Source organism: Carcharodon carcharias, chromosome 18 (assembly GCF_017639515.1).
Source record: "Carcharodon carcharias isolate sCarCar2 chromosome 18, sCarCar2.pri, whole genome shotgun sequence".
Taxonomy (NCBI): Eukaryota; Metazoa; Chordata; class Chondrichthyes; order Lamniformes; family Lamnidae; genus Carcharodon; species Carcharodon carcharias.
The window spans coordinates 44,586,032-44,730,210 of record NC_054484.1 but is presented as its reverse complement, the minus strand read 5'-3'; the positions used below and the strand labels follow the sequence as shown (position 1 = coordinate 44,730,210).

The window sequence follows — 144,179 nt, the reverse complement described above, 5'->3', positions numbered from 1 at the left end:
AAGACTGCAGCCCCAGGTTTAGCGCTGCATCACTGGAATGGCTTTTGGACACCATGGAGGCCTGCCATTATGTCCTCTACCCCTACTCTGGCCGCTGGATGGGCAGCAGTGACACCAACCAGGCTTGGGAAGCAGTGGCAGTGGTGGTGAGCACCACCCAGTGCTGCAAGAGGATGAATGATCTCCTCCATTAGACAAGGGTGAGTCACTTCTCATCACTCTCAATTCACACACTCGCAAACCCATCACACATCCACAGGGCCCTCACTCACTGCTGGTTCAAGGGACATCACCATTCACTCTCTCATACTCACCTTCATTGTCCTCACCCTGTTCGTGGGACCACTCAGCACCCACACATGTGAGGTATCCTTATCATCTGGCCCGGCAGGCGACCTGCTTACACTCATCTATTCATGCAGGACAAGCTGGCACACAATAAGAGGGAGAGGTCGCTGACTGGTGGAGGAATGCCTGAAATCAAGGTGCTCACGGACTTTGAAAACAGAGCTATCCAGCTGGCCGACGAGGATCTGGACTGGTCCTGACTGTGAGGTCAGCGCTGCTCTACCAAGAGAGGGTCCAGCAATACAACATCCATCAGGCAACCATGCTGTGAGAGATGTGTCCTGTTTCACAGGCCACTGCCATGCACTAATTATCTCCTTTTGCTTCCACAGGCACATCTGGGAAACAGTCAACAGAATCCACAACCCAGGGCCTCCAATCAAGCTCCGAAGAAACCTCTGAAGAGGAATCTGGAGGCACCCTCCTTGAAGTCCCATCACAGTGCTCACCCACACCCTCCACCAGCACAGTGGGAGCTAGCTTTAGAATAGCATCGGGATCACAATCTGGTGAGCACATCACACTGCCTGATCCACAGCAGGGATTTCCCAGGTGTCCAGCACTCGGAGGACTGCTGGAGGCCAGAAATTTGCTGAGTCCAAGTCAGATGATGAGCCTCTGGACTCGGTTATGTCACATTTTCTGGAGCTGCAAAGGCAAGCTCGGGAACATCAGGACGGGATGTTTGCTGCACTCCTCAGATTGCAAGGCATGATGGAGGAGTCCATCCACCTTCAGGCTGAAGTATTAGCGCATACATGCCAACGCACCAAGGTCAATACTGGTAGAATGGCAGCTGCCGAAGAGACCTTGGTCCAGGATGCTGCACAGGCTCAACTCCATCGCTGATGCCATAGTTGACCTCCAACAATGTGTATCGAGAGCGATGTCGGGCAACTCCATCTCACTCCAGCTACCCCTTCTCCTCAAAGAGACAGCTAAGGACCCTCAGGCACCCATAGGGAGGAGGATAAGCAGGTGCACACCCTGGGGCCATCCATCCAGGTAACTCTGGGAGTGTCTGACCCGTCCGAATCCCCTCTTCCTGTGACCTCAACAGCTCCAGTTCCAAAGGCCGAGGAGGTTGCCAATGCATCACAGCAAGACCCCAAAAGTAGGCCCGGGCCCTCCAAGTCTTGGTGCCCCAGAGGACACCCACCAAAGTCATTACAGACAAGATGAAGCAGTCAGCAGGCTGCCTCCACCTCTGCTGTGGATGTCAGGGGGAGCATCAAGACATAGCAGCAGGGTTAGGAAAGTTAAGAAGAATTGGTTGCACAGCCTGGACATGGGTGTTAATCACTTGTACATACTGTTCACAATTGTCAATAAACTCCCAAGAATGTCTCCCTGCCATTGGCTCATTGTTCAGATGAGCAGTGTTCTTGTCACTCAGATGTGAACCTTTCTGCACAAGATAAAGGCAGATGTCTCAGTCCAGGGCCTCTTCCCTGTGCTCTGTGCGGCCTTCAGACAAAAGTGATGGTCTGGCTTCACGCTCCCGAGACACATTACTGATGCCTGCACCTCGACAGCACTTGTCATTGCTGCCAGAATGTAGTGGGTAGATGTCACCAAGTTTTCTCATTCTCTCGGTGTGCTGTCAGCACCTTTAAGGTGGGGCTGGCACCCATTTCTTCAGCATCTGTGACCAGTGACGCTGTGCTCCTGAAGGAGTCAGGTGCCGAAGGCGGACAAAGCATCAGATGCTTCTAAAGTTTCATGGCTGCGTCTCTATAATATGACTCTGATCACAGAGCGCAAGTGAGCTGCCCTCAGCCAGACAGGAGTCCGACATTCTCAGACGCTATGTGAAGATCTATGGAATGCCTTCGCTGCATATCATCATCATCCTCCTGCAATCGAGCGACTACTAGGACCTCCACTGCGTCTCCAAGACAGGAGCATTCTTATAGAGCCATAGAGGTCTACAGCACAGAAAAAGGCCCTTCGGCCCATCGAGTCTGCGCTGGTCAAACAAGTACCTAACTATTCTAATCCCATTTTCCAGCACTAGGATCCATAGCCTTCTCACAGGGGTATTCATGCTGCCATAAGCCAGATTGGAGTCAAACATTCATAGATGCAACGTGAGGATCTGTGGGGTCACCTCACTGCATGTCATCATCATCCTCCACAAATCTAGGAGTTATTAGGGCCTCCCGAACATGCCTGCCTTGTCTAGCCTGTGCGAGGGCCTCATCCCCATCATCATCGCCTTCGAGGACCTCCTCATCCTCATCCCCGCCAGTGTTTTCCTCATCAGAGGAGACCTCCTGTTCCTCCATCCCCTCCTCAGCCAGCTCCTCTCCCCATTGCAGCACCAGGTTATAAAGGACAGAGCAGACAACGACGATGTGTGATACCCTCTGTGGACTATATTGCAGGACTCCACCAGACCGGTCCAGGCACTGGATCCTTATCTTCAGCATCCTGATGGTCTGCTCCACCAAGTTGCGAGTTATAGCATGAGCCTCATTATAATGTCACTCTGCTGCAGTCTGAGGCTGCCCCACAAGTGTTATCAGCCTAAGCCTCTGTGGGTAGCCCTTGTCCCTGAGGAGCCACCCCTGGAGCTTTTGTGACCCTGGAAGACTTCAGGGATCTGTGACCGACTGAGGATATAGGAGACGTGCACACTCCCTGGAAGCAGTGCAGACCTGCAGGATGTGTTTCTGGTGGTCACAGACCAGCTGCACATTCAGCGAATGGAACTGCTTGTGGTTGATGTAGTTGACCGTGTGTTGTGACAGTTTGCCACATGAGTACAGTTGATTGCACCCTGCACCTGTGGAAAACCTGAAATCTGAGCGAATCCAATTGCTCTTGCATCCTGGCTGTCCTAGTGGCAAAAATGCACAAAGTTGTGTGTCCTCGCAAATTTGACATCCATGACCTCATGGATGCATTAGTGGGTGGACACTCGTCAGATCCCACAGAGGTCACCTATGGAGCCCTGAAAGGAGCCATTGGCATAGAAACTGAGTGCTGCAGTCACGTACACGGCCACTGGCAGTGGATGCCTTCCATGTCCCCATGGTGCCAAATCCTGCAGTAGCTGGCAGATGTGACTGACCAGTTCCTTAGACACGCGCAGTCTTGTGCGACACTGGTTCTTTGTCATCTGCAGGAAGGAAAGCGGCATCTACAGACCCTGGGTGTCGCTTGACGCCAACCAACGACGGTTTGCGGCTTGTGCAGGAGCCCCAGCCACCCCTTCTTCCTGAGGTTGCTGCTCCTGGCCCTGCACGGCCAGGAGCCTGTCGCTCTCTCCTCCGTTGTCTTCGTTCTCTGTGGGCCATGAGACGTACAGCTAGTTTGCCAGGCTCCATGCTCCTGATGTACTCCTTCTGCAGGATGAAAGACAGAGACACGTGGTTAGCATGAATGTACTAAAAACCTGTCCTGGTTAAGTGTGAAGGCTCCTTAACACTTCCCGGAGAGTGCTGGCCACCACTTGGATGGCCAGAGATTAGTATGTTGCATGGATGCCCGAAACCCCACACACCTCCGCCCCACTCCACCTGACCAATTGGCAGCAGCTTTGCCCATTGGACTACATACTGTGCTTTCAGCTCAGGCACAGGCATTCTCCTAACCTACACTGCAAGCCTGCACTGTTAGCTTGAACCATGGGGGAGACTGGTCCAAACCGGGATGCTGACATTGCAAGGGGCTGTGAGCGTCTCCAGCAGTGACTGCTCCACGGCCAGCTTCAGCTTTCTTGAATGGGCAGATAAGTTAGAAGCCTGACTCCAGTCTTATCAATGTGGCTGCACCTGATCTGTCTCAGTTGCTGAGGAATGGTCACTTTATATAAGGTGACCCTAATGTGTGGCCTCTTCTCTTGCCCACCCTACCCCCAACCCTAAATGCTTGTGCATTATATTCAACGGCAGGGCTGCCCTTGCCACCCCCCACAAGTTGCCTCAGCAGCAGGGATGCCCTAGCCCTCCCCCCATCAGTTGCTTCAATGGCATGGCTGCCCTTGACCTCACCCCCCCTCCAACACTCCTCAAGCTTGAAGTCCAACAGGCGACCCTGGCAAGCGCTGCACATTGTTGCTGTGTAGTCACCTCCAAGTTCCCCTCCAAATGCAGCCTGCCAAGTGCATGCCTTTTACATGCTCATGTGAAACACATCAGCGTGCTTTCCCATCGAAGTGGACAGATGATCCAGTGTTTGAGGCGGGGGGGGAGGGCATGATTCCAGCAGCTTGGCCTAATAATGATGTGCAGACATATTACAATGCGGTTCCCGATATCCAATGGCGGAAAACACAGCCTGCCACTGGTGAGCTGAGTGGCAATCACGAACTGGGTTCATACCTTCATGAAACCAATTGCGCCATATTGTCCGCTCATGCCACCAAACATGCCCGAACCTGGCAAGCACGGAAAATCCCGGCCCATGTTTCAGTAATGGCAATCAGATCGTACTTATTTATTTCTATTTGTGCTATCAGTTCATCTGTTTTACTTCAAATGTCAAAGGTATTCAGATACAGGGCCTTTCACAGAATCACAGAATCACACAGTGCAGAAGAGGCCCTTTGGTCCATCGAGTCTGCACCGACATGTGAGAAACACCTGACCTACCTACCTAATCCCATTTATCAGTACTTGGTCCATAGCCTTGAATGTTCTGACATGCCAAGTGCTCATCCAGGTACTTTTTAAAGGATGTGAGGCAACCCGCCTCCACCACCCTCCCAGGCAGCTCATTCCAGACCGTCACCACCCTCTGGGTAAAAAGGTTTTTCCTCACAGCCTCTCTAAACCTCCTGCTCCTCACCTTGAACATATGTCCACTTGTGATTGGCCCTTCAACTAAGGGAAACAGCTGCTCACTATCCATCCTGTCCATGCCCCTCATAATCTTGGACACCTCGATCAGGTCGCCCCTCAGTTTTCTCTGCTCCAACAAAGACAACCCAAGTCTATCCAACCTCTCTTCATTACTTAAATGTTTCATCCCAGGCAACATCCTGTTGAATCTCGTCTGCACACCCTCCAGTGCAATTACATCCTTCCTATAATGTGGCGACCAGAACTGCACACAGTACTCCAGTTGTGGCCTCAATAAAGTTCTATACAACTCCAATATGATCTCCCTACTTTTGTAATCTATGCAAGATTGATAAAGGCAAGTGTCCCATATGCCTTTTTCACCACCCCACTAACATGCCCCTCCACCTTCAGAGATCTATGGACACACACGCCAAGGTCCCTTTGATTCTCAGAACTTCCTAGTGTCATGCCTTTCATTGAATACTACCTTGTCAAATTACTCCTTCCAAAGTGTATCACCTCACACTTTTCAAGGTTAAATTCCATCTGCCACTTATCTGCCCATTTGACCATCCCATCTGTATCTTCCTGTCACCCAAGACACTCAACTTCACTGTTAACCACCTGGCCAATCATTGTGTCATCCACAAACTTACTAATCCTACCCCCAACATTGTAAGCTATGTCGTTTATATAAATGACAAACAATAGGGAACCCAGCACAGATCCCTGTGGTATGCCACTGGACACTGGCTTCCAGTCACTAAAGCATCCTTCTGTCATCACCCTCTGTCTCCTACAACTAAGTCAATTTTGAATCCACCTTATCCAATTATCCTGTATCCCATGTGCATTTGCCTTCTTTATAAGTCTCCCATGTGGGACCTGTCAAAGAATAAATCAGCAACTGCAGGTTATTTCAGGAAAAAGTGCAATTTATTTAGCACTGAACAGTACAATGGCCATTGGGAGCAGATCACAACAGATCTGCTCAATGATACAGCATTCAACAAGCAATATTTATACAATACAATTACGTGACTCCCACATATTCACACAGTGATCCTATCAACTTGCCCTTCTTTATTTTCTTATAATTAGGTTAGCTAATTGATTCTGTTTACCCATACAGTTTCTTGATTGTCCCTTATCTCTTCTAACAATCTATTCATTGCATGAGATAACATCTGATCCTTTTTATCTGAGTTATAATCTTGTAACAATCAGGTAGTTATGCATCAACCGTTATCAGTGCATGCAGTTATATCTCACAATAGGTCAGGTAATCAGTAATAACTAGATAATTACATCAGATGCAAGACAGACAGTTTTACAAGACATGTTGCATCAAGTTAGAACACAAACAACAGTCTACGAGACCTAGAAAAGATAATTCACAAAGAACAGGGAAGTTAAAAAAAACAAGCTGGTCACCATATTTATGTAATTAATCGCACACAAAGTTCATTTTATTCTGGCTATGCTCCAAGAATACTTTCCTGGTTTTCACACAAAGCTTACAATTTCATTTTAACATTTATCTGCACGCACATAAGGTACAAGTTAAACATAGTCAGAATTGTTAACATTTCATGTCTTCCTCCTTCTTGTCCATGGTGGGTTTCAGTAGGCTATGGGACAACTGGCTATTTTCTTAGCTTACTTCCTCTTACCTCTCTATTTCCTATCCTATAATATTTTCTTTCTCAGACCTTGTCAAAGTCTTTGCTGAAAGCCATATAAACTACATTAACTGCACTACCCTCATCTACACACCTTGTCACCTCCTCAAAAAATTCAAATCAAATTTGTTAGGCATGACCTCCCTCTGACAAAGCCAGAGTTCTCTGTAGTTCTCTGGCCTATCTTTACAACCCTTCTTAAATAGCGGAACCACATTAGCTCTTCTCCAGTCCTCTGGCACCTGACCCGTGGCCAGAGAGGAATTAAAAATTTGGGTCAGAGCCCCTGCAATCTCCTCCCTTGCCTCCCTCAGCAGTCTGGGACACAAATCATCCGGACCTGGATCCTGCCATCACCTCCAATACCTTGTCACACACGATATCAATTTGCTTTAGAACATCACCGCCTCTCTCCCTGGGTTCGATACCTTCATCCTCATTCTCTTGGGTGAAGATGGGTGTGAAGTATTCATTCAACACTCTAGCAATGTCTCCTTGGTCCCTAATGGGCCCTACTCTTTCCCTGGTTATCCTCTTCCCATTGATTTACTTATAGGATATCTTGGGATTTTCCCTACTTTTACCAGCCAGAGCTTTCTCATATCCCCTCTTTGCTCTCCTAATTGCTTTCTTAAGCTCCGCCCTGCACTTTCTGTACTCCACTAATGCCTCAACTGATTTGATTCCCATGTACCTGCTAAAAGCCCCTCTTATCCTTCTCCTCGTAACCTGAATATCTCTGGTCATCTATGGTTTAGTTTTGTCCTTTCATTACTTAGCCTTATCTATTGATTTATTCTTAGACTTGTACTCTCTGTCCCTTCCTATCAGGGCTGTTTATTATTTCCCATATTAGTACCTTTCTCTCTTACCTTGTCTTTGCTTTTTGATTTACCGCATCTTTCCAAATTTGATCCCTTGCCCCCACTATTTAGTTTCAAACCCTCTCTACTTACCTAGTTATGCGGCTAGCCACAACACAGCCCCAGCATGGATCAAATGTAGACCGTCCCAAAGGTACAGCTCCCAGTTTCCCCAGCATTGGTGCCAGTGCCTCACAAACCAGAACCCACTTCTCCCACGCCAGTCTTTGAGCCAAGTATTCATTTCTCTAATCTTATTTGCCCTATGCCAATTTGCACATGCCTCAGGTGCTTATTCAGAGATTATTGCCTTTGAGGTTCTGTTTCTTAATTTGGTGCCTAGCTTCCCAAACTGACTATGTAGAACCTCCTTCCTCATCCTGCCTATATTGTTGGTACTTAAATGGGCCACAACAACTGGATCCTTCCCCTCTCGCTGTAAGTTTCTCTCTGCCCTCAGCAAATGCCCTGAACCCTCACACTGGGCAGGCAACACAGCCTTCTGGGCTCTTGCTCTTTGCTGCAGAGAACAGTCAGTCAGCTCATCCACCCTGCCACCTCCACTCTCTTTGAAAAAAGCTGAAAGAACTACAAACCTGTTGGACAATTGCAGAGGCTGACACTCCTGCCCTCTAGATCCCCTTATCTGCCTCAGCTGCATCACAGCTTCCTGTCCCTGACCACTGACCAAATCAGAAGACCCTATCCTAAGGGGTGTGACCATCTACTGGTGCAAAGTGCCCAGGTAACTTTCCCCCTCCCTGATGTGTTGCAGTGTCTGTAGCTCAGCCTCCAGCTCAATGACTCTGAGCCGAAGCTACTCAAGCCACAGACACTACAGATGTGTTTGCTCTAGATCACACTGGTATCCAGGAGCTCCCATGAGTTGCAGCCATGACACATCACCTGTCCAGCTATTCTTATGTCGTTTAATTAACTACCTAATTATTTTATTCAATTATTTTTTGATGTATTTTATTAATCTTACCACAAATTCCTATACTATTTTAAACCTTAGGAATAGAATATACCTTAACCACTTACCAGAAATGTACCAGATACTCACCAGACAGCTAGTTTCTTCCCCTGCAGTAGCGCAAAAACCAATTGCTACAGAGCAAAAAAGTTAGAAAAAGCAAAGGAGCACCTCTTTCCCCTAACTCCCTCAACTCACCAAACTCTGGCACTCCATTAAAGGCCGCACTCCAGTGCTAGGTCACACTGTGATGTTTGAATTTATACGTTCTGAAACTAAAAGGACTAGCTGAGCCCAGGTACAGAAAAAACAGTTCAAGCCAGTTTCGTAATCCAGTATACTTATTTGTCTAGACCTCTTGTGAAACAGAGGAAAGTTTGCAAATACCCCTGCAGCTGCCACTTTCTGCAGGTTGCCCTGCAGTGAGTGAAACCATTTTAGATGTTGGTGCATTTCAGGACAACGGATTCCATCACTATTCTAGCTATTATTTCATATTCTGGGAGGGATCACACAGAACCTTCATTTAATCTTCCAGCATTCTTTCTTCATAGTAGGACCCACTGACATCATCATCTATTTGCTCTGAAGGTAGGTTTGACATGTCTTATGCCTCACTCATTCTATCAGATATCACAATGTCTGATTCAATGTCTTCCTTGTGCTCTGTGTTTCACTACGTGCAAATTTCTCATATGTCATGTTGACCTGCTATGGTGGGGTCTGAAAAGCTGAGTATAAGGGAGATAGTTAATGACAACATAGTTTAATGGATGCTAGTATTCTCAGAAATAGAGAAGACTCCAGTGTCTTGCTCTTCAGAAATCTTCTCTGCTGTACCCTGGTTTGCATTAAGAGTAAATTAACAGCAATGTTAATGTTGATTTGTTATATCAATGTTTTATCATAACTTTGTAGATTTCTTATAAGGAAACTGGTATAGTGAAGATATTGCTGAATAACATTTAAAAATAAAATGTATATTTTCTCATGAATCCACTAAGGGCACAGAAACACCTCTATTCCTAACTGTTAGCCCAAAATGGAAACCAATGATGACCTGTGCATCCCTAATAATGTGGTGCCAAGTTAGTATGTTTCCCTCCAATAGCCTGGCATTGTTTGCAGTCTTCTCCAGCAGGAGGAATGCATAATGTTAATTGACTACTCGAGTCTCACTGTCCTGCAGTCACAAACAGTTAGAATTTGTAACTGGTTGGTGTTGGAAAGCAAGGACATAGGTTATGAGATTTCAGTGTGCTAAAATGGAAATAATCTCTCAGCAAGGGTAATTTTAATTTTGATTAGCAGACAGAAAAATATGATTGGCTACCAGCTATTTTTTGTCTTGTGATGGCAGATTACTTGCTTGCATTACACTGAAGTCTCATAATGTAGATCCTAGCACCCATGATACCATTACCTTTAGAGAAGGAGGTGGGTGTGAATGAGCTAAAAACCAAACAGTTTCTTCTTCAGAACTGTTAAATGTCACAGACCTGAAGGGTTAACTCTGTTTCTCTCACCACAGATGCTGCCAGGCCTGCTGAGTTTTCTCAGCATTTCTTTTTTTAAATTTAATATTCCCAGTATCCACAGTATTTTGCTTCCAGATCTGAAATATTAACTTATCTTTTCACTCCACAGATGCAGACTCACCTGCTGAGTGTGACGTTTTCTGTTTCTATTTCAGATTCAGCGTTTGCAGTTTTTTGTTGTTTGTTTAGTAAGAATATAGTTTTCCAGGGAAGATCCAGAATCACTGAAAGTAACTTGTACTGTCCCTGTTGTGGCCCCGCACACTTGAACTTGGTGGACAGGTTATCTGCATGACCTACTGCACTCCTGATGTAAGCACATCTGGAAGTGGAAGTGGAACACAGAATGTCAGTCTTGGTATCTCTGATTCTTTTGGAGAAACAATAACGAAAAGACCTCGAGGCCTTGATTGGAGGCATCCAGTGCATTCTATTAGCAAATAAGTAGGAGGGTTATCGAAGAATAAAAGCCTGTGAGGAATTTTTTACATCTGTAATTAACTTAATTACCCTTCTAGAGTGGGCCTGAGCATTAATGAAGATCTGAACTTATGAATGTCCACAAGAAAAAAATAACATTAAACTCCTGTGATCAACGTTAAGTTCAGGTATGTTTTGACATTATTATCCATGAGAAGAATATTTTGCACTAAAATGATTCTTCAGTCTCTCCCACTCTTTTGAGGAGTTGAATTAACTTTCAAATGCATTTTACCAGGGAAGGGTCAATATCAGCTGTTGTGTTATGTGCATTTAGTTTCTTACCCCTATTTGTCTTCCATGGCTTATTAATACTTCATATTTTAAAGAATAACTTAATAATTTTCCCAATTAGCCAAAATAAGGAGAAAACTGGATGTTAACTTTAAGTACAATTCTTTTTAACTGATTTTCAAAAATGGTGCAACTGATGAGACTCTCTCTTTAAATTTGGAAAATAATTCAGGGAATGGGTAAGAAATATCCTTCACCTTTGTTGGTCTTCCTATCCAAATATTTAAGTATCTCTGTGGAATAATCAAAATTAATGTTGCTCTTTTGCTCAATAGAAAAGAATTTGATAGCAAAGTTTGTCCTGTTCCCTAGTGAAGGCCTTATTCTATTTTGTCTCAGCAATTTGCTTGCATGGTAACACTGCCAGATTCTGATTATAGAAAAAAGAGACATGTCGAAGCTTTTCATTTTGCACTCTTCAGGGCACTTTGCAAGAATACCAATATCGGGGGAAGGCAACAATTTATATTGTATGTGAAGAGAGTGCTGATTGGTTAGCAAGTGGATTCTGATTGATAAAGGCATTCGGGAATGCACCAGTAATGGTGACTGACAGTTAACTGCCAAACATTGTTTGAAATTTAAACCAGGCTGCTTGACCCTGATCGGTCAAGGCATTGCCCTGAGGAATGAGTCAGCGAATGGCTGTCACTTATTTTGTTTAGCTGAAACAGGCGCAATGTGTGTACATGTTCTTTCTGTCTGCAAAGAACAGGACCCTACCAAACTACTATTCTAATTACAAGTCTTCAGACTGCACTGTTACAACTAAAGGTCATTTCAAGTTCAAAGCTGAGCAGTATAGTGGTGAGGAGTGAAATAAAAGCATTTCTCTAGCCCCTGCCTTCTCTATGATTTTTCTTCAAATATTACTTGAAGGGGTAATCCATGTTTAGTGCTTCAGCTCAACGTCAATATCACAATGCTGTGCTATCAGTGCTTTAGCAAGCAATTTCCCAAAAGAGAAAGTGAAGCTTGATCAAAGTAAATATACTGGGGGCCGAATTCCTCCAACCCCGTTCCGCCACCAGAAGTGCAATGAGACAAAACGTTGACCTGCCAGTCTGCCCCAGCTGACAAATCTCAGGGACAAGGTTGTTTGCATAACTTCCCCCACACCATTGCCAGCATTTCCCATGAGTCCAACCCATAGGGCATAGCAATTCAGTAGCAGCAGCTTGCAGAACCATTGGCATCAGTTGTTGTCACCAAGGAGGAATGAATTTGTTTAGAGCTGTTCCATTTTGGTGTTGCTGCAATCAACAAGCCCCATTTCCCCATTTCCAACAGACTGTTATACTACAGTGCAAATTTGCCTGCACCAAACATTTTTGGGGAATGGATAAATGACGCAGAACTGGCAGGATTTCCGGCAAATGATTCCATCCCATCTCCTCTGAAATTCACATGGGAATGAGGTTAAAACGCATCCGTATCATATCAAACAGAATACATAGAAACATGGAAATAGGAACAGGAGTAGGCTATTCAGCATTTCGAGCCTGCTCCGCCATTCACTATGATCATGGCTGATCATCCAACTCAATAGCTTGCTCCTGCTTTCTCCCCATATCCTTTGATCCCTTTTGCCCCAAGAGCAATATCTCCTTCTTGAAAACCTACAATGTTTTGGCCTCAACTACCTTCTGTGGCAGCGAATTCCACAGGCTCACCACTCTCTGAGTGAAGAAATTTCTCCTCATCTTAGTTCTAAATGGTCTACCCCATATCCTCAGACTGTGACCCCTGGTTCTGGACTCCCCCATCATCGGGAGCACCCTTCCTGTATCTATCCTGTCTAGTCCTGTTAGAAATTTATAGGTTTCTATGAGATCCCCCCTCATTCTTCTGAACTCCAGCGAATATAATCCTAATCGACTCAATCTCTCCTCATATGTCAGTCCTGCAATCACAGGAATCAGTCTGGTAAGCCTTCGCTGCACTCCCTCTAAAGCAAGAACATCGTCCCTTAGATAAGGAGACCAAAACTGCATGCAATATTCCAGGTGTCGTCTCACCAAGGCCCTGTATAATTGCAGCAAGACATCCCCACTCCTGTACTCGAATCCTCTCACTATGAAGGCCAACATACCATTTGCCTTCTTTACCGCCTGCTGCACCTGCATGCTTACCTTCAGCAACTGGTGTATAAGGACACCCAGGTCTCATTGCACATTCCCCTCTCTCAATTTATAGCCATTCAGATAATAATCTGCCTTCCTGTTTTTACTACAAACATGGATAACCGCACATTTATCCACATTATACTGCATCTGCCATGCATTTTCCCACTCACTCAGCTTATCCAAATCACACTGAAGCATCTCTGCATCCTCCTCACAGCTCCCCCTCCCACCCAGCTTTGTGTCATCTGCAAATTTGGAGATATTACATTTAGTTCCCTCATCTAAATCATTAATATATATTGTGAATAGTTGGTATCATCTCAAACAAAATACATAGAAACATGGGAATAGGAGCAGAAGTAGGCCATTCGGCCTTTCGAGCCTGCTCCGCCTCCCTGTGGTACCCCACTAGTCACTGCCTGCCATTTGGAAAAAGACCCGTTTATTCCTACTCTTTGTTTCCTGTCTGCCAACCAGTTTTCTATCCATCTCAATCCCATGCTCTTTAATTTTACATACCAATCTCTTAAGTGGGACTTTATCGAAAGCCTTCTGAAAGTCCAAATAAACCACATCCACTGGCTCCCCCTATCAACTCTACTAGTTACATTCCCGAAAAATTCCAGTAGATTTGTCAAGCATGATTTCCCTTTCATAAATCCATACTGACTCTGTCCGATTCTGCCACTATTTTCCAAGTGTTCAGCTATTAAATCTTTTATAATGGACTCTAGAATTTTCCCCACTACCAACATCAGGCTGACTGGTCTATAATTCCCTGTTTTCTCTCTACCTTCCTTTTTAAATAGTGGGGTTACATTAGCTACACTTCAGTCTGTAGGAACTGTTCCAGGGTCTATAGAATCTTGGAAGATGACCTATGCATCCACTATTTCTAGGGCCACTTCCTTAAGTACCCTGGGATGTAGATTACCAGGCCCTGGTGATTTATCAGCCTTCAATCCTATCAATTTCTCCACACCATTTCCCTACTAATACTGATTTCTTTCAGTTCCTCCCTCTCACTAAATCCTGTGTTCCCCAACATTTCTGCTGTTATTTGTGTCCTCCTTTGTGAATACAGAACAAAAGTATGTATTTAGTTGATCAGCCATTTCTTTCTTTCCCATTATAAATCCCCCTGTTTCTGACTGTAAGGGACCTACATTTGTCTTCACCAATCTTTTTCTCTTCACGTACCTATAGCAACTTTTGCAGTCAGTTTTTATATTCCCCGCAAGCTTACTCTCGTACTTTATTTTCCCCTTCTTAAACAATAACTTGGTCCTCCTTTGCTGAATCCCAAAGTGCTCCCAATCCTCAGGTCTGTTGTTTTTTTCTGGCCAATTTGTATGCCTCTTCCTTGGAGCTAATACTATCTCTAATTCCCCTTGTGAGCCATGGTTTGGCCACCTTTCCTATTTTACTTTTGCGCCAGACAGGAATAAACAATTGTTGCAGTTCACCCATCCGCTCTTTGAACATTTGCCATTGCCTATCCACCATCATCCCTTTAAGTAACGTTTCCCAATCCATCACAGCCAACTCGCACCTCATGCCATCGTAGTTTCCTTTATTAAGATTCAGGCCCTAGTCTCAGAATCAACTACGTCACTCTCCACCTTGATGAAGAATTCTATCATATTAGGGTCGCTCATCCCCAAGGGGCCTCGTACAACTAGATTGCCAATTATTCCTTTCTCGTTACACAATCCCCGGTCTAGGTTGGCCTGTTCTCTAATTGGTTCCTCAACACACTGGTCCTGAGAACCATCCCATATATACTCCAGGAATTCCTCCTCTATGGCATTGTTATTAATTTGATTTGCCCAATCTATATGCAGATTAACATCACCCATAATTACAGATGTTCCTTTATTGCATGCGTCTCTAGTTTCCTGTTTAATGGCATTCCCAACATCACTTCTACAGTTTGGGGGTCTATATACAACCCCCACTAATGTTTTTTGCCCCTTAGTGTTTCTCAACTCTACCCATACAGATTCCACATCGTCAGAGCTAATATCTTTCCTCATTATTGCATTAATTTCCTCTTTAACCAGCAATGCAACTCCACCACCTTTTCCTTTTTGTCTGTCCTTCCTAAATACTGAATACCTCTGGATGTTCAGTTCCCTTCCTGGTCACCCTGCAGCCATGTCTCCGTAATCCTAACTATATCATACTTGTTTACATCTATTTGCGTGGTTAATTCATCCACTTTATTGCGAATGCTCCTCTCATTAAGGCACAAAGCCTTTTTAACATTACCCGTTCCCACTATTTGTCACTGAGGCCCTGTTTGATTCTTGCCCTTGATTTCTCTGCCTATCACTTTTCTTATTCCCCTTTCTGTCATTTGTTCTTGTCCTTGATTCCCCCTCCTCTGACTCCTTGTATAGGTTCCCATCGCCCTGCCATTTTAGTTTAAACCCTCCCCAACGACTCTAGCAAATATTCCCCCTAGGACATCAGTCCCGGTCCTGACCAGGTGTAACCCGTCCAGTTTGTACTGGTCCCACCTCCCCCAGAACCAGTCCCAATGTCCCAGGAATCTGAAACCCTCCCCCTCACACCATCTCTTCAGCAACATATTCATCCGATATATCCTGCTATTTCTACTCTGAATAGCACATGGCACTGGTTGTAATCCTGAGATCACTACCTTTGAGGTCCTACTTTTCAACTTACTTCCTAACTCCCTATATCCTGCTTTTAGGATCTCAATCCTTTTGTTTACCTATGTCATTTGTACCAATGTGTACCACGACCACTGGCTGTTCACCCTCCCCTTTCAGAATGTCCTGTAGCTGCTCTGAGACATCCTTAGCATAAAAAGCTAGCATAAAAGCTAGAGTCCAAGCATAATAGGATCCCACTGCAAATTCAGATCCCACCACCCAATTTCCACTTCAGAACTATCTTCCCATTTTCTGTCCTTTTGGACTAGAGTTGCCAACTATGATTAAATGTATTCCTGGACGTTTCACGACATGATTTTCCCCCATGTTCCAGCCAGTAGTCAGCAAACACATCCATCATTCTGATGAACTGCCTTCCTACACCAATTTGAAAACAAAAAGACTCATTACCCAATTGGATGATGCTTGACTGTCAGCCAAACAGCCTTTTTTTCCCATTTTAAATATCTCCATAACTGGTAAAGAAAAATGTTAGAAGAATATGACAAAAAAACAATATTTTATAATGTCCCAATGATTTTTCTCCAGAATTACACACAGCACTGTCCTAGAGATTGATTGTCAGTTCTTGGAGACTCCAGGCCAATCCTGGAGGGTTAGCAACCCTATATTGGACCCTCCAAGTGGAAGGCAAGTCAGAAGCACTTGATGGATTAGACTTTGCAAAGAAATACTGACTGAGATGATGGGGCCAATTTTTAGCTTTGTTTCTAAGTCAACATGCTAAAAAATAAACATAGGAGAAAGATGTCATTGTATGTTTCTGTACTGATACAGGTCTCCCCACGAGCATAGGCAAGCTCCCAATCACTGCCAGCTAGTCGTGTAGGTGTGTCAGAGCTTGCAAAAATGGGTAGTGTATTTTGACAGTTTCAACCAATCAGACAATGCTGGGTCTTGACTGCCCAGTCAAGACTTTTTTCCTGTCGTGCCATTCAAAGTAATAACATATTGTGATTGGGATACTTCTGAAGAATTATTCAAGATTATCAGGCATTTATATACAGTAATGGTACCTTTGGGGATATACTGACACAACTTCCTTTGGGAAGAGGAGCCTCCGCCTTCATGATATCTGCCAAAGTGAGGTAATCTCCTCTTCTTCTGAACAAATCGGGCAGAATTTTTCGCTGAGTGGGGGGGGCATGCATTTGACGCGCTCGAGCATAAGATAGTGCATGATGACGTCAGACAAGCATCCCGAGACCATTGCACACTTGCACAATATTTCAATCAATTGGCACACGCGTGGGAGCTGGAGCTACACCCGCCATCATTTACGAGGCCAGTTAAGGCCATTGAAAAGGCAATTAAGCTAGATGTTATGTTGCCTTTGTGATTTTATGCTCATCGCATGGACAAAATGGGCTGGCGGGCAGCTGACAATTTGCTAAACTTTGTCCAAAGATGGGATAGAAAGGGTCAGCAGCATTGCCAGTGTGAATAGTGAGGAGATATGGAGATAGTTTGCTGCTGGTTTCTTATTGGTACTTGGCAGCTTTACCTCTGTTCGGGGCTTCACTGTTAGCATTTCCAAGCCTCATTTCAGGACTTATTGGTGACTTCAAGGCCCCTGGAAGATTCAGACTGTGTGGACACTTCCAGGTATTAGACAGCCTTCCGTTGCCCTGGGAATGGGGATTGAGATCTCCGCTGGTGGCACCTCCTCTGAGGAAGAAGACGGGGGATGAAGGGGGAGGAGGCCAGGTGTCCCATTGTAGCTTCCAGGGGAGGGACCTGTGGGAGGAGAGACGCAGACACAAGTGGCGCAGGGCCAGCAGGAAGTCTAAGGATGAAGGGGCCGCAGAAGATGGCACTATCCTGCTGCCAGGTTTTACAGGCGGCGATGCAGCTACCTCAATATGTCTGAGGTGCAATGCGGAAGGAGGCTCCACCTCTCAAGGGAGACAGTGACCTCCATTTGTCATATGATTGGGCCCTGAGATCAGCTCCGACTGTATGGGTGGACACCCCATGCCAGTGGCTCTGAAGGTCACAGTGGCCCTCAACTTCTATGCCTCTGGCTCTTTCCAGGGCTCAGTGGGGGATCTGTGTGGAGTCTCCCAATCAGCTGTCCACAGTTGCGTCAAGCTGGTGACAGAAGCTCTGTTCAGGTGGGTACTGACATTTATTCTTTACCATACGGACAAGGCCAGCCAGGCTGACTGAGCCAGAGTCTTTGCAGTGATTGTTGGGTTCCCCCGCATCCAGGGTGTCATTGACTGCACACATGTGGTCATCAAGATGCCAGCGGGTCAGCTGGGTGCCTTCATCAACAGGAAGGGATTCCACTCAATGAACATGCAGAAAGTGTGTGACCAAAGGATGCAGATTCTGCAAGTTTGAGCAATGTACCCTGGCAGCTCCCATGACACTTAGAGCCTGAGACACTCCCAGGTGCTAAGGGTCTTCAGTGCTCCAGCCCGACTGGATGGATGGCTGCTGGGTAACAAGGGCTACCAGTTGAAAAGGTGGCTTATGATGCCCCTCTGCTACTTAAGTATAGAGGCAAAGCAGCATTACAATATGGATCATGCCTCCACAAGGGCAGTGATTGAGAGGACAATAGGTCTTCTCAAGATGCGTTTCCAATGCCTGGACTACTCACGGGGTGCACTACATTGCCTCCCAGAGTGGGTGTCACTGATAGTGGTCACATGCTGCATTCTCCACAATCTGGCACTGGCAAGGGGGGACCCACTGGAGGAAGAGGATCTTGATGCAGCTCCATAGGCCACAGATGATGAATCCAGTAGTGAGTTAGAAGAGGAGCACGGTGAGGAGATCACTGAGGGTATGGAAGCAGACCTCAGTAACCTCCAGGGAGGCAGGGACACCAGGGACGCCTTGATCCAACACTCCTACAGCTGGGCTGCTTCCACCTCACGCCAGGGCTGCTGCCTCCATCCCGGATGTCTGAAATGACTCTTTCATTTGAACCCAAAGTCCATTTAATGCCTGTGCAAGGAAGTATCGAGCCACTCAGGTCCAGCACTACACACTGGCGTACCCTGCACCAGAAAAAAAGGGTGACGCATACTCAGGCCATCAGAACAAAAGCAAATTTAATGCTATTGTCACTTTGAATGCATTATGACATTATCATTACTGGTGTTGATGTCCACACCAGCAGACATATAAACCAAACATAAATGAACAGAAAATAACCTATAAACTGTCCCTCTTGTGTTCATGGTGCCTTTAACTTATGTTTCCAATTGTTACGTCTTGGTGCACGTCTCCCCACCCTCGTTGGCACCGGCATTGGAGACAGCCTGCTGACTCTGCTGTCTTGTTGGCTTTGATTACCTTGGCGGTCATTCTCTGGCCAATGGAGTCTGTGCTACCTGGGACGGAGCATCCAGTGCCACGGCTGGCATCTCCCCAATCATCGCAGCCTCATAAGATGCCGTGATCACTGGCAGACGAGTGGAGGAGCAGCTGCCGTCATCCAGAGCACCCTGAGTGGAGCCCACAGAGATGACAAACAGGTCATGTGCCAACATAAGGTCGCTTTGGACCTCCCTGCTCACCTAGCTGGGATATTGGGTGCCTCATCCATCTCCCACACTGGCACTGACCAGCTGAGGTCAGTGTCTTTGTGAGGGCTTGCAGGTCTGAGTGCAACCCCAGGAACCCCTCATTCTGTCCCTGGAGCTGCCTCTCCATGAGAGTCACCACTCTCTCAATGGAGGAGGCAGTGTGCTCGGCCACGAGGGTCAATCGCAGTGGTCATGCTCCTCATGGACGCCTCCACAACAGAGACCATGGCACGCAGACCCTTATGGATCTCTGCCAGATCCTCCGGCACATCTCGCTAGACATCCAGCATCTGCCGCCTAATGGACGATTCCAGAGGCTCATTATCTGCCTTCGACTCAGCAACATCCTGGTCTCCAGCAGTCCTCTGAATGTTGGTGCCCTGGGCACTCTCTGCCTCCTCCTACACCTTGAGCAAAGTGTCCCCACCAATGTGCACCAACATTCTAGCCGCTGGTCTAATACCACAGAAATGCTGGTATTTGCACTGGTGTCTGGTTCAGACAGCAGATGTGATGAAGGTACAAATGAAGCCCGGTGGTCCTCCGACGTCAGGGGTGGCCCTTCGGGGTCCAGAGAGCGAGTGTACGCTGCCGAATCTAAGGCAGAACAAGGACATGTCATTAGTTAAAGTCATCACACCGTCACTATACATGCCAGGTACCCTGGTGAGACAATGGAGATCTGCATCATGGTACTACCATCTTTCAATGATCAATGGGGATTCCAGGTTTGAGGCTCTCATCAAGGAAGGGATTACACTAGAATGGTTGCACAATCCGAAACTCTCACCTCTGTGCACTGCACTCTTACCTTCATCTGGCATCCTGGCATCTCCACGCCCAGTTGGACGGGGAGCGTGCTGGCTCTCTAGCTCTAGGGCATACTGCTCCAATCTAGTGAGCAGCAGTAGTTGGGCGGGACTCCGTCTCTATGTGACCTCTCTGATTGGTTACGGCTTGTCTTGTCCTGAAAGGACAGAGGAGCATTGATTAGTTCACTCTCTAACTGCAGCGCCATTGCAGCCTGGCCAACCCCAGCTGAGGAACACCTCGCAGGGCCCATCCGAGTCGTAGCCCTGAGCCACGTGGCACTCAGTCCAAGCAGCCAGGGCCCACCTCCTTCACCAGTTCCAGTGTCATTGACAGTTGGCACTCAGACTCTAGCATCCCTGAGGTCCATGGAGGGATGGCCACACCTTAACACTTCTGCATATTGATCTATGCCAACATAGCACTCGCCCTTCCTGAACACAGCAGGTCATTGAACCTCTTCCAGCACTGCACTCATTTGTGCCACACCATGCCTGCTCACCTGGGCTGCCACCTCCTCCCATGCCTTCTTTGTGAGGGGCGGTGGCCTCCTCCTTCCATCTCTGGGGACAAAGGTGTCCCTCCTGGAAACCACCTCCTCCAGGAGAACTGCAAGGCACTCATCCAAAAAGCATTGGGCCAAGTGCCCACCCGACCTGCCCTCCAGCCTGGTGTCTTGACACTTGACTCCATCACGTTAGCTGACAAGAGACAGAAGAAACATTCTTCCGTGGCAGCCTGCGCCATTTTAAAACTGGCCGCCAGGTCGCCATTGGACCCAAAGGCCAACAGGCCCACGCCCCCACACCATCCTTCCCGACCACTGGGGAGCTGCGTTTCACGCTTGGTGAGCCTTAATTAGCGGCGGATCATTTCCCAGCCAATCCCAGGCTGGCCGACTGCACCCGCCCATCAAACTGAAAATTCTGCCCTGCAAGTTTGAAAGCCCATTGATGACTGCCAGGGAGCACCAAAATAAAGCAACCAAATACCAGCAGGAAGAGAAAAATAAGAATTAGGAAATGGCCAGAAAATATTAATCTGTTAAATTCGTTTAAATTAGCTTCCTTTTTTATTTTATTTTGTTATCAGGTGTGCCTGACACTGGCAATTTATTATCAATTAGCTATTTATTCCATGAATCTTGATTTCCTTTGGTAGAGTGAATTATTTGGATTATATATCAAATAATTTCTGAAAACCCAAGTACATCAAATTCAATAGATAATGCTTGCCTACTTTATCCAGTTTACTTCTGTTTTCTTTTCTTTCATGGGATGAGGGTGTCATCGACAAGATCCTTGAACTGAGTGACTTACTAGGCCATTACAGAGGGCAGTTAAGAGTCAACAACATTGCTGTGGGTCACATATAGGCCAGGCCTGGTAAGGGTGGCAAATTTCCTTCCCTGAAGGCATTAGTGAACCAGGTGGGCTTTTATGACAATCAATGATAGTTTGACAAGTTTTCAATTCCAAATTGATTAATTAATTGAAGTTAAATTCCACCAGCTGCCATGGTAGGGTTTGAACATCCCCAGAGCATTAGCTCTGAGGATCTGAGTTACCAACACCATCTTCCCACAGAGTGGATCCTTGTATCTTCTAAAACTGTTTTCACCATCCTTGTTGTGACGCTTATACTCTTTTGATGATTGTTACTTACACCCTGCAAAATGCCCTTGAGCATTCCTCAAGTCAGAGCTAGACTAAATGGTTCGTAATTCCACAGTTTCAATGTGACTCATTTTCTGAACCTTGTCATATCATTTATTATCCCCCAGTCCTCCAATTCTACATTAACAGAGCTCATTTTCTGCCACCTACCGAGTCCAGACTTCCTGGGCTGAATTTTAGTTCCAGGATCCTGATCCGGATGCTGGGCTGAATTTCAGCTTGAGGACTCAAAAGTGGCAGTGGCAGGACCCTGGTGGAGATTTTTGAGGAGACAGACTCCAGGACCCTTGCCCACATCTGCTAAGCCATCACAGCAGAGGGGAAACCGCTCCACACGACATCCTGCAGCCCCACCGCTGTGACCCTCATAGTTCATGTGGAGACTGCCATCTCAATAGAGGCAGCCTCCCTGCAGCTGCCTGGGGAGCCATCAGAGCTGGAGGCTCCATCCAGGGGACACTGGACGGCCATACCTGGGGTCCTAATGTTGCTGCCCTCGATTGGAGAGGCCAACTGTTTTCTGAGTTTTAATTTTAAACCTACCCCCGACCCCGTGTATGCCTCTGTCGGCACTCTCTCGATTGCTGATCTGTCCGAGCACCATCTCCAGCTCTTCTGGTGTGGCTGCTGTGGCTTCAGCCAGCCTTCTAATTGAGCCGACAGTATCGGAACCCCAGCCGCTGTCCTTAAGTGGACAACAAGCTCAGGTGGCAACCAAGTAGGAGGCCACTTCTGGGAAAATAGCTCCCCTGATCTTGATGTCAGCAACTGTGGGCTTAGAGCTCTCACTTGGGCCTGATGCCAAGGTCCCACGTGTTAAATTTATTCTCTGTTATTATTTTTGTTTAAAGCTACTTTATTTGATGTCATGAAACTGCCATATTTTTCATAATATTATTGCTGGGTTTTGTGGATGGTTCCATCTGTGTGCCTGATTTAATTGGAGTCAAATAGACCGCAAGGTTGAAATTATTAAAAGAGTAAGGTGTACAAAAAGGGTATTTGAAATGCTAATGAATGAGCTAATGTAAAGTCAGTACATAAAGTGTGAATGAAATTTGCATTTTAAGATAAGTGGAAGTGTTTGGTTTTCAAAGAAACATGATAAAGTTTTACAACTAACAAGATAAATAGAGCAAGTTTATTACATTTATTTTTCCCAAAAGGAAAAGGCCATATTGACAATGGGAAAGATTTTTATAGTATTATGAAAAAAGTGAATTCCAAAGACATGTGGAAGCAATGGGATTTACAGATTAAAGAGGAAGGAATATATTTGTGGGAGAATAAAATACATCTACAGGATAACAAAGGGTTACGTGGTTAAACCATAGTGGAATACTACGACAAAGTCTCCTTGCACCAGTAGCAGACAAACCTGTGCTGTCAGCTATTGTGAAGGAAGAAAAACAAGGATCATAAACAAACTACCAAGAGTCCTTGAAACAAAGTTAGGATATCTGTTATCAGCACATGAGACAGGGCCTTGTCAAGCTATCTGTTGTCTGTCGCCAGATGGGCTACTCAAGGTTTTGTGTAATTACTCCAAGTTTTTGCGTAATTATAAACTAAGACGGAACAATTTTATGCATGCCAAAGATAAAATTTCAATGTTATTAATTACGAAGGGTCAAGCAGCTTTTGTAATTTGCATGACTTCTGTTACGCATGCTTTTACTATAACGATGTGTGTACTCTGATGCTTCCTCAGAGTGCTGGCTAGCTCCGTAGTATGCTGCTGGGCTCTCCGTGATATCATGATTCAATAAAGGCTTCCGAGCCAAACCTCCTGGGTCTGAGAGTTCACTCTGTTTTCCACGACTATATTTAAAGAAAGATGGAAGGTTGTAACAGGGGTGGCATTGTGAAATCTAAAAGGTACACTGTGTGAAACAGACTTGGGGAAACAGCCTCTAGACACTTTGCAGGACTCTGCTGTTCCAGTAACCAAAGTTGAGTTATAAAGCCTTTGGAATTCCACTGTCGAATGGGTGCTGTGGTAACCTTGTTGTATTACCTCTCTACAATTAAAACCTATTTTGGACTGTTGCCTTAAAGTGGATGTGGACTTGGGAGTGAGGTTCATTAGGAACTTTGGGATTGGTTATAATATTAAGTAACGGTGTAACTGTAAAATTGTATACATGTTTTAATTTTTTCTTTTGGTAATAAATGTTTTAATTTGATTTTTAAAATCTCTAAATGTGATAGTGGACTCATTACTTCTGAATTCAATACACAAACCTTCTCGTAATAAACACAAATTGTAAAAGTATTGTGATAGCATGGCCAAGTTTCCCTTTTGGAGTTGGTCAGCCTGGCAAATACCATCTGCCATATCATAACATTGAGGCTTTATACTCTTTGTATAAGTAAGGAGATCAATGAGGAGATTAGTCTAAATTCAATTTGATCTGTCACTTTTTAATCTTCATTGCATTAGGAATTAAAATCTAAATCTTCTCAAAGCATAAATATCACAATCATTTGAAATATAAGTTCAATTGTTTAATGGTTTTGATTGCATTCAGATTATTCATAATGCAGTGGTACATATTGAGAGTTACAGAAAAGTAGATATACTTCAAAAATCTTCAGAATTGCAATTTAGATGTTCTTTATTTTTAATGAGCTGCACAGTTTGCTGGGCATTTTCTCCGGTTTTTCAGGTTGTATAATTTTTAACACTCCAGGTCCTTCCATTCAATATATATTGGCTTTCAGTCTCTGCAGTTTTTTTTATTCATTCACGGGATGTGGGCTTCACTGCTGGGCCAGCATTTATTGCCCATTCCTAGTTGCCCTTGAGAAGGTGGTGGTGGACTGCCTTCTTGAGCCACTGCAGTCCATGTGGTGTAGGTACACCCATAGTGCTGTTAGGGTATTCCAGGATTTTGACCCAGCGACATTGAAGGAACAATGATATATCTCCAAGTCAGGATGTTGAGTGACTTGGAGGCAAACTTCCAGGTGGTGGTGTCCCCATCCATCTGCTGCTCATGTCCTTGTAGGTGGGAGTGGTCATGTGTTTGGAAGATGTTGTCGAAGGAGCATTGGTGAATTTGTGGAATAAAGCTTTATTCAGCTAAATTGTCTAAAAGTGATTATGTTGTAGTATGGTAATTTATGCAATCTTTATTAATCAAGCAGTGTAAACTAATCATGAGGAGTATCTTTGAAAAGGTTGTGGTTACAGCTGCATCCTGTTATGTGCTAAATGAAACAATGGTGCCCTGATTAAATCTGCTGATATGGTAATTTATGTAATCTTTATCTAACATAGTTATAGTTAAACTGTCTCCTGTCTTATTGTGAAATGTACCATCTGCCTGTAATTGTATTACTGCATTCTCCTTTTGATCATGCTAACCATGACATAACTGTGATTTCTTGACGTACGAACTTTATATGGTATGAATTTCCTGTTATGAGCGATGTAAACGACGCTGGATTCTCTGTTCCGGGTGTTAGACTGACTAAGAACCATGTGTGGTGTCCTGAGCAGCTGACGTCCAAGCATGCTTGAATAAATATGGTTTTGTTTCTAACAAGTCAGTGTTCTCGTAGTTGTGTCGCGATTCGACAAATTCCTGCAGTGCATCTTGTAGATGGTACACACTGCTGCTACTGTGTATCGGAAGTGGAGGAAGTGAATGTTTGTGGATGTGGTGCCAATCAAGCGAGCTGACTTATACTGGACGGTGCCAAGCTTCTTGAGTGTTGAGGGAGATGCACTCATTCAGGCAAGTGGGGAGTATTCCATCACACTCCTGACTTGTGCCTTGTAGATGATGGATAGGCTTTCGGGAGTCAGGAGGAGTGAGTTATCCATCGCAGGATTTCTAGCCTCTGACCTGCCATGTAGCTACAGTATTTACATGGCTAATCTAGTTCAGTTTCTAGTCAACAGTAACCCCCAGGATGTTGATAGTGGGGGATTCAGTGATGGTGATGCTATTGAACAAGTGTCGGGCAATGACCATCTCCAACAAGAGAGAATCCAACCATCGCCCCTTGGAGATGGTCATTGCCCGACACTTGTGTGGCGCGAATGTTACTTGCCACTTATCAACCCAAGCCTGGACATTGTCCAGGTCTTGCTACATTTGAACCATGAACTGCTTCTGTACCTGAGGAGTTGCATATGGTCCTGAACATTGTGCAATCATCAGCGAACATCCGCCCTTCTGACCTTATGATCGAAGGAAGGTCATTGATGAAGTAGCTAAAGATGGCTGGGCCTAGGACATTACCCTAAGGAACTCCTGCAGTGATGTTCTGGAACTGAGATGACTGATCTCCAACAACCACAACCATCTTCCTTTGTGCTAGGTATGACTCCAACCAGTAGAGAATTTCCCCCCACCCCAATCCCCATTGTCTCCAGTTTTACTAGGGCTCCTTGATGGTCAAATGCTACCTTGATGTCAAGGGCAGTCACTCTCACCTCACGTCTGGAGTTCAACTCTTTTGTCCAGGTTTGAATCAATGCTGTAATGAGGTCAGAAGCTGAGTGACCCTGGCAGAACCCAAACTAAGCATCAGTGAACAGGCTATTGTTAAGCAAATGCTGCTTGATAGCACTATTGATGACTCCCTTCCATCACTTTACTGATGATCATGAGAACAGGTAGTCATGGAGGTCTATGCCAGGAATCAAGCCCGTGGACCTGGATGTAGTGCTGCAAGAAGTTCAATGGCCTCACTCAAGTAGTCAAAGTCAAGGAATGCATTTTTAAATGGTATATCCTACCAGCTGCACCATGAACCTCAGGCACTGCTCAATTCACCACATCCCCATCACTCACCTACCAACAATTTCCATCAATCAGGATTCATACCTGAGATTCATAGCTTCACCTACCCTCATTCATTGAGCACTTCTCCAGGTCTCACCCCAACATCTCATGCTTGCACACTGCCATGACAGCTATGATACCCAACAGATTGCACCACACTCCATCAAAACTAGAAATTAAACGTAGCTACCTGTCAATGAATAAAAGGCATCAGTGATCTCCCTTATGCACCTATGGACAATAAACTGCAAAATGGTGCAAAAGCATCCAGGTGTAGACTAGGAATCCGGAACATAAAGGTTCATTGTCACAGTCACTTTCACAACCATTGATCTTGCCCTGCTCTGAGGTTGCAGTTGTGCCTGCAACAGTTGGCAGATTTCAGTGAGGTCCTCCTGATTGAAACACAGGCATTTCACATAGTGTTTCTTTCTAAGAGGTTCAGGGAAGAGAATTGCTCCCTGAACATCTTAGGCTGATATGACATCATTAACTACTGCACCAAAATAATCACACAGAATTCCAAACTTCTCTTCCTAAAGATTTAGGCTTTTGCTCCTGTAGCTCTAACATTATTTTTTATTTAAGATGTCTCTCCGTTCTTGTACAATTGAAGCCAACCAGGCAGTGGTCTGCTTTTTAACTACCTCCCAACTGTAACGTGGTATGTAGTCAAAATCGTTGCGGGCTTTGTGGCTAGTAAAGGTGAATTTTGTGTTGAGCATTGTAATGAAGTGTCGGTTTGTTTTGGGAATATATCTGATAAATGGCTTTAGCAAAAACTGCACTATCTCCAGTATGAAAGCTGTGACATACATGAACAGCAGAGGCATGTTAAGCTTATCTGGAATTGTAAACCCAAGTGGGCCCATCAACTCATGGTTAAAATCTGAGTAGCTCATGTGTGGGGTGTCATCTGTGATGTAATAGAACTTTCCACAAACAATTTTTTTCTTGTCCTTGTCTTTCATAGCTCTGGCCACTAAAACATGAGCCCAAGCTACATTGCCAACGTAAACTGGGTTCACAAGAGCTTGCTTCTTGGAGTTTCTCTGCAGAACATCTCCATTGATGATTGCTTCATCCAAGTGGCTTTTCATAAAGCGGCAGTTTTCTCCATAGATAAACATGGGGCGTAAGGCACATGTTATGATCTGCTCACCATTAGGTAGAAGGCATCCATTTGTTGACAGGACTAATTGTTCTGCTGCATATTTTGTTCTGCTGTACTGAAATCTTAGCTTGCCAAGGTAGACCGTATCTTCATCGCCATTACAGATAGGATCACCTCTTGCATTTGGCCCAACTACCTCTACACTGCTGGTGTAGATAAAATATTTCACATTCTGCTGAATACAGGCGTCTAATAAAAGACGAGTTCCTGCCAAATTAAAATGAAACAATATCATTCAAGGCCAGTAAAAAACAGAAGCCATTCTAGTATGTAATGAAAAAGAAATACACTGTTTATCATGAGGAGAACTGAAGAGTGAAAACAACTTTTATCATCATTTTAAACATGTGGACAATTAACTTATAAACATAACATTGCTGGAATTTAAGGGGCTGTCAAATATAGAGTATAATTTGTTCAAAATATATGTTGTATTCACATTCTTGAGTACTTATGTAAAATAGCTGTGCCATACAAGTTGCTATCCTACTGCTGTTTTTCAGATTGGATGAAAGCTTACAATGGGGTTCCCCACAGGTCCGCACTGGGACCACTGCTTTTCTTGATCTATATTCATGGCTTAGACTTGGGTGCGCTGGGCACAATTTCAAAATTTGTAGACGACACAAAATTTGGAAGTACTGAAAAATGTGAGTGGGATAATGATATACTTCAGTAGGACGTAGACAGGCTGGTGGAATGGGGGGGGTGCGGGGGGGTGGTCACGTTGCATATGAAATTTAATGCCAAGTAGTGTGAAGTGGTACAATTTGGTAAGAAGAATGAGATAAACAAATATAAAATTAAGGATACAATTCTAAAAGAAGCGCAGGAGCAGAGGGATCTAGGGATGTATGTGTACAAATCGTTGAAGGCAGGAGGACAGGTTGAGAAAGTAATGAATAAGGTATACAGAATCCTAGGCTTTATATATAGAGGCATAGAGTACATAAGTTCGGAAGTTATGAACCACCTTCACACTTCTCTGCTTTAAATTTCATCTGCCACATGCTTGCCCATTCCTCCCACCTGATTAGGATCTGGATGCGCTACCTCAGAATGTTGGGGAGACAGATTCAAATCCAGCTTCAAAAAGAAGTTGGATCATTTCCTGAAGAGAAAAAATTTGTAGGTCTACAGAGAAAGGGCAGGGAAATGGAATTAGTTGAGTTGATTTTGCAGAGAGCCAGCATGGACAAAAAGGCTGAATGGCCTCCTTCTGTGCTGGGACGATCTATGTTTCTATAATATGTAGAGCAAAGATTCATGGCCCAGAATCTACCGTACAAAACCCTGCAGGTGAGGCGAAAAGGGTTGAATTCATGAGGTAAGTGCCTTTACGAGCAGCTGTAGGCTAGAAAGAGCAGGAGCATTTCCACCAGGCTCAACAAGCGTACCAGAAAGCACACCCCATGTCCCCACCCCAATATCTATCTGCTCCCCACAACCACCATCTCTGAAATAATGCTTGCCTCACTAGGTTAAAGTCAATTGATGCTTCTTCTTTGGGAATTTGGAGATTCAGTTGCAGATGACAGCAGGGTTTGATGGACGCAGGGTTACATGTCTGCATCCCATCAAAGACACAGCTCCTCAGGCATCTTCAGGAACCTGTGGCATGATCTATACTCAGGTTTGTTGAGCTATGTCGTCAGGCAGGCAACACCTGCCCCTGCTCCTGTTCTAATATTACTCTTCTTAATGGAGAATGGGACTTCCCAAGAGAATACCAACAGGATGCAGTTATCTATCTCAAAATAATGAATGGGAAGGAGCAAAACTTAAATTCTAGCTAATGAAAGGCAACAAATTAATAATCAAAAGAAGCTCTGAGAACATAAGAGCAATTAAAACAGCACAACAAAGGTCCAAGTATGAGGCTGCATATACCACTTCAATAGAGTCAGGCTTTAAGAGTACTTCTGGCAACTGTGCACCTGCAAGAGTGTGCTGTGTATTCCAGGTTTTACAAGTGCACAGCAATGGTATCATGCTAATGATGAAAACCACCCAATTTTGCACTTCCTCCTCAGGTATATGAAATTAGTGCCTTACTGAGAGGAAACCCAGAGCAAACGCACAAGACCTCTGCCCCCGCATTTGTGCTGCTTCAGCACGTGCTTGTGTCACCCGAGCACGGGAAGTAAATTTCAGCTCATTCTCTTGTGCAGTCATATCCTACACTCAATGCCTTGCTCTACTTTTACTCAAGTTGTACCTTCAACGTTGATAGATTCTAGTTCTTCATTGCTGATGTAACCCCAGATATCAATCACAGAAGCAGTGTGAATAACACAGGTCAGTCCTTGGCAGGCTTTCTGCAGGATCTCTTTATTTCTCACATCTCCTTTGAAAACCGTCAGTTTAATTCTGCCTCCAGCCAATGCTGAGAAACAAATTTTAAGGGAACAAGAAGAAAATCATTAGATTTATTACATCCATATTCACGCCTCACTTTTGAGACATCAGAACCTGATTTTCTTCAAGCTGCGACAAAAGACAACAAAAAGAACTGAAGAATCATGAGGGAAAGAAAATCAAAGTGGGACTCAGTTAATCTGGCCACACACTAATTGGCGTTGACCTGCTTTGTTCTCTCAGATCTCCGAACATTTTCCTATTTTGTTCACACAATTCCCAATATTTACCTTCTCCGCTCTCTTACGCCTCCCAGGGTTTACCTACTCTGCAGGATCATTACCAGAGATTTGACAAAGTTGCCTGCCAATTCGTTCAATAGGGAATGGCGTATGGTGTTGAGTCAGTCAGGGGAAAGACAAAAACCAACTAAACATTAAGACAGAAACAAAACATTAAAACAATTATCTCCATTTCAAATTTTCATCAAATTAATAACAACATACCTTAAACAACCTTACAACATTGAAAGTTAAAGGAATAAACTTGCCAATAGAATCTGCCAGGATAAGGTCCTGGCCTGGATCTTCCAAGCAACGACAATGACGGTTAGATTGTCGCTCGGCTTAAAAATTTCCCTGACTTGATGCTACTGCAGATTTCTTCCAGGATCATCCAATGCTGGCTTTCACAGAAATGCACAGCGTAGCAACCCCAAGGGAACTCTGTCAGAGAACAGTAGAGTTGTGGAAGACGCCCCCTTTTTACAGCGCTAGCTATTGCAATGTAAGTTTAAACGTCCTGTCTTAATGTTAGCGAATGGGTGAATGGATGAATGGGTAGGTGGGTAAGTGAATAGGTGAGCAAGTGGGTAATTGGTTAAGGTGAGCAAGTGCGTTTGGTGGGTGAGATGGGTAAGTGGTTAGGAGTTAGGTGGCTAAGTGGGTGAGGTGTGATCGCGGATACAAGGATGAGGTGGATGGATAAGTGGCTAGGGGGATAGGTGGGTATGATGGGTAAATGAGTGAGGTGGGTAAGGTTGCAGGTGGGTGAGACAGTATTCAGGTCGGGGGTAGTCAGGTCTGGGGTAGTCAGGTGGTTGGGGAGTAGTTGGGTCGGGTTGGGGGTTATTTGGGTGGGGGATGGTGGTGGTGCTCAGTTGTGTAGTGTAGTTACCCAGGTTTTAATATGTCTAATATTTCCTGGGTAATTACCCAGGTAAGTACCACAGAACTGTCCAAAGTCTCTGACTCTGAGCTAGAGAGTCAGGCACATTCATGGAGGGTCCTGAGGAGCAAGGGAATTGCCCATCAGAAGTTTAAACTTCTTGGGCAACTGCCATATAGATTTGCACATCAGTACTTCCACAGAGTCCCACGTACATCTTCAGTTGTATATCTGGTCTCCATTTGGCCCATTATGTGTAGTCAATTGAAAGACAATGCATCTAGCCTAAAGTAATTCCATCAAACACAATGGGCAGAACGTTCCATTTATGAGAATAAGTGCGGTGCCGGGCGGTTTTGGTGGCGCCCACCCTGCTGGCTAGATTGGTGGGAACTCGCACCCAATTTCGCACTTGGAAGCTTATTAATTATGCACAGGTGAGTATCGAGCCAAATCACCTGGCGGGTTGGAAGCCGATTCATCTGGCCGCCATCAGCTGGTGGGGTCGACAGTTCGGGCACCATATTTAGAGGCCAGTCCAACACAATGTCACTCTCTCCAATCCAAATGTTGTCAGGACATGTCCAGAGATGTCTTCCAGCCACAAGACAAAGGACAAAAGCCTTAAGAAGAAGGCAGCACCCCACTTCACCCACCAGGTTCTCCAGGCCTTGATCAGAGGAGTACAGATGCACAGGTATGTCCTGTATCTCAGTGAAGGCTCCAGGAAGTGCAACAGCCTCAGGTCTCCAGCCTGGGAGGGCATCGCAGAGCAACCGCACCTAAAATGCCATCCATTGCAGGAAGAGAATGAATGATCTCATCCACTCTGCCAGGGTGTCATCCTTCAGCCCCCTCCAATATCAAACTCTCATGATGTCATCATGCATTCAAAAACAGCTACTCTCTTCAGAGATCTCATACAACCATTATTAGGGGATACATATCAACACTCATTCTCTAATGGAGACTTTCACATCACTACCATCCCATCTATCATGTTGCTCACACTCCATCCTCTGGCCCTCCTGGGGAAGGCTCACTACACACAGGGGACATGCATTTCATCCAACCTCTGCTCCATCCCTTCTCATCACATCCCTATCTTTCTTCTTCCGAGAGGCCAAGCTGGCACACAACAGGCGTGGGAGAGTGCAGACCGGGGGAGGGATGGCCAACATCATTGCCCTCACTGAGCTCGAGGAGGCAGCAGCCGAGCTGGTTGGGGAGGACACGGGATCACTCCTGTAGGGAGGGGGAGATCACCCTCTCACAGCAACCGAGTACAGATCATAGCTCCATCACTTCATCAAATCCTGACAGAGTGATTCACATGCAGTATTTTATAACTGATGCTCATTAACTGAAACTCTCTATTTTCTAGGCACCAGCAGATCAAGGCTCACAAGGCAGCCAAGCACCAGTCCGAACTCCCAGACAACATCCAAAGAATCAGCTCTGGAAGAACCATCACAGCACTGACACGCACCCTCCACCAGCTCAGAGGCACACACACACATCAGTGGGGCACGGATGTAGATTAGGCTCAGCCTCACTTTCTGGGGAACATCTCACTGACATGTCCCCGCAGCAGTCGGAGGCAGGGACAGCCCAGGTCTCCGGCACTCGGAGTCTGCTGGAGACCAGCCACCTGCTCAGTCTGAGTTAGGTGCTGAGCCTTTGGAAGCGGCCATCAAATCAATGCTGGAGATGCAATGACAGGCGGTGGAACATCAGGCAGAGATTCAACAGTCACTCAGCAGACTAGAGAGGACAATGGAGGAGTCTGTCTGCATTGTGTCTGATGTTGTGGCTCCAACATGCAAGTGCCCCGAGGTCACCATGGGAAGGCTGGCAACCACCATGGAAAGATTGGCGACCACCATGGAGACCTTGGTCCAGCAGATGTTGCCAGTTTTGCGCTTGGCCCTGCACTCCATAGGCACACACCCTGGTGGGTTAGGAAAGTTAAGAAATTCTGATGTCACTTTTGGGTAATGGGTGTGCTGGAACTGTAAAGAAATTGCACTTTTGTGAATACATTTGATGGTTATGTCAACTGAAAGTGTTGTGAATTTATACATTGGAATCCTCTTACATCGAGGTTTAGCCATTCTCCCTCTCAGTGATAATGTTCCACTGTGAGATTAACATTCATGTGATGTCAACCTCAGTTGAACTAATCTCCGCAACCTTGTGTGATGTCAAGGAGATGTGGCTAAATCTTTATTTGAAGTGTATGATGGAAGTATTTCTAATCTTTCTTCCTCAAGGAAAACCATTGAGTGAGGGCAGCTCATCAGCATTAATATTCTAGTAGTATTTATGTCTCCTCAGTGGTAGCAGGAGAAGACAAAGAAAGACAAGACATGTGTGGGAGGAGGAGCTCCCGAGGCATGTTCACGTCTCAGTCGCAGCAGCGTTGCCATCATTAGATAGCAGCAGAGGTTTCAAGTTTTCTCTCACAACGATCTTGTTCCTCAGTGGACTCTTCAATTCCCAAAATGAGCTCACTCACAGGGCTTCATGGACCAAGGCAAAGATCATGACTTGGTGATACATGAAGCCAGAATGCACAAGTGTGAATGCAGGACTTGTTCTTGCTGCAAGTGGTTGGACATCCCTCGAGATAAAAGGGAATAGCATTGAGGTCCAGGAGAAATGTGGACAAATTCCCTCATTCCTGGAACCTATCAGCAATTAAAGAATCACAGGTATGTCTTCCACGTCTTCTTTCCTCATTCTGATCCTCATCAGCCTCCAGAGGTCCCTAGGCCTCCGGATCTTCATCCTCCAATGAGCTCCCATCCTCCTCCAGTTCACCCTTTGGCAGGGGTTCACCTCTTTGCATTTCTAGATTGTGAAGGGCGCAACACACAGTGATGATACAGGAAACCCTGTCAGGAGCGTATTGTAGTGAGCTACCCAAGTGGTCCAAGCATCTGTAGCACATCTTCAGAAGCCCTATGGTCTACTCTATAAGGGAGTGTATGGAGCTGTGAGCAGTGTTGTACCTCTCCTCGGAACAACTGCGAGGGTGGTGCACCAGTACCATCAGCCAATGTTTCAGTGGGTAGCCCTTCCTTATCCCCAATCAGCCATCCCTGCAGACGTAATGGCCCCTCGAAAATCTCAGGCACCTAGGAGTGATTCAGAATGTAGGAATCTTGGCAACTCCATGACGCAAACGTGCATCATGTGCTTCCGATGATCACACACCAGCTGTACACTGATAGAATGATAGCCCTTGTAGTCTATAAACATTAGGGGCTGCTGCCATGGAGCCCATATAGCCACATGGGTGCAGTCTAATGCACCCTGCACTCTTGGGAAGCCTGAGATGGCGGTGAAGCCAGTGACTCTCGCAGGCTAGCTATTTTCATCCAGAACAAACCTGACATAATGATGGGCCTTCCTGTAATAAGCATCTTTGACCTCCTTTATGCGTCAATGTGTTGTGGACTGAGAGATGCCACACAGGTCCTCTGTTGATCCTTGGAAAGACCTAGAGGCAAAGAAATTGAGCGCTTCGGTCACCTTCAAAGTCACTGGCAGGGGGTACCCTCCAACTTCATGTGGAGTCTGCTCTTCATAAAGAATGTGGCATAAGTGATGTACCAGAGCTCAGGACAAGTGCAGACGTACATGGCATTGCCTCTCACTCATTTGTAAATAGGAGACTCTTCTATGATAAACCCTAGGGTCTGTTGATCCATCTCTGTTGTTTGGGTCTCTCCTTCTGACCCTCCTGTTCATACTTTGGCTCTCCTTGACCATATCCCTCAGGCATGGCCTCCTGCTGGAGCTGCATGGAGCATCACCTCTCCCTCCTTCACCTCCTCCAATGCATTAGGAGTCTGACAAAGGCAGCATAGAGCCCTGGATCCATACATACTTTTTCCTTCTCTCTGAAAGGAAACGTTGAAGACATTAATGATTTAAGGGGCACGAAAGTGAAGCGTAGAAGATGAAACGTATGGAAACTGTTAAGGGTCCATTTTTTTTTCCCGTCCTACTTGCATGGTCGTTGATACCGCCTTGTCCCTGAGACACTAGCACACACAGAGGTGACCAAGATGGTATCGCAATATGTAACATCTTGAGCCCTGCGTGGGATGCTCAGATTTAAATTGAGATGAGTGACCCAACCTGGCTCTGTGCTCCAATCTCTGATGTGGTATAATAATGACAAATCAGTTGCTCATGGTCACGGAGTGGATGCCTTTTGGCCTGTTAGGAGTGTCAATTCTGGTGAACATGTGACGGCCTTCATTGATGAAATGCTATATATGATACAGCTGTGCTCCTTCACTATTGCCTGCATTCCCAAAATCTACATTGCTAAGTGTTGCTCTTGAGATGCAGCGACTGTGATGTGAAGCCACTGAGTTCTGAGTAGCCCTTTAACTGTGCTAATGAAGCCATTGGCTTTCAGTTGCTTTCATCACAAGGAGGTCTTCCTCCTTTCTTTCTAAGCAGAGTCCTGTTCGCTCTTGCAGCAACAAGTTAAAGGGCAGCCCCAGAAAGGCCCACTTGTGTTCGTCGTTCCCCCTCAGTCATTCCATAGCCTTCCCTTTGCCCCTATTGTGTTCACCCTTCCCCACCATTCCACAGCCTTTCCTCCCCATTGCCCCCCTCAGTTTCACCCTTCTCCCTCACAGCCCTTCCACAACCTTCCTTCCCCAACGCCCACATTGTGTTCGTCATCGCCACCCTCACCTCATAGCACAGCCCCTGTTGAAGTGTTGGTTTTAAAAGTGGAGTTCTGCCTAACCACCATTGCACAGTGGTGTCCTTGTGGACAACAGTCTCAGCCACCAGAAGTAGAAGATCCCTGCACTCCCAAACACCGGCCGCAGCACTGGTCACTATCTCAAAGTGGAGGCCTGCATGAGTACCACAGCACATTGGTGTTCCTTGGTACAATGTAGGCAAAGAACAGGAGCAGATCAACCTTGCAGTCCCAGCAGTGTGGTGTTCATTGCAACAAGACCAGTGCAATGCTAAGGCAGGTAGGCTATGTATGTTCCACTCACCTCGAAGTTACCTGCAAACTGAGGTCGGCCTTGTGCCCTTTCAAAAGGGTTTGAATCCGATGTAATTTCCCACTGGTGTGACATTAGATTGAAAGACCCAACCAGATTCCGGCACGCAGTTGTTTTAATGAGCGTTCATGACATGTTAACGTGTGCAAATGGCATTCACACCCCTAGTCAGTGGGATAACTGACCCGCCATTAACACACCATCGGGAGAATGCAGTTTTTACGCAGGCAGATTTCTGACTTTTTGCCTGCCACGAAACCTGCTGTGGACAGGATGGGAAAATTCTACCCAATGGGTGCAAAGTAGGATTGTTTCTGTCCATTTTTTGATTGCTATATGTGCCCTTAGATCTCCAAAACTGTGGGCGGTGTCGTCCTAGATTTGCACTAAGTGCGGTAACGGGTATAAAAAACTTCGTTTTACATGCTGGCCGCAATGGTGGGTTTTCACACCGTATCGTCCGCTTCCCACCTCATCAATTATGCAGCTATCTAGCTGGTGGGTGGCCTCTGAATTGGCCGCCAAGCCGTTACCTCACCATTTTCTCACTCCGGGTGGCCCACAGGAGTTCTCAATGCTTGCAGCCCAGGACTGCTCCAGTGAAAGCCAAGAAGAGTTCAGTGACCCGTCATTGGAATGCCTTTTGGAGACCCACCGTGATGTTTTCCACCTCCTGCTGCCTCCAATTGTGTGCCATCTTGTCCCGCAAGAAAAAGGGCTGTATTAGTTGATCAGTTTATTTGGCTGAATATGGCTGACATGGTTGAATAGCTAGCAGTGTGTGCAAACTGCCTCGTATAATGTATATAAGATCTTGATTGCTATTTTTGGTCAGTCAGAAAGATGGTCAGAATGGGTGCCATGCACTCATCAACCAGTTTCAACTGAAGAAGTCTGTCAAATTACTTCTGACCTGATCTTGACATTTCAACCAAACAAGCTGCATTGGGATTTCCAATGGGCTCCTTGTAGCTCACTGCCAAATTCAAATGAGGCTTTGATTTCAAAATGGAAGGTAACTTGTCACCACAGGAACACACTATCCGTCGCTCAAAAATCAAAGTCAGCTCTTCTTTCTTGTTAATTATTGGGCACATATGAGAGTCCTACTCCATGCCCAAACAAGCATCCGGAAGCCTGCAGGAAATCCTACCCAACAAGTGAGCAGTCTACACATCATGGATGTGGTCAGGTAGACAATCTGTCAAAGGATAATGATGTCTGGCAATTAAAATCTAGCCCACACATCACACTGATGATGTTGGGCACGTGTGACGTCTGCTCAAAAATCTGTGCCAGTTGAAATTACCCCTCTAATCTCTGTTTGAGTCTCATACATTGGCACCCACTTAAAAGTAAGTATTTCATTAGCCATTATTTTAATATTTTCAGTTTTCAATCCTGCTCGCCAGGAATTACAAACTATTCTTAGTGGGTTGCTGGCAGCCCATCTGTATTGTATGTGTGTGTGGACCTAAAGGGGTGGTTTTCAGCTGTTTGTTTTACAGAGGAGAATTTCAGAGCCCAATCCTGCCACCAACTGACCCATTCCTGGGAGGCACTGAGTGACATCCCTAGCTAATTTCTTTCCTTCCCTCAGCTGTGGACACTGAGGCCAATATTGATGACTCTATCAATCCCCAGTTTGAGAACAACAACTTTTGCACAGACCAGGGATGATGAGACCACCTGGTTTTCAAAGATCAACACCTTTCAGTGCATTTATATATCCAACCCTCTGGGAGAACTCGCTGGATTTAACTTTAACTAAACACTTCAAAGTCATTTTCAAACAAAACATGAAGAATTATAGTGCATTCTATCCAGTACATTTTCCTCAGCGATCATTAATATGTGTTCTGATAAACAATATACTGACCTGTGAAGAGGAAAGCGGGGTCACTAAACAGCCAGATATTGCAAACTGCCAACATAATTAGAAAGAGAACAGAACAGAAATGGAATGCAACAGCTGCAATATCAGACTTGGAAAGTTCTGGCAAATTGAAAACAATTCATTTTTTTGTAATTGTCTTCATAATTTTCCATTATTGTTTACTGAGCAATGCATATGCTTTGTCCAGGGAATAGCAGCGAATTAAAAGCTATTTCTTGAGTTCAGGGCTTGCATAGGAATTGCAACTTTTTCAGTAATACTAACACAAGAAATGAATAGATACCAGGCAAACAATTGAAACAGATTTACTTAACCAAACTTCATTCCCCATAGAAACATTTCCCCATGCCTCTCCCTGTTGGACTGCGGTTCCACATTCAAGTAATAAAGAAAAAAATTGGCACAGAAAGGAGGTCATTCAACCCATTGTGTCGAATAGACATGTGTGGGCTTAGCCAATGCGTTTCGGCGAGTTATTCAAAGTCCAATGCCAAAAACATCCACGTAATAAACAGCTTATATTTCACCTCTTTTTTATTTTTCCTTAGATCTGTTGAAGAGTCATACGGACTCGAAACATTAACTGCATTCCTCTCCTCAAATGCTGTCAGACCTGCTGAGTTTTTCCAGGTATTTTTGTTTTGGATTTCCAGCATCCGCAGTTTTTTGCTTTTAACGTAATGACCACCTGCGCTTGCCGGACTCCGTCAGGAACAAGAACCCTGCGTAATTTTCCCCTCTGGATCCCCGGGTTGTCCCCAGAGCCTGCTGCTTGAATGGAGATGAGCTCACTAAAACACAGACCGGGTGATGATTTTTTTTTTTATCTAGGACTTTTCTCCATTGCAGGTCAAGACACCCTGGGCAGCGCACTTACTGACAACCATCAGGGGAGCAACAGTTTCAGAGTTAGCAGTGATTTAACGATTTCCGTACATCCTGCAAAATCCAAGCAATACAGTGCAGATCTGGCACTAACACTATTGCCCGCAAGCAAATGTTAAAGTTTATTGATTGCAATAAATAATTTCTCAAGCTATTACACATTTTCCAAGTTCTCTTTTTTTTAAAAGAAGGTCTCAGTTCCTTCCAACTGGTTAGCTGACACCTCACGGCTGTAAAGCTTAAGCAGAATGCTCAGGAAAGCGTAACTTAAAACAAGACCTTCAGACATTACAAGAAAAAGCAAAGCTTGTGTAAAATTCCAGTCTTGAGTTATTTTTAGTCTCTCTTATGCCAAAGAATTTTTGGCAATCCTTAAATCTAATATTAATGTTCTACAATTTTATAGGATTTTATTGGTTTGCATATTGATGGCATTGCATGTTTTTGCACGAGCGAATTGTTACAATGAGTAACAATTGTATTATTGGAAAAGCAGTGTTGCATACTTAATGATACACACCTTGCAAACTTTCAATAAAGTTTTGTTGTATCACCTTGTCCAATATCCTGACTTCTGAGAGATCACGATTTTCTTCAATCAGAAGTTTTATGACTTCTTGTCCAAGAAATCCGTGGCCTCCAGTAACGAGGTAGATTTCTCCAACAGCAGGCATCGTGTTGTTTCCCGAATGTAATGTGAATTGACTATCAAATCAAAACTACTCTGCCCCTACTGTGTGGTGACTGCTAACTACGTTTTATAGGCCAGTGTTAACCTTGAAATACATCCTTAAACTGATACTTGAAAAGAAGTGATTCCAACTATTCAAGGATCGCTACATCCTTGCCGTCCAAAGGCTATCAGCAAGGGCAAATTACTTAATCATTTCAGAAATATCTTTCGAATTCATGGTCACAATAGATAATGCGTAAAAGCCTGCTCAATAAAGAAAATATGAAACCAAAGTAAATCATTTTGATCCAGTACTTTATTTAAAACATAGTGGCAGAAATTGATCATGTGCTGGTTGAAGGCACAAATGCAGTGATGCAGGCCTAGGAGTCCTCCAGCTCCCCCTTGTTCCATAGCAATGATTATTTTAAACTTAACTTTTAGTTTAACTTTCTAGTCCCCAATCACCATTTAAGAATCTTTAATGATTGAATTTCAAAGCCAACAAATTACTTAGCTGTGTTTTGTTAACAGTTCCGTTAACATCAAAGTTCACATCTAAACAAAGGGCCGATTTCAACAGCTAGCCATCCACTTCTCATTTGAACAACAGGTAACCACCAATTGAAACTTGGGGAGGGATACCTCAGCTGCTCCATTGACATCTAATGTTTTTTCAATGCAATATTCTGGTACCAAGAACTGAGTGGACTGCCCAGCAGTTCGTAAGGGGAGAATTAGGGAAGTGGCTCACATACCGCAAAATAAATTTCTAATTTTTATTTTGGTGGGATCAAAAAGAGCATTCTTGGTCTCCCTGAACCCCAAAAAAAATCTGTTCGACAGCTCATTTGAACTCCCTAGCCAGGACTGCCTACTGTCTCCACAGCCACAACCCAGCAGACAGATCAGTGAATGAGCCCCAGACAATTTCCCACCCACCCACAACAGATGAGCTGCCCCAGAGTGACCATTTGGTGCCAGCAGCTCATCAGTGGAATGTTACTGAGGGCCAGGCCTCAAAATGGTTCAGGCCTTATGCTGGCAGCAGTGATCAGACAGCTTTGCCTCTCCACCGACATTGTGCATTTTCAAGCAGAAGTCAAACATTGCTCCCCAAGATTCCGATTTCTCACATCAATGGGAATGGAGAGAGAAAGAGAGGACAACACAAAAAGAAAAAAAGAAAGATTTATCCTCATCGTAATTTGATTTTTTCTTTAAAAAGTTGAGTGTTGACTGCCTTTGAGGGCAACCAATAGAGAGCTTGGGTTAGGGGAGAGTGGGAGAGGACAAAACTTTTGACTATAATGGAACATCTGGCCTCACATTTGGTCATTGTGCAGCAAGTGAAAGTGGTGGATGGAAGGTTAAGAGTGGAGTGAATGACAGTGGACAAGTTGGAAGGGAGAATAAAGCAGTTGGGCAGAAGGGCTGGGAAGAAAGTCATGGAGTATCAAATATTTCCTGCACTTTAACTGCAGCTTTTACTGCCAAACTACCCCACCCCCATGCACAAACTCTTAACCCAACAGAAAGAAGAGAGAAAAAGGAACAAAAAAAAATTAATAGGTGAAATGTTACAGAAGAGAAAGAAGCAGCAGCATGAAGACAAAAGGCACATCTAAGACAGAGTCCATAGTCTTCATCTTATCTTATGCTCTGTGCAGCCTGTTGCCCACTGAAAAAAATGCACATGTGCACAAGAGGAAATTATGGAGTAAGTCACTTAGAGCATCAGTTGGGCCACTCCGTATTAGGAGTGATGGTGAATAGAAGGGCGGTTCAAGGTCCTGGATTCAGTGAAGTGTTTTAATTACCAGGTCAGGAAAGGTGAGTACAGACTCACATACACCTCCATTCTTCAGTGCACATAACCTCACAGCAACATATTATTCCTCACACCCACTTACCATGGAGGTTTACCCATCCCTCTCTTTCTATGCACTTGCTTATATCCCCATCTATCTATCCATCCACCATTCCAACTCACCCTCCCCTTATGCAATTTTATGCCTCTCCCCCATAGTCACCCTCACAATATGCATGCCATCTGTTGTAAGGGTTTGTTCAGTAGGTCTCACAAAGAGGTTCAAAGACTAGTAAGCCTGAGCGTTAAATATTTATTGGTAAAGCATAACTATATACATATGTATAAAGTATAGCCCAGACTAGGAGTTAATATCATGCTGACTTCTAAGCAAGTCTGTCCATACTCAGTTCACTACCATGTCTGATATCTTGTGGCTCCACATAATGTGGGTGGTACTGTTCTCCAGTCCCACATTAATTCTTGCTATGCCACCCATCAACTGAACGCGTGCCACAACATCAACTCTATATCCCAAACTTGCACCACTACGTTATGTATTGGACCTGAAAACATAGAGGAGATATTTACCCTGGTGCCAGGTTGTCAGGAAAATACATAATCAATTTAAGATTGTAATCTCCCTTCAAAGGATACAACTTTATTATTACAGCAATAAAAAGAAGAATCGCCTCAAATAACATGTAGTAGCTGGAGTTATAAACTCAGACACAGACGCAGAGAGAGGGAGAGACTTCAGTTTTAAAAGGGCACAGAAAGCGGCGAGGATTTTGGTTTAAAAAGGGCAAACAGAGCGGCGGAGACTTCAGTTTAAAAAGGGCAAAGAGAGCGGCGGGGGCTTCAGTTTAAAAAAGGCACAGAGAGCAGTGGGGACTTCAGTTTAAAAAGGGCACAGAGCGGCGAGGACTTCGGTTTAAAAAGGACGCGAAGAGTGGGAGAGATTTCAGTTTAAAAAGGATGCAGAGAGCAGCGGGGACTTCAGTTTAAAAAGTGCGCGGAGAGCAGGAGTGGCTTCAGTTTGAAAAGGACACGGAGAGCGGCGGGGACTTCAGTTTGAAAAGAACGTGGAGAGCAGCGGGATCTTCAGTTTGGGTACCTTGCTAGGAGTCAGAGCGGCGTGGAGCGGACCTACAGGAAACAATCAAGAGCTGAGGCGCACCTATAAATACAGGACAGGGATACGTGTGAGGAGTGGAGCTGAGGAACGCACTGTTTCACTGTTTCAGCTGCTGTGAGGCTGCAGTCCAAGAAAAAGAAAAAAGCAATTGTGACATCACAGGAAGCTAGTAAGTTGATTGGCCGATAGGTGTCAGTCTAAGGAACAGTGTGTGAAAATCCAGCTTAAGACAGGTGATCTATAAGGTAGATCTATAAATAAAATGAACTAAAACTTTAAAATAGTAAATCAAAATTTGAAAACTTTAAAATTAAAATCAAAGAATAAAGATAAAAGCAATAAAAATAAACTGAAGTCCCCACTGCTCTCTGTGCCTTTTCTAAACTGAAGCCCCTGCCGCTCTCTTTGCCCTTTTTAAACTGAAGCCCCCGCCACTCTCTTTGCCCTTTTTAAACTGAAGTCCTCACCGCTTTCTGTGCCCTTTTTAAACTAAAGTCTCTCCCGCTCTCTGCGTCTGTGTCTGAGTTTATAACTCCAGCTACTACATGTTATTTGAGGTGATTCTTCTTTTTATTGCTGTAATAATAAAGTTGTATCCTTTGAAGGGAGATTACAATCTTAAATTGATTATGTATTTTCCTGACAACCTGGCACCAGGGTAAATATCTCCTCTATGTTTTCAGGTCCAATACATAACGTAGTGGTGCAAGTTTGGGATATAGAGTTGATGTTGTGGCACGTGTTCAGTTGATGGATGGCATAGCAAGAATTAATGTGGGACTGGAGAACACCTAAAACATATAACTTGTATTTAACATATAACTTGTATTTAAGTTGTCAGTGGTACTAGCATTCAATAAACACAGTAAATTGTAGCATATATAGGAAGAAAGTAATTAAAGTATACTAACTAAATAACATAAGTTAGAATGGCAGGACAGGTGTTATGTTGCAACTGTGAGTTGTGGAACTTTTGGACACCAATCCATGACAAACGCGTCTGCAGGAAGTGTAAGCAACTTAAGGAACTCTGGATCAGGATTATTAATCTGCAAGCTGAAATGCAGACACTGCGCAACATAAGGGAGGGGGAGAAATGCCTGGATACTTTGTTCCAGAAGACAGTCACACCCCTTAGAATGGGGGTCATCTGTTTTGGTCAGCAGTGAGGGACAGGAGGAATGTGACTGTCAGTGAGGCAGGTAATGGGACCGAGTATATAGTAGGGGAGGAGCCTCAGGCTTTGCAATTGTCAAACAGGTTTGAGGTGCTCACAACCTGTGTGGATGAAAGCAAAGTCTGCAAGGTGGATGAACAGGCTGGCCGTGGCACTGTGGTACATGAAGCCGTTCAAGTCGGGGGTTCAAAAAGGGATGTAGTGGTAGTAGGGGATAGTATAGTGAGGGGGAACGATACTGTTCTCTGCAGCAAAGAGTGAGAGTCCAGACAGCTATGCTGCCTGCCCACTGCCAGGTTTCGGGACATCTGCTCAGGAGAGGAACTAGCAGTGGGAGGGGGAGGATCCAGTTGTTATGGTCCATGTAGGTACCAATAACATAGGTAGAACTAGGAAAGAGGTTCTGCAAAGTCAGTATGAGGAGCTAGGTACCAAATTAAGAAGTAGAACCTCAAAGGTAATCATCTCTGGATTATTACATGAGCCACTTGGCGTAGGGCAAATAAGATTAGAGAGGCAAATGCGTGGCTCATTAAGATTGGTGTGGGAGAAGTGAGTTCCAGTTTGTGAAGCACTGGCATCAGTACTGAGGACTGTACCATTGGAACGGTTTACACCTGTACCATACTGGGACAAGTGTCCTCGCAAATCGCATAGCTAGGGAAGTAAAGAGTGTTTTAAACTAAACAAGAGGGGTGAGGGATCAAGCTTGGGTGGAGGTAGCAATTCAAGGTGTAGAATCAAGACAGGAGAGCAAAATAGTAATACGAGAAATGAGGGTCAGAGAATGGCAGGAAGGGACAGAGAGAAAAAAACCTAAGAATACATCAACAGTCAAGAATAGATGATACAAAGGTAACAAAAAGATAAAACTGAAGGCTCTCTACCTGAATGCACAAAGATTCATAACAAAGTAAATGAATTGATGGCCCACATTGAAGTAAATAAATATGATCTGATAGCAATTACAGAGATGTGGCTGCAGGATGACAAAGATTGGGTCCTTAATATTGAAGGGTACATGACAGTCAAGAAGAATAAGAAGCTAGGTAAAGGTGGAGGGGTAGCATTGTTAATCAAAGAGGGCATTGGTGCAATAGTTAGAGAAGACCTTGGTTCAGGAGATCAGGATGTAGAATCGGTTTGGATGGAGATGAGGAATGGTAGGGGAAAAAAGTAATTAGTGGTCTACAGGCCCCCTAACAGTAGCCACAGTGTGTTCAACAGAAAATATTGTGTGCTTATTATTATGACCCAGCAGTTGGTAAAGTTGAGTTCTTTAAAAATCCCAGAGGGAAATTTTAAACAACTGTCATAACCTATATTTTTATGTAGTATGTTTGAAATGCAACTCTAAATTCAGGAATCAGACCACCAGTTCTCAAGGCATCTTATATTAACCTAAATTAAACATTTTATTCAGTTACAACATATTAAACATATATATATGGCTACAACTTACACCTATCATAACTTTTAACAAATTATTAAATTAATCTCCATTAGGGCAACAGATACCCATAGTCTTAACCAGACACCAGGCAAAGTATTTTCACCTTACAAACTGAAAATGAGGTTCTTTTCACTTTGGTTCCTGTGGAGACGGTTGCAGGCTCACAGCCGCTTGATCTTACATTGTCTCTGCCCTACACGCACAAAAGCTGCTATCGGTTATAACCAGCACATCTTATTAAATGTAATTTCTCATTGTATCACCAGCCTCTTTAAATTCCACCTACAGAATGGAGTTTAGTGTGGGAAAATATGAAGTTATTCAGTTTGGCAGGAAGAACAAAAAAGCAGAGTATTACTTAAATGGAGAATGTCTGCATAATTCTGAGGTGCAGAGGGATCTATGTGTTCTAGTACATAAGTCACAAAAAGTTAGTATGCAGGTACAACAAGTAAATAAGAAGGCTAATGGAATGCTATCCTTTATTACAAGAGGGATTGAACCTAAAAGTAAGGATGTTATGCTTCAGGGCATTGGTGAGACCTCGAAAACTGTGTGCAGTTTTGGTCTCCTTATTTAAGGAAAGATGTTAATGCATTGGAGGCGTTCAAAGGAGATTACTAGATTGATACCTGGAATGAGTGAGTTGTTTAATGATGAAAAGTCGGACTTGCTAGGCTTGTTTCCACTGGAATTTAGAAGAATAAGGGGTAATTTAATTGAAGTATACAAGATCCTGAATGGCCTTGACAAGGTGGATGTCGAAAGGATGGTTCCTCTTGTGGGTGAGTCCAGAACTAGGGGACACTGTTTTAAAATTAGGCGTTGCCCTTTTAGGACAGAGACGAGGAGAATTTTTTTCTCTCAGGGGGTTGTGCGACTTTGGAATTCTCCACCTCAGAAAGTGGTGGAGGTGGGGTCATTGAATATTTTTAAGGCAGAGGTAGATAGATTCTACTTAGGCAAGAGAATCAAAGGTTACCAGGGTTAGATGGGAATGTGGAAAGCCATTATCTTATTGAATGGTGGAGGAGGCTCGAGGGGCCAAATGGTCTAATCCTGTTCCTATTTCTTATGCTCTTATGACAGTATTTTTAGAATAGGGAATCAAATCTGAGATTTTATTGGGTTGTATACCTCAGCAATTCACTGGATAAACCTGCTGAACAATGTGGGAGGATATCAGTGCTGTTATAATTATCAATGAAACATAGGTGAGTAAATGAATTTGCTAGTGCCATTTGGGTCTTAATATGGTTATAAAGGACATACATGGGTAATTAATTTAAAAGTGGTGTTGCTACAGGTGCAGGAAATTCTGAACTCATGAATAAATGTTAAGAAGAAAAATAGTACAATATAAAAAAACAATTGTATTACTAATATCAAAGAGGCGATCATTGCTTTAGCACCCTGTGGATATAAATTGGGCTGTGTAGTACATTTTTTAGACGCTACTCAACTACATAAGACTCCAGACCTCATTACAGCCTAGTTCCAAACATGGGCAAAAGAACTGAATTCCAGCAGCAGTGGGTAGTAAATTGGGCCTAATAAAGCCCCATTAGAACAAGTTTCAGATACCAATGGTATTTTCTTAGTGTCAGACCGACCCCCCAGAGTCCAAGGGTCAGCAGCAACTTGGAGGTGGCCTCTTAGCGGCAGGCTGGAGAACCATTGGTGCCTCCTCTCGTAGTCCCAATGAATGAGCCTCAGGAATGAAAAGGCCACAGCTTCAGACATAACTATTTCAACCCCCTCCACACTGATAGCCCTAACAGTTACGGGATTTCCTTATTTTAAAATTTAAGTAGCTTTCTGAGACTACGTACATCTTGATGCTCCTTCATGCTCTCCTACCTTCCTCAGCAGTACCAACCTTCCCTAAAGGGGCTGCCACCCGTCCACTGTTTATTGGCATCATGCCTTGGGAACCCACCCGCCATCTTTAATTGGATAGCGAACTCAGAGGCAGCCTGTTAATTGGCCACCTCCTGTAAGATCGTGACACTGTACAGAAGGCAGAGAGCAGCAGAAGCGGGACCTGGAAATGTTCCCAAACCTCGAGTACTGTCTATGTCAGGGAGATTCTGTCCTTTAAGTCTATTCTATTAAAACCTTTCATGACTTTAAAAACCTCAATTAGGTCACCCCTCAGCTCTACTCAAGAGAAAAGTGACCTGGCCTGTAACCTTGCTGTTCTGCTATCATCCTTGTAAAGCTTGTGACCCTCTCTAGTGTTTTTACATCCTTTTTTATAATATGGCATTACTGTACACAACACCCCAAGTCTGATTTTAAAAATTTGATACAAGTTTAGCATAACTTCTGACTTTGCAATTTGCTCCTTCGGAAAATAAACCCTAGTGCTCAATTTGCTTTTTTTTTTAATGGCCCTATTAACCTGTATTGCTACTTTTAGTGATTTGAGTATTTATACAGACCCCCATTTGCCCCTCTATCCAATTTAGATTCTTATTTTCCAAGTGTTTTTCCTACCAAAATGTAATACTTCTCACTTATCAATATTAAAATGCTAATTATATGCCCATTCTGTAAGTTTATTAATAATTCCTTACAATCCTCCTCAGCATTGACTATCCCACCCACCCCCCACCACCCGATTTAATCTCATCTGCAAATTTAGAAATTGCGGGTTTGATTCCAAAGTTTAAATCATTAATATAAATTGTGAACAAAATGGCCCCATCACCGATTGTTGTGGGATGCCATTTCCCATCTTTTGTCACTGAATGGCTACCCTTTTTACCCCTACTATTTGCCTTCTGTCTTGAAGCGATCTAGCGCAATGCATTTTCCCTTTTTATGAAGTGCAAGCTTCCTTTAAGTGGCACTAGCCACACATGGTATCAGGTGCCCTGCTGATGCATGCAGCCAATGACAGCGCTGCACGTAACAATCACATAAAGCAGCAGACAGCATCAAGTTGAGATGCCACCTGTAATGCAATGAACGGAAGTGGGGAGTAATCATGTATCATGATCACGGACTGGTTTTCAGGGTTGCACTAATTTATCCCTCAAACATGTTTACTCAGGGAGGATTCCAGTTCACCCAAATGTCCAATAGCATCTATCATTGCTGGCATATGGAAGATGCACAGAGTGCCATTGGTACTGGTTTCACTACACTGGGCTTGGAGGTGAATTTCCTCTGCAATTTCAACCACCCCAGTCCTCCGACCCAATGTTCCATTTTCTCTCCCAGCCCTGATCCTGCAGTTACAGTATCTCTTGTTCCTGAGCCTCCATTCCCCAGTTTCCATTTCTCCCCTGAGCATTCATTCCCCAGTCTAGATTACTTTCCCCAAGCTCCCATTCCGCAGTCTGAATCTCTATTCCCAAGCCTGTTGCAATCTCTCTCCTGGAGCCTCCATTCTCGGATGTCCATTTCTCCCCCACTGCTCAAGCCGCCAGTCTCCATCTCTCCCTGCCGAGCTCCCATTCCTCAGGAATCAACTCTCTTGCCAAGGCTTCATCTCTCTCCCTGCATCCCAATTCCCCCGTGCCTACATATCACCATGCAACACCATTCCCTAGAACCCACCTTGTTCCCTAATCCCCCATTCCCCAGTTTCCTTATCCCCCAGGGCTTGCATTCCCCATGACCATCTCTTCTCCCAAGCTCACATTCCCCAATTCCCATCTCACCTCTGGAGCTCCTATTCCTTAGTCCCCATCTCTTCCCGAATCTCCATTTCTACCACCATTTTTCCCCAAGCCCCTATTCCCCAGCTTCCATCTCTTCCCCAAGCCATCAGTCCTCACTCCCTAGGGGGAATCTTCTGCTCTCATTGGTGGCGAACCTGGAGGCAGGAAGGACAAATAATTAGGTGGGATGGTGGCATACCAGAAACCTGCCACCTTCCTGTCTTCACTAGAATTAAGTTCTAGGCAGGAAGGCCCCTGGTCGACCTTCCCACCCTGTATTGTGACCCTTGTGTGGCCAATTAATGACCACTTAAAGGCCTCATCCTGCCACCACTGGTATTAACCTAACTGCAGGCGAACCTGTTGCCTTGCAGTATGCATGACAGTTAAACCAAGTGGCCAGCTTGTCACTTTGGGGTGGTGGGTGTCCCTCGACCAAAGACAATCAGTGCCTGAATGAGGGGCTGGACATTGGGTAGGGGGTCCCGCTGAGAGTCAACCACCTGCTGTTGCTGCCAACCCCACTACAGCCCTCTCCTGCAACCCCCAACAAGCGAAACCACCACACACCCCTCCCCCACCACATATCCTCACCCCACCACATTACTTACCTGTGGCCTGGGTCGCTCTGTGATTCTGACACCCCAGTAGGTGTTTTTTCTGCAGCAGCCATTGCCTCCCCTCTAGAGCTGCTCAGCAAAAGAACTGTTGGCCCTCTGATTGACTGGCAGCTCTTGGTAAGCGAGACTTTTATCCCCAAAGTCTTGGCTCCAGGGCAAATCCTTGCAGGTGGCTTCACCACTGCCTGATTGACTTGTGGTTCAGTAGGCCTTCCTGAAAAGAGGCAACATGAGTCACTTGCCAGCTCTCCAGCTGACAGGGGAGATCTCAAAAAGATTTTGCCCAGTCTATCTTTCCCCAAGCCCCCTTTCCCCAGTTCCCCTTTCTCCTCAGCTGAGACTTTTACTTTTCACACCTCCTTCCACTCTCGACCCACTGATTGCTGACTCTAATTTGCAAGTTCTCTTGATTTCCATGTCTGCCCAACTCTAATTCCAAACTTTCCAACTTTTACCATTGGCCAGAAATTTAACTGGACCAGCCATATCAATACTGTGCCACAAGAACAGGTCAGAGGCTGGGAATTCTGGGGCAAATAACTCACATTCTGCCTCCCCAAAGTCTTTCCACCATCTACAATGAACAAGTCAGAAGTGTAATGGAATACTCCCCAATTAACTGGAGTGCGACTCCAAGAAGCCTAACACCATCCAGGACAAAGCAGCTTGCTTAATTGGCACCACTTCCAACACCTTAAATATTCACTCCTCCACCATCTATGCAGTGTTCCAGCAGTGTGCAGCATATACAAGATGCACTGCAACAAATCGCCAAGTCTCCTTCAACAGCACCTTCTAAATTCGCAACCTCTGCCAGTGAGAAGGACAAGGGCAGCAGGTGCAAGGGGACATCACCACCTGCAAGTTCCCCTCCAAACCGCACACCATCCTAACTTGGAATTATATCGCTGCTCCTTCAATGTCGCTGGGTCAAAATCCTGGAACTCCCTTCCAAACGGCACTGTGGTTGTATGTACACAACATGGTCTGCAGCAGTTCAAGAAGGTGGCTCACCACCACCTTCTCAAGAGCAGTTAGGGATGGGTAACAAATGTTGCTCTTGCCAGTGACATCACATACCATGAAAAGATAAAAAATATTACCTCTCCATAATTTTCCAGCACCCCAGCCAGTTGTGGATCTCTGTGGTGATGGTCAGGTGACATCACTGAATAGGTGGGGTGCATTGCAGTGGTAAAATTTTACAAGGTCATCTTCTGGGCTGGTGGAGGTAGTGCTCAGGGGATGAATTGCTGAAACTCCCCCATGTCAGGAAGATTTGGAACCCTTGATGAAAAGAATGTTGTGAGATGCTGTTCAGGGTTCACGCGAAGAGCAACACTCACCATTGCTTCATTAAACCTCTTCCTGGTTTAAACCAGGTCCTGGAATGATTCTGAGTAGGTTTTGCTTGTCAAGTAGTATAAGTAATCAGAAGAGCAACAATTCCATGTGTCCATGGTGGAAGTTCAGTGGGACTTCCCAGAAATAAAGCCAGAGTCCAAATCCCAGGGGCATAGTCATCTGCATGGTTGGCAAAGGCTGACAACACCTGCAAGGCTATGTCAGCAGCAATTATCTTGATGGAGGGGGGAGAATAAGTGGATGAGAAAAAGGGGCCCAGAAAGGCCCCAGTGTAAAATCTTTTTTGGGGGCTCCAAATGAAGTCAGCAAACTATTGTTTAATGTAATCGATCCCTTCCAAGATTGAGTATCTTTGCTTGGTAAAGATTTTGGGTCTTTCATAAGGTCTCTACAGCCTCTTTTAAAGAGCTGGCACAGGCAGGTCGGGCCAAAGGGGCAACTTCTGAGCTGTAAGATTCGATGATTCCAACAAGACTTACACCAGCTCTAAGCTGTCAAGAGTTTTGCTGAGATATAAAAAATTCATAATAGGCACCTTCTGCATTTATGCAGTTTTGGATTTTTAAAATTCCTCTTATGAACTACTGGCTAAAACAGTGTACAAACTAAAAAAGTCATGATGAAGTTATTCCAGAGTCTAATGCCATCAGACTATTTTGTAATGAAATAAAATGTCCCATTTTTGTCTCCCATTTTTCTGTGCAAAAGTAACTGTTCATCTGAACTGAATCATCCCAAGCAAAGTTTCTTTAAGATATCCTTGTAATGTGAACACAAACAAGTCAATTAGGTTTTAAAACTTAATCTCAGGCAAGGTCGTGAACAGAATGCTTTACACCTGTATTCACTGTTTCTACGCACGACTCAGAGACAAAACAGCTAAGACTGTCAGAAAGACATAACTAGCATATATCCTTGAAGGTCAAAAAAAAAACAATATCCAAAATCATCCCATTCCCGCCTCATTAATTATGCCTTCCTGGGAAACACATCGGGTCGCTGGCAGGGTGGCCTCTGATTCACCCATCCAACAATCACCTCAAGTCTTCAGCAAACCAGGCGCCATATTTAAAAGCCCTGCACAGAGCTAGCATTCTTCAAGGGATAAGAAGCTGCTGGGAGCTGATGGCTGCCAAAGGGAGAAAACATGCTGCCCCCAGATTTAGCAATGCCTCCCTTGAATGCCTATTGGACGCAGTGGAGACTCGCCACAAAGTCCTCTAACACCATTCTGGGCAAAGGCCAGCAAGCAATGTCACCAATCCAGCATGGGAGGTGATGGCAGCACTGGTCAGCACCAACGCCCTGCAACAGAGGACAGCCACCCAGTGCAGATAGAGAATAAATGGTCTCATCCAGTCCACCAGGGTAAGTCACTCTTCTCATCACTCTCAACTCATACACTTACAAACTCATCACACATCCACAGGGATCTTGTATTTCAAGGGACAACACCACTTACTCTCACACACACCCCCACACCTCCATCAGGCTCATATCTTCTGGAGCTCACGTCTTCATCCTGTCCATGGCTCCACTCACCACACAAACATTCCACGCCATGTGTCCTGCTCACACTCCCTCCATCTGTTTTCATGCTGAAGAAACCTGTTCACAACAGCAGGGAGAGGTCCCAGACCAGGGGTGGAGCGGCCCACATTAGGCCCTTCACTCACTTTGAGGAGTGTGCCATCACGCTAACTGGTGAGGACATGGACCGTGCTTGCGGTGATGGTGAGGTCAGTGGCGAACGCTCACATGAGGTTCTTGCACTACATAATCCCTCACTCAACATAACTGTGAGTGCTCTCTCTCCTGCTTTTGACTCTGCTGCCATGCACTCATTATCTCTACTTTGTTTTACAGAGAACCCTGCCAAGCGACCGACACCCTCAGCCAGCCAGTCCCTCAGATCCACCCAGGTCTGCACCTCCAGTAAAGAGGACACCTCTTCAATTGAAGAGTTGGAAATAGGCAGCCTGGAAGACCTGTGACAGCGCTTACACACACCCTCCACCAGCACAGAGACACACACTTCTGTGAGACCAAGATCTAGAGCAGGCTCGGGTTCACAAGCTGGTAGTCACTGCACGGACATGTGTCTGTTGCAAGAGGAGGCAGGTTCAGCAGAGCTCCCTGGCCCTCGGAGGACTGCTGGGCAAGAGGCACCTGTGAGGTCTGAGTCAGATGACAAGCCTCTGAATTCATCCTTCCAACTCATTGTGGAGAATCAAGAGAAGGCAAGAGAACATCACACAGAGCTGTTGGAAGCCCTCAACAGAATGGCCACGTGAGTTGGATGAATGCATCCGCCTGCTCTCTGGTAAAGTAGTGCCATGTGTGCGCCTATGGAGGTCTCCATGGAAAGGATAGCAGACACCATGGAGCCCCTGGTACCTGCAAGGGCAACCTAAGAGGGAAACAGGGCACCCCAATGTCTCCCCAGATGCTCCTTCCCCTTAAGAAGTCAGTCCGGGGCTCTCGGGCGCCCGAAGGGAGGAGGACTGGCAGCTGGACATCCCTGGGTTATCCACTCAGGGATCTCAGAGGTTGTCCTCTCCCTCTGAGTTCCCTATGTCTGTGACCGCCCCCCCCCCCCACCCCCCACTCAATCTCGTCCTCCAGCACTGCAGAGGGAGCAGCTGGCTCACAGGAGGACAGCCAAAGCAAGCCAGGGTCCTCAAGGCATCAGCTGTCCAGAGGACCCATGCCAAAATCATCAGAGGCAACAGGGTCAACCATTGCACAGGCTATCTCTACCCCTGCTGCAGATGTCAGGGCAGCACCTAGAAGAAATGGTAGATCTAGAAAAGAATTTCTGATTACAAGTGGTTCTACAATTGAACACATTTTGTCACTTTATAATGTGAAAATATATTCACTTTCACTGTGTAATATGTAATGGTGTCTTTCAGCTTCATTTACAGGCTTCACAAGTCCTCCCCCTGCAGCCCCTCCCATCCCCCCACCCCCCATTTCCACCCTGCTCCCCCAGCAACAAGCTGTTCAGCTGTATGCAGCTGGACCAGGAGTGATTCTGGATGGAGAAATGTGTGTGTGTGTGTGTGGCAGGGCCTTTCAGAGCTTCACGCAAGCATTCTCCCACGCACACAGAGCCTTCCGCCATCACACTCATCTCACAGTTCCGAACATTTTCAATGCTGCCTGCTGGGGTTCTCTTTCAGTTGTCCTTCTGAGCTGACCTGCATCTCCACCCACCCACTGGCTGCACTCCCAATTAGCAACTGTGCCCGTCCAACATGCATCTCCGCTCACTTTTGATTTCAGAAGCATGGTGGTTGTAAAGTATGTTTTCAGCTCTCCCATCATTTCCTGTCCCCCTGTCACCGCTGTCCTTTCCCCCATCACTGTTAACACCCCTCGCATCGCCTTCTGCCTCCCCACCATCACCTATCAAAGAACCTTTTTCTTTCCAGGATGTCCAGGCGAACATGCACATTCCCTATCTTCCCAAGAATCCCAACCCCATCCATATTGACCTCTCCGACCTCCTCCTTTACACCCCAAGGTCCGTGTCTGCCTCCGAGTCCCCACCAACCATGCTCGCCATCCCTTCTACCACTACCATTGCACGCTCACCGTCCCACACTACCGGCTCACTCTGTCCTCTTTCATACTCACCATTCCCTCCTACCACACTGACTCTCATTTCGCTCCTCAGGAGGCAGTGATCGTTCCACAGGCCCCTCCGATGCACGTTCATCTGGACATCACCTCCCCTTACTCCTTCCTCTACCCTTACTCCTTCCTCCACCCTTACTCCTTCCGCCACCCTTACACCTTCCTCCCACCAAACTGCTTCCTCGCTCGGACTCCTTCCCCACCTCTGAACTCCCTTCTCTCTCCAGACTCTTGCCCCCCCTCTTAACTCCTTCCACCCCCGAAGTCCTGTCACCTTCCGAACTCCTTGCCTTACACCTTCCCCCTCTTACATCTACCTCCTCAGTTGCCGCATTGTCCCCCTTTACACCCTTCTCCCCCCATACTCCCACCCCCACCAACCTCACCCCCTAACACCATCCATCCCCCCAATCCCAAACTCACCCCTGACACCATCATTCCCCCCTCCCAACCTCAGCCCCCACCGACTCCATTGTATCCCCCCTCCCAAACTCATTGCCCCCACACCCGGTACAGTTTCCTCTCCAAGTCAAACCTAGACCTTCCTCTTCCACCCGCTCGATGATCACCCGTGTTAGCCCATGGCTAAGATCATGATATCCCAAAGCAGACCCAACATCTTCCATTTCCGTGAGCTGCTTTGCAGCAGAGCCATGTCCATGAGAATCCACCCAGCGTGCAATGCACATGTTCCTCCAGGATCCAGTAGCTGTAGGGCTCCAGCATCTTCTTCTCCTCGGATGCCCACAATGTGAGCAAGGCCCTAACGGTAAGTCCTGACTTCTGCACGTCACACTTATCAAAGACGCGTTCTGGGCCAGAGTGTTTTCCCGCCGACATGCCCGGATGATCCAGTGTGGGGGGATGATTCCGGCAAGCAGGGCTTATAATTATATGAAGATATATTAAAATGACATTCCCGATATGCAGGGGCAGGAAAGGAGGCCCACCATTGATGGGCGGAGCGGATGATCGCAAGCTGGTTTCACGACGTTGTACAACCAATTTTTGGCCTTCTTGCCATATTGTCCACTCACACCTACCATGACGCCCAACACCCACGGGACTGAAGAATTCCAGCCAATGTTTTATTGGTACTAGTGTATTCAGTAAATTTAAATTCTTTGTGCACACTGTAAAAGACAAATAGACTGTAAATTAAATACGTTGAGTAAATCCAGCACAAATCTACTATTGGTATTTTTGGCCTTTCCCTTCCAATACAAATTATATGGGATGAATTTGTTCACATTTTTTGGTGTATTCACCATGCAGGAACAGTACAGATATTTTTTATCAAGAGAATTCAGTTGGAAGCCACTTCCGCCACTTGTGCACCTTTAAAATGTTTCCCCCAAGTTTATTTACACATTTTTTAGCTTTTTAAACAGCTTCCTCTGATCCGTCCATCAATTCCCTACTAGCCTTATTTACCTATATGTCAAAGTGAGAGGGAGTGGAGTAGCAACATTTAGCTTCCTGGTTGCCACTGCACTTGAGACAAATTAGATTGGGATATATGAGATGAAACAGCTGTCAAGATCATCTGATAACAGTGGAAATGAGAATTTTATGGGGCTGGGAATCTGGAAACTCTGTGTTGTTATTTGTGCAGCTTGGAGAAGCCCCAACCTTCGAGTGCTGGACCGCGATTCACAGCATGCCCATGTTCATCGGAAACGAGGTAGATAAGGCATGTAGCATTGTGAAGAGACCATGTGCTCCAGGCACCTTTCCCTTTTCAAAAAGTGCAGTGGGGAAGTTGAGGCAATGCCCTGCAGGCTGCTTTAATGTTTTTTGCCATTCGGAGAGTAGCTATGAAAATTCAAAGGAAGGACAGGGCCTCCTGGATTTTGTGCCACTCCCCTAGATGCATGTGTTGAGAAGTCAAGACAAGAAGGAGCCATGTTTTTGATAGGCAACAGGAAGCATGAGACTAACCCTGTGAAGTGAATGGGAGCAGCTGTCAAGAGTCGTCAATGTTCAGAGCACCTGGCAGCAGAGCCACAAAACGTTTATTGGCCTCATTTAGGTGGTCAAGCTGAGTAAATGTATCTGCAAGTCACATCACTTACCCGCCACACAACACATCACTCACACAAAGCAAAAGCAGAATTACCTGGAAAAACTCAGCAGGTCTGGCAGCATCGGCGGTGAAGAAAAGAGTTGACGTTTCGAGTCCTCATGATCCTTCAACAGAACTGAGTGAATATTAGGAGAGGGGTGAAATATAAGCTGGTTTAAGGTGGGGGGGGTGGTTGTATCGGGAGAGAAGTGGTGGGGGGTGGTGTGGTTGTAGGGATAAGCAAGCAGTGATAGGAGCAGATAATCAAAAGATGTCACAGACAAAAGAACAAAGAGGTGTTGAAGGTGGTGATGTTATCTAAACGAATGTGCTAATTAAGAAAGGATGGCAGGACACTCAAGGTACAGCTCTAGTGGGAGTGGGGTGGAAAGACTAGCAGGCCATAAAAGATTTAAAAATAATGGAAATAGGTGGGAAAAGAAAAATCTGTATAAATTATTGGAAAAAAACAAGGAAAGGGAAGAAACGGAAAGGGAGTGGGGATGGAGGAGGGAGTTCAAGATCTAAAGTTGTTGAATTCAGTATTCAGTCCGGAAGGCTGTAAAGTGCCTAGTCAGAAGATGAGGTGCTGTCCCTCCAGTTTGCAATGAGCTTCACTGGAACAATGCAGCAAGCCAAGGACAGACATGTGGGCAAGAGAGCAGGGAGGAGTGTTAAAATGGCAAGCGACGGGGAGGTTTAGGTCTTTCTTGCGGACAGACCGCAGGTGTTCTGCAAAGCGGTCGCCCAGTTTACGTTTGGTCTCTCCAATGTAGAGGAGACCGCATTAGGAGCAACGAATGCAGTAGACTAAGTTGGGGGAAATGCAAGTGTAATGTTGCTTCACTTAAAAGGAGTGTTTGGGCCCTTGGATGGTGAGGAGAGAGGAAGTGAAGGGGCAGGTGTTGCATCTTTTGCATGGGCATGGGAAGGTGCCATAGGTGGAGGTTGAGGAGTAGGGGGTGATGGAAGAGTGGACCAGGATGTCCCGGAGGGAATGATCCCTACGGAATGCCGCCGGGGGGTATGAAGGGAAGATGTGTTTGGTGGTGGCATCATGCTGGAGTTGGAGGAAATGGCAGAGGATGATCCTTTGAATGCGGAGGCTGGTGGGGTGATAAGTGAGGACAAGGGGGAAGCTATCATGTTTCTGGGAGGGAGTTTTTTGTTTTTATTTTCCTACATCACTCACACTGCTCAATGCATCACGCCTCCATCGCTCACCCAGCAGCACTCCCTGTCACTCAGGACTCACCCCTAATGTACAACGCCACACTCTCACAGACCTGCCAATGCTGCTGGCCTCACACCCATCTCTCAGTGCCTGCACATTCCTCCAATTATTCAGCTATGGCAGGCACATTATCCAAACACTCTGACACACTGTCACTGACATTCTGCCTCTCTTTGCAGGAAAAGGTGGCACACAACTGGTAAGAGAGGTACATGACCATCAAAGGACCACCAAGAATCCATCCCCTCAAACAGATGGTCCTCAGGATCACCAGTGCCAAGGAGCCAGTAGCATCTAGCACTGCTGAGGCCATCCTGGATGATGGTCAGCAGCTGCCTTTTGCACTTTCTCCACTCACTCCTTGCCCTCATCTGAAATAGAATAAAATAGTAACTTCCAACAGAGTGACCATGTATCTTCTGCTTTCCTCATCACAACACCCATTCCCTCACCCCTCTCCAACTCTTATGCTTTTCTGCTTACAGATGGCCAACAACCGCTAGCTGGTCAGTCCCTGCAGCCTCAGGCAAGAGGACAAGAAGAGGAAAGAGCTCTGAGAAAGAAGTACCGTCACTTGACCCAACACCCGCAACCATCAGCTCAGACACTGGCACTGTGTGAATGTTAGACCATGGTTTAGAATCAGTTCTGGGCATGGTCAGCCACCAGCCATGAGTGGGCTGCCGCCATGCCAGGTAGATGGGTCAGTTTATGTGCAAACTCCCCAGAGGGCCAGTTGCACATTAGTTCTGCAGCAGGGAACTCAGATGAGGACCTCATTGAAGTGCATGATAGGAAACACTCCTGATGATGCACACTGAAACTCTTGATGCATTGGCAGGCGGGGAGATGGTGGAGGGGTGGTAACGTCACTGGACTAATAATCCAAAGGCCCAGGCTAATCCTCTGGGAACATGAATTCAAATCCCACCATGGCAGCTGGTGGAATTTAAATTCAATTAATAAGAATCTGAAATATAAAACTAGTCTTATCAATTGTTGATTGTTGCAAAAACCCATAACAATGTCCTTTAGGGAAGGAAATCTGCTGCTCTTACTTGGTCTGGCCTACATGCGACTCCAGACCCAAAGTAATGTGCTTGACACTTAACTGCCATCTGCAGGGAATTCAGGATGTTCAACAAAGGCCCTGCCAACAATGCCCACATCCAATGAAAGAATAAAGGGAAACAATGACCTGTCAGACAGCCTCCAGTCACTGGATAGGCGCATAGAGAAGTCTGGCTTAACTATGGCAAAAGGCATTCTGCAGAACCTGAATTAATTCCTTCCATTGTGAAAATGGTGGGCAGCACTGCTAGATTGATTCATGATGGGGTTTCTGCTGACTGCATTCTCAGCTTCCACCAAAGCACAGGCAGAGCTGTCCCAATGTATCAGTGGTGTAGTGGAAGCTCAGATAGTTGTCATGAGATACTGGCTGCTGGCAGGCTCAAATTGTTGCCATTAGGGACATACAGTTGCCATTGTGAATGCAAACCTTGTCACAGCATGCAGGCTCTCACAGCATTCCAGCAATCCAGTGCTCCAGTAGATTACAAAGGATGCAGAGATGCTGCCCCCAAGAGATTAACAGTGGATCCATGGTACACAAACCTGCTGTCCACTCCCAGGACGACAGCAGTCATGCTCCCAACATTACCGCTCTCAACAGAGCTCTTACTGTTGCCTCGCAGTCAGCCAATCCAAATTGTTGCTGTTACCAATGCTGAGGGTGCAGTCCAAAGCCAGGCCTTCAAGGCCCAGAGCTCATGGGCATCCTCCAGGTCATTTGCAGTCTCCACCAGTGAAAGCTGGTAGCTTTCCAGCAGCAAAGCTCCAGCCACTGGGTAGCACTGCATAGGAGCACTAGGTGAGGCAAGGACACTCACACGACAGATATTAAGGGGATGGATGCATAAGGGTGATTGGTTCTGCTGCTTTTTCATATTATTGATGTGTTTCTGAATAAAGTTGTGTGAAGGTTTTTGCTGTAGGCTTTTAGAGAGTGACTTTTTGATGGAGAATCGGAAATGGATGTACCATTAGAGAATAATGGATCCATGTTTGGGGTGGGCATGTTTCTTGTAATTGAAGGTACATTCCACTGTATGGTCCTCTCAATCCCTTCCAGTTGCACGTGGTGCATGTATTCTCTTCCTTTCCTCTTCCTCCCAAGGTGTCCTCCAGATCATAAAAGGTAGTGGTGGAACCTTCATAATTTTGAGGTTGTGGAAGATACAACACACCGCCAGAAACATGGATACCCGCTTGTGTATATTGCAGAAATTCCACCCCTCCACCCCCCCCCCCTCCCCCCACCCCCGCCCCCCAGCCCCCCAGCCCCCCAGACCATTCTGAACAATTTAAGCAGTGAAATGTCTGCTTTAAGAGCCTGATGGCTTGCTCCACAATGTAGTTTGTGGCTGTATGGTTTTTGTGAAGGCCCTCAACTGCACACCAACTGCACATGGGCTGATTAATAGCCTTTATGGATGAGGTATCGCTCCCTGTTGACATGGAGGGCCTGAGAGGAATTAAAAATTTGGGTCAGAGCCCCTGCGATCTCCTCCCTTGCCTCCCTCAGCAGTCTGGGACATAAATCATCTGGACCTGGAGATTTGTCCCCTTTTAAGTCTGCCAATACCTTGTCACTCCCTATATCAATTTGCTCAAGAACCTCACAGTCTCTCTCCCCAAGTTTGATACCTTCATCCTCATTCTCGTGGGTGAAGACGGATGTGAAGTATTCGTTCAACACTCCACCGATGTCCTCTGGCTCCACCAATTTGCCCCCTTGGTCCCTAATGGGTCCTATCTTTCCCTGTTTATCCTCTTCCCATTAATATACTTATAGAATATCTTGGGATTTTCCCTACTTTTACCAGTCAGAGCTTTCTCATTTCCCCTCTTTGCTCTCCTAATTGCTTTCTTAAGCTCCACCATGTACTTTCTGTACTCCACTAATGCCTCCACTGATTTGCTTCCCTTGTACCTGCTAAAATTCTCTCTTTTCCTTCTCATCGTATTCTGAATATCTCTGGTCATCCATGGTTCTCTGGGCTTGTTACTCCTTCCTATCACCCTAGAGGGAACATGTTGAGCCTGTATCTGCCCCAATTCCTTTCTGAACGCCCCCCACTGCTCATCTGTAGATTTCCCCACAAGTAGCTGTTCCCAGTCAACATTGTCTACAATGATAAACATCTATGTATTTGCATGCCTTGGGCTGACTTTGAACAATTCTTCAAGTCTGTTAACCCTGAATTAACTTATGATTGGCATGTCAATGACTGCATTCTCGATAATTTCATATAGCACTATCAGCAAGGACAAGTGGATGAATGTTTTTTGTACTAGGTATGTGTTTGCATGTGCATTGACTTAAATTAATCTGAAGTAAAAATAAAATGGCAATAAATTATAAGGCAGCAATTTGATATTCAATATTTAGAGACAGTGCTAATCACGTAAACTTCTCACAAAAATTGCTCAACAATATAAATTTTACAAGAAGGTGATCCTCAATGTACTCTTGAAAACCAGAAGAAATATTAAAAATCCTATACTCATAATGAGAATGTGAAACTTCATGTTATGTTCTTCCATTTTTTAAACTTCATTATTGGTCTAATTTGTTCAGTTACACGAAGAATATGATCTTCAATCACCACCTACTTACCAACACTTTACATTCAAAGCTCTGAGATGGCTCTTGGTATTTGAATTTCTCCTTTTACAGGGATTCAGCAGAAGTTTGGGCCTGAATTTTTTGAATGGTGGGGTCTCCCTTCCTGCCATCCAAAGAGTCGGTGGGGAACACACGCCTGCTGACTCCAAGTGCCCTGCAGCCATTTCACGCTCAAATGAGCATCACTTGGCTGCAGGTGGGAGAGACCTGGGAGGGGAGGGAGGTCCAGCGGCCACTGGATCTTAAGGAGGGGGTTGGCTCCTGTATTTAGAAATGGGGCTTCTGATGGAGGATCCCCCTTCCCGCTTGGGACCTAAACCCGTTCTTTTTCAGGTTTCCCCCACACCAGGTAAATTGTCCCACCAGCCTCAAAATTGAGGCTGGCTGGGAAACAGCTCTTAAGTGGTCAATAATTGGCCACTTAAGGGCTTCAATTGGGGCAAGGGCCTTGCCCGCCCCAGCGTAAAATCGCTGCGAGGTTGGAGCGGGTGGGAACCCAGAGGGAATCCCATTCCTTCCATTTCAGCTTGCACACACTGTTGGATATTCAACTATAACAGCTACATCACCCAAGCAGATTGCATCACACTCATTGGCACACTTCCCTCTCTCCAGCAGGGTAAGGTAGCATACAGCCAGAGGCAGCAGATGCTCGTCTTTTCCTGATGGAGGAGATGGTACTTGGTATAATAGGAGTGGCCATAGCTCAGATTGTGGCCAGCGATGGGGTTGAAACAATAGAAGATGACAGTATCTTCATACCTAATCCCCACTCTTGTATTCCACATACCCCTTGTCCCTTCTGATTTAGAAGGTGCAAATAGTGTAAATATGCACCTCTTATTTTGTCCCCGCCAACCATCCCCATCTCTTCCTCACAAACCTACCCTTGTAATTTTATCATTTCAGCTATCCAAGAACTGCAACCTGCAGGCTGTGGTGGAAAAGAAACAGATGGAAGATCAAAGAAACAGTGATGATGAAGAAACACCATCACTTGATCCCACACACCCAGCCACCAGCTCAGATAGTGGCACTACATGTACTTTAGAGGGTAGCTTAGAGGTGGGGTATGCATGTGGTGAGACACCAAGCATGAGTAGTATGCAGCAAGGCACAAGGCAAAGGTTGCACAGGCGCCAACTCTTAAGACAGAGAAGTCACGCACCAGTTCTGCTGCAGTGGACTCAGATGAACAATGGGGTAGGTTACAGAAGAAGACTGATGGGTATGCACATTGAAATACTTGGTGTATTGGCAAGCCTGCCAGAAACCCCATTTGCAATATTAAAGAGCAGATTGCAGTCCAGCATCAACTTTGCACGAGGCTATGTGCAGAGCTTGGAGCCACCAAATGTCTGTATGCTGCAGTGCAAACTCAGACTTCTGTCATAAGGGATGGGAGCATGAGTAGGCCATTTGGCCTCTTATACCTACTTCAATAAGATCATGGTCAGCCGCTTATTCTGAGTCTGTGACCCCTAGTTTTAGACTCCCCAGCTAGGTAAAACATCCTTTTAGTGTGGAACTTCTCTTGTCAGCCTATGCCCTGCCTTAACAGTTGAACACACATTCAATGACAAAAAGGAATCCCCACAATCAACGCTTTTTATAAGGATCATCAACGACTTAACTGTTAGTTGCTGGACTATTTCTTCTAGGTGTTGCTGTTTTAGGTGTTTTTCCAACTTGCTAAAAGTTTCAAGTACTTTTTTGGTGATTTAAAAGCTTATGCACAAACTAGCTGCTGCCAGATATGACTGGCCTACAAGGATTTTGTCTTGACATTAAGCATGACTGGAAGAATGAGCAGAGCGGGACAACTTATTCAAAAAGGGAGGATGGGGGGGAGGGTCAGAAGGAGAGATATGGATGCCATATCTGGAGTAGTTCTTTAGGGAGCTAATCTATTTTTTAAATTTGTTCTTAGGATGTGGGCATTGCTGGAAAGGCCAGCAATTATTGCCCATCCCTAATTGTCCTTGAACAGGAAGTGACGAGCCACCTACTACTGAGCGGCTTGATAGGTCATTTCAGAAGGCAGCTAAGAGTCAACCATGTTGATGTGGGTCTGGAATCACACATAGGCCAGACCAAGTAAGCACAGTAGATTTCCTCCTCTGAAGGATATTACACTGAGAATAGTTTAGAAACTAGGATAGAGGCAGCATTTGCATGTGTTACGATATTGGGCAGCATGGTTTTTATGGCAATCCAGTAATTTCATACGAACATAGGAAAAAGGAGCAGAAGTAGGCCATTCGGCCCCTTGAGCCTGCTCCACCATTCAATAATATCATGGCTGATCTGCTTGTGTTTCGAGTTCTACATTCCCATCTAACCTTTGACTCCCTTGCCTAACAAGAATCCATCTACCTCTGCCTTAAAAATATTCAGTGGCCCCGCCTCCACTGCCTTCTGAGGCAGAGAGTTCCAAAGTCACACAACCCTCTGAAAGAAAAAAACTTCTCCTTGTCTCTGTCTTAAATGAGCGACCCCTTATTTTTAAAAACTGATCCCTAGTCTAGGTTCTCTCACAAGAGGAAACATCACATCCACCTTGGCAAGACCATTCAGGATCTTCCATGCTTCAATCAAGTCACCCTTCACTCTTCTAAATTCCAGTGGAAATAAGTCCAGTCTGTCCAACCTATCCTCATAAGGCAACCCGCTCATTCCAGGTATCAATCTAGTAAACCTCCTCTGAACCTCCTCCAATGAATTTACATCCTTCCTTAAATAAGGAGACCAAAACTGCACACAGTATTCAAGATGTGGCCTCACCAACGTTCTATATAACTGAGGCATAACATCCTTACTTTTATGTTCAATTCCTCTTGTAATAAAGGATAGTATTCCATTACCTTCTTGATTACATGTTGTACTTGCGTAATAGCTTTTTGTGATTCATGCACAAGAATACCTAGACTCTTCTACACCTCAGGATTCTGTAGTTGTTCTCCATTTAAATAATACTCTGCTTTTTTATTCTTCCTGCCAGTGAACAACTTCATATTTTTCCACATTATACTCCATCTGCCAGATTTTTGCCCACTCACTCAACTTATCTATATCGGTCTGCAAACTCCTTATGTCTTCTTCACAACATACTTTCCTACCTCTCTTTGTGTTGTCTGCAAATTTAGCTACCATCCTTTTGCTCCCCTCATCTGAGTCATTGATGTAAATTGTAAAAAGTTGAGGCCCCAGCACAGACCCCACTAGTACATCCTGCATGTCAGGCAAAGACCCATTTGTGCATTCTCTCTGTTTTCTGCCTGCCAGCGAGCCAGCTAATGCTCTATCCAGGCTAAGATGTTAACCCCTACACCATGAGCTTTTATTTCCTGCAATAATCTTTGATGTGGCACCATACCAAAATCCTTCTGAAAATCCAAGTACAGTACGTCTACAGGATCCCCTTTATTCACGTCACATGTTACTGCTTCAAAGAACGCTAATAAATATGTTAAACATGATTTCCATTTCATTTTTTTATTAATGAGACTAGCACTTCATTCCAGATTTATTAACTGAGTTTAAATTCTTCCAGTTGCCATGGAGGGATTTAAACTAATTTTTAGAGCATTAATCTGAGTCTGTGGATTACTAGTCCAGTAACATAACCACCATGCTACATCCTCCTATTGGAGAACATATTGCTAGAGTTTCATGACCCCCGGGAAGCCCCTTTGCACACTTGCATCCAGAGTCATGTAGCAGCAATCTGATATTTCATGTCAATAAACTGAGATTGAATGGCCTCAGTCTGAGTTCCACTGCAGCTCTCAGACCTTTAATAGATGCTGCATGTGCAGCAATGGTAGCTGAGGCATCAACCTTCAGGTGCTGCATCATGTTTGACTCCAAAGGTGTGTTGATGGAGGTGGCTACCTTTTCCATGTCGGAAAGAATAGACTCCAAGCTCTGTGTAAAACCCTCAGTCAAGTTGGTGCTGGAGTCCTCCATGCTCATTGACATTGAATGCAGGCTTTTCTGCAGGCTTCTCAGTACATCAACCCTTCTTCTTCAGCTTGGTCTAATAAAGTCTGAGTCCACTGCAGCAGAACTCTATTTGCAGACCTTAGCCCCATATTCCTTGATACCACCTGTACCTGCACTATCCTTTCCCCAACCCTGGCTCCTGCACATTCGTGTCTGGTATCAAACCACATGCAAATGCTGCCTCTATCCTAGGTTCTAGGATAAATTATTCTCAGTGTCAATATCTGATTTAACCTATGACTCTGAAATCAGGAGCTGGTGGACGTTCATCTTCACTTTCTTCTGGCTCTTCCTTCACTGCTTAGGCAGGTCCTAGTTCTTGAGTATCTGAAATGAAAAAGGAACAAAGGTTGGGTTGCATTGAAATGAGAAGAAGTATGAAGTGCATGCTTACTCCATTAGCAGCTTGTAAATCAGAGTGATTGTAGGATGAGAGGGAAATGGAATGTGAGAAGATGAATTAGATAGGATAACGTCATTTTCAAAGTCTTCATTTCCACTTGTGGTTACAGCCTCAGCAATGGCCCTTCTCATAGTAGCCAGCACTGTCTCCTCCATGTATATTAGTGCAGGCAGGTTCATGTCTCCCACTCTGATTAACATCCTGCCTCCAGTTATTGTCACCTTCTCCTGCAAATGGAAAGTGTGTCAGTGAGTGGGGTACAATCTGTTTAGCTGATGTGGCTGTTATGAGTGAATAGCTGACAGTTTGTGCAAGCTGTGAGATATGAAATTTGAAGCTTGCGACAGTGCTAACTGTACAAGGATGAGATGGAGCATATGAATGTTAGGTATGAGTATTGATTGGTAGACATTGTTGGCTCCTGAGTGATGGTGGTGTGACAAATTGAACAGATTCTGAGACTACTGGTGCAATTCACAGGATACAGCATTCAGAATCTTAGAATTATTACAGCACAGAAGGAGGCTATTCAGCCCATTGTGTCCGTGCTGGGTCTCTGCAAGGACAAATCAGCTAGTCCCGCTTCCACAATATTTTTCCACAACCCTGAAATTTTTTTCTCTTCAGATGCTTAAGCAATTCCATTTTGAAAGGCATGGTTGAACCTCCCTCCACCACATGCTCAGGCAGTGCATTCCAGATCTCACCACTCACTGTGTAAAAATGTCACCTTTGTTTCTTCTGCCATTCACCTTATATTGGTGTCCTCTGGTTCTTGATCCTTCTGCCACTGGGGACAATTTCTTTCTACTCTGTCTAGACTCCTTATGATTTTGAACACCTCTATCAAATCTCTTTGCAACCTTCTCTTCTCATATGGAGGACAACCCCAGCTTCTCCATGCCCACATAGCTGAAGTCCTTCATCCCCTGAACCATTCTCATGAATCTTTTCCACACCCACTCTAAAACCTTCACATGCTTAATTTCAAGTTTATAACCTTTCATCAGAACTGAAAAATGTTAGAGATGTAACAGATTTTAAGCAAGTACAAAGGCAGAGAAAGGAAGATAGGGGAAATCGGTGCAGACTTGATGGTCTTAAGGGCCTCTTCTGCACTGTGATTCTGTGAAGGGAAAAAAGGGAAGATCTTTGATAGGGTTGAAGGCAAAAGAAATTAAATGACCAGAGCGATGATGGTGTAAAACAACATGGGATGAGAAAAGGACAAGTGAAGAAACAGAAGACGTGTCTAGAGGAAGTGCAAATGGAACTAACAGAATTATCAACAGCTGCCATCACAAAACAAACAAAAACAACAGAGAAAAATACAACAAGAAAAAGACAAAAATGGGGGCAGAGATTATGATCTGAAATTGTTGAAGTCAATATTGATTCCAGAAGGTTGTAGAGTGCCTAACTGAAAGATGGGGGGGCTATTCCTCAAGCTTATTTTGAGCTTCATTGCAACAGTGTAGGAGGCCGAGAGCAGAAAGATCAGAGTGGGAGTGGGAAGGGGAATTAAAACGAAGCTCAGGGTCATGCATGCAGACTGAACGAACGGGTTCCACAAAGTGGTCACCCAACCTGTCTTTGGTCTCCCCAATGTAGAGATCACACCATGAGCAATAAATGCTGTATATTAAGTTGAAAGAAGCACAAATAAATTACTGTTTTACCATGAAGGAGATGGTGTGAAGGGAGGAGGTGCTGCATCCCCTACATTTTTGTGGGAGAGACAGATAGCAGTAAAGGGAATGCAATAAGGCCTAAATTAGGTTTACTGTGCATTTATGTGAATGCATCAAGTGTGGTTAAAAAAGAAAAATTGTTGAGCTGAAGGCAAAGATAACCACGTGGGAGTATGATATCAAGGCAATAACAGAGATCTGGCTCAAAAAAAGGGTACTGGACATTAAACATTCCTTTTTCAAAAAAGTGTGTAAGGATAAGGCCGGCAGCCAATATCAGTTTAACCTGAGTATTCAGAAAGCGTTTAGATGCTGCAACGTTGGATAAAATGCTGGGGAGGCAGTAGCATAGTGGCATTAACACTGGACTAGTACTCCAGAGACCTAGGGTAATACTCTGGGGACCTGGGGTTCAAACTCCACCACAGCAAATGGTGAAATTTAAATTCAATAAAAATCTGTAATTAAAAATCTGATGATGACCATGAAACTATTTCTGGTTGTTTTAAAAACCCATCTGGTTCACAAATGTCTTTTAAAATGCCCTCTGAACAAGGGCAATTGGGGATAGGCAATAAATGCTGGCCTAGCCAGTCAAGGAAATATATTAAAAAAACTGCTTGGGAATTTATCACATACAATGATGCAACTTTCAGCATCTTAGAAACTGTGGCTTTAAGCCACTGGAATGTTGCTTCAGCCTTTTCATAATTCAATCAGAGGTTTTCAGCCAGTAAATACATAGTCATTTTTGATATGAAGCATGGCTTCGTAACAATATTAACGACCTAGATTTGGGTAAGACCATAAGACATAGGAGAAGAAATTAGGTCATTTGGCCCATCGAGTCTGCTCTGCCATTCAATCATGGCTGATAAGTTCTCAACCCCATTCTCCCGCCTTCTCCCCGTAACCTTTGATCCCCTTACCACTCAAGAACCTATCTATCTCAGTCTTAAATACATTCAGTGACCTGGCCTCCACAGCCTTCTGTAGCAATGAATTCCATAGATTCACCACTCTCTGGCTAAAGAAGTTTCTCCTCATCTCTGTTCTAAATGGTCTTCCCTTTACTCTGAGGCTGTGCCCTCGGATCCTAGTCTCTCCTACTAATGAAAACATCTTCCCCATGACCACTCTATCCTGGCCTTTCAGTATTCTGTAAGTTTCAATCAGATCCCCCCTTATCCTTCTAAACTCCATCAAGTATAGACCCAGACTCCTCAAACATTCCCCATATGTTAAGCTTTTCATTCCTGGGATCGTTCTCGTGAACATCCTCTGGACCCTCTCCAGGGCCAGCACATCCTTCCTGAGATAGGGCCCAAAATTGCTAACAATATTCTAAATGTGGTCTGACCAGAGCCTTATAAAGCCTCAGCAGCACATCCCTGCTTTTATATTCTAGTCCTCTCGAAATAAATGCCAACATTGCATTTCCCTTCCTAACTACTGACTCAACCTGCAAGTTAACCTTAAGAAAATCCTGGACTAGGACTCCCAAGTCCCTTTGCACTCCAGATTTCTGAATTCTCTCCCCATTTAGAAAATAGTCTATGCCTCTATTCTTCCTACTAAAGTGCATGACCTCACACTTCCCCACGTTGTATTCCATCTGCCACTTCTCTGGCCATTCTCCCAACCTGTCCAAATCCTTCTGCAGCCTCCCCGCCTCCTCCCTCCACCTATCTTTGTATCATCTGCAAACTTAGTCAGGATGCCCTCAGTTCCTTCATCTAGATCATTAATGTATAAAGTGAAAAGTTGTGGTCCCAACACTGATCCCTGTGGAACTCCACCAGTCACCGGCCGCCATCCTGAGAAGGACCACCCTATCCCCACTCTCTGCCTCCTGCCAGACAGCCAATCCTCTATCCATGCCAGTACCCTGCCTCTAACACCATGGGCTCCTATCTTACTGAGCAGCCTCCTGTGCCGGACCTTGTCAAAAGCCTTCTGGAAGTCCAAGTAGATAACATCCATTGGCTCTCCCTTGTCTAACCTACTCGTTACCTGCTCAAAGAATTCTAATTCTAATCAAAGATTTGTCAGGCATGACCTCCCCTTGATCAAACCGTGCTGACTTTGCCTTATTTTACCATGCACTTCCAAGTATTCTGAAATCTCATCCTTAATAATGGACTCTAAAATCTTACCAACGACGGAGGTCAAGCTAATCAGCCTGTAATTTCCCGTCTTTTGCCTCACTCACTTCTTAAACAGGGGGGTTACATTAGCGATTTTCCAGTCCTCTGGGACCCTCCCTGACTCCAGTGATTCCTGAAAGATCACCACCAATGCTTCCACTATCTCTTCAGCTATCTCCTTGAGAACTCTGGGGTGTAACCCAGTATAGAATAGAATGGTTACAATGCAGAAGGAGGCCATTCAGCCAGTCGTGTCTGTGCGCACTGCAAAAGCAACAGCTGTACAAATGTTCTCTATTCGGATAATTAACGGATTCCCGCTTGAAAGCCACAATTGGATCTGTCTCCACCACACTCTAAGGCAGACCATTCCAGATCCAGTTGATCCAGTGGTCCAGTTGATTTATCCACCTTCAGACCTTTCAGTTTTCCTAGCACCTTCTCCTTGGTAATGGCCACCATGCTCACCTCTGCCTCCCGACTCTCTTGAACTTTGGGGACATTACTCGTGTCTTCCACCGTGAACACTGACGCAAAGTACCTATTCAGTTCCTCCGCCATTTCTTTGTTCCCCACTACTACTTCTCCAGTGTCATTTTCCAGCGGCCCAATGTCCACTTTTGCCTCTCTCTTACCCTTTATATATCTAAGCCAGGACACAATTCAAATTTTGCATATGACACAAAACTTGGAGGTATTGTGCACTGTGAGGAAGAAAGTGATAAATTTCCAGAGGACATAGACTGTGGGACACATGAAATTTAATGCAGAGAATTGTGAAGTGGTACATTGGAGCAGCTGGGACTGACCTTTTTTGAGAAGTTAAGATTTAGAGGAGGTTTGACAGAGATGAGCTATCTGGGCAGAGTATAGAGGGAAAAGGCTTTTCCCATTGGCAGAGGGGTCAAGAATCAGAGGACACCAGTTTAAGGTGAATGTCAAAAGAAGCATCAGTGACACAATGAAAAACTTTTACTCGGGGAGTGGTTAGGATCTGGAATGGTCTGCCTTAGAGTGTGGTGGAGACAGATCCAATTGTGGCTTTCAAGTGGGAATCCGTTAATTATCCGAATAGAGCACATTTGTACGGCTGTTGCTTTTGCAGTCCGCACAGACACGACTGGCTGAATGGCCTCCTTCTGCATTGTAACCATCCTATTCTATACTGCCAGACATGCCGAGTATTTCCAGCATTTTCCGTTTTCGTTTCACATTTCTAGCAGCTACACTGTCTTGCTCTACTGTTTTGACAAGAAGGAGCTCAACAGGTTTGTCCCCACCCTCGACCGCGCACAGCCTCCATTCAAAACAGCTCGAGGCGGATCGGTTCCCGCAGATAAAGGAAACCCCCTCCCTCCCCCCGCCCCTCATCATCTCCACCGGGAGAGGCACATCTGCCAATCAGCCGATACCCCGCCCACTCGAGCTCCTCTCTTTGGCGCTGCTTCCGCTGTACTCGAATCCACTGAGGTGAAACACAAACTTAACTGCCGGAAACACGATGCGATCATCGGATAACTGACCAATCGGCGTGTGAAACACTCTGTCGCTCCCTGTGTTTCCACCAATCAACGTGTACATCGTGGGCGGGATTTCCGATATTAAGCTTGGTTGCAGTGCAGTTTAGGGACCGCCACGTCGTCCAGCTGATCGGTTTGTGGTCGAATTTAAACAATTTTTGGGAGGGGGGCGAGTATTCAAACTAATGTAATTTTCCCCCCTTTAGGAGGCTGATGTTTTCGTTTTGATTGAATACTCTTACGGCCCTGAGTCGATCGTTGTGAAACGGTCTCATTCCCGGAACATTGATGTGTAAGTGTCTGCAGAGCAGTTCTGTGCTGCATGGTCTCAATGTGTTTAAAAGATCAAAGAACATTCTTCAAAACTTTCAATGCTTCCAGAACTTTTTTTTCCTTATATTTTACATAAAACCTTACGTTTGGGATCCAGTTATTTATTTTCTTAATTTTGTTTTTTGTGATGATATAGATGTTGCAATTTATTTTTATCTTTGTTTCTGAAATTTTGTTTGCAGAAATGCTTATTGACTACTAAATGGTAGAAAAATCTAGTTCATTATAAGGACGTTCCAACTATTCATAGTTTACGGTGTTTAATTGCAGTTGGTAGTGACACATCTGCAATTTCAACCCCAAGAATTAAACTTGAAGTAGATACGTTTCTTCCATAAACGATGAGCTGAAGATAGCGTTGATTTGGAAACTGCATTAGTCTGTCTGAAATACAACAAAAGGGTGCTGATGTTATGTAATTGTTGTTGCAATTCCCTCTTCTTCTCACCCACCCTTCCCCAGCCACCATGAGACCAAAAAGATTTGTGTTGATCCATAAATCAAGCATAAACAATTGACTTTAATTACAAAAAATAAATATATAACTTGAAATAAATGATTTTTTTAGAAGCCACCTTGATCTCCCGAATTGGAAACGGGTGGTGCAGGAAAGAGGGAATGCAATAAAGAGTCACCAGAATGATGCTTGGAATGTGGTATTATGAAGAAATGTTTGAAAAGCTGGCTCTTTATCACTGTAATGGGAAAATTAAGGGAATTTAAAGTATTTTCAAAACTGAAAAGTTTTGAGTGAATAATGTAATGCAAGATTTCGTCATCAGTTGTTGAATTGGGTGAATAAACTGAGAATTATCACTTTTTAAAAAAAAAAATTATTAGAACTGTTTATCTACCTGAGTTATTAGAATATGCTTTATGACAAGTGGCTTTTGGAGTGGAGGTTATTGCAATAAAGGGACCTTGATTAAGTCTTTGAAAAACAAGTACATAAAAGTATATAGAAAAAGACCTGGAACATAGGAATGGAGTAGATGGTCTAAGGCCTTTGACAAGGTGCCGCACAGGAGGCTGCTCAGTAAGATAAGATCCCAAGGTATTAGAGGCAAGGTGCTAGCGTGGATAGAAGATTGGCTGTTTGGCAGGAGGCAGAGAGTGGGGGATAAGGGGGTCCTTCTCAGGATGGCGGCCGGTGACTAATGGAGTTCCACAAGGGTCAGTGTTGGGACCACAACTTTTCACTTTATACATTAATGATCTAGATGAAGGAACTGAGGGCATTCTGGCTCAGTTAGCAGATGATACAAAGATAGGTGGAGGGACAGGTAGTATTGAGGAGGCGGGGAGGCTGCAGAATGATTTAGACAGGTTAGGAGAATGGGCAAAGAAGTGGCAGATGGAATACAATGTGGGGAAGTGTGAGGTCATGCACTTTAGTAGGAAGAATAGAGGCATAGACTATATTCTAAATGGGGAGAGAATTCAGAAATCTGGAGTGCAAAGGGACTTGGGAGTCCTAGTCCAGGATTTTCTTAAGGTTAACTTGCAGGTTGAGTCGGTAGTTAGGAAGAGAAATGCAATGTTGGCATTTATTTCGAGAGGACTAAAATATAAAAGCAGGGATGTGCTGCTGAGGCTTTATAAGGCTCTGGTCAGACCACATTTAGAATATTGTTAGCAATTTTGGGCCCTGTATCTCAGGAAGGATGTGCTGGCCCTGGAGAGGGTCCAGAGGAGGTTCACGAGAACAATCCCAGGAATGAAAGGCTTAACATATGAGGAACGTTTGAGGAGTCTGGGTCTATACTTGATGGAACTTAGAAGGATGAGGGGGGATCTGATTGAAACTTACAGAATACTGAAAGGCCTGGATAGAGTGGACGTGGGGAAGATGTTTCCATTAGTAGGAGAGACTAGGATCCGAGGGCACAGCCTCAGAGTAAAGGGAAGACCATTTAGAACAGAGATGAGGAGAAACTTCTTTAGCCAGAGAGTGGTGAATCTATGGAATTCATTGCTACAGAAGGCTGTGGAGGCTAGATCATTGAGTGTATTTAAGACTGAGATAGATAGGTTCTTGATTGGTAAGGGGATCAAAGGTTATGGGGAGAAGGCGGGAGAATGGGTTTGAGAAACTTATCAGCCATGATTGAATGGCGCAGCAGATACGATGGGCCGAATGGCCTAATTTCTGCTCCTATGACTTATGGTACCATTTGAAGAGCTAGTACTGGAGCAGTCATGTGCCTAAAGGCCCCTTTATAACTTCTATAGTTCTGTGAAATAACTGAGCAGTGCAGGTTATGTTTCCTGTCACTTTATCACAATATAAATTTTTTTTAATGTATAGTGTTATTCATTTTTGTCATTAGTAAAGGTCAATCATAGTGTTTATGAAAAATGTGAAAGACCTAAAGAAGTGTACTCTATATGGTATATTTTGGGTTTGTCGCCAATTATCTCAAATCTGTATTCATTAGTTTGGTTTTGAAAAATGATTTTAACATTATGGTTTATTATTTCTGTTTTGATAATGACTGGAATATTGGGTACATTTAAACTTCTGTTTTGGTTCAGATATGGGTCGATCTTTTACTCTCAAAGTTTCATGGGTTTAGTAAATGTTTTATTTCAGCCCAGTGACCACAATCTAATGTTAACCATAGTTGTCTAGATCTTGAGCTGGTCCTAATGTTAGCTGAAATGTCTAACCATTGATATATTCAATTTCCAGTTTGAGGTCCCCAACTTGAAAAATGGGGAGTTTAATTAGTGAAATATGAGCCAACAGACTCTAAGCATTTTTTTCTAGATTGGATACCTGTTTGTACTGTAAACTCTTGTTCCTCTCATTTGATAAACCTACCTTGTTAGTATGTATGTGAGGCATTTTCAGCAGCAGGTTGAGCAAAATGCAAAATTTAACATTGCAGAATCACAGTGGTTACAGTATGGAAGGAGGCCATTTGGCTCATCCTGGCTGCACTGGCTCTCTGAAGGAGCAGTTGACCTAGTGCCACTCCCTGGCCTTCTCCCTGTAGCCCTGCGTGTTCTCCTTTTCAGGTAATAATCCAAATCCCTCTTAAATGCCTCAGTTGAATCTGCCTCCATCACACACTCAGTACATTCCAGATCCAACCACCTGCTGCATGAAAATGTTTTTCCTCGTGTGTCCATTGCTTCTTTTGCCAGTTAGCTTAAATCTGTGCCCTCTTGTTCTTATCCTTCCACAAATGGGAATAGTTTTCCCTATCAACCTGATCAGATTCCTCATGATTTAGTATAACTCTTATAAATTCTCTTCTCCAAGGAAAGCAATCCCAACCTCTCCAATCTTATTCCTGGAACTGTTTTCATTAATCTTTTCTGCACTTTCTCTAATGCCTTCACATCTTTCCTAAAGTGTGCCACACCGAACTTGGCACGATGTTCCAACTGAGGCCGAACCAGTGTTCTTTGCAATTTTAACATAACCTTGCATTTGTACTGCTGCTCAGTGCTACTCAAAATGGAGATAAAATAGCTAAATTCAAGGGTAAGTAAGTTTGTTTTATTTAGTTTTTTTGTAAATGATGCACAATGTCCAAAGTACACTTAAAAAAAAAAAGCACTCAAAGGATGACTGGAACACTTCAATCAGTACTTGAGAGCGAAAGAATGAACAGTTTTTAGGTCCATTTGTATGTGGTGTGTGAGTGGGTGGTGAAGAGTAGTATGGTGGGAAAGAAAAAGAATGTTGTGAAGATTCACTGGAATGGTCAAGAAGCAGGTGTGCTACCAGTCTGTGTATGGAACCTGCATCATCTATGATGGCAAAGGCTCTGGTTGTGACATTTGCAATAAACAACATCTATCTTTTTATTCTGACAGATCCAAATTGCAATGGTTATATCAGAAAACAGAAACTGAATTACTTTATTTTGCCAAATTTTACTTGTTGAAAAGTGTGATGGGTGTATGCTCTTCCTGTTGCTGCATTACTAGAATTCACATTGGCAAATTGAAGACCTTTAATGCAAAAGGAATAATGTTTTAGAACATAGGAACATCTGTCCCTTGGATTTTTGTGAAGTGACTGAATGACTCGGTCCCAGCTTTTTTGGGGGAAGAGGTTCAGAATTCTAACATTCCTGTGTGTAAGTGCTTTCTGATTTTGCTTCTGAACAGCCTAATTTTAATTTCAAGACCTTGTTCTCAATACCCTCACTAGAGGAAATAATTTCTCTGTATTTATGTTGTCAACATTTTTTTTAAACATCTATATCAGGTCACCCCTCAATTTTCTATACTCAAGTGAACAGAACTTTGTTTTATTTCCTGGCCCTATACGTTCTGAGATTGGATGTAATTGATTACCTGTTCTGTTACAAACTCCTAAGTGATATGTGATTGGCCAGGCACAATCTGTACTCCAAACAAAAGCTCAATTCTGTGTTGTAAAAGACTCTACCATTATAAAGTATGGGACTTTCTGCCTGTAGAATTGAGTATTAATTTGTACCCCAGCATTTAGTGGCAAGTGTGACACACCAATCTCTGCAGCTTGGACTTTCTATGTTGGTTGCTTCCATGTAGTGGAAGAGGAAAAAACATAATAATTATGTTATCTTACAATGCAGGATTTCCCATCAGTTAGTATTAAGTGGAGTATGGCTGAGATCTGAAATTCAATAATATGGAAAAATCAAACCTATATCCTATAGCTTTGTGGAACAACACACTGATGCCCAAGCATGTTGCATCTTTGGATTCTGGGATGTGAATGGCTTGAAGGCAGAATCTGTACAAAAATGATGGGACAGTTGTGGCACAGAAGAGAATCTAGCCTGATATACGTGGGACTATGTGGTAACAGTGGATGTCTGCTACCTAGCAGGAAGGCTGCTGTGCTTTTCACTCTTGGCCTGCTGTAAATTTTTAAAATATATATTGTCACTGGTATTGGTGTTATTTTGCTGGTGTAACTGCATGCATTCTGTAAGTACAATATAAAAGCAAGAGAATAATTGAGTTTGACTTGGCTTTTGTAGTATATGATAAAGGCAAGAGTGGGTTCTCACAGAAGTATTAAAGCTGCAACAAAATAGATATGAGAATATAAATGAATTGTCTAAACTTTAAATTTAAAGAAATTGGGATGGGCAGCAGGATCCTTCACTTGACATTGCATGAAGCGAATAGTGATTTGCAGCCAAGTTATTTTAAATAACTTTCATTACTGCCATTGAAGCTCCACCAAGCAAATTGCTATCTCTCCAACATCTCAATATTGCAATCCGGGCCAGTAACTTTTCATTTAAAGTAGACACAGTTTGAAATCCCAGTTTTTTTTTCATTCATGGGATGGGATGTGGGCGTTGCTGGCAAGGCCAGCATTTGTTGCCCATCCCTTGAATTGACCTTGCTATTAAATACATCAATGATTAGACCTTTCAGAGGGCAGTTAAGAATCAACCACATTGCTGTAGGTCTGGAGTCACACATAGATCAGACTAGGTAGGGATGGCAGATTTCCTTCTCTAAAGGACATTAGTGAATCAGATGGGTTTTTACAACAGTGATTGCTATTACTGAGACTAGCTGTATATTCTAGATTTACTAACTGAATTTAAATTCCACTGTGGTGGGATTTGAACCCATGTCCCCAGAGCATTAGCCTGGGTTTCTGGATTAGTAATCCAACGACATTACCACTATGTCACCGTCTCCCCACTAAATGAATAATGCAGGACCTGGTTTACTGCTAGTTACCCACTAGAGAATAGTGCTCCAAGATTCCATGGTTTTAAACAAACAAAATAAACTTTACCACACAAAGTTGGTAAAGTAAAACAATTTACAATATCTGAATTAACAAGGTAAATATGAACTAACAGGCAAACTATGGTTGAACACACCACACTGCACATTAAATGGCAGATGTGATCAAGACAGATCCCACAAATTTCTCTGCAACCCACCCATTCATCAGTGACCACTGAGTCTCAAAATCTCATTAAAACTGTCTCCCTCACGAGGGATTTCAACTCTTCACTTTTGAATTTCCTCAAAAGCCGTTTTGACTTGGACTGCCGCAATACTTGCTCACCTCCTGATGGTTCAGTCTCTTCTGAGATTGCATCCCACGGGGTTCACAAAACTGCACTTCTGCCTCTAATTACCAACACAATTCCAGCTCTTTTGCAGATTGCTAGCTTCACTAAGCTCGCACTGCCCTAGAGTTTCTCTGAACTCCGGTCTCTCGGCTGCACTGAACTATAAATGGCTACCAGGGCTTCTTCTGAGCTCTAACCTTCTCCAGCATGGAACCAGTGACTACATACCACCTCCTCAGCCCCTAGGACTGCTAACAGCTCCCAGGGCTGCTCTGTAAGTTACAAACTACACAAGGTCCATACTGTAACTCTCGGTTGCACCAAAGGTTCCCAGGACTTCTTTGAACCCTTACGGCGTGGAGCATGCTAACAGCAGCACCCTTTCGGGATGTCCCCTTCCCCTGCTGCAGAACACTCTGATAAATTGAAACTAGAAAATCTTCTTAAGCTCTGTCTCCATGATGATGTGCCTTTCCAGGGTTTACTGAATGCTTTTAAACTAATTTACCTCTAACTCCCAAAACAAAACATCTGTGGACTGCATTTTTTTTTTGCAAGCAATGTAGCCATCATGTCTCCAGCTAAGTCAGCTCACCTGTTTTTTGGCTCTCACCTTTAACCCCTTAAGTGAACATGGCCCCACCCTTTTATGTGTAATAGACTGCCAGCTGCTTTAGTTGCATTTATCCCATTTTTTTACAGTTAAACTTTAATCTTACCAGAACTAAAAATTACCTCTAAAATATTAACATGAACTATAAATTAGATACTTGTCACAATATCAAGTTTGTGAGCTACTTCAGCTTTGGGATAGGAACAGGTTGAGAATTTGCTTGGTGGAACTTCAATGGCAATAATGGGAAACATTTGAAATAACTTAGATGCAAATTACTTTTCACTTCATGCAATGTAAAGTGAAGGATCCTGCTGCCCATCACAATTTCTTGCAAGTTTACAGTAATTCCAGTTTGACAGAATGCTTAAATGTAAATTGAAGTAAATCAACTTACTTTACAACCTTCTAAGACCTACTTTTGTTACTTTTGAGCTGAGGTGACTCAAAAAGAGGAGGTGCCCTTGCTAATAGAAATTCAGAATGAAGCAAGTTCTCCAATATCCTCAGCTACGCAGCAGATGGTATTCCAGGCACTGTTAATCAACCAATCAGCCTGACCTTCTAATAGAAGGGTATCAAGATTCTTTCTACTCGGCTCCATGTGACCTTGCAGAACAAAGTCTTACCAGTGATCTTTTCTGTTAAGGTGCATGTTTTTAGTTTACAAGACTTGAGTGGTACTGTATTTTACACTTGGACTTTCTTAAAACTTGGGGTCCCTCTACCAACCTAAGCTCTGTGGATTTAATGGAGAGACAGAATGTGTACTCCATACTACTACTACTTCAGTTCTCTGCCCAAAGGTAGGTCCATGCCGCAGTGCCACGACTTCCACCGTAGGTAGGGCAAGAAGGCAGGCCCTGAATCCACTCCAGCTGGAATGGGGATCGAACCTTGTGCTGTTGGCTGCAAAGGCAGCAGTCACATGGGAACACCACCATCTGCAAGTTCCCCTCCAAGCCACTCACCAACCAAACTTGGAAATAGATCATTCCTTCGCTGTCTCTGGGTCAAAATCTTGGAACTCCCTCCCTAACAGTGCTGTGGGTGTACCTACACCACATGGATTGCAGGAAGAGGCAGCTCACCACCACCTTCTCTAGGACAATTGGGGATGGACAATAAATGCTGGCCTAGTTAGCGATGCCCACATCCTGTGAATGAATTTTTTAAAAATAAATAAATCTAGCCAACTGAGCCAACCAGCCCCCAAGGATTCAGAGTTGCTGTATCAACCTGCAATTTTTACATGCATGTTGTAGTCCAGAGCTGTGAATACTGATGGTAGAGGCTCTAATTTTCTTTACAAGTTGATACACAACCTGTTTGGCCGAGTTATGAATGCACCTTCCTTGGCCACTCAACACTTAACCAGAAATCCTACAGGTGGGAGTCAGGAGAGGCAGTGCAGAAAAGCAGACCTGCAGAGGAGAAGGTGAAGCGATACTCTGCCTTGGGGCCTTCACTTACCTAGAGGGAGTTGGGATAGGTGGACCTGCAGGAGTAGGCACATGCTGAGTTTAGGGTGGTGGGGGGAGGGGTTGGTGGGGAAATCAAGTGACATCACATGCAAACTATAAGTTTGTTGGTTGTTGAGTAACTTTTGTTAGAGAATGTCTGTAAAGAACTGTAATTTAGGAAAACCATTAAAAAAAAAGTGAAATCCTGCCATTTGTGGGGCCGTGCGGGGGTGTTGTTAAGTATCACTGAAGCCTCGCAAACGATGAACTTGCTTTACAATGGGAGTCAATTAAATAGGTTCCAGCAATGCGAGGGCAGCCTTGGTGTGTGCAGTTACTGTACAGCAAATTGTGCTATGGAACTGATGGGGGGAGCCTCTTGAGTTGTAAGAAAATAATCTGCCTCTGCTTTTTTAACATCCAAGACATGTATTGAAAAGTTTTTTTAAAAAAAATCCTCATTTAAGAAAAACCCGAATCACCTCCAAAACTGGCAGACAAGCCTTTTGTATAAAAAGACAAGTAAACTGGTGGACATTTCAAAGTTGAACAGAGCCTTTATTGCGGCTCTGGACCGAGAGAGTGAGACATTAACAGGTTAATCTCTCTGGGCTGTACTTCAGCTACAACCTCCCAGGCACCGCTTCTCGTCCCTGTTGAAAAGTGCTTAAAAAATAGAATTAAACGTCCACTACCAGGACTAATGGAAGGAATCCGATTCCAGAGACTTTGACATCAAGGGCAAGATATTGAGTGCAGGGGGCGGGACCCGCTTGCCGATACGAAAAATAACATGGGATGATGTCGGGCGGAACTCCCGACGTCATGCTGCGTCACTTCAATTTTCAGGTCGGCAGGGGCACAGCCAAATCAGCTGTGCGTCCGCCGACCTGTCAACGGCCAACTGAGGCCATTTAAAATCTAATTGAGGTAATTAAAGGACCTGCCCTTCCAACTTTAAAGTTGCTGGGCAGGCTGGGACCCCTGGTGGGCTTCAGAAAAAGCATGAAACCTCATTCATGGGCGGGATGAGGTTTCCACGGGCGGGATGAGGTTTCATGTAGGTTTTTTAAAAATGTAATAAAAGTTTGATTAAAAGTGTTGGACATGTTCCAACTCATAACAGTGTCACATGAGGGGACATGTCAGGGAAATTTTATTTTTCTATATTTCACACGCCCCCGCTCCTGAATTTTTCCCTGATGGGGAGAAAATTCTGTTAAAACTTGCCAAGGTCTCTGCTGTCATAGCTAATGGAATAAGTTTCATTTAGAATAAAGTGTCTTTAATGAGAGAGAGGAAAGAAAATGCAGATAAGCAAACAATTGCCCATGCAATGGGGAATCTGGTGTGGGACTTTACTGTAACCCTTAAGAGACACCAGCAAAAGGGGAACAAAAAACGAGTGAGTCACTATTTATTTTGTTCTTAAGTGGTGAGGTTTATTAGATTACTGAGGTTTAAATTGGTAAAGTGGTGGTGAGAGCAATATTTTTTTTTTAATTAATTACTTAATTAAGACAATAAGGATGGCAGGGCAGGTGATGTGTTGTGACTTCAGAACGTGGGAACTTTTGGATACTAGTGTGATCCAGGGCAAACGAGTCTGTGGTAAGTGGAGCTTCAACTCAGAGCCATTGGGCTAGAGGCCGAGCTGTGGACAATGCGAGGGAAGGTGAAGTTATCTGGATGCTTTATTCAGGTAGGTGGTCAGAGACAGGAACGTGTGATTGTAAGTCAGGCAGGTAATGGGATACAAAAGGTAGGAGGACCCTCAGCACTTGCAATTGTACAGCTTGCAACCTGTATGGACAAAAGCAGGGGGAGGGCGCTTAGGGGAGGGGGAGGGGGAGGGGGGCGGATGAGCGAACTGACTCTGGCACCATGGCATAGGAACCCATTCAAGCAGGGGAGATTGATAGGAATGTGGTGGTAGTTGGGGACAGCATAGTCAGGGTGATAGACACAGTTCCCTGCAGTTAAGAGTGAGAATCCAGAAGACTGTGTAGGTGCCAGAGTTTGGGACATATGCTCTGAGCTGGAGAGGATCTTGCAGTGGGAGGGGGAGAATCCAGTGGCTGTGGTCCATGGTGGTACCAACAACATAGGTATGACCAGGAAAGAGATTCTGTTTAGGGAGTATGAGCAGCTAGAGGCTAAATTGAAAAGCAGGAGCTCAAAGGTAATCATTTTAGGATTATTACCTGAGCCATGAACAAATTGGCTTAGGGTAAATAAGGTTAGAGAGTTAAATGCATGGCTCAGCGATTGGTGTGGGACAAATGGGTTTTGATTCATGGGGCACTCGCACCCAGTTCTGGGGAAAGTGAAGCTGCACCATTGGGATGGTCTTCACCTGAACCGTGCTGGGGCCAATGTTCTGGTAACTTGTCTAACTAGGGTGATGGAGAGGATTTTAACCTAAAATAGGGGACAAGGGATCAAATGTGGGAAGATGTGATAATTTAAAGAGAGAAGACAAGGCAAGAGAGAGCAAGGTAGCAATAAGGGGAATGATGATCAGACTCTGGCAAGAAAGGACAAAATGTACGAACATAAGAATGAGCCAGCAGATAAGGCTAGAGTTTACGAAAATAGTAAAAGAACAGAACTAAAGGCTCTGTATCTAAATGCCTATAGCATTTGTAATAAAACAGTTGAATTAAGAGCTCAAATAGAAATAAATATGTATGACCTGATGGCTATTACAGAGACATGGCTGCAAGATTGGTGGGACCTGAATATTCAACAGTACATGACATTTCAGAAGTACAAGAGGCTAGGAAAAGGTGGAGGGGTACATCTGCTAATAAAAGATGGCTTTAGTACATTAGAGAGGGATGACCTTAATTCTAAAGGTCAAGATACAGAATCAGGGGTAGAGAAACAAAATAGTAAAGGTAGGAGGTCACTTGTGGGAGTAGATTATAGGCCCTCTAACAGTAACCATACTGTAGGACAGGGTGTACAGGAGGCAATAATGAGGGCTTTGAAAAAGCTATGGCAATAATCATAGGTGATTTTAATCTACATTTAGATTGGACAAATCTGATTGGCAAAGGTAGTCTGGAAGATGAGTTCATAGTTTTCAGGACAGTTTCTTAGAATAGCATATTCTACAGTCAACCGGAGAGCAGGCTATTCTAGATCTGGTAATATGCAGCGAGACAGGATTAATTAATGACCTCCTAGTAAAGACACCTGCATGTAACTGATCATAACATGTTTGAATTTTGCACTCCACTTGAGTGAGAGAAGAGCAGGTCTAAGACTATTGTTTTAAACTTAAATAAGGGCAATTACAAGGGTCTGAAGACAGAGCTGGCTAAAGTGAACTGGAAAATTAGGTTAAGAGCGATCAGTAGAGATGCAGTGGCAAACATTTTAAGAAGATATTTTATAATACTCAGCAAAGGCACATTCCAGTGAGAAAGAAAGACTCTAGGGTAAGGTCATGCCATCTGTGGCTAACTAAGGAAGTTAAAGATAGTATCAAATTGAAAGAAAGAACATTCAATTCTACAAAGATTATGGCAGGTAAGAAGATTAGACAGAATATATTTTTTAAAAAATAAACTGAGGGAGTAATTAGTGTTCGAGAGAAAGCTAGCCAGAAATATAAACAGAAGTGTTTCTTACAGGTATTTGAAAGGAGTAACTAAGGTGCGAGTTGGTCCTCTAGTGAGTGAGTCTGAATAGCTAATAATGGAAATAAGGAAATGGCAAATTAATTAAACAAATATTTTACATCTGCTCTCACTATAGAGGATACAAAAACACCTGTTACGACAGCAGCTGATGGTATTTGCTGAGCAAGCCAAATCCCAGAGGGAAACTTGTCTTACTGGTAACTTTTATTTTGTATTTTGAAAACTAGAGGAAAACTAGTGATCCCAGAAATATGGAATCCCAGTTACACTTTGAGGATTTTAACATTTAAAAGATTTATTAACAAGAAGAAAAAAAAACTTAAATACACAGTTAAAACAGTCTTACAAAACAGTCCTCAAAAAACCCACTTGGTCAGAACACGCAAATAAATTACTTGGCAACAGCTCTCTTAAAGATTTTTAATCATAAAAATCCAGTAATATTATCCAAGGCAAAACCTGCTGCTACTTTATTAAAGTATACCACATGACTACTCACTCTCTTCCACTTTGTTGTTTGGAAAAAAAACCAAAGGAAGCTCAGGAACAGACTGCGCCCTGAAAGCAAAAACTTTTCTAGCTTGAAATTGGATGGCTGCTTCAGATTCATAACTTGTCTCATCACAGAGTTGGCCTCAGGCCATCTTTCTCAACACAGCCAATACAACTCAACGCAACACCTTTCCTTAAATATCTTTTTTCCCTTTGATCTTAGACTCCACAGACCAGTTAGATAAAAACCTGTCAAAGGGAAAGTACTGAAATCTATTATAGAATCTATTAGGACTCAATTTTTCCAAAATATAAAAATTGTTAATGTTTTCATATTGCCTCTACTTTTGGGTAAAATAAAATTTAATAACCTTCCCTTGTCTACTTATGAAACCTTAGTAAATTGTAAAAGTCCCATGTCACTTCCAAACTCCCTTTGAAATTCAACAGCTGAAAAGTCAAGTTCTTACTTATAATGCAAATTTCAAACCCAACCTATTTACTTGTACATTCAGCTTCACCATAGCCTTTCATTACAAATGCATGCATTTAGCACCTTTACTTTTCATCTGTGCTCCCACAAACAAGCTGTCTTTACTAACCTGACCCCAGCTTAATTGCACACACTCCCTTTTTTACAGGATACCACTATATTCCCAAAAATATTTTAAAAATAACATCCATCTTCTCACACCCCAGTAATAATTGTAAATCAAGAGGTGAAAGGGAGGGAGGGACCTAAGACCATTACAATCACTAGGGAAAGAGCACTGATTATTAGAACTAAAAGCTCAAGTCCCCAGGCCCTGATGGGCTTCATCCTAGGGCCTTAAAATAAATTGCTGCTGAGATAGTAGATGTATTGCTTTTGATTTTCCAAAATTCCATAGACTCTGGAAAGATCCCATCAGATTGGAAGATGGTGAATTCTTCTCTTCCAGATTGGAGGGAGACAAAAAGCAGGAAGCTATAGGCCAGTTAGATTAAAATCTGTCATAGGGAAAGTGCTGAAATCTATTATTAAGAATGTTATAGAGGGATACTTAGAAAATGTCATTGCAAATAGGCAGGGTCAACATAGTTTTGTGAAACAAAAATAGTGTTTGATTAATTTATTGGAGTTCTTTGAGGAAGTAACAAGCAACGTGGATAAAGGGAAATCTCTGGATGTGGTGTACTTAGATTTCCATGAGGCATTTGACAAGGCGCCACATAAAAGGTTACCACACAAAATAAGAGCTCATGGCATAGGGGGTAATATATTTTAGCATGGACAGAGGATTAATTAGCTAACAAGAAATAGAGTTGGCATAACTGGGTCATTCTTAAGTGGACAAAAATTTAGTAGATGGAATATAATGTGGGTGAATGAATTTGTCCAATTTGGCAGGAAGAATAGAAAAGCATTATTATCTAAATGGAGAGATTGCTGAACTGAGGTACGGAGGGATCTGGGTGTCCTGGAACATGAATCACACAGTTAGTATGCAGGTGCAACAAATATTAGGAAGATAAATGGAATGTCGTCATTCATTGCAACGGGAATGGAATATAAAAGTAGGCTTGTTTTGCTACAGTTGTACAGGGCATTGGTGAGACCACATCTGGAGTACTGTGTACAGTTTTGGTCTCCTTATTTAAGAAATGCAATTATATCCTTAGAAGGAGTTCAAAGCAGGTTCACTTGACTGATTTCTGGGATCGGGAGTTTGGATTGGTTGGGCTAGTATCCATTGGAGCTTTGAAGAATGAGAGGTGAGCTTATTGAAACATGTAAAAGCCTGAGGGGGACTTGTCAGGATGGATGTCAAGAGGATGTTTTCCCCTTATAAGAGACTAGAACTAGGGGACACAGTTTGAAACTAAGGGGTCTCCCATTTTTAACGGAGATGAGGAGAAATTTTTTTCTGAGGGTTGTGGAACTTTCTTTCCCAGAGAGTGATAGAGGCAGGGTCATTGAATATTTTTAAGGTAGAGGTAAACTCTTGAATAAGAAGGGAATCAAAGGGTATAGGGAGCAGACAGGAAAGTAGAGTTGAGGCCACAATCTGATCAGCCATGATTTTATTGAATGGTGGAGCATGCTCGATGGGCTGAATGGCCTACTCCTGCTCCTAATTCATAAGTATGGAGTGCTTTCAGTAGATTAAATAGAAGATCAAAGTATGGTATATTTCTGTAGACATCAGATACATGGCTGACCCCAGAAAACTCATAACAAGAAACTTTTGAGAGTGGAATGTTTGAATCCTGTGGTTGGATTTGAAATGCTTTATCCAGGCTACATGATCCATGATGTGGTACTGTGGAAAGTTGTGCCCTTACATTTCCAGGAACTGATAAAGTTATCAGTTGCTTAAGATCAAAAGATTACCAGTTATCATCTTTAATCCTGTTTTCTGCAGTCATTATCTCAATTTTATGGGTCTTACAGTAATAGGTAAGAGATTTACCATTTACAATGGCTGCATTGCATATTGGATTAGTACAGCAGATCCACATTGTGTACCTGGAAATTGTTTAGATAGAATGAGCAGATTGTATTAATTATACAGAGCTTTTGGAAGTTTTCACATGTTTTAATCAAAAACTTGAGTGAAGCCAGCCAGCACCCAGAAATTTGGTATTGAAATGTGAGTCATTTTCAATTGATTAAATTGTAGTGAACATATGGTTGTGGGATTTATTTACACCCAAAATTTGTGATAGCGCCCTTTTTAATGCAGTGTTGAAAAATTGCTATTGAGCACTGTTTAACTTCAATGGATGCAACTGCAGTCTAGATAAAATGTATGAATCCGAATTTGTAATAGCACATGTGTAAAGGCACAGTGGATCGAAAAAGGTGCCTCATCCACCACCACTTCAGATGATTTAGGGATGGGTAATAAATACTAGCTTTACCAGTGATTCCCTAATCACATGAATGAATTGAAAAAAGGCTTTGGATTGACTTCAAGCAGCAGCATTGCTTTTGGCCAGGTGCAACTTAGTTCCAAAAACAGATCTGATTCCAATAACAGGAGACTAGGTAAAACTAGCCATGCTACTTTTGTGTACCTTTTCTCAGTGGATGAGATTACTTGTACTACTTGGATATTGGCTTGCAAGAAAAGTTCCAATTTTCTTGTTCTTAACTATTTATATTTCTTAGAGTAAAAATTATCTCTCAGAAATGGCAATTACATTTTCAACTAAGCTCGACAAATGTTTTGCCAGGCATGTACTTGATGCACACATTGGATATGCTGATACTGGACCCAGGACAGCAGGTTTTAGTCTCTGGTGCTGTAAAAGCAGTGATCTAGAATCCTTTCCCTGCTGTTACAAATTACCCAGATTGAATGAGTGCCATTTGATATTGGTTGATAGATTTATTACATGTAGAAGATAGTGTTCCTGTTCAGGTACCTATCTATTATGCTGTTAGATGCAATGCACTATCGTTAATCGGTATCTGTGTAAAGGAAACAATTAATTGTCTGTTCCCCAATTATAAAGTCATGGCATAATTGCTAAAATCAATTAAAGGGAATATTTTGCTCACCAAGTGATACTTAAGAGACTTACGAATATACACACTTTGAATATCATTGGACAATGTCTCCAATGTTGTGATGAAATTATTTGGTAACCTATATAGGGTACTAGAATTTCTTCTCTCTATTGCTTGAGGCAGTATTGTTTAATACTTTGCTTCTAGATCTATAAGGTTAGCATTGCTCCCTTTTATGTTTGAATGAGATGATATTCAGTGCATTTTTATTCTTTCACAAGATATGGGTGTCGCCCATCCCTAATTGCTCTTGAAGGTGGTGGTGAGCCACTTTCTTGACCTGCAGTCCCATGTGGTGTAGGTGCATCCATGGGGAGGGAGGAGGTTCCAGGATCCAGTGACGGAGGATGAACTGCAATATATTTCCAAATCAGAATAATATGTCACTTGGAGGGAATGTACACGTGGTGGTGTTCCCATGTACCTGCTGCCCTTGTCCTTCTAGGTCGGTAGAGATTTCAGGTTTGGAAGGTGTTTGTCAAAGGAGCCTTGGTGAATTGCTGCAATGCATCTTGTAGATGTTGCACACTGCTGCCATTGTGTCTGTGGTGGAGAGAGTGAATGTCTAAGGTGTGGATAGGGTGCCAATCAAGTGGAATGCTTTGTCTTGGATAACGTCAATCTTCTTGTTGGAGCTGCACTCATCCAGGCAAATGGAGAGTGTTCCATCACTTTCCTGACTCGTGCCTTGTAGATGGCTGGCAGGCTTTGGGGAGTTAAGAGGTGGGTTACACACCGTAGGATTTCCAGCTTCTGACCTCATAGCCACAGTATTTATATGGCTGATCCAGTTCAGTTTCTGGTCAATGGTAACCCCAGGATGTTGTTCGCGGTAACCCCAGGATGTTGCATGTGGAGGATTCAGCAATAATAATGTAATTGAATGTCAAGGGAAGATGGTTAGATTCTATTTTGTTGGAGATGGTCATTGCCTGACACTTGTGTGGCGTGAATATTACTTGCCACTTATCTGCCCATGTCTGAAGGTTGTCCAAGTCTTGTTGCATATGGACATGGACTGCTTCGATATCTGAGTCATCACGAATGGTACCATCAGTAAACATCCCTACTTCTGACCTTGCGATGGAGATAAGGTCATTGATGAACTAGGTGAACACAGTTGAGTCTAGGGCACTACCCTAAAAAAATTGCTGCAGCGATGTCCTGTGACTGAAATGATTGACCTCCACAAAAAAAAATCTTCTTTCGTACTAGGTATCACTCCAACCATTGAAGAGCCTCTGATTCTCATTGACTTCAGTTTTGGTAGGGCTCCTTGATGCCACACTCAGTCAAATGCTGTCTTGACATCAAGGGCAGTCACTCTCACCTCTCCTCTGGAGTTCAACTCTTTTATGTTTCCATGTTTGGACCAAGGCTGTAGCGAGGTCAGAAGCTGAATGGCCCTGGCAGAATCCAAACTGAGCACCAGTGAGCAGAATATTACTGAGTAAGTGCAACATGATAGCACTGTCGATGACACCTTCCATCACTTTGCTGATGATTGAGATTGATGGGGCAGTAATTGGCCAGATTGGATTTGTCCAGCTTTTTGTGGGCAGGACATGCCAGCGGTATGGAAAATCGCCCAGGTTAGATGCCAGTGTTGTAGTTGTATTGGGACAACTTGGCTAGGGGTGCAGTTAGCTCTGGAGTACAAGTCTTCAGTACTATTGCTGGAGTGTTGTCAGGGCCCATAGCCTTTCTAGCATCCAATGCCTTCAGCTGTTTCTTGAATCAAATTGGCTGAAGATTGTCATCTGTGATGCTGGGGCCCTCAGGAGGAGGCCTTTTTATATTCGTTCTTGGGATGCGGGCTTCGCTGGCTAGGCCAGTATTTATTGCCCACTCCAAGTTGCCCTTGAGAAGGTGGTGGTGGTGAGCTGCTGCCTTGAAACGCTGCAGGCATAAATAAAAGCAAAGTGCTGGAAAAACTCAGGTCTGGCAGCATCTGTGGAGGGAGAAACATTTAGCATTTAGAGTCCAATATGACTCTTCGGAACCATAAGTATGTTTGGATATTTTCTGTACCACACCTAATGGGCGTTTTCTTACAGGCAAAGCTACCTATAATTTGATGAAAGTTGAAATTTTAATTTGGTGCTGAATTCTCTTCTGAAATTGGGATCAGACTAGAGGTAGCTTTAAGTTGCATCCAGAAGCATTTGGTGAAGCCGATATTCAAAATTTAAAAGGATAATTACCAACTGCTTGCAGCCCTTATCCCCAATAAAGAATATCATTCTGAAGTGTGTATATGTATATAGAAAAAATTTTACCTCAAGTTGACTCTCCAATGCCCCTCAAGTGATGTTTGCGGACTCTCTTCAATTTAGGCCAGTGAGGTTGCTTAATGCGAAGGTAGTGCAAAAGTAAAATTGTTGTTCCACGTACTTAATTCAGCTCTGCATTTGTTAAATTATTGCTATGTTATAAATGTTAAATGACCAAAGGCATTGAGAAATATTCAAAGGAAGTGCAATACTTAAAAGATATATTTTTTAAAATTCTGTATTATGTTTATTCATGTACATTTTTCAGCTGCAAATGTTTTTAAAAGCAGACTTCTTTTTGAAAGCTCTTCATGTAGAATAAGGTTCAAATAGCCCAACTGGAGGACTTAACAAATATCTTGAGTGAAGCAGGTTACAAAAGTAGAAATTTATCATTATAGTTTGTTTTCTAAAATGGCCCCAAATTTCATGTCCTTATTGAACCTGCTGTAAAAGTACAGGACAATGCCGTGCCTTTTATAGGTGAACCTCCTTGTTGGCCTATATTCTGGTGTTAATGACAATTATGTGGTTATGATCACACGGCTTTATAGAAGAGATTCAAATAATTGTAAGTGCATGCTAAATTACTTTTATTACTGAATTGGTTTAAAAAATAGCAATATATCAGTGAGTGAAGTTATAATCTCAAAACAGCACATTTATGCTGAGCTGGAATATGATACATCTTTATGATGGACTCTAAACCACAGTGGTCTTTGTGAAGTTTGCTTCTGAATATATTTGCTGAGCTATTTAATTACTTTTGCCTGGGTCATCACGCTATTAAGTCCAGATGGACTTCACTCTAAGGTCTTGGAATAAGTGGCTAATGAGATAGTTGATGCACTGGTTTTAATTTTCCAAAATTCCATTGATTCGGGAAGGTTTCGTTAGATTAGAAAATAAGCAATTTAACTGCTTTTATTCAATAAATGGTGGTTGGGGGGGTGTGGGGAGAGAGAAGAGACAGGTAGCAAGAAACTATAGGCCAATTAGCCTAACACCTATCATAGAGAAAATGTTAGAAGCTATTATTAAATATGTTATAGCAGGGCACTTGGAAAAATCTAAGGGCAGAGTCAGCATGGCTTTGTAAAAAGGAAATCATGTTTAACCAGTTTATTGGAATTTTTTGAAGGAGTCACATGTGCTGTAGATAAAGGGGAACTAGTGGATCTGTACTTGGATTTCCAGAAGGCATTTGACAAAGTGCCACATCAAAGGCTATTGCAGAAAATAAAAGTTCATGGTGTAGGGGGTAACATATTAGCTTGGATAGCAGATTGGCTAGCTAACACGAAGCAGAGTTGGCAAAAATGAGTCTTTTTCTGGTTGGCGTGATGTGATGTGTGGTGTGCCATGGGTATCAGTGCTGGGGCCTCAACATTTTACAACTTCAATAAATGAATTGGATGAAGAGACTGAAGGAATGGTTGCTAAATTTGCTGATGACACATGGATAGATAGAAAAGTAAGTTGTGAACAGGATGTAAGGAGACTGCAAAGTGACATAGGTTAAGTGAGCAGGCAAAGATCTGGCAAATGAAGTATAATGTGGGCAAATGTGAAATTGTTCATTTTGGCAGGAAGAATAAAGAAGTTTATTATCTAACTGAGAGATTGCAGAGCCCTGAGATTCAGAGGGACCTGGGTGTCCTGGTGCATGAATCACAAGGTTAGTATGCAGGTACAACTGGTAATTAGGAAATCTAATAGAAGGTTATTTATTGTGAGAGGAATTGATTACAGAAGTAGGGAGGTTATGATGCTTCAGTTGACCACATCTGGAGTATTTTGTACAGTACTGGTCTCCTTATTTACAGAAAGATGTAATGCGTTAGAAGCAGTTCAGAGAAAGTTTACTAGACTAATACCAAGAATGGGTGGGTTGCCCTATGAGGAAAGGCTGGACAGGTTAAGTTTGTATCCACTAGAATTTAGTAAGAGGTGGCTTGATTGAAACCTTTAAGATCCTGAGGGGTCTTGACAGGGTGGATGTGGAGAGGACGTTTTCTCTGGGAGAATCTAGAACTAGGGGGTCATTGTTTAAAAATAAGAGTGCGCTCATTTAAAACCGAGATGAGGAGACATTTTTTGAGGGTTGTGAGCCTTTGGAAATCTCTTCCTCAAAAGGCGGCGGAAGCAGAGTCTTTGAATGTTTTTAAGGCAGAGGTAGATAGATTCCTAATTAACAAGAAGGTGAAAGGTTATCGGGGGTAGGCAGGAATGTGGGGTTGAAGCTACATTCAGATCAGCCATGACCTTATTGAATGGCCGAGCAGGCTTGAGGGGCCGAGTAACCTACGCCTACTCCTCCTAATTCGTATGTTAATAATTAGTTACCCATTTGTGAAACTAAACCCCATAAAACTTCCATTCAAATCATAGGGTGCAATTGTGTTGTCTGCCGTAATTCCTATTGCAGTTTTTAACACATGGACAAATTTGGTCAAAATGGGAAGATGCTACCTTTGTTCTAATTTACACTTTGTTCAGCCAGAAAACCTTTTGAGGGCATTAGATTCCAATATTTAATGGCACACACTTGGAAGCGGATATGTGGGAATTTGAAGAGGGGGGATCTGAACTAAATTTTGTTGCAATCTATTGACCAAGTGTTCAGCCTGAGCTTGGGTGCAAGGTTTAAGATGGCAGTTGGTGTGTATGTAATAATGTCTTGGGGTGAGTTGCTGCATTTGAATGAAAAAACAAGAAACTGGAGGGGAAAGCTTCCATGTAAGTTGTTTTGAGAATATAATTTATATAGATGCATTGAAACATGCTGGAACCTTGTTCACATAGTTCAGGGTATAATTTTAACTTTTCTAATGTGTGTGTGCTGTCTGTAAATATGCATCAGCAACCTCCCTTTCCTTTCAAATCCTTTAATGTGCTCTCGCTTCCCAAATTCATGCCCACCTTTCTCAGAAATCTGTTTGAAAATCTGCAATTAAGTCTCCATCCCTGCCGTAGTATCGAAACGGCTGTTACCACGATCACAAGTAACATTCTATTACAGTGACAATTGTAAACTATCCCTTCTCTTGACCTGTATATGACCTTCAACATAGATTGACCAAACCATCCTGCTCTAATGCCTCTTCACTGTTGTCCAGCTGAGTGGACTGTATTCATCTGGTTCCATTCTTATCTATCTAATTGTAGCCAGAGAACCATCTGCAATGGATTCTCTTCCTGCTCCTATACCATCACCTGCAGAATCCCCTTCCAAGAATCTGTTTTTGGTTTCCTCCAATTTCTTATCTGCTTGCTGCCCCTAGGGCATTCAGTATCAGTTTTAACATGTGTTGACGACACCCAACCCTACCACATTACCCTCTCAACTCCTCTGTCTCTAACTTGTCAAACTCCAATCTGATGTCCAGATTGCTGGATGGGCAGAACCTTCCTCCAACTAAATATTGGGAAGACCGAAGCCAGTGTATTTGGTCCCTGCCACAAACTGCATTCTGTAGCCACTGACTCGATTCCACTCTGGCAACTTTTAGAGGCTGAACCTGAACCAGACTGTTTGCAACCTTGATGTCTTATTTAACCCCAAGATGAGCTTCTGACAACATAGCCGTGCCACTAATAAGGCTGCCTATTTCCACCTCTGTTAAGACCTTCCAACTCTGTCCAGTCTCAGCTCAACTGCTGTTGAAACCTTCATCCATGCCTTTGTTGGTGTAGAACTGCCCATTCCAGCATGCTCCTGGCTGGCTCTCATGCGCTACTCTTCGTAAAGTTGTCATCCAAAGCTCTGCTACCCATGTCCTAACTTGATCAAGTTCCATTCATGCATCACGCATGTGTTGACTGACTTGCATTGACTCCTGTTTAAGCAGTACAGAATTATAAAATTATCTTTGTTTCTCAAATGTATCCATGGCCTTGTCCCTCCCAACTCTGCAACCTCATTGAATCTAATGGCACTCTGAGATATATCTGGCTTTGAATTCTGGCATCTTGGGCATCCCAGTTTTAATTGCTGTACCTTAACTGCCATGCCAGTAGCTACCATGGCCCTAAGCTCTCAAATTTCTTCTCTCAACCTCTTTCCAAAACCTATCTCTTCACCTGTTAACTGTCTAATTAAAATACCATACAAACATTTACTGCTCAATGCATTTGAAATGTAGCTTCTTATGGAGGATGCTTTCTAAGATAAATACAGTGCAAGAAAAATTGCTGCTTCAAATGGTCTGTGTACACTTCAGGCCTCCCTAGGCTCTCCCCAGTGTATTTAATTATCAGAGGAGGTACAGACTCCAGAGGTAAAACTTACAAGTGGGTAAAGTATGTGAATGTTTCTCCCTGCCCACAAAGGTAACCAAACAAAAATTCATTTGCTCAAACTAGACCAAGATACCAAGAAAGGTATTAGAGCAAGTTGTTATGGTGCCTAGTCTTTTCAAGTGATTTTTTCCTCTTGCTTAACCAAGTGGAACGACTTTGGAGTTATAAAATTGGTGTGGAAAATGTGAGCCCTTAAAATTGCAATGTGTAACTATAAGTACTGCAGCTATGATACTGCTGTTTGTAAATTTTGTAGCTACCTTGTATTTTAAAAGACTTGTGTTTATAAAAGGAATTCCTACTTTTTACTATCCTAAACCTAATTGATCATTGGCAAGGTGAAACAGACATAACAATAGTTTTGATTCAGATCAAAGAAGTATTTAGATTTTTTTTTCATCCAAAAAGATCAATATCTCCTTTTAGTTTAGATGTCAGAGATCCATGATTGGGCTGTCACGCCAGATTTTGGTCACTTTTTTTGTCTATGCTATAACTGAAATGATTAATGGCAGCAAAAATCTTTAGTATATAAGGTTCAAGTATGTGAGTTAAATGAAAGTTCCCCCAATTAAGATGGTTATAGTCCTTATATTGGATTGGACTTGAAAACATAGCTCTGAGCATTATTATATTAAATGTTTGTTTTTAAAAAGCCATTCAAAAAATGTACTTGAGTTCCACCAATTAATGCATCATACAATGTAATACTGAACCATTATGACCAAGAGGGTACCAGGTTCCAGTAGTCACTGATTCGGCTCATGTTTAAAGAATGGCAACTTGAGTCAGTGGACCTCGGCATGAATTGGTCAGTAGGAACAAAGGGGAAATGAGAGATGGGAGTGTACTCTTGTACAGCTTGCTGCCTTTAAGTAATTATTAAAACACTTTTTTTTTTTCAATGTGAGAGTAATTTAAGGAGAGAATTTCCATCTTTAGATTACTTTGCATCTGCCATAGATCCAATTTATAAAATTGCTGAAACAAGGTCAGAAAGTGATTAGCGATTGAGAGAATGTTAGTAGATTTCGGGATATACTTTCGTATTCCTGGAGTGTCCCTTGATGTTCCCAACTTGCTTAGATCTGCGGAGTGTGATGTGACAATGGTAGGTATGATTGAGAAATCATCAGCTAGTTTTTCAAATTGATTCTATGCTTAGAATTGGTGACATGAGTCTTTGAATTTATGTGATATATGCTCTGTGAAGAACTTGTACAGCTTTGTTCCTTGGCTTGGTCCAAGACGAATGAATTGTTGGATAACAATTAAAGAATTAAGCTTTTGTTTCACTGACTGATCTGAAGTGCATTGTTTGCTCTTCAGCATGGGTATCTTGGCTGAGTGTGTGTGTGTTGTGTGTTTGTATATACTGCTGCTGCCTATCACTGTTCTTCACTTTGTTTCCACACCTTTGACCTAGCATGGTGGTTCTACCCTGAAAGCTTACTGTGCCCATGGAAATACAATATAACGTTTTCTCTTGTTCATGTTGCAAGTGGATGTAAAGATCATTGGAAGTGATTGTCCACGTGCCTGAGAGAGTATTTTATATTCTGTGCGATTTTGATCAAAAGTACTTGTGCGGATTCACATTTTGCTGAATTAGATAACCAGAGCAAAGACTCAAAAGTTGGAAATTAAATGTTGAATTTCTGTTATTAATCTTGTACTTCTTCTATAAAACCTTTTGTGTCTGTTATTGCAAACAGTGATTTCAGGCTTAGATGGGTTACATTGACAAACCTACAAGCTGAATCCCAGTTTTTGATGTGAAGTCACTCCAGTTAGAGATTTGGGCAGATTGGTAACTGTTTTTAAAAGCAGTGGTTTCAAGTTCACACTTCAGTTGTATATCTCATTTCAAATGCCAGGAAACCAAATGCTAGCAGGCCCTACTCGAGTTTGAGATTGGCTAGTAGTCCAATGCTTGTGAATAACTGTCTTTTCTCAGTGTTCTTTTACTAGCTAAGCATTTTGGTTTGTTAGCAGGAGTGGGTAGAGTAAGTTGATGCATGTAAAGTTTTCAATGACCGGCGCATCATTTTGCAGTAATGAGAAAGTATGATACACCCTTTTAGCAGGGGAGCACTGCAAATACATATATGATTCGTAAATGGAATAGTCACCGTTTCAAAGGCATCGAAGTATGCACAACTTTGCGCTCCCATGCAACAAGTTTTAGTGCAGGCTTTATACAAACAAATGTTTGTGTGAATTGCAATGAGTATATTTTAGTTTTTACTTGTATTGCTTGGCCTAAAGGTTGTTTTAAAATTCAGCCTGATGACTTATCGGATACCAGCCCAGCTGCAAGGATGGAGGCAGGGTGAGGGTAAGGATGGTTGCATTCATTCCGGAGCAATGATAAGGGGAAAGTGAAATTTCTGATCAGGCCTTAAAAGAAATGTGATGGGTTTCTACAACAGCTCAATAGTATTGTGTTTAAAATACTGGAAAAACTCAGCAGTTCTGGCAGCATCTGTGGAGAGAGAAACAGTTAATATTTTGAGTCCGTATGACTTCTTCAGAGCTAAAGAGAAGTAGAAATGTGATGGATTTTATATGGTTTAAGAGGAGGTGGAGCAGAATAGAAGGTCAGGGATAGGTGACAGCTAAGGAGAAATTGACAAAAGTGTCACCGCGGACACAAGACAAAAGGAGTGTTAATGGTAGCGGTAAAGAGTAAAGAAGGTGCTGATAGTGGCATTAAGGTAGCTAGCAGAAGGTGTTAATAGCAGAACAAGGAGCAGTGCTTTGTGAAAGCACAACATAAAAAAAGTGACAAATTGCACTTGGTGGCGGGGGGAGAGGCAGGTTGGGGGGGAAAAGGATTAAAAAAAAAGAACAAAAATAAAGAATAAAATATGGAAAAAAAGTGAAAATTGGATTTAAAAATGGAGTCAAGATGGTGGAGAGTTCACGGTCTGAAGCTGTTGAACTCAGTGTTAACTTCGGAAGAATGTAAAGTGCCTAATTGGAAGATGAGGTGCTGTTCCTCCTGTTTGCATTGTGCTTCATTGGAACATTGCAGCAGGGCAAGATGGACAAGTGGGCATGAGCGCAAGATAGTGTGTTGAAATGGCAAGTAACAGGAATATCTGGGTCATGCTTGCACACTGAGTGAAGGTGTTCCGCAAAGTGGTCACCCAGTCTGTGTTTAGTCTCCCCGATTTATAGAGACCGCATTGGGAGCAGCGAATACAGTAGACTAAATTCAAGGAGGTGTCGCTGAGGTGCTGCTTCACCTGAAAGGAGTGTTCGGGGGCCTTGAACAATGAGGAGGTAAAGGGGCAGGTGTTGCACCTTCTGCGATTGCACAAGAAGGTGCAGTTGGAAGGAGGTGATGGAGGGGTGCACCAGGGTGCCAGGGGGAACAGTCCCTATGGAATGCTAACAGTGGGGGTGAGGGGAAGATGTGTTTGGTGGCAGCATCATGCTGAAGTTGGCAGAAATGCTGGAGGATGATCCTTTGAAGGCGGAGGCTGGTGGGGTGGAAAGTGAGGATAAGGGGGGCCCTGTCATGGTTCTGGGAGGGAGGGGAAGGGGTAAGGGCAGAGATGTGGGTGATGGGTCAGATGTGGTGGGGACCCTGTCAACCACTGGGGAGGGGGTGGTGGGGAACCTTGGCTAAGCAAAAGTGATCAGGTTTTGGACCAGGCTTTCAAATAATTTGAAGGAATTCATCTGTAGACCATGCATATTTCCTTCCCTAGAATTCCAGATACTAATCTGGAAGCATTGAGAGAGATGCTTTTTGTGAAAATAATCATGACTGGAGTTTTTAGGAAAGGAGAAATGTCACATGACAACCTGGTTTCTATGGTTGCTCCAATATTGCATATTGTACAGAAGCTGACCATTTGGTTCAACTAGTCTCTGCTGGTGTTTATACTGTCCATGAGCTGCTTGTTCCATTTACCCCATGTCAACCTTTCAGCATATCTTTCTATTCCCTTTTTTCTCATGTATACCTTTTTTTTTGAAAGCATATAAGCCTTTTGCTCCAACTGCTTTCTGTGGTAGCATGTTCCAGGTTCTGAGCCACTGAATGAAGGCATTTCTCCTCCGTTCCCTTTGGATTTATTAGTAGCTATCTTGTATTAATGGCCCTTAGTTTTCGATGTTTCCACTTTTTTGCGAGAATTCATCAAACCTGTTTACATTAAAGTGCAGTAATAAGTGTTATATTTGAGCAGAATCTGCTAAGTAAAACTTGTGGGCTGGGGATTGTTGGAATTTCAGCACCCAAGAGAAGAAAAACCTACTCTTCACTTAATATAATATACTCGGTGACACAAATATTCACCATGAATTCATATTAAGTCACCCAAAGGAGGCATCTTGTTTTGGTCGGTTTTGAAAGCTGTGACTTGTGCTTTAATTTGAATATATGTTTTGTTTCATATTATAATGCATTATGGTATATGAATTGCAAAGTATGCAGTATAATGCTGGAGGGGAGCAAGATGAAAAGTGAATTTAGAAGAAACATTGCTGGAAATATGAAATTAAAACAAAATGCTGGAAATGCAGTTCAGGCAGCATCTGTGTAGAGCAAAACAGTTAATGTTGATGACCTTTTGTCAGAACTGATACATTTTCTGGGTTTTTATTCGAAGAAATGTGGTTCAATTTAGTTCTGATTCAAGACAGTGGTGACTGAGAGCTAGAGGAAGTCACTTTCAGTAGATGTCTTCTCGAAATTTTCAGCAGCTTTCATCATTGCCTTGTGCAGCTCTTGGGGAAATACTGTGAGGGGCAGAATAAATTTTCAGTTTTTAAGCCGTTGGATTTCTCAAAAGGCGGTGGAGGGGATTTGCTATCTAGTTATTAACTATGTTGTTTGGTTTGTTGCAGAGCACAGAACGTGTTGGTTTGGGGCAGACTGCACCGGTGTTTGAAACAGAGTTGGCCCATGCCATGCCTGGTGGACGGCGGGGCCCGAGTCGGCAGCAGCTGAGCCGTTCAGCATTACCTTCTCTCCAGACCATTGTGGGTGGGAGCTGTGGGAATGGGACTGGAATGAGGAACAGGTACGCAATATCACAGCATAAAGCTGATGGCTGTAGCTCTTTCCATTTAAAAATAGGTGGTATTATCCTGTTTAAATCTAGTATACTTATTCCTCTGGAAAGTCCCTTAATACACTGGTTATTTCTAACATGTCCGTATTAAACCACAAACAATTCCAGTTAATAGGGAAAGAATGCTGCATGTTATACATTTTGATTCCTGTGCAGAAAAGTAATTTTAATATTTAGTTGCATTTTAATCGGTTTGTGGCATGTTTAGGCGTGAACATTGCTGGTTTGTCATTTTTAACATTTATCTGCAGAAACAGTAGAATACAAGTCAAAGGGAGTCGAGCTATTCCTTGGTCAGATTATTCTTTGAATAATGTATCCAGTTTTAAGATATGAGGAAGGCAGTAAAAATACAAATCAGAATATTATTTCAAATAAAATTGAAAGAGTAGGACTAGGTGGACACTGGATCAAGCTAATAAAAGTCAAATGTTAAGATTTTATCAGCATGTTCTTCACGTGGAAAACTGATCTCGTGGAATGAATTCCTGGATAGGACAGTGAAGGCATGAACCCTACAATCATTTTAAAAAAAAAAAAACAATTGGATGCAGCAATGGGCGACTGTGGGATGTTTTTGGGTAAATCACCTAAGATGGACCAAATGACATTCACCTAAAATTATTACTGATTTTTCAGTGGACTTTAAATAAACATTGTCATGAAGAAATCATAAAAAAGTTGAAGGCATTTTAACTTGCATCCATTTATGCTTGAGCACCTCTAGTGAGTCAGGCTATTCTATCATTTGGGATATCGTGTTGGAACCCGATCCTGTTTTCAGCTATATGCACACCGTCAGTAAGGGAGGGGCGGTTGGAGGTGGGGGGGTCACTGAACAGTGAGTTGGACTGGCCTGTAGATGTTTTTGATTTTTTTTATTTCTCTTATAAAACTAGTTTTGCAGCTTTGTTTAATATAATTAAGTTATTTACTAAATCATGGTGATTCTTAGTTTACAAGCTCCCAACACATGTACTATGTGTATTTTGATGCCTGAAAAGGGTGACTATTCAGTTGCGATAGTGATGGGGTGAAAATTCTATACTTGCGCAAATATGTATGTATCTGTAATATCAGATAAAGATCACTACTGCACTTTTGGAGCTTATTGATGCTATTGGCATAAAACCAAGTGCTGCATTTAGATGTGAAATCTGTTTTTATGTGTCTTGTGGACTCTTTAAAATAAAGAATTAAATTCCACAGTATTTGGTTAATTGCCCAAGATAAGAAATGTCACAGTAAAGTTTTCTGAACATGTTCTAGCAAAGATCTCATAGAGGTGTTGTCATGAGTACACAGTGCCACTTTGAGGCTCACCTACATATTAGCTGTGTGGTGAACTGTCCTAATGTTGTGTTGCTATTCAAAAGGGTTACTTTATTGATAACTATACCCTAGCACAAATCAAAACTTCCAAGTAGCTTATACGTCAAACTTAATCCAGTACTTTAAGTGACCTTTATTAGGAACTAAATTTTGATTGTGTATCAATTGTTCATAGTTGTCTAACTCATTCTGAAGTTACGAATAACCTATTATGCACTAGCTAGATGTTAGTCTCTGGCCAAACACTAATTTGCAGTGGTATTTCTCCATGCAAGGCTTGGACGACCTCATCATATTTGTGATTGTGCACTTACATGAGAGATTGATGGCACTCATACTCCAAAGTAATATTGTTCAAAATTCTTAAAATACTTGTGCATCAGTCATTTTATATATCAAGTTCTAATTTAATCAGCAGTCATCTTAGTTTGAACCTTTAGATGGGATCTACCAGCTGCGCCACGTCTCAGCTGCAACAAAGCGAGAGCTGGTATCTGAAGTAAGTATTCTGAAGCTAATGCACTGTAACTGAAGAGTTACATCTTGTTAAATCTGATTTTGAATTACCCTCTTGCTTGGGGCTAGGTGTGCAATGCTTTGCCTTAATGTAAAAGGAAGAGTTGGTACCAATGTCAAAAAGTTTCATTCTGGAACTATCAGCAACACATTTCAAAATCTTTGTTTTATTTATTCTTTCAAAGGGACGTGGGCATCACTGGCTAGGGGGTTTATTGCCCACCCCTAATTGCCCTTGAAGGTGGTGGTGAGCCACCTTCTTGAACGGCTGTGGCCCAGGTACATCCACAGTGCAGTTGGGAAGGGAGTTCCAGGATTTTGACCCAGTGACAGTGAAGGAACAGCAGTAAGAGTTCCAAATCAGGATGAAGTGTAGCTTGGAGGGGAACTTGTAGGTGGTGATGTTCCTGCTGGCCCTGTTCTCCTAGCTGGTAGAGGTTGCAGATTTGGAGGGTGCTGTTAAAGGAGCCTTGGTGAGTTGCCTCAGTGTATCTTTTCCCAGTGATCCTGAAATGAATGCCTGATCTGAATGATAGAAAACTAAAGTTAATAGCATCTGGAAATAAGTAAGTTCAAGACTAGTTTGGACTAGTTTTCTTATGTGCCAAGTGGGTTTTGTTGTTTTTGTTTGGTTCAAGCTACATTGCAGTGTTTGACAACAAAAAGTACGGTGGACTTGATAAAATGAACTGTTCTAGAAAGTTGAGTGAATGAAAAGAACAGGGTGCTGCTAAAATGAATGGAGGATGCTACCTGGTTTAAACATGTTTTTATCGTTCTGGCACCTGATCTTGAATCCAAGCTCTATAAAAGCCTCTCCACGCTGCCTGATGTCAAAATCTCGTTTGGTGAGGGATGGGACCACCATTTGGTCCTGATACAGAGATCCCAAAGTCTACAGGAAAATCCTGCACAATACCTTTTCAATGAATTTGCATCAGAACTGGAAAAGAATTGGAGAGAGCACAGGTTTTATCCAAATAGAGAGTGGGGAAAGTGGAGAGAGCAGGATAGAACAAAACAAAAGTTCTCTCACTGGAAAGCATGAGAGATTAAATGTCAAAGGAGATGGTAATGGGACAAATGAAAAAAACAAAAGATGGGTCTTGATTAGGTATGAATGGGAATTGTAGAATTAACAGCTGCCAAACACCTCCCCCCACCCCCAACCGCCCCTGATTTAAAATGGTGGGGGGGAGACATCATTATTCCATTTGCCTATCTAATTACTTTCTGTACCTGTATGCTAACTGTTTGGAATTCATGTACAAGGAAGGCCAGATCCCCCTCTACCCCAGCATTAGTCTCTCCATTTACATATTCTGCTCTTCTATTCTTCCTACTAAAGTGGACGACCTTACATTTTCCCACATTGTACTCCATCTGCTACATTTTTGCCTATTCACTTAAACTATCTATATCACTTTGCAGACTGTCCTCCTCACAACTTGGTTTCCTACCTATCATCAGTAAATCAGTAAATTTTTCCCTTCATCGTAAGTCATTAAAATAGGTTGGAAATAGTGGAGGCCCTGGCACTGACCCCTGTGGCACTCCACTCGTTAGTTTGCCAACCTGAAATGGACTCATTTTATCCTGACACTTTCGTACTAGTAAGCCAATCCTCTATCATTATTAGCCCCATGAGCTCATCGCTTGTGTAGTAAACTTTGTGGCATCTTAATTGAATGCCTTTTGGAAATCCAAATACACTTCATCTACTGGTCCCCTTTTATCCACCCTGCTTGTTACATCCTCAAGAACTCTAATTTGTCAAACAATAACTTAGCATCATAATAAAGGTGAGAGCAAAAGTGAGGGAAATGGACCAGGCATGGTCAAAGGGATCCTCTCAACCAGAGTGGAGGAGAATATTCGATTGAAGGAAAAGGAAGACTGGTATCGAAGGTGGTGACAGATGTGATTGAGATCGATGAACTAGGAGAATGGAAGTGTGCTTTGGGAGGAAATGTGATTGATTGTATCTGAGTTTGTTGGTTTATAGTGGATATTGGTCAATAGCCTATCTCCAGAAATGGAGACAGAGTTGTCAGGAAAGGAAACATCAGAAATGAGCCATATGAAGGCAAGGGAAGGGTGGAAATTAGGCACATGTTTGATGAAAATTTCCAGCTTGGGGACGATAGAAGGAAACGGCAGAGTCATCGATGTACCTGATAAAGAAGTGGAGGAGACTGGAGTAGGATACCTCATGAAATGGCAGGCAAAACTAGCAATTATATGGGTTCCCATGGCAACACTTTTTATTAGAGAAAGCTAATGAAGTCAAAGGATAAGTTGTTCAATGTGAGATTATTCAGTCAAGCAGAGAGTGATGGTGGATAGGAACTGATTGATCCTCTGTTCAAGGAAGAAACAAGAGCCCTCCGACCATCCTAGTGGATGGTGGAGGTGCAACAGATTGGACTTCAATGGTGAAAAATAGACAGTTAGGGTCAGGAAACTGGAAGTTGTTAAGGTGGAAGAGGGTATTAGAATATTGTGGATATAGGGAAGAGATTAGACAAGGAGAGAAAAAATAGTTGTGATAGGAAGAAATCATTTCTGTGGGGCAAAAGGCTGAAATCGTAGATCTACAATGCAGTTCTGTTTGTTTCTACTTCAAGAATTGCAGCCTGCAGGGTTTGGGTGACTGAGGTTGGAGGTCGTTTAGGAAATATTTTGAGGACTGTAGGAAAGATTTTGAGGACATGAGGCGTGTGACATTCTTAGAAATGGATGGATTGATATCATTGGCGGGTTTATAATCTAGGGAAAGGTGGGAGGAGATGTGTGTCAGGGTTGGCATTCAGCCTCTGCTTGATAGAGGTCAGTTCACTAAACAACAACAACACCACCCTTGTCAGTAGGTATAATAACAAAATTAGAGCTGAACTTAAGAGCAGAGTGCTGCAGGTTCATGGAGGTAGGTTAGAGTGAGTGAGGGGAGCAGAGAAATTGATGCCAATATCATGCCAGCAGTTCTCAGTAAAAAAAACACCTTGAACGGACAAGAGGCCAGAGGGAAGAGTCCAAGTAGAACATGCACGGTGGGCCCTTTCCCTAATTTTTCAATGGAAGAAGAACTCCATCGTGTAGAGCTTAAAATCCATTAAGATGGGTGGTATCAAGGGATGACGATGAGGCCTTTGCTGATGACTGATTGTTTGGAGTCCCATTCTGTCACTTTTTTGCCTCCATGTCTGCTCCTTTGGCTAGATGATTTGTATCTCCATTTTCTATATTATTGGATAGTGTTGAAGCTGTTTCAGTTCCCATTTCCACTGGGGTATTGATTTATGGTTGGTCTGTATTTCAGATTTTTCATGACTTCGTAATGTAATAAAGAGAAGAATCATACAAATGTTGCTAGTGGTTATAGTGTAGTGAATATATTTCTTTTAAAAGTATCGAACACAAACAGAATAAATCAAATACAATGAGTCAGCTTAAAAAACACAGTACAAGTTGGAGCAGGATGTCATTGGCTTTCTTTGGAAGCCATTTGTCATTGTGTGATCTGGAAAATATTGGAGAACCTAGTACCATTTTTGGCTGTGAAGCTGCTTCCTTCTGGGTGGCATTTTGTGGCATCCAAGTCAGCAGAGTCCACGGAGCATTAGAGAATAAAGACAGAAATTAAATACATCGCTAACAGTGCCAAGTTAGTACCTATTTTTTGATCTTGGTAGTTGTGCCGATTTGACCTGTAGATTGTTGCCTTCTGGTTTTGCATTTACCCACTTCAGCATTGCTGTTGCCTATTACATCCAACATACTCCATAACTTCCTGCAACTGAACGTTGGTGAGACTGAGGTCACCTTCTGCATCAATCTTCTGATTGAACCTTTTTATATTTCTCTTGTGCATCTGCCTTCGAGCAGGACTGGGGCCTCAGCTTTTCATCGTGTTAATGACTTGAATGAAAGAATAGTGTTATATTTTCAAGTTTGAAGACAATGCTAAGTTAGGTGCAGCAAGTGTGTCGGTGGGAGTAGGGAGTTATAAAAAGACATTAAGCAATTTGATAAAACTAAGGCAGATGAAGTTTAATGTAGGGATTGTGATTTTGGATCGAGGAAGACTAAATGGAATATTTTGCTAATGGTGAAAGACTAGAAAATGATGGGGGAAAGGGATTTAGGTGTCCTTATACATATCATTAAAAACTAGTGCATGGGTACACAAAATAATCAAAAAAGCTAATGGTATCCTGACCTTTATCTCTGTGGATTGTAACTTAAAAGTGGGGATGTATTGCTTTAGTTGGAGAGCCTTAGGCAGATCCCATCTGGTGCACTGCATGCAATTTTGAATGAGGAAAGAGATATTGGGCTTGGAGAGGGGTACAGTGCAGATTTAACACTGCAAGGTTACAGGTTTAAGTTAGGAGGTCAGATTGCATGCATGAGATTTATATTCCCTTGAGTGTAAAAGATCCAGGAAGATCTGATTGGCATATTTAAAATGATAAAGGAATGTGATGTGGTAAATGTAGAAAAACTGGGAGCCCACAATAAAAGGGCTTAGATCTTAGATTAAAAAAATCTTAGACCTATACCATTTAGAACTGAAATCAGGATGCACATTTTCTCTGATTGGTAACCTGGATCTTACTCTCTCAAAGGACTGAATGCCAAACCAATTAATTTTTAAGACCGAGTTTGTTTCATATCCTTGATAACTTTACCTAACAAAAATCTGTCAAAGGTGGATGAATGGAACTGAGGTACAGATTAGCCATGTTTTTTTTATTCATTCACGGAATGTGCTTCACTGGCTGGGCCACCATTTATTGCCCATCCCTAGTTGTCCTTGAGAAGGTGGTGGTGAGCTGCCTTCTTGGACTGTGTCAAAAAAAAATGGCTAAGCATCAAAAGAAATCATGGCTAATCGGTAGCTCAATTCCATTTATCCACCCTTGTTCCAAATCCTTGATAACCTTACCTAACAAAAGTTTATCAAACTCGGTCTTAAAAATTAATTGGTTTGGCATTCAGCATTTTGAGGGTGTAAGATCCAATTATCACCACGGAATAATGTCCTCCAGCCTTTTCTCTCCTTTAATTGAGGTGGATGACGAGCCTTCTCGTTTCGAGAGGATAAATGCAAATCAAGTAGAAATAATTAGCAATTGCTGTCTACGATTAGCTCAGAATAGAGTGGTAAATGGCACCTACAGAGAATTTCAATTCTCGGAATTATTCATTTCAAGGGAACAATTGAAAGTATAACTAATTTAATAGAGATGAAAATTTGGTAAGTGCTAGAAGTAGGTTACAGTTCTCTAGAAATGATTACATAGGAAATAGGTGCAGGAGTAGGCCATTCGGCCCCTTGAGCCTGCTCTGCCATTCAGTTAGATTGTGGCTGATCTACCATAACGCCATTTTCCTGCATGATCTCCATATCCCTCAATATCTTTAATATCTAGAAATCTATCAATCTCTGTCTTGTATATACTCAATGAACATACACAATCCTCTGGGATGGAGAATTCCAAAGATTCACCACCCTCTGAGTGAAGAAATTTCTTCTCATCTCCAGTCTTAATGGCCTACCTTTGTTCTGAGACTGTGACCCCTTGTTCTGGACCCCCACCCCCACCCCAGCCAAGGGAAACATCTACTCTGTTGAGCCCTGTAAAAAAATTTTGTATATTTCAATGCTTCATCCCTCATTCTTCTAAACTCTAGAGAATGTAGGCCCAGTCTCCTCGATCTCTTCTTAAAGGGCAATCGCGCCATCCGAGGGATCAGTCTGGTGAACTTGCGTTGCACTCCATCTGTGGCAAATATATCCTTCCATCAGGTATGGAGACCAAAACTGTACAAAATGCTCCAGGTGCAGTCTTGCCGAGGTTCTATACAATTGCAGCAAGACTTCTTTACTCCTGTACTCAGATCCCCTTGCAATAAAGGCCACAATACCATTTGCCTTCCTAATTACTTGCTGCACCTGCGTGTTAACTTTCAGTGAATTACGTTCAAGGATACCCAGGTCCCTTTAGACATCAACATTTCCCAATCTCTCTCTATTTAAGAAATACTGTGTATTTTTTTCTATCAAAGTGGATAACTTTGCATATTTCCACATTATATTCCATCTGCTATGTTCTTACCCACTCACCTAGCCTGTCTAAATCCCCTTGAAGCCTCTTTGCATCCTCCTCGCAACTCACATTCCCACTTAGTTTTGTCATCAGCAAACTTGGAAATATTTATTAGATTTGGTCCCCACATCCAAATCATTGATATAGATTGTGAACAGCTAGGGTCCAAGCAATCCTTGCAATAACGCACTATTCACAGCCTGCCAACCTGAGAATTACCCATTTATTTCTACTATGTTTTGTGTCTGTTAACTCTCAGTCCATGTCTGTATATTACCCCCAATCCTATGTGCTCTAATTTTGCTTGCTAACATGTGTTGGACCTTAGAGAAAGCCTTCTGAAAATCCAAATGCACCACATTTACTGGTTCCCCTTATCTATCCTGCTAGTAACACCCTCAAAAAATCTGCAACAGACTTGTCATTCTCCCATAAATCAGTCAGCTTGCATTTGGCTGATTATAGTTTAGTTAGTTTTGATTTGGATATGTCCAAAAAGAGACTGCACATGTGTAGAACACTAGAATATTAAATTTAACTATATGCATGCACCACATACAGGCCTCGCGCATTTACTCCCAAAGTCAAATGTCCCAGAGCTAAGGAATGACAGATTTTTTTCATATATGTGAATTTATGTTCATATTTTCATGAAGCCAAAAATGCAAGTTAGGCTCTCCCTGTCAATATGGTGCACTACTATAGCATTACTTTTTTCCAGAAAGAAAATTAATAATTACAAAGTTCTTGCCAAGCTTGTTTGAACAGCAAGTTATTTGTTCCCCTAATCACTGATATTCTAGGAACACGGAGTTCAGTCTCTTGATTAGATAACCTCATAGGAAGGAGACCTTGACGCGGTATCAAACCATGCAGACCATAAATACTTGATTTTTTTTTTTTAGGTGTCATTTACTTGGGAATGTTTTGTGCTTTTCTCAAAGAAACCAAAATGAAAAACCTTGACCTTTCCCCTGAATAATAGTGAGAATCCAAAAACTGAACTCTAGGCTGCAACTGCCAGAAATTTTACTTGTACTTCAGAAATTTGTTTTTAGCAGTATTAAACTGACACTAGCTACTGCTTGGATTGCTCGCATGCTTCTGCAAACGTTTGTGTTCAATCATGATTAAGAACTTGGGAACAAGCATAGGCCTTTCAACCCCTCTAGTTTGTTCCACCATTCAATGAAATCATGGCTGATCTGTGACCTAACTCTACCATCTTTTGTCATATCCCATGATATCTTTTTGGATAACAAAAATCTGTCAACCTTAGATTTAAGATTTACAATTGATCCAGCATCAATTGCTTTATGCGGAAGAATGTTACAAACTTCTGCCACCCTTTGCATGTAGAAGTACTTCCCAATTTCACTCCTAAAAGGCCTGGTTCTAGTTTTTAGACTAGTCCTAGACTCCCCAACCAGTGGAAATAGTTTCTGTCTTTCTAACACAGAGATAAAAACCAAAAAACTGCGGATGCTGGAAATCCAAAACAAAAACAGAATTACCTGGAAAAACTCAGCAGGTCTGGCAGCATCGGCGGAGAAGAAAAGAGTTGACGTTTCGAGTCCTCATGACCCTTCCACAGAACTTGAGTTCGAGTCCAAGAAAGAGTTGAAATATATGCTGGTTTAAGGTGTGTGTGTGGGGGGCGGAGAGATAGAGAGACAGAGAGGTGGAGGGGGGGGTGGTGTGGTTGTAAGGACAAACAAGCAGTGATAGAAGCAGATCATCAAAAGATGTCAACGACAATAGTGCAATAGAACACATAGGTGTTAGAGTTAAAGTTGGTGATATTATCTAAACGAATGTGCTAATTAAGAATGGATGGTAGGGCACTCAAGGTATAGCTCTAGTGGGGTTTTTTTTTATTATATAATGGAAATAGGTGGGAAAAGGAAAATCTTTATAATTTATTGGAGAAAAAAAAGGGAAGGGGGAAACAGAAAGGGGGTGGGGATGGGGGAGGGAGCTCACGACCTAAAGTTGTTGAATTCAATATTCAGTCCGGAAGGCTGTAAAGTCCCTAGTCGGAAGATGAGGTGTTGTTCCTCCAGTTTGCGTTGGGCTTCACTGGAACAATGCAGCAAGCCAAGGACAGACATGTGGGCAAGAGAGCAGGGTGGAGTGTTAAAATGGCAAGCGACAGGGAGGTTTGGGTCATTCTTGCGGACAGACCGCAGGTGTTCTGCAAAGCGGTCGCCCAGTTTACGTTTGGTCTCTCCAATGTAGAGGAGACCACATTGGGAGCAACGAATGCAGTAGACTAAGTTGGGGGAAATGCAAGTGAAATGCTGCTTCACTTGAAAGGAGTGTTTGGGTCCTTGGACGGTGAGGAGAGAGGAAGTGAAGGGGCAGGTGTTGCATCTTTTGCGTGGGCATGGGGTGGTGCCATAGGAGGGGGTTGAGGAGTAGGGGGTGATGGAGGAGTGGACCAGGGTGTCCCGGAGGGAGCGATCCCTACGGAATGCCGATAAAGGGGGTGAAGGGAAGATGTGTTTGGTGGTGGCATCATGCTGGAGTTGGCGGAAATGGCGGAGGATGATCCTTTGAATGCGGAGGCTGGTGGGGTGATAAGTGAGGACAAGGGGGACCCTATTATGTTTCTGGGAGGGAGGAGAAGGCGTGAGGGCGGATGCGCAGGAGATGGGCTGGACACGGTTGAGGGCCCTGTCAACGACCGTGGGTGGAAAACCTCGGTTAAGGAAGAAGGAGGACATGTCAGAGGAACTGTTTTTGAATGTAGCATCATCGGAACAGATGCAACGGAGGCGAAGGAACTGAGAGAATGGGATGGAGTCCTTACAGGAAGTGGGGTGTGAGGAGCTGTAGTCGAGATAGCTGTGGGAGTCGGTGGGTTTGTAATGGATATTGGTGGACAGTCTATCACCAGAGATTGAGACAGAGAGGTCAAGGAAGGGAAGGGAAGTGTCAGAGATGGACCACATGAAAATGATGGAGGGGTGGAGATTGGAAGCAAAATTAATAAATTTTTCCAAGTCCCGACGAGAGCATGAAGCGGCACCGAAGTAATCATCGATGTACCGAAGAAAAAGTTGTGGAAGGGGGCCGGAGTAGGACTGGAACAAGGAATGTTCCACATACCCCATAAAGAGACAGGCATAGCTGGGGCCCATGCGGGTACCCATAGCCACACCTTTTATTTGGAGGAAGTGAGAGGAGTTGAAGGAGAAATTGTTCAGCGTGAGAACAAGTTCAGCCAGATGGAGGAGAGTAGTGGTGGATGGGGATTGTTCGGGCCTCTGTTCGAGGAAGAAGCTAAGGGCCCTCAGACCATCCTGGTGGGGGATGGAGGTGTAGAGGGATTGGACGTCCATGGTGAAGAGGAAGCGGTTGGGGCCAGGGAACTGGAAATTGTTGATGTGACGTAAGGTGTCAGAGGAACCACGGATGTAGGTGGGAAGGGACTGGACAAGGGGAGAGAGAAGGGAGTCAAGATAACGAGAAATGAGTTCCGTGGGGCAGGAGCAAGCTGAGACGATCGGTCTACCGGGGCAGTTCTGTTTGTGGATTTTGGGTAGGAGATAGAAACGGGCCGTCCGAGGTTGGGCGACTATCAGGTTGGAAGCTGTGGGAGGGAGATCCCCAGAGGAGATGAGGTCAGTGACAGTCCTGGAAACAATGGCTTGATGTTCAGTGGTGGGGTCATGGTCCAGGGAGAGGTAGGAGGAACTGAACTGGCCCAGTTCAGTTTCTGGTCAATGGTAAAGCCCAGTATGTTGATACTGGGGGGGGATTTGGCAATGGTAATGCCATTGAATGTCCATGGGAGATGGTCATTACCTGGCACTTGAGTGGTGCAAATATTACTTGCCACTTGTCAGCCCAAGTGCATTTGAACAAGGACTATTTCAGTACCTGAAGAGTTGGCAAATGGCACTGAACATTGTGCAATCATCAGTGAACATCCCCACTTCTGACCTTTTGTTGGAAGGAAGGTCATTAATGAAGCAGCTGAAGATGGTTGAGCCAGGGACACTACCCTGAGGAACTCCTGCAGTGATTTCCTGAGACTGAGCTGATTTTACTTCCAACCACCACAAGCATCTTCCTTTGTGCTAGGTACAACTCCAACCAGTGGAAAGTTTTTCCCCTGATTCCCTTTGACTTCAGTTTTGCTAGGACTCCTTGTTGCCATACTCTGCCGATGTCGAGGGCAGTCATTCTTGCCTCATCTGGGGTCCAACTCTTTTTTGTCCATGTTTGGACCAAGGTTGTCATGAAGTCAGGAGCTGAGTGGCCCTGGCGGAACCCAAACTGAGTATCAGCGAGCAGGATATTCCTGAGTACGTGCCGCTTGATAGTGCTGTCAACGACACCTTCCATCACTTTACTGATAATCAAGAGTAGACTGATGAGCAGAAATTGGCCAGGTTGGATTGTCCTCCTTTTTGTGGACAGGACATAGCTGGGCAGTTTTCCACATTACTGGGTAGACGCCTGTGTTGTAGCTGTATTGGAATAGCTTGGCTAGGGACGCAGCTAGTTCTGGCGCACAAGCCTTCAGTACTGTTGCTGGAATGTTGTCAGAACCCATAGCTTTTGCAGTATCCAGTGACTTCAGCCGTTTATTGATTATCATGTGGAGTGAATGGAATTGGCTGAAGAGTGGCATCTGTGATGCTGGGGACCTTGGGAGGAGGCCGAGATGGATCATCCACTTGGCTTTCAGCCTTGCCTTTGCTCTGATTTGCTGGGCTCCCCCATCATTTAGTATGGGGATATTTGTGGAGTGGCCTCCTGTTAATTGTTTAATTGTCATCCACCACCATTGACGACTGGATGTGGCAGGACTGCAGAGCTCAGACCTGATCCATTGGTTGTGGGATTGCTTAACTCTGTCTTTCACATGCTGCTTCTGTTTGGCATGCATACAGTCCTGCATTGTAGCATTACCAAAGTTGACACCTCATTTTTAGATATGCATGGTTCTCTCCTGGCATGTTCCCCTGCACTCTTCATTGAACCAGGGTTGATCCCCTAACTTGGTGGTAATGTGGAAATATGCCAGGTTATGAAATTACAAATTGTGGTTGTATACAATTCTGCTGCTGATGGCCTGCAGTGCCTCATGGATGCCAAGTTTTGAGTTGCTAGATCTGTTTGAAATCTGTCCCATTTAGCACCGTGGTAGTGCTACACAACACGATGGAGGGTATCCTCAGCGTGAAGGCAGGACATCGTCTCTGCAGGGACTGTGCAGTGGTCACTCCCACCAATACTGTTGCGGTCAGAGGTCAAGAAGGTTTTTTTTTCCCTCTTTATTTCCTCACCACCTGCCACAGACTCAGTCTAGCAGCTATGTCCTTTAGTACTCGGCCAGTTCGGTCAGTAGTGGTGCTACTGAGCTACTCTTGGTGAGGGACATTGAAGCACCCCACCCAGAGTACATTCTATGCCCTTACCACCCTTGGTGCTTTCTTCAACAGGGAGTACTGGTTCATCAGCTGAGGGGGCGCAGTAAGTGGTAATCAGCAAGAGGTTTCTTGCCCATTATGACCTGATGTCATGAGACTTCATGGGGTGCAGAGTCAATGTTTAGGACTCCCAGGGCAAATCCCTTCCCTCTATATACCACCATGCTGCCAGCTCTGTTGGGTCCGTCCTGCCAGTGGGACAGGACATATCCAGGAATGGTGACGATAGTCTTGCTCACGGAATCGTACCTTACAGACAATGTCAGGCTGTTGCTTGACTAGTCTTTGAGAAAACTTTCCTAATTTTGACGCAAGCCCCCAGATGTGATTGATGAGGACTTTGCTGTTGCCGTTTCCGGTGCCTTGTTCAATGGTCTGTCTGATTTCATTCCTGTTAGACTTCGTAGTGGCTTGTCAGGACATTTCTCATGGTAATTCAGAGTCAACCACATTGCATGCTGCTGTCGACCCACAGCAGGCCAGACCAGGTAAGGATGGCAGATTTCCTTTCCTAAAAGACATTAGTGAACCAGATGGGTTTTTACGACAAGGTCACCATTACTGAGACTAACTTATAATTGCAGATTTATTAAGAATCTGTGTCCCCAGAGCATTAGCCTGGGCTCTGGTTTACTGGTCCAGTGGCATTACACTATGCCACCAGCTTTTCCTTAATGTGTGATGCCCACAGTTGCTCAAGTACTCTGACCAGGCCTTTGTATAGCTGAAGATTATTAAAACTCCTTCTGTCTGATCATTTTTTACGAATCTGGCAGAGTTGTGCAGCATTCTTAATTAATTTTTTTCTTCTTTCCTCACTGTTTTATTGATTATTTGCTGAGGTAAGATTTTTATGGGTGCCTTTTGGCTCCTTGTGCCAATGGACATTTTTCAGCTATATACCTTGACATCAAATGTAAATAGTCGGTTCATTTGTGAGGTTCTCTGAGCCAAACACAAACTGTAATTGTACAATATCTACTTGTATATTTCCACAAGTGATCCTAGCAGTGTAGAGAAATGGGGGAAGGCGGTGGCATAGTGGTATTGTCACTGGACTAACCCAGAGATCCAGGGTAATGTTCTAGGGACCTGGGTTTGAATGGTGGAGTTTGAATTCAATAAAAATCTGAAATTGAAAGTCTAATAATGACCTTGAACCCATTGTCGATTGTCAGAAATACTGATCTGGTTCACTAATGTCCTTTCGAGAGGGAATTCTGGTCCTTACCTGGTCTGGCCTACATGTGACTCCAGACCCGCAGAATTGTGGTTGACTCTTAACTGCTATCTGAAATGGCCTGGCAAGCTACTCGGTTGTATAAACCGTTAAGAAGTCTGAGGATTGAAACTGGACGGGCCACTTGGCAATGACTTCAGCACTGGAAACGACAATGGAAAACTCAGTCCTGTTGACCCTGCAATTTCTCCCTTCTTAATAGCTGGGAGCTTGTGTCAAAATTGGAAGAGCTGGCCAAGCAGCAGCCTCCTACTCGCAGAATTGTACCTTACAGACCATGTCCCAACACCACCATCACCATCCCTGGGTATGTCCTACCCCACCTGCAAAACAGACCCAGTAGAGGTGGCGGCACAGTGGCATGCAGTCAGGAGGGCATTGCCCTGGGAGCCCTCAACATCGACTCTGGACTACATGAAGCCTCATGGTATCAGGTCAAATGTGGGCAAGGAAACCTCCTCCTGATTATCATGTACTGCCCCCCTATAGCTGATGAATCAGTACTTCTCGATGTTGACATCACTTGGAAGGAGAACTAAGGGTGACAAGGGTGTAGAACGTACTTGTAGTGATGGACATTGAAGTCCCCCACCCAGTATGGTTCTGCCAGATCAAGAACATAGCTGCTAGACTGAATCTGCGGCAGGTGATGTGGGAACCAACCTCAACCTCATCAGTGTGCCCTCCGCAGGTGCATCTGTCCCTGACAGTATCGGTAGGAGTGACCAACACATGGCCCTTGCGGAGATGAAGTCCCTTCTTCACATTGAGGGTACCCTCCATCGTGTTGTGTGGCACTGCCACTGTGGTAATTGGGATAGACTTCAAACAAATCTAGCAACTAGAGACCGGACATCCATGAGGTGCTATGGGCAGCAGCAGCAGAATTGTACTCGACTACAATCTGTAACCTCATGGCCTGGCATATCCCCAACTCTACCATTACCACCAGAGTTAGTCCAGGGGATCAACTCTGGCTCAATGAAGAGTGCAGGAGGATATGCCAGGAACAGCACCAGGCATATATAATGAAGTGTCAACCTGGTGAAGCTGCAACGCATGCTGTTTGGCATGCTAGTAGTCCTAAGCAGCAAGTGATAGACAGAGCTAAGTGATTCCACAACTAATGGATCAGATCTCAGCTCTGCAATCCTGCCACATCCAGTCTTGAATGGTGGTGGACAATTAAACAACTCACTGAAGGAGGAGGAGGCACCAAAATATCCTCATTCTCCATGATGGGGGGGGCCCAGCACATCGGTGCAAAAGATGAGGTTGCGGCGTTTGCAACAATCTTCAGCCAGAAGTGTCGAGTGGAAGATCCTTCTTGGTCTCCTCTGGAGGTCCCCAGCATCACAGATGCCAGTCTTCAGCAAATTCGATTCACTCCACGCAATATCAAGAAATGGCTGAAAGCACTGGATACTGCAAAGGCTGTGGGCCCTCACAATATTCCTGCAATAGTACTGAAGACTTGTGCTCCAGAGCTTGCAATTCCCTTAGCCAAGCTGTTCCAGTACAGCTACAACTCTGGCAATGTGGAAAATTGCCCAGGAATGCCCTGTACACACAAAGTGGGACAAATCCAACCTGACAATTACCGACCCATCAGTCTACTCTCAATCATCAGTAAAGTAATGGAAAGGGCCATCAACAGTGCTATGGAGCAGCACTTGCTTAGCAAAAACCTGCTCATTGATGCCTGGTTTGGGTTCCGTTAGGGCCACTCAGTTCCTGACCTCATTACAGCCTTGCTTCAAACATGGACAAAAGAGCTCAACTCATGAGGTGAGAGTGACTGCCCATGACATCAAGGCAGCATTTGATTGTGTGGCATCAAGGAGCTCTAGCAAAATTGGAGTCATGGGAATTAGGGTGGGGGGGTGGGGATCTCTCTTCTGGTTGGAGTCATACCGCAGCACAAAGGAAGATGGTTGCGGATCTTGGAGGTCAATTATCTCAGTTCCAGGACATCACTGCAGGAGTTCCTCAGGGTAGTGTCCTGGGCCTAACAATCTTCAGCTGCTTCATCAATGACCTTCCTTCCATAAGATCAGAAGTGGGGATGTTTGCTGCTGATTGTTCAATATTCAGCACCATTCACGACGACTCAAATATTGAAGCAGACCTTGTTCAAATGCACTTGGGCTGACAAGTGGCAAGTAACATTCGCACCGGTAGTTCTGTTGAAGGGTCATGAGGACTCGAAACGTCAACTCTTTTCTTCTCCGCCGATGCTGCCAGACCTGCTGAGTTTTTCCAGGTAATTCTGTTTTTGTTTTGCACCACACAAGTGCCAGGCAATGACTAATCTTCAACAAGAGAGAATCTAACCATTGCCCCTTGACATTCAATGGCATTACCATTGCTGAATCCCCCACTATCAACATCCTGGGGGTTGCCAATGATCATTTCTCCTCCCTAGGCTTCTGAATTTTTGAACAAGTATTGATAAATAGTGAAAACAATCACTGCCTTATTCCTGGCTGCCATTACTTTCCAGTCAGCCATGGGTAATCTTATGGCTAAATTTCCACCTGCTTTTTGAAACCCAAGCAACTTCAATCAATTTGTGCTTTTGTTATTTTATTCTATTTGAATTTGTTGTACTTGAAGGTTTGGAAAGCGCTGTTGCCTTAGACTAGATTGTAATCAAAATGTGAACATGAATCTGTTCACGTCAGCAACTTATTATGTGCAATTATGTGGGAACATGGATTTAAGCTTTTGCACAAATACCTGAGGCTCCATGATACATACTATGTGACCCATGAAGATAAAACTGTTTGGGACCCTTATTCCTACAGCATTTATAAAGCTACATTAGTTCCATCTAGTTGCAAAAATTGAAACTGCAGTTTTGCTTTGATATTATTCTAAATGTTGGTCACTGAGTCACCGATTTAGTAAAATTCAGACGGACAGTTCATAATGAAAAATGATTTAAATTTTCTGTAAACCTGTAACTTAATTTGCCTGTAGATTAGTATCACTGTACAAACTCAGTGTAATGCTTTCGTTCCTTGAGAAAGACTTTGTAAACCTGCAGATATGATTGCTACAAATGTCAGCCTCAAAATAAAGGGACTTTTCCATCTTTCCTCTGTCTTGATGTTACAAAATCTGCATTTATGCCCCATTTTTAAAAACTGACTCATGTGGGGATTTTATCAAACTATTTGTACTATAGTGTGGATGCCTAGTATTTGTGCCTTGCTTATCAATCAAGCATTGGCCCTGAGGGGTTGGAACTTTCTAGTTTATAGTTTGACTAATCTGCAAAGATAATATATATTTTGACACAGTAGTTGAGATTGGCTATCCGCTCTAAATTGAAAAATGACAATCGTGGATTTTGTTTTCATAAGCTTTTATTGTAATGCGCCCATTTACAAAATTATGAAGGATCCTGAAGTTTAACGGGATTTCTCTAATCAAAGGTTCATCCCTTTAGAAATAAAATTTTCAAATTACTGAGTAAGTTTCAATGTTTTTGCATGCATTTTAAGAAATCAGTGAAGCTGATTTGAACTACATTTTTAAAAAAATAAATAAATTTATTTACTGTTTTACAATATTTTCTTTCTCCCTTTTAGGAATGGCAGTGCCATTGGTTTGTCTGCCCCTCCCATCACTGCCTTGATTACCCCAGAGCCTGTCCGCCACTGCCGTATTCCTGACCTTCCAACGGACGGATGCCTTGTCTTTGAGCTTCTTTTTTTCATTTACCTGCTGATGGCCCTCCTTGTCCAATATATTAACATCTATAAAACAGTCTGGTGGTTTCCATACAATCACCCTGCTGCTTCTACCTCACTGGTGAGCATGTCTTTTATAGAGTCCAAGTTATGAGAACACGTAACTGACTCACTGTTTATTTGAGAGCACATCAATAGGTACCAGTCTGTGATGTTAGAGATTAACTAAATAGTCAAATAAAACCCTGTACGACAGTTCAAATTATATTTTGCAGTGTAATTTGAAATCACGAGATTATGTAATTCACTTCTCTTATACTTCTACCAGCAACAAAATGAACAGTAACTGTGTGTTATTGTTCTGAGTTATGTATTTGTGTTTTCTCTGTTTGCAGTCACTCAGTCTCTGCACAGACAATCTCTCATGTTTGCTGTTAGGTCTAAGTTTCTGAAGATAGTAGTTTGGTGCTTTGGTTGAGGACTGGTTCATGGTTCTTATTTAGGTTCTGTTCATATCCATGTGTTGATGTATAATGTCTTCAGGGTAAAATGCCAATCCTAGATTGTGTACAAGAAGTCCTAGAGTTCATCAGCATTTGGCCAACAGTTTAACCATTGACAAGTTCCTTCCAGTGCAGCTGCTAGAAGGTATGTGGATCAGCCCCGGGAACTCTTCCCATAATTTGTTTTCTTACACTTGGTGTGTGCTTAGATCTTGGTAGAGACTGGTAACATTTTTTTTAGAAATATAAAATCCAGCTATTTACTAAAAGAATGAGGCCACAAGGTTCACTGTTTAAACCAAAAGAATTTTACTAAATAATAGTCAAAGAACATAAATACTGATGAGTACAATCTAAAGTAGGCAGTTAATTTAAAGATATTAAAAGTAGAATGAACACAGTTACTTATACAGGTATGAGTTTCAAACTGGCAACCTCAGGACTGAGGCCACGCTGGATTTCGAATCAGGTGGTTTGTGCCTTGGCAAGTCAAGTCAAGCTGGATTGAGTGAAGAGAAGGGTTGCTCAGAGTGCAGTAATAGATTGGTGCGCAAGCAACGAATGGGGATAATTAGTCAGATAATTAGTCAGGTACCACGCTGTGCCAATGCAGCGCCTAGCTGCATTGTCCATTTTGAGTATTTTTATTTTACTCAATAAAAGTTGATGCATGGCACATTCTAGAAATGTCTGATTTTTGGACAGGCAGATTTGCTGCACTGTACTTGCAACCGACCTTTTCTACACCCCTCTAACTTGTACCCTGATAAGCTCAAGTCAGATATTTAGCAGAAATTGGAAGATTAACCACTTTGTCTGAATGCTGTTTCAAAAATTCATACGCGGGGTAAGATTTCTGGAGCCTTCCGCTTACTTCTGGGCAGGGTTGCCCCTTCAAATCTCCTCCAACCGTCCCACAGTTATAGAGTTCCAGTTCAAAACAGATGTCACTAGCGTCTTAAACATCGCTACCATGGGTCAGAACTCTCCTGGTTCTAATATTTAACTCTGGAGTCTTGCATCTAAAACTCATTCTGTCTCTTCTCAACCTTGCTATCCTAGAGGATCAACTTATTGTTAGTAGAGTCCTTTAGTTATCAAGGTTTCCACACCATTTTAGAATTTCAACTGTACACTGAGATGTTCCCTGCAGCAAATTGGTTCTAAACTAAAATCCAACTTGAAACAGACCTATGATCTGCTCACCCCCTATAACTAATTTCATGTTGACCCTATGCTATTTATTGTTTTAGCTTCTGGATAACTTGGTCACATGATCAATTACTGGAATCGAGGTGCTTTACCAGATCACATCCCCGTAGTTCTTAAAAGGACCATCACCACAATGGAAGGGTTCTCTTCACCCACCACCACCACCACCACCCCCCCCCCCCCCCCCCCACACACACACACACACACACAAAAAAACACATGGACTATCTAACTGATGGGTTAATAATTTACCTCTCTATGAATCTAAATGAAATGAATACAGGAGTCTTAATACAGTTTTTACAGGCAATGCAAATCTGCCAGTCATTGTTCTTGGACTACAGGAATCAATGGTGTGAAAAAATGGAAGTTACGCACTCAATCGAAGTTTGCTGTTCCAAGGTGAGGTTGGGGGAGTATAAAATAATATTTTTCCCTTTAGTTACTTTTGTAGAAGAAAAAGTGGAAAAGTAATTTATTGCTCAGTATGACATTCCTGATTGGCTAAGAAATACACACCTCTTTAAAAAAAAAAGTTTTGCGGATGACCTCAGCCTTGCATGGCTGTAAACCACAAAACTATTAACATGTAGTTCCATAAATCTGAAGTTTTTAAATTAATTTGCCCCTAGTTACTGATGGAAAGAAAAACTTCTGTTATTACTTCCATTCTGCTGTATTTCTTTTATTGAGGGACTATCCCATTGTGAGCATGTTAATACATGATGTGTTGGATTTGAGACATCGGGCAATATCAAATTTCAACCCAATCATTATTTTCAAAATATTGTCTTGTTCAGTTTCATTAATTATATATGCATTCTTAAATTTAAGGCCACTTCAAGAATGGGTTTTTTGCAGACCTAGCATTCCAGAATAATCTGGCATCAGGTTTGCTGAAAGTCTTCCCTTTTAAGTTGAACAGGACAATTGACTTTTACATATTTGTAAAAAAACATATCTCTATCTCTATTATTTACCTAAATATAAATACCTGAGATGTTGACACAAGTAAACGCCAGTAGGCAAAAGGACAGCAAGCATTTCCAGCTAGCCCAAAGTGTACTACAGGAAATTTGGACTTTTTAAGCAGATTAAGGATATAATGCAGTAAACTGTACAAAAATGCTGTAAGGCCATTAACCTTTGAATTCAGACAGAACCACCATCATTCTGTATAAACCTTAAGGAAGTGACTCATTCACTGTTACAGCCTTAAATTAAAGGTTTTTTTAATACCATGCACTTTTAAAAAATGCTTTTCTACAATACTTTTATTGAATTCACAGTAAAATATTAGATTTTATTAATTTCTCTGTACATCATTGCATTTAAAGTGACCTTAAACATGCCTGCTATGTTAATTCATAGATTGCAAATCTTACAAGAGATGAATGAAAAACTTGTGTCCCAGGAATTGATTCCACTGATATCATGATACATGCGTTTCAGTATCAAACTTGCCAGACAAATTTTGGGTGGCCTGTTTAAGCTACAGCAGAAAGTTCTGTGACACACAAAACCAGTGAGGATGCAGAATATTGTCAGTTGTTGCAAGTTGGCTTTTGATGATCCAAGTCATAGAGTAAGCAGTTCACAACTGAGCTGGGTGTGGATTTTTTTTCCTTTTCAAAATGTTGTTCATTTTTATTTTAAGTACATGCTATTAGTTACAGAATATTTTAATCAGTTTTACATTTGATTAGTTCATCTTGTTGTTTTAGCAGCGTGTACCTACAATGCCCATTCTAAAATCCTTCAGTCTTGAAGGTTGAAGGCCTTTTATTCCAAATTTTAGGGAATTCCAGTGCTGTACATACTTCAATCATAAATTTGATCAAAATAAGTATATTTTGCTGTTTTCTCTGATCACTTGGGTTGGAAAAATAAATAAGATAGAATTCTCCAATCCTGAAAAGTGGCTGCAGCCAAGTAAGTTCTCTCAATGTTGCGAATTCCTTTCCAAGGCATTGATTTTAATCCCAAACTGTTTCATAATATATGAACTAGATCAATTTCTGCTTTAAGTATTTAAATAATGTGTAAAATTGGATACCTTTGATCCGGCTCTGCACTGTCAGGAGTTTCAATACAAGACACTTTCATTACATTGAATTGAATATTTGTGCATTTTAGCTCTATAGCTGGAATAAACACCCAATCAAGCCACTTATTGCCTTGCTTTGTTTCAAGGGTTAATTTTATAAATTGGTTGTTGTGACTTCCATGTGGTCTGAGATCTGCAGAAAGGGTAGTGAGGCTAATAACCCTTGTGAAGTTATCTTCATCTTGGGCAAGATTGAGGATGATTTGCTTCCACTCCAGTTTTGTGCATTTTGACATGACCAAAGAGTCTGATGTGTGATTCGCACATTCTACCACATTGGCAGATGTTTGAAGTAGTGGGTAAATGAGTTGCTTTGGGGAGTGCTGTGCACTCCCTTCATTGCCTCGACTTTGATCTCCACATGCTCCTGTTAAAGTGTCTCAAGTTGCTTGATGCCTTCCCGAATACTCCTGTTTTGAGTTGTCGCAGGATAGGGACTCCCATGAATAAATGGGGATGTTGGATCTTTTCAGAAATACTTTGAGAGCATCCCTAACGCATTTCCTCTGTCCCCTGGGGGTTTCTTACTATAGCAAAATTTGGAGTAGTTTAGTTTTGAGAGCCTGGTGTCAGGCATGTGAAATTATATCTCTGCGTTAATAAACCAATCCATGCAGATGTTTTTGTGTAATATCTTAATGAGTGATCATTTTATTTAATATTTAACTTTTCTTTCTTAGAGCTTTCATCTGATTGATTATCACTTGGCAGCGTTCATTACTATAATGTTGGCCCGAAGACTGGTTTGGACCCTCGTTTCAGAGGTGAGTTTGACATATGGAGTTTTTTGCCATCTAGAAGTAGCCTTGTGACTACCTTGTTCTAGTGAACTGCATGCATGCCTGTCTCAATAGAAGCTAGTACCAACCCATAGCATGTTTCTTTCAAAAAAAAAATCTGTAGGAATTATAGTTAACTGGTAGCATAAATCAAATGCTATTTTTTTCCATTATAGCTTGGAAACTCTTCACTATTTATGCACCGTCATGGGGGCATGTATGGGTTTTACAACTAGATTATTTGTGATACATCAAGTATCATCAATGTTATGGAGTATCACTGATTTAATTTTCTAAGCTTCAGTGAGTCTCTAGTTAATTCCAAAATTTCTAAAGCTGAGCATCCTATTAACTGATATTTCAATATGTCAGCATGGTTTTGCGTTGCAAATGATGCTTGCATCCCACTAAGGTACCTATTTCTATTCTACCATTTTTTCAGTTCTTCGTTGCTTCTTTGTCAGTTGTATTTTTATTTTCAATGTTCATGATTTCTGCCTTGAAACTGCTAAAGATAAATTGTGTTGCAGTTTTTATTTTCTCCTGTCTGGGCTGATTTCTAAGAAATTGCAGTACTTGTGTAGATATTGTAGCAGTAGCCATCGGCAGATTTTAAGTATAGAACTGAGGAGAAGGTTTTTCTGCTAATCAGAATATAATTTTCTTAAATCAGGTATTCTGCACACGATTCAAATTTGGAATCTTGTCAGTTAATGTAATTCTTTCTTGCAGGCGTCTCAAACCAGTACATCCTCTATAGTGTGGTACACTTTGTTGATAGTGGCTCGTTTGGTACTTCTCACGTTGTGTGGCTGGGTACTGTGCTGGACACTTGTCAATCTTTTTAGGAATCATTCTGTGCTAAATCTCCTTTTCCTTGGATACCCGTAAGTATTCTTTTTATAAATATTTTACTGTTGGCTAGTAGGAGGAGAGTGAATTTTATGTGTGACTTCTAAATGTCTCAAATTCCATTTATAAAAATTCCAGCTGCTTTTCTAAAAACAGTGTTAAAGGTTACTATGAGTGGTTCGCCTAATTGTGATCCTCTTGAAATTTAGTCTTGTGTTCGGTGCAAATCCTGAAAGTGTTTATAATGAAAATAACAGTTGATGAGGCTTTTAAAAAAAAAATACAGGATTCTTAGCTTTATTAATAGAGGCATAGAGTACGAGAGCAGGAAAGTTATGGTAAATATTTATACTCCAGCTAAGGCCTTACCAGGAGTTTGTGTTCAGAATTGGACACATGCTTTAGAAAGGATGTAAGGCCTTAATGAGTGTTCAGAAGAGATTTACTAGATTTTATAGAGTAGGGAGAAACTGTTTCCACTGGCAGAGTCAAATGACAAGAGGTTAATTTTGCTAATTATCACAATTGACCACCATGATGCAAACAATCATCATCTGAGACTGAAGGCTGCTTTAATAATTAGCAAACCAACCTTGTTTGGTGGGGTGTGTGTGTGTGGTTGCGTGTGTGTGTGTGTGGTTGCGTGTGTGTGTGTGTGGTTGCGTGTGTGTGTGTGTGGTTGCGTGTGTGTGTGTGTGGTTGCGTGTGTGTGTGTGTGGTTGCGTGTGTGTGTGTGTGGTTGCGTGTGTGTGTGTGTGGTTGCGTGTGTGTGTGTGTGGTTGCGTGTGTGTGTGTGTGTGGTTGCGTGTGGTTGCGTGTGTGTGTGTGGTTGCGTGTGTGTGTGTGGTTGCGTGTGTGTGTGTGGTTGCGTGTGTGTGTGTGGTTGCGTGTGTGTGTGTGGTTGCGTGTGTGTGTGTGGTTGCGTGTGTGTGTGTGGTTGCGTGTGTGTGTGTGGTTGCGTGTGTGTGTGTGGTTGCGTGTGTGTGTGTGGTTGCGTGTGTGTGTGTGGTTGCGTGTGTGTGTGTGGCATTGTGGCGATAAGGTTTTATGTACGACCCGAGGTGCATCCCCTGAAAGGGTATTGGAAGCAGATTCAATAGGCAGTTTCAAATGTGCATTAGATATGTACTTGAAAAGGGAAATCTTGCAAGAGAGTGGGGTGAATTGAATAGATCTACCAATGGGCCGAATGACCCCTCCTCTTCAATGATTATAATCAAGTTGAGACTGCAACTTTCTGGAGAATTGTTTAAATCAATTGTCTTTTGCAGAACTTGACAGTAACACCAGCTTGCATGTTAAAAATTCAACAGTTTTTTTTTTGCTTGAATCTTCCAAAGAAAAGCAAAGCAAAGCTTAAGTAGCCAAGGCCTGTTGGTGTCTGAGAATGGTTGATTTGTTTTCATTTTATCATCATAGCTGTACATAAATCATTGAAGATGGCAGGGCATGTTGAGACAGCAGTTAATGAAATATATAGTATCTTAGGCTTCATTAATAGGGGCGTTGAGTACAAGAGTAAGGAGGTCATGTTGAACTTGTAGAAGAATCTAGTTAGGCCTCATCTGGAGTATTGCGTCCAGTTCCGGACACCATATCTGAAGAAGGATGTGAAGGTATTGGAGAGAGAGTACAGAGGAAATTCACAAGAATGATTCCAGGGATGAAGAAGTGTAGCTATGAGGATAGATTGGAGAGGTTGGGACTATTTTCCTTGGAGAAAAGAAGGCTGAGAGGGGATTCAAGATCCTGAGGGGCATAGACAGCATAATTAGTGAGAAACTGTTCCCACTCAAGGGATCATCAAGAACTAGAAGGCACAGATTCAAAATAATTGGCAAAAAGAATAAAAATGATGAGGAAAAAATTTTTCACTGAGTGTTTGGAGTCTTGAACAAACTTCCTGAGGGGGTGGAAGCAGGTTCGTTTGAGGTATTCAAAAGGGAATTGGATTGCTATCTGAACAGGGTGCAAGGGTACAGGGATAAGGCAAGGGAGTGGGACTAGGTAGAATACTGAGACAGTGCAGACTCCTGCATTGTAAAGATTCTGATCTGAATTATGAATGCAATGAGCACTTAGCATTGCCAGATATAAAGTTTGAAATTTACAAATCTCTGTAGCAGCGGCACAGATGAGAAATTTCCGCCGAGTGGCGAAATTCTGAATTTTGGATAATAAAATTCCTTCACTTTAATTTTTTTTCCGACTCCCGCCTTCCCTCGGTTACTGCTGCCTCCAATGTGGCCAAAGCCATGAGGAGAGTGTCTCAGCCTGGAAAAAATCATCTGCCAGAAACAAGAGCGGGACCAGGAATCGGGGTAGCCGCTACTCAGCCTTGGACCATCCCAGACCCAGCTGCCGTCAGTCATCCCGCTGGGAGGGCATGCTCTGCTGCTAGCCACTCGGTGGAGCTGTGGAAATCAACAGGCTCAGTGAGGTGGGAAGGAAGCAGCGCAGCCAGAGTCTTGGTGGGGTTTGGCAGGTCTGGTTGGTGACATGGTAGGGGTAGGAAGCAGTGGGGTGGATGGATCTGTGGAGCCTTAGTCACAGCAGGGTTTGGCAGCCCTGGGTGGAGAAGCAGTGGAGCCTGCCTCTTGGGGTGGGGGGGAGCGGTGGTTAATGTGGAGCCACCGGGCAGGGAGCAGTTGAGCCTGAGTCTCGGTCTGGTACTGCAGATGGGGTTGGGGAGGAGTCGCAGTTGGGAATAGTCTGCGGAATGAGTGAATGGTGCATTGAGAAGAGGACCTGCTGAGGTGGGGGAGGGGAGTGCAGTTTGGGGAGAGGAGTTGGTATGTGTGTGACAGGGAAGAGGGATTGTTTACAATGTGAGGGAGAGGAGGTGGAAGGGAGGGGCTCCACTGAGTTTCTGTTGCCAGGAAGTATGAAGAGCTTCACTGAAATCTTCAAGTATATAAAATAACATTTTACAAAGTACTTTAAAACACAGATTTTCAGTTTTATGATGTATTATATGTTGTACAATCTTTAATTAAAAACTGAATGTTACTATGCTGCTTTATTGCTGTTTTATTTTTGCTGGTATCTGGGTCACATTAATTTTCAAGAATTTTTTAATATTCATTCATGGAACGTGGGCATTGCTGTCAAGGCCAGTTGTCTATCCTGAAGTACCCTTGATAAAGCGGTGCTTTGTCAAAATAGAGCCATATTGAAAAATAGTTTGCAAAGCACTGCTGTAGTCCTTTGCTTCACTTTGCATGTCCATAATCCAGTTAAGTCATGTTCTGTTGTTAGTATGGACTTCATCCTGTATTACATGCACTAACCAAATGAATGCTGGAAATGCTGAGGCAACCTTGGTGAAATGATGCAATGGAATGGTACACAGTCTTGACAGTAATGGACGGTAAACAAAGAGGGAAATAATGTTTCTACCCATCTGAAGTCTAATAATTCCACATATTTGAAGTGGCCTGGAAGTATTTGCATTTCACTACAGACCATTTAAAAAGTGCTATAATTACGTAATTCCTTGTCACAAAAAATTTCAAACCTTTGTGTCTTCAGCCCTGAAGGACCTAGAGAAAAGATGCTTGAAGGACTGCTTCAGATTCCTGAAACACGGGACCAGTTCTGTGACAGAAAAGACCTGTACAAGATGAACAGGTTGCACCTGAACAGAGCTGGGACCAATGACCTTGCAGGCAGGTTAACTAGCACTGTGGGGGAAGCATTTCAACTAATTCATCAGGTTGAGTACCAAGGTGCATTATTTAAAAAGCTTGGAAAAAGTGTACAGTGGACTGGAAGGGACAGAGGTAGAAATAATAGAATCATGTGGGATCACCTGAAATACAAAGTTAGATTTGTAGTGCATATGTGTAAATGCACAAAGTGCTTTTAATAAAGTTGAGCTGCAGGTGCAAAATGCCACATGGGAACATGATATCGTGGCAACAGCTGAGACCTGCCTTGAAGGGAGGATTGGATGTTTAAGATCCTTGGGTACAAGGTAATCTGGAAAGATGAAAAGGAAAATAGTAGCTTTGATTAAGGAAAATAATACACAGCTAGGAAGAGAGAATACCCTTGACAGGTCAAAGAATCTGTTCAGTTGGAGGTAAGAAACAATAAAGGAGCTATTACACTATGTGAATTTTATAGGCCACCAAGAACTGGGAAGGAGATAGAAGAACAGAAAAAAAATTGCTGAGGTGGAAGAACTGGAATAGTAATTATGGAAGATTTTAACTTCTCCAATATTGAATATGTCAGTGATTTGTGTTAAAGGGAACAATCTCTAAAGCGTGTTCAGGAGAATTTTCCCAACCACTCTGTTCCCTGCTCAATGGGGAAAGGGGCATTGCTGACTCTAGTCCTCAGGAGGATCATGGAGAGTGTTAGTCAGGGAATGCCTCTGGGATAGTGATTATAGTATCATTTGGTTTAGATTAGTTATGGAGGAGGACAAGGAGCGACCTAGAATTAAAAATACTTAACTAGAGGAGGGCTAATTTCAGCAAATTGAAGGGGGATCTGGCCCAGGTAAATTGGGAGTCGAACACTGGTGGGCAGAAGTTTAATAGAAGAATGGGTGACTTTTGAAGAACAGGTGGCTTGTGTACAGTACAGAGGGAAAGGGAGGGCATCCAAAGTCAAGGCTCCCTGGATAACAAAGGAGTTAGAAAATAGGCTGAAACAGAAAAAGGGAATGCATGACTATATCTACTTGGTGATAATAAGGGAGAATCGGGCTGATTGTAATAAAGTACTGAGGATATGTGGAAAAGAAAATGAGGCAAAGAGATGGTATGAGAATAGATTGACAACTAACATAGAAGAACTTTGGATTCCATTCTATAGCATATTAACATGAAAGATTCGTCAGAGGGGCAGTTGAGCTGACATGACGATCTATTGATGGAGGCCTTGGCTGAGGTACTGAAAGAATAGTTTGCATTGGTGTTTGCCAAGGAAAAGGAATTTTCCAAAGCTATGCTTTTTTGAGATTTCTGGGATACAGGATGAGATAAAATAAAGAGGTGCTAGAAAAGCTGATAGTATTTAAAGTTACCTCTGTCTGGATAGGATGCATCCTATGTTGCTGAGGGAAATAAGGTCAGAAATTGCAGAGGTGCTGGCCACAATCCTCTTACTTACAAGACTGGTGTCATAGGACTAGAGGATTTCAAGTGTTACATCCTTGTTTAAAAATGGGAAGGGTAATAAACCAGGCAATCACAGACCCAGTCGGTGGGGAAGCTTTTATAAACAATTCTGGGGAAATTTAACAGCCACTTGGACAAACGTGGATTAATAAAGGAGAACCAGCACAAATTTGTTGAGGGCAAATTATGTTTGACCAGCTTCCTTGAGTTTTTTGATAAGTGGTCAGGGAAGGTGGATAGGAGCAGTGCTGTTGATGTATGTGGACTTTCAAAAGGCACAGATTCTCACAGTGCAGAAGAGGCCCTTCGGCCCATCGAGTCAGCACCGACATGTGAAAAACACCTGACCTACCTATCTAATCCCATTTACCAGCACTTGGCCCATAGCTTTGAATGTTATGACATGCCAAGTGCTCATCCTGGCACTATTTAAATGATGTGAGGCAACCCACCTCCACCACCCTCCCTGCCAGCGCATTCCAGACTGTCACCAGCCTCTGGATAAAAAAGTTTTTTCTCACATCGCCCCCCCCCCACCCCCGCAAACCTCCTGCCCCTCACTTTGATCTTGTGTCCCCTAGTGACTGACCCTTCCTCCATCACCCCCTACTCCTCAACCCCCTCCTATGGCACCACCCCATGCCCACGCAAAAGATGCAACACCTGCCCCTTCACTTCCTCTCTCCTCACCGTCCAAGGACCCAAACACTCCTTTCAAGTGAAGCAGCATTTCACTTGCATTTCCCCCAACTTAGTCTACTGCATTCGTTGCTCCCAATGTGGTCTCCTCTACATTGGAGAGACCAAACGTAAACTGGGCGACCGCTTTGCAGAACACCTGCGGTCTGTCCGCAAGAATGACCCAAACCTCCCTGTCGCTTGCCATTTTAACACTCCACCCTGCTCTCTTGCCCACATGTCTATCCTTGGCTTGCTGCATTGTTCCAGTGAAGCCCAACGCAAACTGGAGGAACAACACCTCATCTTCCGACTAGGGACTTTACAGCCTTCCGGACTGAATATTGAATTCAGCAACTTTAGGTCGTGAGCTCCCTCCCCCATCCCCACCCCCTTTCTGTTTCCCCCTTCCTTTTTTTTTTCCAATAAATTATAAAGATTTCCCTTTTCCCACCTATTTCCATTATTTTTAAAAAAAATTTTTTTTTTTTTTTAAATCTTTTATGCTCTCCCCACCCCCACTAGAGCTATACCTTGAGTGCCCTACCATCCATTCTTAATTAGCACATTCGTTTAGATAATATCACCAACTTTAACTTTAACACCTATGTGTTCTTTTGTACTATTGTTGTTGACATCTTTTGATGATCTGCTTCTATCACTGCTTGTTTGTCCCTACAACCACACCCCCACTCCACTTCTCTCTCTCTCTCTCTCTCTCTCTCTCTCTCTCTCTCTCTCTCTCTCTCTCTCTCTCTCTCTCTCTCTCTCTTCCCCCCCCCACCCCACCCCCCCCCCACACACACCTTAAACCAGCTTATATTTCAACTCTTTCTTGGACTCGAACTCAAGTTCTGTCGAAGGGTCATGAGGACTCGAAACGTCAACTCTTTTCTTCTCCGCCACTGCTGCCAGACCTGCTGAGTTTTTCCAGGTAATTCTGTTTTTGTTTTGGATTTCCAGCATCCGCAGTTTTTTTTGTTTTTATAAAGTATTGTGTGTTAGGCTTGTTGACAAAAGGATACAAAATTAGCAAAGGGATAGAAAACAATGCAATATGTATTTATGTAGCATCTTTAATGTTGTAAAACATCTGAGATGCTTCATGGGAGCGTTATCAAACAGAATTCAATGCTAAGCTACTTAAGGAGGTGGTGGGGTAGATTACTTAAAAACTTGGTCGAAGAGAGAGGTTATAAGATGCACCCTAAAGAAAGAAAGAGATTAGGGTCTTGGCAGCTGACGGCACAGCTGCCAATTGTGGAGTGATTAAAATCAGAAATTTAAGAGGCCAGAATTAGAGGAGTGAAGATATTTGAGGGTAGTGGAACTGGACAAAATTAGAGATCAGGAGGGGTGAGGCCATGGAGCAATTTGAAAATAAAGATGGGATTTTTAAATTCAAGATGTGGCTTAACCAGAAGCCAGTGTGGGTCAGCAAGCATGGGGATAGATGGCTGAACGGGACTTGATGCAAGTTAGGACGTCGACAACAGAATGTTGGATGACCTCAAGTTTATAGAAGACGGAATGAAAGAAGTTAGCCAAGAACGTGTTGGAATAACTAAGTCTAGAGATAACAACAAAGACTTGAATCAAAGCTCCCAGAAGATATAAGGCAGGGTGTAGGGTAGCTGGGTGATGTTGTGAAGGTGGAAATGGCAGTCTTGGTGATAGCACCATCTGATCTGTGCCTGAAAGCTCATCTTGGTATCATATTTGACCACAAGGTTATGGACAGTATGGGTCAGCCTCATTTACCGGAGAGAGAGGTGGGATCTGTAGCTAGGGAATAGTATGTCACATGGACTTCAGTCTTTCAAATTTTTTTTTTGAGAAAATGTTGTGCTCGCCCGGTACTGGATGCTGGATAAGCAGCCTGATAATTTAGGGACAAGTGGGTGAAATCAAGAGAGTAGGTGGTGTGGTAGAACAAAAGCAAATACTGCTGATGCTTGAAATCTGGAATAAGAACAGAAAATATGGTTGAGCTGGGTACCATCAGTTTACATGTGGAAACTGACACTGTTTTTGGATAATGTTACTGAGGCTTAGCATGTAGATGAGAAATAGGAGGGCGTCAAGGATAGATCCTTGGGGGACACCAGGTAACAAAACAGGAAGAGCAGTCATTGCAGGTAATTCTTTGGCTGCATCTAGATAGCTAAGAATGGAGCCACCTGTTTGCACTCATTAGGAGAAATTGCTGGCAGCAGTCAGGGATGGAAGCCTTTCCTGAGTTTTTATTCCATCAGTTTATCTAATGTTCTAAAGTTTATGGTAATGTCCCCTGTGCTGTCCCACTTTGTCAGCTAATCAACAGAGCTGCAATCAAACCTGGAACCTTCTAGGTCTACATATCTCAATTACCCACCTTGCTAAATTCCAAAATTAGCTTTTTACACTTGAGACACTAGGGTGGATTACTCAAGGTGGAATGCACTCTCAAAGCTGAGAGAATGAAAGTTAATTGGCCAGAACTCTGTGTATGAGATGCTAGAGCAAATAACCTTTTTACTGTGCACAGAATGTAACGTACAAGTCAACCAAAACCATATTAAGATGCTGTTAACTGTATCCTCGTCCTTGTTTCTGTAAACAAACATTGAAGCCTGAACCTGTGTTCTTGGTTTTGTCTATTTTTGCTACAGAGGGATGAAAGAGTTGAAATGTGATTTGGATCAGATGTTATTAACTAATTAATGGTCATGGAGTTTGTTGCTTTTGTACTAAATCTAGCACATGGAAAAGTGGCCTGGAAGATCAAAAAGAAGACTAATCTATGGGGGGAGTAATTGTACTGTAAAGCGCTTTCTTCCTAATGTAAGCGCAAAATATTACTGATTTTCATAAACTTCTTGTTACACGGTCTGTACTTCAAGTGTTGTGACTTGAAATTTTACATTCAGCACTAAGGTGATGTTTAGCTTGCTTCAAATCATTTTTGGGTACCAATCCAAAGCAACTGCCATTCAATTATTGGCTGAATGAACAGCAGTTAACTCTGAAATGAAAAAGTAATGAGGGAAACCAGTTCAAATATGTAGTTATACCTTGAAATGCATATGTTGCTATTGCAGTGCCACCATTTGTCCTTGTGACAGGCTCTGAATGATGTATAGCAACGATTGCACTATGAGCTGATTAAGTGGTAAATCTAGAAGAAATTAATAGATTTAAATGTCTGCTACTGAACAGGATTGCTATTACATTTTTAATTTCAGTCACTGATACTGGTTTGTTCACTTCCCTTTTCAGATTTGGTGTTTATGTGCCACTGTGTTGTTTCCACCAGGAAAATCGGACTCAACCATTACCAGCTGAATGTGGTTTCCTGTTAAATGACCAGCTGGAAACGGTCATGGTCAGGCCAAAGGACTTCTTCACACTCCTCCGAGAATCATTCAGAGAACAGTTTAATAACCCAACGTCCATCCCTGCTCATACTTGCCCTCTCTCCCCAGACCTTATTCGAAATGAGGTTGAATGTCTGAAAGCAGATTTTAATAAAAGGATAAAAGAGGTTCTCTTCAATTCCCTATTTAGTGCCTACTATGTAGCTTTTTTGCCTCTTTGTTTTGTTAAGGTGAGTTTACTCAGGTTTTCTCCTCCAGCAGGTAGAGCAATATAAGAAGGTCACTGTGTTGAAGTGGGCAGAACAGATATTCCATGTTATCTACTGTATATCAAATTAGTGAAGGAGGCAAACTTAAGCAAATGGTACTGAGGACAAGGCTATGAACAATCTGTGCAGTTTTATTTATGACGAATGGATAGGGTGGAGAGCTATTTTTGGCCCAACTGTCGGACAACTACCCACAAAGTTAGCTTTGTTTATTTCATTTCCTGTCAGTTTTAATGGGTTCTACTTGCATGTGAAAATTCATAAATATTAATCTCCATTTTAATGGGGTTCCAGATTCTTTCTGGGCCAAAGAACTACCTACCCACCTGCATATTGGCCATTGTAATATTTACAGAAATAATTTGTTTTTAAATCGGCTGTTAAAAATTTTGAACCTCAAAATTTAACTTTTATGCTAACCAATCCAAGTCAAAGCAGGAATTGCAAAAAGCTAAGTTTCAAGGTATAAATATGTGTGCTTGTAATCCCTGACAGTAATTGTCTTTGGTAATTTCTGGTAAAGCAAGAAGAAAAATACTTGCATTTCTATAATGTTGTTCAGTATCTTAGGACGCCCCAGAGTTCCTTACAGCCAGCGGAGTACTGTTGGTGTGTAGTTATGTTGTGACAGTTAATTTCTGCCAAGCAAGGTTCTACATACAGCAATGTGAGAATGACCACACTTTTTTCTTATGCTGGTTGAGGGATAAATATTATCAAGGGCACTAGACTGTTAAATATTAGCAAAGACACCAGGGAGAACTCCTTTGTTTTTTATGCCATAGGATCTTTTAGATCCACCTGAGGGCAGGCAGTGCCTCGGTTTTGTGTCTCATCCAAAAGACTACATCTCCAGTGGTATAGCACTCTGGACTGCACTGCAGTGTCAGCCTAGATTATGTACTCATTTCTGTGATGGGACTTAAACCCATGTCTTTCTGATTCAGCGAGAATGCTACCAACAAGTCAAAGCTGATGCTATACAAAAATGTCTTTCGCCATCTGAGCAAAGTGCTCGGTAGCATCAATACCAATATGGAATTACTATAGTTGGAATCAAGATCGTACTCTCTGCAGATGGCAGTCAACTGCTGCAAATGTGGTTTGAGCAAAAATTTTGCTTTGTGATCATGCTGCACGAGTCATTGGGAAGGTAACTAGCTAAACATAAATATTAGATTTTTGCTAGTCAGGTGTTTTGTATTTAATGTCTTTACCCTGGTTATTCAATTTGGACTAAATTCCTGAAACCTGTTACACAATTTTACTTCTGAAACTCTGCAAAATACACTTTTTTAAATGCGTAAAGCGAAAATAACCAAGAAAACTTGGGAATAATTCGCATAGAATGTGCTATCTATTCATTTTTAATAGTGACAAAAGATTTAGAAATATCAAAGTAAAACAACACCTTGCTTAAAGAACAGAGAAGCCTAGATTAGCCAAAGCAGCTTGAGTTCCAGAAAGCAAGCAAACAGAGCCTCAGGGATTAGTTGCAGTTCCTACTTTGTTTTAATATAGATATCAATAAAATACTTTGTGAAAACGAATGTCTGTATGATACTGGAACAACAAATCTGCCTACTTTTAAGCTGCCTGTCTCAATATATTATCTGCACTTTCATAAATTAGCACATTGATTCACCAGAATGCTTGTAGGACAGCTCAGTTTTGTCTCTTAAATTTCTATTTTCTCTCCTCATCTCCTGAAGCCAGTAACCTAGTTGCAGTATAATTCCACAAGCAATGATGGCTTTTTAGTACTTTGCACATTCTTTTGTAAGATTTGTCAGCGAATGATAGGTTAGTTGACTGTAGGATGTACAATTTTGATCTCCTTACCTTAAGGAAGGATATACTTGCCTTAAGAGTGAGTTCAACAAACATTCACTATATTACTTCCTGGAATGAGGGGATTGGCCTCTTGAGAGATTAAGTAGACTGGGGCCTTTATTCTTAAAGTTTGAAGAATGAGAGGTGACCTAATTGAAATTCTTAAGGGGCTTGACAGGGTGAATGCTAGAGGGTGTCTCCTCTGACTGGAGTGTCTAAAACTAAGGGGCCAGAGACTCAGAATAATGGGTCAGCCATTGGGATGGAGATAAATTTCTCCATTTAAAAGTGTTGAGAATCTTTGGCGTTCTCTACCTCAGGCTTAACGTGGACGTTAAGAATATTCAAGGCCAAGATCGAGTGATTGTTAGAAACTAAGGGAATTGAAGGGTCTGGAAATGGTGCAAGAAGGTTGAGTTGTGGTAGAAAACCAGCCGGTTCAAGAAGGTTGATTTGTGGTAGAAAACAAGCCGGTGCAAGAAGGTTGAGTTGTGGTAGAAAAGCAGCCGGTGTAAGAAGGTTGAGTTGTGATAGAAAACCAGCCGGTGCATGAAGGTTGAGTTGTGGTAGAAAACCAGCCGGTGCAAGAAGGTTGAGTTGTGGTAGAAAACCAGCCGGTGCAAGAAGGTTGAGTTGTGGTAGAAAACCAGCCGTGATCTTTTTGAAGGATCCGGCAGGAAGGGCCAAATGTCCTACTCTTGCTCCTGTTTCTGATGTTCTTAACTTCTAAACTTGAACCAGGTCTTAACCTGTATTGGCTAGTGCCACACCAAGAAGGTAGAAGTTATGATATCTGCCTTGTTATGCATATCCAAACACTTGCATTAAATTGTAATGATAACACATATTTTGGAATGTGCAAGTTGCAATTTTTTTTAAAATAAAACCTTTGTTTAAACAAGTAGTTTACATTGTTAAACATAACTGGACTGCAGAAGCTTGAAAAAGTAATTTGGTGAGGTTTTAAAATGCCAGGAAGACTGCCTGTACCAGGAGTTTATATAGAAATTGAAAATGGGCTTTCATCATTTTACCTGTTTCTTCTCCTGAAAGCAGGGGATCCATCAGCAAAGATGGTAGCAGCCCCATCGCCTCATCTGTAGCCAGGAATGCCAATACAACTGAGCTTGCTGTTTGTGCAGGCAGTGATCCTGAGTGGGAATCTTGCCTGCTTTTTTTTATGCCACTACATTCTTCTTCCCTACCACCTTAAATCCCAAGCTGTTGTAACTGTTTAAAACTGCCCCTAGAAAGCTTGTTACCTCAGGAATCAAACCAGAAACCGACTGGTCCACGTGGTAGAACAGTTCTCTCATTGAGTAGATAAATGCATAATCACATTTTCCTTTGCAATTTTGTTCTGTTTTACACTGTGGGAAATAAACACACAGGTTTGATGTTTGTCAAAGAATCATTTTATTTGCAGTAAGAAGCCAGTTTTCAGAACTGGCTAGACCTCCAAGCTTGCTCTATGTATAACCTTCAGCACAAAAAGAATTGTTAAATAATATTTGCAATATTATAATATATAAGATGTTCTGATTATTCAAGCTTCTAAGCCAGTGTGTTTCTCAAATTTCACAAAAACTGTATTCCACTAATTTAAGTAGCTGCCAAATGATAAATTTACTGCCTAAACATCTAGCTGTTCAGAGTTCTTGAAGCACTGATGCTTAAATCTCTTCTCTCTCTTATCTCTCTCTCTCTTTTACTCCCGCTCCTTTTTTTTCCGTCTCATAGAGTACACAGTACTATGACATGCGGTGGTCCTGTGAGCATCTCATAATGGTTTGGGTTAATGCCTTTGTGATGTTGATGAGCCAGCTGCTGCCACCCAGATATTGTGACCTACTCCATAAATCAGCTGCTCACCTGGGGAAATGGCAGAAGATGGAACATGGTTCTTACAGTAACACGCCACAACACATGTAAGCTATTTTCATTCAGTTCCACTTGGATAACCTGGCTGAAGTGTCATGCACTTTTTTAAAACATTAAACTGGCCAGAAAATGCTTCCATAATTTAATGCTGGTAGATTTATTGACTCACATCAGAAAACTAACAGTAAAACCAATGTCAGTGGCACCATGCTATTTTTAAAATAAGCATCTAGTCAAGCCTATCCACATGAATTTGACAAGTAAAATCTGACAAGTATGTGGACATATTTAATTCTTTTAAGGATCACTGAGGCATAGTGGATATAGTAACTTTGTTGGCCTTTATGTTAATATGTAAAAAGTGTGGCAACAGCCCATGCACTACAGTTTGAATAGTAAATTACACTTATTATACACAATACATTATACACAAGACCTATTTTGAACACTGGTTCTGTACAATATAGTGGGTAAATCACTGGGTTGAATTTGATTACATTCTATATTTTGAGGGCAGTAGAAAGTAAGATGGCAGGTTCCCTTTAAATCTGCCTGAAGTTTAATTTGATTAGTTAGCCAAATAAGATATCTCATTCTATTTATCCAAAGGATATTAGGAATAATTAGCTGGAAATCTGAGAAACACACAACCTAAAAACAATAGGAACACTCAGCAGGTCTGGCAACATCTGTGGAGAAAGAAACAATTAACGTTTCTGAATTGAAAGGTGGTAGAAATGAGCGACTTTGTCAGGTTCAGAGCCAAATAAAAGGTGGATGCAATGTTAGGGAAGGAAAAGAAGAGGTCTGTGTGAGAGTGGAAGGGTTGCACAGATCGTTCAATGCAATTCACCTGAAGTTGGTCAAACCAATGTAAAACATGGTGGAATTTCAAGTGTAAATTATGCTCAGTACAAAGAGTTGTTGCAGTCTTTTGCACTGGCCTGTGGCCATGCAGACACAGCTAGCCATACCCCAGATCAGATTAATCACCATGGTGAATTTCCCCTCATAGAGCCTCCTTGAAGGCCCACAAATGGACAGAAGGTTCATTTCTCTTTTTTTAGATGCAAGAACACTAATTTTCAAAGCTTTCGATTTTGTTTTTAAATTTATTAAAGCTGACTAATAGAAACCAGTATAATTAAAGAAAACTATACAGAACCATTTACTAAAGTTATTTTCAGTTATTTAAAATGGGCTACCAGACACTGATTAAAAATGCTTTTGATGATGAACCCATTTTTAGCTGTGTTTAATCAAGCTGCATTAAATTACTGCCCTTAAATGCATCAAGGATTGTGCTGGTTTGTAGCAAGCTTTACTTTCGCCAATATGCAAACAAGTGTGCAGAAACACTTGCCAAACTTGTGTCCAGATTGTTGATTGCACCCAAATGGATGTTCCAGGGTATTATGTTAATTATATTGTGTAAACCTGTTTAATTTTCCTCTCAGATGGTCTGAAACAACAATTTGGCCACAGGGTGTGCTGGTACGACACAATCGATGCCTTTATAAAGCTGTAGGACCTTATAATGTAGCAGTGCCTTCAGATGTTTCACATGCCAGATTTTATGTAAGTAGTTCTTGCTGCTTTTGAAGTCATTCTTTAACATTTACAATTATGTATTTTAGGGATTAGAATGATTAATGAATTTTACACAACAATGAGATCAACATTAGCGAAAGGCAGTAGATGCATTAAGTTTACGATTAAGCACTGATGGGATACAGTATCACCCAGTCCCAAGGCCCAATCACTTAATGGCGGCCTTAATTCTCCCTTTTTTCTGTGTTCAGGTAGCATTGCAATGAAAGAACTTTTCTTCTGTTAAATTATAACATTCAGCTCCTGCCTGAGACAGATCTTCATTTCCTTAATCCAATTAACTTTATAACCAGTTAGTTGTTTGTGAAGTTCTACCATTAGACATTCCTGGTGTACTTTGTAAATCTTGACTTATTGCATGACTTGACTTCACTGCTCAAATGAGGATTAATGCAAAAACAATATCAAAAGTTTTTTCAAAATCATTCATGGGGTGTGGATATTACTGGTAAGGCCAGCATTGACCTTGAGGGTAGTGGTGATCTGTCTTTTTAAAAATTGCCATCATTGTGTTGAAGGTTCTCTCAGTGATGTTAGGTAATGAGTTCTAGGATCTTGAACCAGTGATGAAGGGGTGGCAATTTATTTTCAGATCAGGATGGTGTGCATCATGGTGGTGGTGTTCCATGTGTTTTCTGCCTTTACCCTTATCGGCGGTTGATGTTCCAGGTTTTCATGGGGGGAAGGGGCGGTGGGTGACTGCGAAAGAAGCCCTAGCAAGTTGTGCAGTGCATCTTGTATATTGAACGTACTGTGCATCATTGATGCAGGGAGTGAAGATGATGGCTGGGGGCCTATCAAGCACTTTGTTTTGTGTTTCAAATTTTGAGAGTTGGAACTGTACTCATTCAGGTAAGTGAATAGTATTCCATCATACCAAACTGTGCTTTGCAGATGGTGGAAAAGCTTTAGGGAGTCTGGAGGCATGTCACTTGTTGCAGAATACCTAATCTCTGACCTTTTTAGCCACTATATTTATGTAGTGGTCCAGTTAGCTTTTCTGTTCAATGGATACTCCCAACAGGTAAAGGTAGTAATACTGTTCAATGTCCAATGTAGATGGTTTGACTCTCTCTTGTTGGAGTTGGACATTGTTTGACATGAATATTACTTGCCACTTATCAGCCCAAGCTTCAATGTTGCTCAGGCCTTACTGCAAACAGGCATGACTGCTTCATTATCTAAGGAGTTGCAAATGGAATTGAACAGTGTGTAGAATCATTGGTTCTCTTGCCACCTGTTGCCAGACCAGTCCAACAGCTATATCTTTCAGGATTCGACTAGTTCAGTCAGTAGTGGTGCCACCAAGCCACTCATTTATTTTTATTATTTATTCTTTCATGGGATGTGGGTGTTACTGGTGAGGCCAGCATTTGTTGCCCATCCCTAATTGCCACTGTACTAAGTGGCTTGTGATTTCAGAGGGCAGTTTAAGAGTTACCCACATTGTTGTGGGCCTGGAGTCACATGTAGACCAGACCAGGTAAGGATGGCAGATTTCCTTCCCTAAAAGGCATAAGTGAACCAGATGGGTCTTTACGACAATTGATAGTTTTGTGGTTACCATTATAGAAATTAGCTTTTAATTCCAGATTTATGAATTACATTCAAATCCCACCAGCTGCCATGATAGAATTTGAGCCCATGTCCAGAGCATTAGTCTGGACCTCTACATTACTAGGCCAATGACAACGCCACTACGCCACTGTCTCCTGAAGTGAAGTGCCCCGCCAAGGACATTTTTTGTATTCATGTCTCAGTGCTCCTTTCAACGGGTATTCAATGTGGAAGAGTATAGACTCATTTGTTGAGGAAGGGCAGTAGGTACTAATCAGCAGAAGGTTCCCTTGCCCAGGTTTGACCTGATATCATAAGAGTGTATGGCTTCTGGAGTCTATTTTGAGGATTTCCAGGGTCACTTCTGCTTTACTGTGTACTATTGTACTGCCCTTATTGCGGGGCTGTCCTGCTGGTGGCCTGGTACTTGACATAACCCAGGGATGGTAATGGAGGAATCTGGAATGTTGACTGAAAGCTGTGATTTTGAGTATGACTGTCCATAACACAAGTTGCTTGATCAGCACGCTTGCCTCTGGATTCAATATCCACTTTCTCTACCATTTATTCACTATGGATGTAGTATCTACTATCTACAGTTTGCATTACACCAATTCTCCAAGCCTACTTGAGCTTCACCTTCTGATTCTGCCACCAAAAATGATTAGTACCAAGATCATGAACACAATCACCTCCAAACCACATACACATATATTGTCATTACATTATTTTCACTGGGCCAAGGTCCTGGAATTTCCAACTTAATGCCATTGTGGAAGCACCATAGCCACCAAGAAAAGTGTTGCTTTAAGAAGGCACACCACCCCACCATTTCATGGCAACTAGAAATGGATAATATGGTAGCCTTGCTTGCCCAAATAAAATTAGTGTCATGTTTCATCTAATTAATACCATTACTGTATACTGGCAATTTGGGTTTTGTGGAATTGATTATTTTCCTAAATTTTGGTTCTTTTTTTAACAGTTTTTGTTCCATAAGCCATTACGGATCCTGAATCTCCTCATCCTGATAGAAGGCAGCGTAGTGCTGTATCAACTATATTCTCTGCTTCGGTCAGAAAAATGGAACCATATACTTTCCTTGGCTTTGATACTGTTTTGTAATTACTATGTCTTATTTAAACTTCTAAGGGACCGGATTGTGCTGGGCAAAGCTTATGCTTATCCTCTGGGTACCATTGGACTAAAATCTCATTAGTCCATAACAAAAAGAGGGAGTGGGGAAAGGATTTAAAGAAATTATTTTGATACGGTTTCTATTTTTCATGCAGTGTTTAAATATTTAAAATATTTTATATTTTGTATACTTGGATATTTTGAAGAGCTATTCTTCTTTGCATAAGCAAGTTGTATTTTTCATCTACTTAGCAACTTCACAAGCTAAGTGTGCGCTTTGCTCCATATGACAAGTGCCATTTATAATCGCAATAATCAACACTGGTAGTATTGATCAGAGGACTAAAGGATGATATGAGAAGTTTAGTTTTCTTTGCTTTACGTTGTCACCTTGAATGAGGAGGTTCTTAGGCTATTGATGTCTAAACAATTAGATGAATGGAACTGCTGTGTTCATAGTAAATGGTCATTTACTGATAATTGTTCATATGTGTGAACTTGTTTTAATAAATGGGGGTTTACAAGATGCTGTCTATGAATAAAGCCCATTCTTCAATTATGATATTGTTTACATGATCTCGCCTCTTCAAAAGAAAATCATCAATAAAAAAAAAGAACATTCCTAATTTGCTTTTTAAATCTGTATTCATTCATTGGATTTATTTTGTTGGACTTTGGTTATACAAATTAGGGTAAACAAGAATGCTTGCATTTTTAAATTTATAGGAAACTACCAGTTCTTAATATGGTGGCTGAAGTTTCTTCTGCAAATGAATAACTGATGGAACAGAGGAAGAAGGATGCCTTATGTCTTGCTACAGACATAGCTTTTACTGGAACCATGTTGAAGTCTATAGCAGCGCACTTATTCATGAGATTTGATTTTGCAACAACTTTATTTTATTTAGTTCATTATCTCAGCAAAGAAGCATCTTCTCCCAGAAAAGGCTATATTTTTGCAAGGTGCAACCAGTTTAAAAAATGACTCTTTTCAGCAGTGTCTTGGAGTTGATGGCCATTTAGTTATCAATTTTCCTAATGTCAGGTTCACATTTTGGGTGTCATAAAGAATATACATGTCTTTCAACAAAGCAAGCAGTGTTGTGGTCTGAGAAATTCTCATTTTATACTGCTTTTGCTATGAAGTTGACAAACTGCATATTGATTAAGTACATATCCCACATTATTGTGTATTTTCAGGCCCTTTTTTAATATTAAGAATTTTTTTAAAAAACTCGCTTTCATGGGATCTGGGTATTGCTGGCAACGACAGCATTTAAAGCTCATCCCTTGAGGAGGTGGTGGTGATTCACCACCTTGAACCGCAGTCCATTTGATGTAGGTACAACCACATTGCTGTTAGGAAGGGAATTCCATGATTTTAAAGCAGCCTGTGGTGTTTCCATGTGCCTGTTGCTGTTATCCTTCTAGATGATCACAGCTGCGGGTTTGGAAGTTGTTGAAAGAGGCTTGGCAATTTTCTGCAGCACACCTTGTAGATGGTACACACTGCTACATGCGTGTGTGCATATACAGCTACTGTTTGATTGGAACTAAACTGCTATTTCTGTCCTGACCTTGATCCCAACCTTACTGAGGTTCTTCGGCTTTCAAATTATACATGTACTCCCTAAATGCATTGAGATATTTAATGTTTAATAATGGAGATTTTATTTCTAAATAGAGACAACAACTTGTATCTAATATAGTGCTTTAATGTAAAATGTCCCAAAGTGCTTCATGTTTAGTCTAGTTACTTATAGACTCAACTATTCTATTGCTCTCCTGGCTGGCCTCCCACCTTGCCAGCCTCCTCAAATTTGCGCTGATCCTAAACTTTGCCTATGTCCTAACTTATATCAAGTTCTGTTCACCCATCACCACTGTGCTCATGGATCTTGGCCTGGCAACACCTCAATTTTAAAATTCTCATTCCTATTATATACCAAGCCATGTAGAGATATTAACACAGATCCTACTCTGTCAAAGAGGTTAAGTTTAAGGAGCAACTCAAAGGATTTGTTTTCAAATCTCTTCATGGCCTCTCTTATCTCTGTAACTTCCTCCAGCTCTTTAATCCTCTGGGATCTCTGCACTCTTCCAATCCTGGCCTTTTGCATATGTCTGATTTTATTCACTTCACAAATGGTAGCTGTCTCTTCAGCTGCCTAGGCCCTAACCTCTAGAATTCCCTCCCTGTACCTCCATCTCCTTTGAGTTGCTTTTTAAACTTTACCTCTTTGAGCAAGTTTTTTTTTATTTGTTAGTATCTCTGTGACTTGGTATAACATGTTGATAGCTCGTGAGGTTCCTTGGGACATCGCAAAAACAGATAATATGGTCTTTTATCACATTGCCGGTTGTGGGAGCCTGCTGTATGCAATTTAGCTCTTTCTTTTCCCTACATTACAACAGTGACTACATTTCCAAAATACTTCATTTGCTGCAAAGTGCTTCAAGATGTTTGGTCAATGCAAGTCTTTTACTTTTCTTTACATTAAAGGCCATATCAATGCAATTGGCTCATTTTTGAGATGGTTAAAAACTACAGATTAGGTAGGATGCTGGGAGAATTCCCTGTTCCTAGATCTTTGCATCTACCTTAGAAGAAATGTTAAACCAAGTCTAAAAGGAGATGCATTCAATAATCACTCGAACTGCACTCCCTCAGTATTGCATTGATGTATCAGCCTAGATTATGTGCTCAAGTGTATGGTGTGGATCAAACCTGCAAACACTTCAGACTTGCTGGGTACTACTAACTGAGAAAGATAAGTTGAATAACAGTTTACAGAATAATCTCTAAAGCTTGGCTCGTTTTTCTTTTGTACTTTAATTTGTTATTCTGTTATGGTCAACACCAATCTTTATACCATGACACAGTTCAGACAAACAACATTACTGTTATATAGAAAATTGGCCAACAACCTCCAGTGTGCACGTCGTGTGTTGTTAAATGCAGAAATCTGCTAGTTGCTGGCAACAGCCTGTGCTGTATCAGTGCCTTGCCAATAGATTCTGCGTTGGAATCCAAGTAAGGGTTTGGAATTTATGACCACAGCCAATATTATTTGCTGAGCAAGCCAAATCCCAAACGGACACTTGTCTTACTGATCATGACTTTTTTTTTGTTTTGTATTTTGAAAATGAGGAAAACTACTGACCCCAGAAGCAGAGAAATCAGAGTCCGAGTAATACTTCTAGGATTTTAAAATTTAAAAGGTTTATGAACAAGAAAATAATACTTGAACACACAAGATTAAAATTACATGATTGAAACAGTCTTACAAAATATTCTGCAAAAAACCTACTTGGTCAGAACACACAAGTAAACTACTTGGCAACAGTTCCCTTATAGATTTTTAACTGTAAAAATCCAATAATATTACCCAAGGCAAAAACTGTTATTTTATTAAAGTATACCACATGATTTCTCACTGTCTCCCACTCTGCTGTGGAAATCCAAAGGAAATTCAGAAACAGACTGCTTTCTGGAAACAAAGACTACCTTGGTTTTTCTCATGCCCCCTTTTTGCTCTCCTAATTTCCTTTTTAAGTTCCCTCTACACATATACTCCTCTAGGGCTTCCGCTGTTTTGAGCCCTCGGTATTTGCCATAAGTTTCTCTTTATCCTATCCTCTATATC

General features: G+C 42.9%; 2 protein-coding genes across 8 annotated transcripts; one reads left to right on the top strand and one right to left on the bottom strand.

Moving 5' to 3' along the window:
- Positions 1–27,198: 27,198 nt before the first annotated feature.
- Positions 27,199–39,826, bottom strand: LOC121290823 (3 beta-hydroxysteroid dehydrogenase/Delta 5-->4-isomerase-like). 6 transcript variants are annotated; one of them, XM_041211797.1, is made up of 4 exons: positions 39,673–39,826; positions 36,784–36,796; positions 30,019–30,170; positions 27,199–28,007 (listed from the first exon to the last, which is right to left on the bottom strand). In XM_041211797.1, the coding sequence occupies exons 1-4, from the start codon at positions 39,824–39,826 to the stop codon at positions 27,199–27,201; spliced, it is 1,128 nt and encodes a 375-aa protein (XP_041067731.1). The 6 variants fall into 6 exon arrangements, with proteins under 6 accessions (XP_041067731.1, XP_041067730.1, XP_041067732.1 ...); XM_041211796.1 differs by lacking the exon at positions 36,784–36,796 and adding an exon at positions 35,147–35,155 and having other exon boundaries at positions 30,019–30,174; XM_041211798.1 differs by lacking the exon at positions 36,784–36,796 and adding an exon at positions 33,920–33,928 and having other exon boundaries at positions 30,019–30,174.
- A 31,715-nt stretch (positions 39,827–71,541) lies between these two features.
- On the top strand, positions 71,542–141,158 carry tmem39a (transmembrane protein 39A). 2 transcript variants are annotated; one of them, XM_041211678.1, is made up of 10 exons: positions 71,542–71,749; positions 99,056–99,231; positions 117,524–117,746; positions 119,638–119,742; positions 122,128–122,211; positions 122,959–123,113; positions 132,147–132,474; positions 136,087–136,274; positions 137,685–137,805; positions 140,381–141,158. In XM_041211678.1, exons 2-10 carry the CDS (start codon positions 99,119–99,121, stop codon positions 140,612–140,614), a joined length of 1,551 nt encoding a protein of 516 aa, XP_041067612.1. In that variant the 5' UTR covers positions 71,542–71,749; positions 99,056–99,118; the 3' UTR covers positions 140,615–141,158. The 2 variants fall into 2 exon arrangements, with proteins under 2 accessions (XP_041067612.1, XP_041067613.1); XM_041211679.1 differs by lacking the exon at positions 119,638–119,742.
- The last annotated feature ends 3,021 nt before the right edge of the window (positions 141,159–144,179 follow it).

What these genes read in the sequence shown, in the direction of transcription:
- tmem39a (XM_041211678.1), top strand. Translation starts at nt 99,119, where the DNA reads ATGCCTGGTGGACGGCGGGGCCCGAGTCGGCAGCAGCTGAGCCGTTCA. An exon ending in TTTGGACCCTCGTTTCAGAG is followed by an intron (nt 122,212 to 122,958) that starts GTGAGTTTGACA and finishes TCTTTCTTGCAG; the next exon opens with GCGTCTCAAACCAGTACATC. An exon ending in TGCCTCTTTGTTTTGTTAAG is followed by an intron (nt 132,475 to 136,086) that starts GTGAGTTTACTC and finishes TCCGTCTCATAG; the next exon opens with AGTACACAGTACTATGACAT.
- LOC121290823 (XM_041211795.1), bottom strand. Translation starts at nt 39,826, where the DNA reads ATGCCTGCTGTTGGAGAAATCTACCTCGTTACTGGAGGCCACGGATTT. An exon ending in CTTTATTGAAAGTTTGCAAG is followed by an intron (nt 30,187 to 39,672) that starts GTGTGTATCATT and finishes TTTGTTTCTCAG; the next exon opens with CATTGGCTGGAGGCAGAATT. An exon ending in AGAATCTATCAACGTTGAAG is followed by an intron (nt 28,008 to 30,018) that starts GTACAACTTGAG and finishes TTAATTTGGCAG; the next exon opens with GAACTCGTCTTTTATTAGAC.